We start from the raw sequence: 112,906 nt of genomic DNA, 5'->3' as shown, positions 1-112,906 counted from the left end.
TGCCAGCCTCAGCCAGCAGCTCCAGGCCCACCGCCGTCTGCCTTTTCCACTTGGTCCTGGGGGGGCAAGTCGAGAGAAGGGGTCAAGGAGGGGAGGATGCTCCCAAAGCCGCTCCCGGGCTCTTTTTACGCATTGCACAGCCCCTTTCCCCGGGCTCTGCTCTCACTGAGCATCCGCGCTCCCACCGCTGGCTCCCGGGGCCGGCCTCTCCGGTAGGGCAGGGATGGGACGGGATAGGATTTAACGGGATGGGATGGGATGGGATGGGATGGGATTTAACGGGATGGGATGCAGACCCCGTTAAGGGAGGGAAGGAGCTTCTCTCTCTGGAGGTGTGAGCTTTCCCGGAGGCACGGGAGACACAGCCCGGCTGGGACCCAATATCGGGCTGTGAATCGCGACAGAAATTCAGTCCCTTCCTGGGCGTGTAAATCCCAGATTGTCACACGGCCCGAGGATGACACCCGTGTGTCCGTGAGCTGAGCGCGGATGCTGCGATCACCGCGACGCTCCCCGCTCCGCCGCCCGGGGCTCCGGGAGCCGCTCCCCGGGCCGGGGCTGCCGGTGCCGGGTTCGGCTGCTCGGGAGTCCCGCGGGGGGACAGGAGTGGGGCAGGGTCCCGGGGAATTCGTTTGCGGCAAATATATCTATATATCTGTGTCTAAATACTCATACACATATATAGATGTGTGTGTGTGTATATATATATATATATATATATATATATATATATATATATATATATATATATATATGTATGTATGGAAGTGTATATTTTTATATGCGTATATATTTATATACGCATATAAATGCCTATATGCCTATATCGGTATAGGCATGTATATATATAAATATACATATAAATGTATGTGTATATATATGTATATATATACATATATATACATACACACACACACACATATGTGTATATATATTTTTTTAAGTTTTTTTTTTTTTTTAAATGTGTGTGTGCCGGATCTCGTGGAGGATCCCCGGCCCCACGATCTCGCCGCCGGCGGGCTGGGGAAGGGCTGGGAGCTCAGTTTTGTCTCTGCCGTGTCCTTGCAGGAGAGATTTGGGCAGAGGAGGGGCGATCCCAGCGTCCCCGCCGCCCCTAAACTTCCCCGACATGGGGGAATCTTTGCAGATGGAGAAACGGGACTGGAAACGATGGGGAGGGAGGGTAAAACCCTGGAACGGGCGAGGGGACAGGGCGGGGGCTGCGGCCGGGGATCGCTCGTTTGGTGGCCGTGGCGATGCTCGGGGCTGGCGATGTCGGGACAAACCCACCGAAGCCACCGCGCCGCCAGCCCTTCTACAGATTTGTCGCTGAAGCGCTAAAACCTATTTCCACCAGTAAATTATTCATCATAATAATAATTGTGTAATTACTGTAAAGAGTGTTAATTATTGATGCCCAAAGCAGTAATTGGTATCTATTATTAATGGGCCGATGTGTTATGCTGTTGTGTTTCGCTGCAAGCCCGGTCCTGCCTCTCCGCCTTGCCGGGGCTGGGGGCACGGATTGCCCCTCCTGCCCCACACCCAGCATTTTCTCCTTTTTTCTCCCCAAAAAAGCCCCGGGAGAGGCGGGGACGGGCCGGACCTCGCTCCTATCCCTGTGCCGGGAGGGTTTTGGGGTGCAAAATCCCTGCGTGGTTTGGGGGTGCGCGGCCGGGGAGGGGAGCTGGGCAGGAGGGAACGGTGCATTTTTTACCTTCTGTTCTGGTACCACGTTTTCACCTGCGTGTCGGTGAGGTTGAGGGAGGCGGCCAGCTCCATCCTGTCCTGCACGCTCAGGTATTTTTGCCTCTCGAAGCTGCGCTCCAGCTGGGCCAGCTGATGGTCGGTGAAGGCGGTGCGGGCTTTGCGCGGCTTTTTCAGCCGCACCGGGGGGCTGTCCCGGGAACTGGAGATCTCTCGGTCCCCTTCTTCTTTCACTGAGCGCACAGGGAGGAAAAGAGGCCAGGTCAGGGCAGGAAGGGAATTACCCTCAGCGGAGCAGGGCTCGGCTCCGAGTGGGGCTCACGGCACATTTGCTTTGCACCCCCGTAAATTTGAACCCCGGCTGCCGGGGGGAACTCAGGGGCTCCCCGAGCCGGGCCCGGCTTCTCCCCGTCCCGAGGGTCTGGGATCGGAGCAGGAACCCTGGATTGTGCCGAGAGAACCCCGGGCCCAGCCCCCCCTGATCCCCCTCATTTCTCTCGGGGCAGGACTTTCCTCGGGGCGTATTCCCCCAAACTCAAAAAGATTTCTTGGCGCTTGGATATTTTTTATTTCCTTCCTTTTCTATCTACCTTTCTCTCTCTTATTTTCTTTTCCTTTTTAAAAACCAAAACAAACCAACCAAAACCGAAAATTGCGAGCCCCACTTGTTTTTTTTTTTTTTTTTTTTGGAGGGAAATATTGCGGTGCTGCTCCTGCCTCTCCCCTCCGCGGAGAATCCTCCGTCCTCCCGGGGATGCTGCAGCAAAACCTCCCTTCTCCACGGCGCACAACGAAATACCGGGGAAAGCCCTTCGCAAACCCCTGTTTAACCCTGATTTTTATCTTTAAAAAAGGCCGAACGAGAGGGGCTGATGGTGGTTCGTTGCATACGCGCCGGCGGAGCGATGCGGGAATTTACGCCTCAAAATGTTGCAAGGCGATGGAAAAATTACGGAGCAGCAACAAAAATAAAAGGGGAAAAGTAAATTCCTGCTCGCGCTCGCCTTCTCCTATCTCCTGGAGGAGATTATGGAGCAAACAGGTTCGATTTATACAAATCGCCGGCGTTTGGGTTTGTTGTTGTGGGTTTTTTTTTACAGGGGTTTATATTAAATTTGCTGGTGGCGGGGCTGAGTAGGGACAAGGCTGGAGCCGAACGCGAGCTGATTTCTCTCTGTAGGAAGACAATAATCCGGTTAATTGAGCCACCGGGGAGCGAAACCCTTCAAGCAGAAATCCCGGCTCTGGCCGAGCAGGCGGAACGAGCCGGGGCTGATCCTGGGGCGGGGGATCCGGTCCCGGTCCCGGTTCCCGGGGACGCGGCAGCCCCGACCCGCAGGAACCGGGCAGGGGGATCGGCCCCGACCTCTCCCGGGAGCGGCCCCGAAGTTTGCGGGACTTTTTCCCGAGTAAAGCGGGTCCGGCCTCTGGCATCCCGAGGAGGAAAATCCCCCCGGCCCCTGGGCTGATCCTCGGCTCCTAAAAAGTTCCTGCTCGACAAAAAGCCGCAGGAACGGCGGCGACAGCTTCGCTGCTCGGTCCGGACCGAACCCTGGCTACTCCTAGCTTAAAAAAAAAAAAAAAAAAAAAAAAAAAAAATATATATATATATATATATATGTATATACAAGTATTTAAAAATATATTTTAGGTTTTTCCAGCACTTTGGCTGCTGGGGGCTAGGCCGAGCTTCGCAGCCCCTTTGCGGAATAAATCCGGGGCGTTTTGCCCCAGGAAAGGCAATTTCCAAAGCAGCACAAAAAGAATCGCTCTGGGAGCGGGGATCTTCGCTCCTCCATCCATGCGGGGGTTTTACCCTCATTTAAATTGTGGTTTCCTCCCTATTTAAACTGGGTTTTGGGGTTTTTTTTTTCCCTCAGCTTAGACAGTATTTTTCCCCTTTCATTGAAGCAGTGGGGTTTTTTTGCGCCCCATTTAAGCGGTGTTTCCCTCTCAATTTAAAGGATTTTTTCCCCATTTAAACGGCATTTGCAGCGTGGCCGTGGCTGTCCCGCGGCAGGGACGGCAGAGGAGCCGAGGGGCTCCGGGAAACGGCGCCCACCCAAAACTGAACCCCCGGCCCGGGCTCAGCCCGCTCAGGGGATGCAGAGAATCCCCTTTTCTCCTCTCTCCTCGTTTCTTTTCTTTCTTTGGGGCAGGGGAGAAGAGCCGCAGGAATTGGGGCCGGGTGTAGGAGGCGAGGACAAACAAACAAAGTGGGAATCGCGGCACTGCCGGCCCTGCAAAGCGGTGGGGCCGATGTTTCCTCCCGGGGCACCTCCAGCCCCGGCACCGAGCCCGAACTCCGTCCTTCGTTTGGAGCGAAAATCGCCCCGTGATGTCCAGAACCTGCCGCCACCTTTGAGGCTTACTTGGGTGAATATTTTTTCCTCCATGAACCAGATTTCAGCCCAGCGGCTCCGGGCGAGCCCAGGGTGCATTTATAGCCGGGACGGGGCTCAGTCTGTCCCCATTTTTCCAGCCAATTCCCCCCAAATTCAGCGGTCCCACAAGGTGCCGTCACCTCCCTGTTCTCCGCCCAGCTGGATGGATTCCCTCTCCCTTCCCTCGCAAACAGCCGGCGAACACTTTTCCCGGAGAAAAGTTTCTGCAGAGCTGGTGATGGTGGGATGGGAGAAAGCACCGGGGATAAATGGCTCCGAGGGGCGAGCTCTGACCCCAAACCCCCCCGAGCTGTTCCTGCGCCTCTCCCTGCCCCGACTGCCACAGGGGGAGGCCGGGCAGGGCTTGGGGGGGTCCCGGGATGCCGAAGCCCCCGGCCCGGGGCGAGCAGCGCCTGCATCCCGCCCCACGCCCCCCGGTGCTGTGGATGCGGCCCGGGCTCCCCGTCTGCACTGCTCGGGTTTGAACGATTTCCAAAATAATAACCCAAATAACAACAACCGAATCAAAGCCCGCTGAGCGGCTTGTTCGTTTCTCACCGGAGCACGGCATATCCGTCATTATTTTATTACTATTCTGTTTTGGTTTGTTTGTTTTGGTTTTTCTTTTCTTTTTTTTTTTTTTTTTTTTTAATTTTTTTTTTTTCCCCCTCAGGCAGAAATCCGTCTCCGCTGCTCCTTTCCCCGCGGGTGCAGCGGCACAGCCGGATCTCTGCGGCGGAAGGCGGCCCCGGAGCATCCCCCGCGCTCGTTCCATGAAGCGCCGATTGCCCCAGCCCCTTCCACCGGGCCGAGCCCCACCGAACCCCCAAGTTTCCCCAAGTTCCTCGGTCATTTCGGGCACCACCGACACCGTGACCTGCCCTGAGCGGGGCTGGGATCCCAGAGCCCCGCGAGGCTGCGGGTCCGCACAGCCCAGCGGGCTGAGCCGCTCTTACCTTTGTACTCCGAGTCCGAGGAGGAGCTGCTGGTGTTTTTTTCCATTTTCTCCCTAAAATCCTCGCCGGGTTTGGTGGAGATCCTGCCCGCCGGCTCCTGCCCGCCGTGAGGTCCATTGGTGCTGGAGTAAGGCGCGCAGGCTGCCAGGGGCTTGCAGTCGGCCAGGATGTCTCTGATGAGGAAGGAGGAGGTGACGGTGCGGGACTGCGAGGGAGCCGAGCCCTGCCCCGGCTGGAGATGCGCATCCAGGCCCGGCCGCGCCGCCGCCGCCGCCTCCAGGCACTCGCGGCCCGGCGAGCGGGGCGAGGGGCACCCGCTGCTGCCCTCCGAGCGGGGGCTCAGCTCCAGCGGGGACCGCCCGTCCGCCACCAGCGGGTCCCCCTTGGGCACGGCCGGGCTGCCGGCTCGGTGCGAGAGGATGGAGTCGATCCCAAAGCCGGTGGAGCCCTCCATGGCCCCCGCGAGGTGCCGGCGCTCACACGGGCATTGGCGGGGAGGGCGCGGCGGAAGCGGGTTGGTAGCGATAATTAACGATAAAAACAAAACAAAACAAAACAAAAATAAAAACAAGGTAAAAAGGAAAAATAAAAAGGAGCAAAGTTCAGTCTGGGGTCCGGACAACAATTGCTGCAAGGCTCTCCGAGGCGCCGCGCGTTAGATCCAGGGCTGCTCCGTCTTCAGCATCGCGCCCAGCTGCACTCACAGACAGACAGGAGAGGGGGGGAGAGGGAGGCAGAGTCAAACTTTGGCCGCCAAGGGGGTGGGGTGAGGGGGGACGGACCCCAAGCTCACCCGGGCTCCCGGCCACCCCACCCGTGCCCGGAGCCGCGGCGCGGGGCTGGGGGGCAGCCCGGGGGCTCCCAGCCGGAGCTGGGCAGGCAGCGATCGATAGTGAAGGCTTCGCAGCGCCTTAACCACTTAATGATCCAGAAATCAATGGGGAAGGGCGAGGGGAGGGCGGAGGGGGTGGCCAGTCGCCGGGCGGCCGCGGCGCCCCCCTTTCCCTGCCAGCACCTCGGACAGCGCCGGGGGGAAGCGGAGTCGCTCCGGAGCCCGCAGCACCTCGGACAGCGCCGGAGCCGCTCCGGTGCCTTCAGCACCTCGGACAGCGGCGGCAGCGCCGCGCCCTCCCCGGGGGGGATCGGGGAAAATGGGGAGAAAAAGCCGAATTTGGGCCGTTCCGGCTGGGGGACCCCGGCACCCCCCACCCAGCCCGTGTGAAGGCGCCCATTGGCCGCCGGGCGATTTGGGGGATGTCACTCCCCGCCAGGCGACACCTCGGAGCTTGATTAACGGGAATTAATTGTGGCCCGGATCCCCGCGCTTTCCGGGCGGTTTCCGCCCTCTTTTGCTGTCATTATCCCGCTGATGGGGCTCTTAATGGGATGATTAGCCACGGAGGGAGGGGGGTGGTGGGTTGGGTGGGTTAGAGAGGGGTTACTGCTTTCTGCGCGCTTCCCCCCGCAATTAGCTGATCTGATCGGTCCCTCCCGAGCAGGGAAAGTTTTGCTGGGCGTTAAAATTAAAACAAAAAAAAAATTAGGAAAAAAAGAATAGAAATAAAAAAATAAAAACGGGGAGAAAAAAAAGCACCGAAACCTCCCAAAACCCCCAGCACTGAGGCGGATGCTCTGAGCCCGAGATGAGCCTCGGAGCTGCGAATTTCGTTGCATGCACAACCGATTTGGTTGTGGCCGAGCAGAGAGGTCCAAGGGGCAGCCGGGCAGCCGCCACCAGAGCGAGGAGCGGGCATCGCTCTGCCCACTCTGCCCGTGCCCAGGGCGGTACCTGCTGCTGCAACCGGGCAGGGACCGCGCTCAGAACGGGTTTTTCCTGCCATCAATCGCATTTTAAATAAAACACCGATGGCCTCAGGCAGGGCTGCCCCGTCCTGCCCGGTTCTGCCGGGGACACCAACTTTCCTCCCTCCCGCCCCGTCGGGCTTTGCTGCTCTTGTTCTCCCAGGCTGGAGAGGGACAGGCTCCCGCAGGATCCCCACCTTCCTCGCGGTCAGCCTGGCTGCTGTGTTCTCCAGGGTTTATTTAGGGGTTTTTCCCGTGGACGGAGCCTTCACCGAGGAGATGGGAAAATGTCCACACCCGGGCGCGCGGAGCTGCGTCACTTCAAAGCGATGTCGCTGGTTATTTCTCAAACGCCCGATTTCTTCTGTCGCCCACCTTCCCGGCCAGTCAGCTGCATCTTGTCCCTCTTCCAAAGCCGCCCTTGGCCGGCAGCTTGGAGGCGACCAAGGATGGGGAGCCCCCTGGGGCAGCCCGGCTGCCAGCTGTCGGCAGCGGCGCTCGCAGGGCCCCCGCTCCTCCTGCCCGCAGCTCGGGGCCGCCAGATCGGGGCACAGGAACAAAAGAACTTTAGAGGAGGACAAGCCCAGGAACGAAATCGGCATCATCAGCCCCGGTCCCAGCCTGCCCCCACCTCGTGCTCAGCCTCCTTGCCCTTGTGAGGGGTTCCTGCTGCTGCTGCTGTGCCCCGTGTCCCTCCCAGCACACAGAGCCAGGAGTGGGGACAGGTCGCTTTTGCAGTGTCCCCCATCCACGAGGCTGGGCCAGGTGTCCCTTTGGACTGGAACAGAGCGATGGGTGTGCTGGAAGTGGTTCTGGTGAGACCCCGATGGGGTTTGGAGATCCTGGCAGTGTTTGTGTTGGCCCCTGTGCTCTGGCAGCCTCCATGTTCAACCAGGAGCTCACATTTGGGGTGGAAATTTGCACTGGGATGGAACCAGCGCTGAGGTTTTGTTTGGGACCAGGAATGGGACTGGGAAAGGCAGCAGGACCGGGAGTGGGATTAGGATCAGGATTTGGATCAGCCATGCAGGGACAGGTTTGGGCTGGTGAGGCTTGCCCTTGAATAAAGCACCTGCTTTCAAATAACCACAAGGACGTCCCCAGATGAGACCAAATTCCTGATGATGTGCAAGATTTTGGGGTGTATTTGATGGAACCTCCCAGAGCAGGTTCTGTATAGTGCCATGCCCAGCCCTGGGGACAGACATGTCACTCCTAGGCCACACTTGGGGCTCCCAGCATCTACAGATGCACTGCTACTCATGTCCTAATGACACCAAAATTATTATTACTATTATTACTATTCATGCTATTGTTTTATTAACTTGTTTCAGAGTTAGACTCCCCAAGGCAGAAATGTGCCCCATTCTGCCCATATGTGGTGTCCCTCCCACATCACCAGACCCTGGCCAGGTGGGGCTCCAAGGATTTTTCTGTGGCTCCCAGCACAGACGGGAAATCCTGTGCACAGACCACGGAGCAGTGCACCCTCCTTCCCTCTGTGTGCTGCCCTCAAACCCCGATTTCCCAACTGCTCCTGTTCACAAACACTCAGCCAAGAGCAGACCCCTGATGCCAGCTGCATTCACAGCCACAATCCAGGGCTGGGTTTAGGGCTGTGGCAGCTTTGGGAGCTGCTGTCAATCCCACCCTGCTGGGCTCTCCTGGTTCCTGTCAGCGGCGCAGGTTTGGCCCTGGGGCCCGGGGCAGGGCTGACCCAGGCTGGCCCAGGCGTTCCCTTCCCTGCAGAGCTCTGACGGTGACTAACAAGGGTTAATCAGAGATATCTGCCCAGCCCGGCGTGCTGGAAGGCCGTGGCAGAGGGAGGAACCCTCCTGAAGGCTGGCTGGGCGCTGGGTGAGGCCGTGCCCAGCTGGCACAGCGAGGGATGCTCCGGTGACCCAACGAGGGCAGGAGGGACAGGGGGGCTCGGTGGGGTACGGGGGGCACGGGCAGGCGGGAGCAGCCGCTGCAGCGGCGGAGGGAGCCCCGTTACCGGTGGGTGTCACTGCAGGACAAGGAGCGGGGCCGGGATCGCTGCTCGCGGCTCGGACGGGGCAGGGTTGGGACTGGGGGTGCCAGGGCAGGGGTGCCCTGTGCTGCCCATCCGAGCAGCGACACCGGGGACATTGGGGCACGACCTTGCCCAGCGTTTCATTGTCAGATCTGTCGGCTCTGAGCTGCGCTGAGAGGTGTTTTCTGAACACACTTCGTTGATTTGTCAGATGATTTTTCTGATCTCTTTGCCGATTCCTTGTCCCGACCAGCAGCTCTGCAGGGCTTTGCTTTGGTTCACACCGCTCTGTGCCAGCCCTCCCCAGCCCGGCAGGACTCTCTGGAGGTGTTCCCTTCCCTGAGCACACCCCAGGGATGCTGGGGCTGGGCTGAGAGCTGGATGTGGCTCCCAGCAGGCAGAAGGACAAACCTCGTGCCTGGGTTTCTCATAAACAGCGTCATTTTTAGCAAGACAAGTCATTTAAGGCCCAGCTCCCTCCCTCCCTGGGGAGGTGGGAAAGGCCTTTGGTTATAATCCACCTCTGCCAGCTTGGCAAGCCCTGCTGTTATCCCCCTCGTTATTTTAGATGGGTTTTATTTAGAGTCCTGCACTAAAAAGAAACAACACGTAGCAGGGTTTTCCCGGCGTGGAGCAGGTGATTTTGTTCCTCCCTCAGCTCAGGTGTGGGCAGGGTGGGGTTTGTTACAGCTCCTGCCTCATAAAAGGGCAGGTTGAGGTACAAGCTGGAAAAGCTGGAGCAGCTCCTGGAGAGCCTTCATTGTCCTGAGAGGTAAAAAAAAAGCAAACTGCCCTTGTAATTTACTTTGTTGTTTCATCTTGAGCCATGCAAGAGCTCTTCTCTCTGAGGTTTGGGGCTAAAGGTTTGGTTGGAAATCTGAGGGCCAATGAGCCCTGAGCCAACGTGGGTTTTTCCTGTCCTTTGGCTGCTGGTGGTTTTATGTGGGACTGGGATAATCCCAGTGCCAAGGTGTGGGGGGAAAAATCGTGCTGGCACATCCACCTGAGCTCAGGATGCAGTTGGGGCTGCCCAGCACAACAGATGTCACCTCCCAGAGCTCTGGGGTGAACACTCCTGAGCTCTCCAATGCCAATGGGAGAGAGAATATGAAAAGTGGGAGATAATTTGGCTTAAAAAGCCAGTAAACTCTGAGCTGTAATGGTAGACGTGAGAAGCAGACTGTGTAAGAGATATCAATTATTCCTTTAGTGATAATGGAGATCCACATTTAAATGATGGCACTTTTAACCAGAAGGATTCCAAATGTGCTGGTTCCTCTCTGAGCCTGTGGGTTTGGGTGCTGTGATGCTGAGTTGGTGCTGGTACAGTTTGGGTTTGTTCAGTGAGGGCTTGGAGAGGCTCAGCCCTGGGGGCTCCAGCAGCTGCTGGGGATGAGTGTGGAGCTGCCTGGAGCCACCTTAAAGCAGAGCTTTGCCTGGTGAGGCCCAGTTTGGCAGAGCACTCAAAGCAGGTGTTTGAATTCCTTCACACAGGCAATGGCTTTGCTGAATCAGGCACTGATGGGAAGCATTTTTGGCAAAGAAATGAGGCCTGATGAGACATTACAGATTTGGTATCAGCTAGGATATGGCTGCATCCAATCTATTTGTCCAGAGCCAGCAGGGAAGGAGCCTGTCCTGCCTCCCTGTGGGGCTGTGCTGGTGTGAGCACTGAGCACCATCAGGATTGTGCTGTGCACCTGACACAAAGCAATGAACAGGCTGAGACTGAATCATTCCTCTTATATTTATGATTTATTTGGCTATATCTGCATTAGCATAACTGTAAAACCTGAGAGAAAGTCTATTGCATGTGGAATCCTGGGGTCCAAGGGCTGTGCCCAGCACCATCCTTGTTCTGGGGGCCCTCTGGGGAAGGGGCAGCTCACAGCAACTCCTCAGTGGGAGGCACTGAGAGCCTTCTGACGGGACTGAGGGTCTGGAAAAGTCCTGAGATGAGGCTTAGCCTATGAGGGAAGGAGCAGAGAGAGGATTGGTTACAGGCAATCCACAGAAAATGGGTTGAAGCACAGACAGGGAGGAGACTGCAGATTGCACAAGGGTTCTCTCTGGCTGGGAGCTCTGTCTCCAGCTGGAGTTAAACACTTAACCTGCTTAAAATGAGGAGTAGCTTTCTGATTGACTTCAGGAGGTTCTTATCCTGCTCTAGCATCAAGCCCCTGTAGTTTTATTAAGATGTGTTTGTTGTCTGACATTTTCAAAGGCTGCTATGCCCTAAGGTGGGCCCTGAAATAAATAGGAGTGGTTTTCTACAGCACAGGATTGGGTGCCTCACTGAGGGGCCAGGATGGGCTCAGAGTTCCCAGAGAAATCCCTGGTGAGGTCAGGGAGCCTAAAACCACAGAAGCAGCAGCTGCCCAGGAATCACCTTTGAGTGAGGACAGGGTGAAAAAATACCCATGCCAACTAACAAAAGGGAATTAATCTGAGGGTAGAAAGGTGCCAGGGCCCTTTGGGGTGAGCAGTGGGGCTCACACACAGCTCTGAGCAGCAAACCAGCACGGGGGATGCAGTGACTGGAGTGTTTTCCGTGTGCTCTGCCTGCCCCAGCACAATCCCCTGTGCCACACATCTGCCTGTGTGCCTGTGCTGAGCTGCCTCCCTCTTCCCCCCTCCACCCTGCTCAGGCTGGCTGCATGTCAGGCTTTGCATATGTAAAAATACAGAGCAGTCTTTGCCCTGAAAAGCTTGCTAGTGATCTCATTAATCAAGACAAACAAAGCATATTTAGCTATTCCCCCTCTCTGGAGGAAGGCGTTCAGGTACTTAAATATGCATTTGAGTGCCTAACTTCAGACAGCTGTTTCTGGATGGTTTTGCTTCCTCACAAATAGCAGCAGTGACATAACCCCTCTCAGGGAGGGAGAGCTGGGGAAGGCAGAAGCAGGGGGTGAGTAACCCCAGGAGCTGGCAGGGACAATCCCTGCTCATTCCAACTCCAGCCTGCCATTAAAGGTGCAGCAGTTTTTCCTTTGCAGCTGGGTTTTTTTTTTAGAAAAATCCAGTGCTTGCAGGTAAGGACAGCTGAGCTGCTTCTCTTGAATGTTCCTCTGCCTTCCTGTCAGTGCTGGGAGCTGGCACAGGGACATTTCTGCCTGGGATGGGGTGATGCCATAGGAGAGGGAACAGCAGGTAATTCACTCCAATGTTGGTACAAAGCTCCTGGGTGAGAAATGTCCCACTGAGCCACAACTGGCAGTAATTAAAGTGAGCAGAGCCTCGGGAAGTTGTGGGGGATGCCAGCTCCTGCCCTCAGCATGAGTGAGTGGGGAGCACCAGGTGTAGGACAGGGCCAAGTGCTGCTTTAAAAAATGAGAAACCCTCCCAGTCATTAGAGCCCAGATAAGGGTGTGCTTGGGTCAGAGGTCTCTTTATGACAGAGACTGGTGTTGAGCAGTCAATGCCAGTGATGGATCCTCATCTCTGATTCTTCTAATTCATATTTTAAATGATGAACCCAAAGGTAGCTCCTCTAGAGACAGCTGATGATCTTTGCCATTACTCTGCTGCAGTTATGGGTTGTTAATGCCAGGGTTTTGTTTCCTGTCCTGCTGCAGCCAGTCCTCCAATATGGCTTGTAGGAAAAAGCTGAAAGGTTCTCCTTGCAGGATGATGGAGCTGCCATGGGCTCCAGCTGCTGCTCAGGAGCAATGTTTGCTGCTCTTCATTTCATTTATTATTGACAAATGAAAACCTGCAGGACCCTTGCAGCTGGGACATTGTAATGTCGGTGTTTGCCTCACAGAATTAGAGGGGCAAGAACAATAATTCCCACTCCTAAAACTTCAATATCTATTTGGGGATATTATCTTTAGAGCTTCATGGTTATAACAATGTGTTAAATTGGAGGGTACATTAAGGCAGGTGTGTTAATTGAGGGCTGATAAATTGCATGTGAGATGCAGAAAGGCCAAGGTGGTGCAGGGAAGAATGTTTTCCCTACAGAGATCCCCTGATGACTGAGCTGGGTTGGTTTTCTTGTTGTGAACACCTTTGGGTGCAAAATAAGCTCAGCTTAAGGGGGGAGTTTTATTTACTAGAGCTGTGTTTAATGGTTTGTGGTGGAAAGGCCTGAAGTAATGAACAGCACCAGGCTCTCCTCATGGCCTGGAAGGATCCATGGAGACCTGGCTGTCCCTGTTCCTCTCCCAGCACCTGCCTGGCTCTGCCCACCTGCTCCCAGCAGCTCCCAGCTCCCCTGCACCATTTTTCACTCGAACAACAAAGCTGCACCGGGGACTCAGCCTGGTTCCTCCATCATCCATTTGATCGAATCCTTTTAGCGGGTGACAAAACACTTTCCTGTGCTCACTTTACAGGAAACCAATCTCTATTATTTCCTTTTTTTTTTTCCTTTCCCAAACCCTCCTTCATTTACAGGAATCTAACAAATCTTGGGGCTTTTTTATTTTTTTTCTCTCCAAAACAACACAAAACAGTGATTTTTTTTTTTTTTTTTTTTCAGGAAAGGCAGGGAGGAGGGAGTAAAACAAACAATACAGAGAGGGGTAGGGTGCACACACTGACGCTCAGAGCGCCGAGCATCCCCGTACAGACAAAATAAAAAAAAATAAAATAAATAAAAAATAAAAAAAAAAACCCACCCCGCGCGCGCGCATCGAGATGCAAATGATTTTTCCGCCAAGCCACCGCTTGTAAAGCTTGACAGAAAATAATGAGAAACACTAAATCTTTTATAAGGTCAACACTCAAGCAGCTGTCAAACAAGAAAAGAATTTAGCGAAAGATCCGCAAAAACTTCCATCGCCTCATTAAATCCAACAGGGCCGGGGCCCGGCGTGGTGAGGAGGCACCGGGGCGCCTCCGTTTTGTGTCAGTAATTTGCGGAGGAGGAAGAGCCAAGACGAAACAGCCAACGCCGAAGGGGCCTTGGGGGAGGCTGGGGAATCGTTAGAGCGCCAGCAGCGGCCCCGGCTCCTAATTGGAAGCATTGGGCATTATCAACGGAGGATTTGCCTCGGCTCCCTGACAGCTCTCTAGGCCTGGAATGATAGCCCACTTGTCAGTGTAAAAGACCATTAAAAACAAACCATTTTGATTTAATTGGAGGCGGTGTGCTGGGGGCCCAGGTGAGGCGCTTCATCAGCCGATGTTGGCTGCTGATGCCTTTTTCCCCCTGTATTGATGGCTTTTTTCTTTTTTTTTTTTTTTTTCTCCCCTCCCTTTCAAAAACTGTCTAGGAAAGAGAAAGAGGTGCTGAAAGATCCTTCACAGCCGCATCCAGAGCGGCTTTCAATAGGGTTGTCAACAAATGCCATGACAAGTTAGAGAGAGGCAGGTACTTTTAAAACAGACGTTATTCTGTCCAAGATGAGCTGTGCTCAGAGGTGAGTGTTGGATTATTAGGGTTACAAATAATGTGGCTTTTTCCTGCCAGGAGCGTGCTTAACTGCCTTAATGAATGGGGTTGATTTTTCTCTCCCCTCCTTTCTAAGAACAGAGAGAAATGCAGGACAAGGGAGCCTGGGCTAAATGATCTTTATTTGCTTCAAGCCCACGAAGGTTTCAAACAGTGCTTGGTGATTTTGGGCTGCTGTATTTAATGTCCTATAGAGATTTGGGTGGTTTTTTTTTTTTTTTTCCTTCCTGAACATAATGGCCACAGATATTTGCTGGGGTTCACTGGTCATTTGGTTTGGACAACAGCATGAGGAAAGAATTAACACACTGGAGCTGTAACCTGGAGTGTGCCCCCCACCTCCCTGGCAGATGTTTCAGGGTCAGACCAGAGCTGGCAGCTTTCACCCTGACCTCATGTGCTTGACATCTGAATCCTGACCCTTTTCATGCCAGGCAAGAGTTTTACTTAAAGTTATCTTGATAAAGAGCATTTCTGCAGAAGTCAGAAGAGGGCCGTGAATGAAATCCCAAACCCATTTAAAAAGCATTTCCATGGAGTTGTGCACTGGCAGCAAGGGCAGGTGCTCACCCATAACCCAACAGAGCCCTGCCACAAGCTGTGAGCACCCAAAATCTCTTCCTTCCTGGGTGAGAATCTCCAGAAGAGCGATGGGAATTGGCTGCCAACTGTTCCTGGTGCTGCCTTTGCTACTGGGCTTGTCTGTAGGTGGAGCCTGCCCTGGAGATGATCTAGGCTGTACAGCTGCACAGGAGGGTGCTGTTTTTCTCTGTTAATCAGGAGATGTCCAGAGCAATGGAAATGGCACAGGAATGATGTTCACTCTGTCTCTGAGGGAAGTGCTGACCATGGCAGGTAATGGGTTTTACAAAGAGAGGGTCAATTGAGATAAGATATTAGAAGTTTTTTACAATGAGGGTGTTGAAATACTTCGACGTGTTGCCCAGAGAGGTGGTGGATGCTCCATCTGTGGAAACATTCAAGGTCAGGTTGGATGAGGCTCTGAGAAACACAATCTGGTTGAGGATGACCTTGTTCACTGCAGGGGAACTGGACTAGATGGCCCTTAAATGTTCCTTCCAAGCCAAAATATTCTCTGACAGAGGGCAGCACTGGGTGGGATGAGAGGTTAAGTGTCCAGGGCACAAGGGATAGTGGGAAAACCTGGATCATGAAAATGCTTTGCTGAGATTTGAGCAATTGTATTGCTGGAATCTTTGACTGTGGAAGCAAAACAAGAACACCTCCAGAATCTGCAAATAAATGTAGTGGTGCTGACAGGGGCCAGAGCCTGCAGTTAGCCATGGAGAGGCCGTGGGCCCAGAGATGTGCAGGGATCATGCCCAGGGCAGCTGGGTCTGTGCTGCCTGTTTGGAGCCCTGCAGGGTGGTGTTGTCTCTCTTTGCATTGTGCCTGCCACAGGCCAGTGATGTTGCTTTGGATTGTCACTGCAGGGCTGGGAGCCACCAGCTCGTGTCACTTGGACCACTGAACAACCATCAGCTGACACTGATTTTAATTCTTTTTGGTCAGCCCAAGTCCCAGCTGAAGGGAGGATTGATCTGGCAGCGTGGTGACAGGAGGCTCTTGAACTCATTGCTTTATTATTTAAGCACTATTTAGGCCCCAGGAGAGGAGTTTTATAGCACTCCATGTCCCAGAAGTTTCTCTGCCCTCAAACCCAGGAGGACCAATGCCGCACCTGAACAGCCAGCCCCGTGTGCTGTGTGTATCAAGCCCAGGTTATTTAAGCAGAATCTTTGGCTTTTCTGACAAGACAACAGCTGCAAGATTACATGAGCTGTGCTTGTCAGTTCAGCTCCATAGACAAAAATAGAGGTAAGGCATTAAAAAAAAATGCAGAACATTTTTGTGTGTACGTGTTAAACCTCAGCTGTTAATTCTGACGAAGGATCAGGCTGCGAGCAGGTATCGGATCCCTGGTGAGAATCAAATTCCGGGAGCCCAGAATTTTTTGCTGCAAACTTTATACAGTGGGGATTCCTCTAATTACTTTCAGTGGAAATTTACCTGACAGAGCTTTCCCAGGTAATGCAAGGCGTACGCAGGAGAGCCGCTCAGCCGTTGACAGAGCCTTTGATTTTGTGCCAGGTTGCAAATTAAGTCTTTTGCCAAGGTACCCGAACACTTGCTCGTCAATTGCTTATCGCTTATTCATATCGCGCACCCGCGCCGCGCGTTTCATCTGCTCGGGGAGGCAGCGAGCGGTGACAAAAGTCTTGTCCAAAGTTGCTGCATTTCCTTTCCTTCCCCTTGCTTGGTCAAGTAAACAAGCCACCTGAGTGTCTGTGTGAGCTGGGATTCTCTAATGAGCAAAGGAAGAACCCTGGTGTGTGTCAGTGACAGGAGGTGCGCGGAGCCGTTTTGACACGTTGGTGAATTCTGTCCTGTGTCGCTGCTTTGTTGCTGCCTGAATCTTTCTTGATTTGATAGAGCCCTGGAAATATATTGGGCGTGGCCAACATTGACTTAGTGGTTTGGATAGTGACCATCAAATGTTCACTATCCAATGGATGTGGCTGGAGCCTCAGCCTGGCCTGACACAGGTGGAGATGCTGCATTTGGGCAGCAATGTCCTCTCCAGAGTTTGGCTGACACAATTCTGCCTGAGCCAGCAGGTGAGGAGTGACACAGGGACAAGACACATCCAGTGAATGTGGGGGACATGAGGCTGAGAGAATTGGGATTGTTCAGTCTGGAACAGAGAAGGATTTGGGGTGACCTGAAGGGAACTTACAGGAAAGATGGGGCAAGACTATTTATAAGAACCTGGAGTGGCAGGACAAGGAAGAATGGGTTCAAATTGAAAGAGAGTAGGTTTAGATTAGATGCTAGAAAATATTTTTTCCCTGTGAGGGTGGTAAGGCATTGAAATAGGTTCCCCAGAGAAGCTGTGGCTGCCCCATCCCTGGAAGTGTTCCAGGCCAGGCTGGATTGAGCTCTGAGCATCCTGGTCCAGTGGAAGATGTCCCTGCTCATGACAAGGAGGTTGGAACAAGATGATTTTCAAGGTCCATTTCCAACCCAAACCATTCCATTATTCTATGATTTTTGTCCATGCTGGTTGCCTGAGAGTACAGTCCCCAGGGAATGTGGTTCCACATCTACAAATAAATTAAATTTTGGTGCACAGTCCCAGCCATGCTGGCAAAACTTAAGCCCTGGAATTGTGTCACTGCAGGCAAAGCAAGGCAGAGGCTGTTTGCTTTGGGGGGTGGCTGAGGAAGAGGAGGGCAGTAGAAGCATCTTGCTGAGGTGAGTAAGGAGTTAATATCTGCTTGGTTTAGTTAAAAAAATGAAAAAAAAAACATTTCAATGCAGCAACTTTCCCTAATGAACTGCCCATCAGGACAGGACTGGCTCCCTGTGACCTGCTTGCCTTGGTGAGCTGGGGGGCCCTGGAGACCACAGGACAGATCAAGCAGGAGCACCCAGTGTGGGAGAGCCTGTAAATCACCCAGTTAGCTTAACAGTGTGGGCAGTGGGGCTGAAACCTAAATCCAAATGAAAATACAGTCAATTTGTCCATATTTTACTGACTGAATGACTATGTAATGTCATGCAGCTCTGACAGTGCAGGGAGCAAGTGGATGCAATTAGTGGGGAGAGAAAAGCTCCTTTGTTTTCTTCTCTTCCACTTCTTGGCCAAGCTTTCATGGTGCCAGGGACTGAGTGAAAAGCCCAGTTTAAGAGCCAGCAGAGATATCCATGCCCAGTTTCTGCAGCTCTCTGCAAGGGGTCATAGTGGGAATAAAAAAAATCCTTCTTGATGATTTTTATTGGCCTGAAGGAACAAATTCTCACCTTTCTGTTGCCCTTGTTTTGGATTATAACTATTTCAGTGGCTGGGTGTTGCTCCCCTCAGACCCAGAGCAGACCAGAATGAAAGGTGTTACTCCAGATGATGAGGGGACTGAGTGACCAGAAGGATGAGTGGATGGAGAATATCACACTCCTGCACCCCACACCTGCCTTGGATCTCATGGATATAAAGTTTAAAGTGAGGCTGTGGTCAGGCAATGGAGTCTCTGAATATTCTTGCCCAGGGTCTGGAGTATTTTCCAAGTCATGAGCATCTTCTGTACTGGTCAGAGCAGGACAAAGCCACCAAGGGCTGGTAGAAATATGGAGTCTGCTAACAAGCTTTCTGTGAGGTGATATTTTTGTGGTTGCTTTTCACACTCTTCTTGCACAAAAGGATGAGGTTTTTACATGAATTAGAGGCAGTGTTTTGGTCATTTGTCACCTCAGTAAAGGAGGGACTGACATTGACTTCTGGAGTCCCTGGGTTAAGTCAGTTTGGTTTTCAAAACCATTCCATCATCTCTGTAGAACCCTCCTTAAGAGGAGTAGTTAAAGAACAGTTTGGAGACCACCAAATATCTTTGGGAACCCTTAACTTCCTCCAGGTTGTTGCTGCTTTTAACTGGGTAAACACTTACGGATGTTCAAGTGGAGTTATTTTCCCATGGAGGAAACCATGCACTGAAGGTCAAGTGAGCAACAAATTCCTTGATCCAAGTTCTAATGTGGGCTGTGCCTGTTAGATCTGTGACTGGGGAAAGGCAAATGAGAAAGGAGGAATATGGAAAATCTGCAGAGGCTGTGCAAAATGAGCTGGATGCTGTCTCTGAGAAGGAAGGTAAAGGGAGAAGAAGAAAAAGGAGAATGAGAAGGAAAGATGTGAAGGTTTTGAGAGCTGGGGCAGGAACCCAACCACAGCCATGGATGAAACAAAAGGGAAAGCAGAGAGCAAAACCCAGGCTGAAAAATGAGCAGTGATGGAAAGGTCTGGGGTGAGAGGAGCTCTAAAGAGGAGGCTTGCCCCAGGATCTCGTGTGACTCTCACAATCTGTTTAACAGCGATCGGTCATGTTCCCGCACAGCGGCAGCTCCGAGCTGACAGGCAGTGGGGATAAATGATTACTGACATATGCTAATGGGGCACTCTTAGACAGGACAGGAGAGGAATACATCAAGGTGGTGCAAAGCACATTTCTTGGGCAAAACTCTCCAACTTGTACAAGTAAATTACCTTCAGAAAATCACAGGGCTCCTTCGCTGTTTAAACTGTGGATAGAAATCAACAGCGTGGCAAAAAAATTAACCCCACTAGAAGAAGGGCCACGACAGAGAGCTGAGAGCTTTTTGCAGTGGTATCTATCAATGCCAAATATGATTTTGGCCATGTAAACTTCCTAAACTTTCACTTTCTAGTGTCTCCTTTCCATTTCACTGGTCCAGCTCTTTCCCCTTCTCTCCTAAAACCTCCCCTAGCTCCTCATGAGAAGTTTCCATATCATTTACACCCCAAATAAAGCTAATGGAATTCTAACAAGTACCCCAGAGCACAGCAGGTTGCACAGATGAATTCAGGGAGATGTTTAGATCCCATCACTAGAACAAGAAATCTTCACCTTGGTTCTTATTTGGATCAATTAAAGGAAGTGTCAAGGATATCTCTAACTTGGCCAGACCCTTTGCCTTGTCTCAGGGTGAATATTGTCAATGAGTTTAGAGAGGTATCAAGAGTGTAAGCTTTCTGGAAAGCTCTAATCCTGGGGTGGCAAAGCTTATTTGTAACATCTTCTGGTAAAATCATCTTGTAACATTCAAACATGTGTGGTTTGAATTAGTTATGGTGAGAGCTGATGAGATGGCAGGGCCCCAAAGTGCAGGTGTGACTGTCCTGCTTGTGTAGGGCACTTGTAGAGCAAAGGCCACCCTGTACTAACAATGAGATATCAAAAGATGCTTCTCATCTCAGGAAGCTTGTGAAAGTGCACAAAAGTTACAAAATGTGTTATTATCTGGACAACTGCTGCCTCTCTTCCAGGGCTTATAAATGGCAACAAATATCCTACCCTGATGTTCAAAACGGGCTGATGGTTGAACATATTTGGGAGCATTTTAAAGTCTGGGTCATGGGGAGTTCTGAGTTAAGAACCTCATTCATTGGGGCACATGGGCAAGGTTAAAGAGTGTCCCTGCTTTCAGTCAGGTGCTTGTAGTGGCCCAGGAAAGTTGTCTTTGGTCAGGGGAGGGGTTCTGGGGGCCCTGTACCTTCTCGAAGCGCCGGAGGTGCCAGAAGGATTCCTCCTTCACGGGCAGCGGGTGCGTGCGCAGGAACGTGGTGCGGTTCTCGCGCACCTCGCCCATCTGCAAGCAAACACAAACACGGGCTCAGACTGCTGCTCTGCACGTGTCTGCAACCAGAGAGAAACTCCAGAGCCTCAGACTGCTGCTCTGCACGTGTCTGCAACCAGAGAGAAACTCCAGAGCCTCAGACTGCTGCTCTGCACGTGTCTGCAACCAGAGAGAAACTCCAGAGCCTCGAACTGCTGCTCTGCACTTGTCTGCAACCAAAAGTGAACAAGATGGGCTCAAACTTCTCACTTCTCTTGTCTGCAACCAAAGAGAAACACCAGCACCTCAAACTGCTGCCCTTCTCTTGTCTGCAACCACAAATGAACAAGAGTGGGCTCAAACTGCTGCTCTGCACTTGTCTGCAACCAAAGAGAAACACCAGTGGTTCAAAGTTCTGCTTTTCTGTTGTCTGCAACCAAAAGTGAACAAGAGTGGGCTCAAACTGCTCACTTCCCTCATCTGCAACCAAAGAGAAACACCAGTGGGCTCAAACTGCTGCACAGCCATGCACATCAGCTCTGTCATGCAATGCAGTGACACTGGGATGGATGAGGCCAGAGGTTGCTTTGGGGTGATGATCACAATTCCATGATCTGGGGAGTTTTCCATGTCCATGCAGCCAATACGGATAGTTAAAACACATGAGCAGCTCTCAGTATCTCTTTATAGAGGGAGGTGACTGCTGCCCACTAACCCTAACCCTGTGCCCTGAGCTACAGCAATGAGCTAAAAGCTCATCCCTAACTGGGACAGTCCCCTCCAGCACCCTCACCATGGTGGGGTTTCCTGGCTCTCCTGATTCATTGCCCAATAATCCCAGCACAAACCAGTGCAGGCACCTGGATACCCTGGGACTCTGTCTGCTCTGTGGTCCAGGATACAGGTTTGTGTTACTTAACTCGGTAATTGGTGGCTGCAGGTTTTGGGAGCTTGATGGAGGCAACTTAGTGATTAAAAACATCAGTCATCAATAGATAAAGTAGGGATGCACTTTCCAACGTCCCAGGCTGGTGTATTCATAAAATAGCTGCTAATTAAGGACACTGTATTCTTGCACTTCAACTATAAAGCACAGTTTGTGATGGCAGTAAGCCCATTGAAATTGGTCATTACCATATTAGCCCGACTCTTCTTTGAGCCATTAACTAATAAAACAGTCATTGGCTGCTTTTAAATGATATTACAATGTTGGTTTGTTTAACAGCACAGCCTCACACTCCAACAGCTGCTGTGGGTGCTGCACCAGCCTGACCATGCCAGGCTCAGGGCTGGGGCTGTCCTTTCAGCATTTGCTGCTTGTTCCTTGGTTGTGACCCCTGTCCCAGGTAACCTGAGCAGAGCTGATGTCCAAAGGACAGCTCCTGGCAGAGGGATGCTCATCTTTGTTAGGCTTTGCCAGCCTTGTAGCAATCAGGGGGATGTTTTCCCAGCTGAGAGCCTTTCCCAGGGCTGGGAGCAGCCCATTTGTCCCTTGTGGGGTAGGACAGTGAGGGTTGTGCTCAGGAATACTGTGCGCATTAGGGGAAAGCATTGCTGGACTATTCCCACCTTTTTCTTCACCATGTGCTGGACTCTGGTCCGGGCTCTCTGCTCCTCCATCCACAGCTCCTTGTATCTGTGTTGCATGAGGTCAAAAAAGGGAGTGGGAGGCCTGGAAAACATTGAAAAGACACCAATTTAATGTTTGCCTCCTTGTGCTGGTTCACATTTCTGCTCCTGGAAAGTGACAGTGAGAACAGGAATAAAGCCTTGCACTGGAAAAGGATTTCTGCTCCTCAGGAAACCTCAAACCCACAATGATTTCCATGAACACACCACAGCCTGAACATAACTGTGCTAACCTGTGTCAGGGCATTCCCCAGAACTGGAACAATTGCAAACCTTTTACAGGGCAGGTTTCAGCAGCTGTCTGAGCCCTGGAAGGACCATGGGGCACCACAGGCTGCAGCTCAGCTTTGGGCCCTGCCAGAGCTTCAGGAGAGCCTCTCCCAGCAGGTACCCAATGGAGCAGCTCTGGCTGGATTCCCTCCATGGGAAGAACCCCTGAGTGCCAAGTTTTGCTAAAATAGCACCGCTTTTACCATTGAAATCTCTCTGGTGTGGTGCACCAAAGGCTGCAATGTGCAGTGATGGATGGGGTGAGAGGAGCAAGTGCTGTCCTCAGCAGTCTGAGCAGGGCTAAAAATGGATCCAGTGCAGATGGTCAGGGTCTGCAGCAGAAAGGGGAGCTGAAATGCTGAGCCCTGGTCTGGAGCCTCAGCTGCACAGAGCAGGAGTATTTGCCCCTTGAAAGAGGATTTCAGGGAGCAAGGAGGAGACAGCAGAGGGGAGGAGCTGCACATGACCCAGGTTCTAGAAAAAGTCTAAAAAGGCAGTTCCTTGTTGGCCAATGTCCCATTCAGCTGCTCTGAGCTGGCATTAACCTGACCAGCTTGTGGCAAAGCTGCAGCCTGAAATTGTTGAGCCTTGCTCCTTGCAAGTGAGGATACTTCATCAGCCACCACGGGAGGCAGAGCTGGCAGTGGCAGGGACAGCAAATCAGTAATTGCCATGGTCCTGCTGCTATTCCTTTCCCCCTAAGCAAACACTTGAAGGTGATGAAGGACCTCAAGCTCAAGTTTTATTGGTCCTTGTCCTTGCACACCTTGCTAAGGAGGGACTTTTCCCATCTTGGCAGCAGCTGATGACTGTGGGGCTCTCACCTCCAGCTCTGCTCCCACCTGTAGCCTGCAGAGCCCTGAGCTGCAGCTCCCACAGCAGGGCCAGGGCTGTTCCTGCCTGTGCAGACCAACTGCAGGACACTGGGGGCTTGGGGGAGCTGCTGGGCTGTTTCTGGGCCACCAGCTCCACCTGTTTGTGCAAAGAGCCCACATGCCACAGAGTGAGCTGGTGCCTTGTGGTTTATGGCAGGAGTGGGTCCAGAACTGACAGCTGCCAGCTTTTAGCAGCCTGGAGAATCCTTGATGATCACTGAGGGCGCCAGCAGCCTGTATGCAAATAGTAACTCTTCTGTTTCTTGTTCCTTCACCCCCGTGGTGACTTTTATTACTTAATTATTGCACACCACATGCTTCAAAACAGCCTAATCTATGGTTGTGTTTTCTAATGATACTGGATGTGCAATCCAGCAATATCCATCCCAAGGGTACATTCATATCAGAGGAGACATCCTTCTGCAGGCCTCCTGTTTCATAGATCACATGCTGCAGGGCTTTTCAAGCCTTTGCTTGCAAATCAGCTCTGCTGCTCCACACCATTATCTGGAGACACCCAGTGCCAAAGGCAACACTGACATTTACCCTTTGTCCCCTCTTCCTTCCCCTCCTTCCCTTCCAGTTGGGCATTTCATGCTGATCACAGCTGGGCAAAATATTTAAAAGGTTAAAAGGTGTGGCAAACCAGTGGTAAAGTGTGTTATTATCTGTTTGGGTCTCCAGTTTTGTAGTGTGGTGTGAATGTTGGTATTCCTGACACCAGCACATGGTGAGCATGGCTCGTTTGCTGCTGTCCCTCTGCTCTCCAAGGCAGGAGCTTTCCTGGTGTGCAGGAATAGCAGGGAGGGATCAGGAAAGCACTAAGCCTTTGTGTGCAGTCTTTGATTATTGATTTTTGGGGTTTTTTTTGCAGTTGAATGTATTTTCACATCTCCATGGAGGTGACTTTTACCATCTCCAGTGGACCAGCCAGTTGGTGACTGATAGTCCACAGCTGGCTTGTAAGTAAATGCTTGAAAGGACACATTTGGGTTGATGCTCTTCAGAGATCCTTCCCTGCCGTGTGATTAATCACATTTAAGCCCTGATCCAGCAAAGTATAGAATCATGCCTGGAACCATGCACACATGAACTGCCTCTCTGAAATCGCTGGGAATGACTCCTGTGCTGGTTGTCCACACAAACCCTGCTGGGGCTGAGGCTTCCTCTGGCTTTTCCTTCTTTGAGAGAAGCTCTGAGAGAGTGGGGAAGAGCAGGGGACATCAGGGAAAACCTCTCAAAGGTGACTGCAGAGCTCTCAGCAAGGTGGATTTTCCTTTGTAGGTCAAAGCCTGCTCTCAGCAGAGGGATGGGGAATTGGCCCCGATATCGGCGCTGCCTGGCAGTGTGACAGCTCTGCCTTGCAGCTGGCCTTTGGGAAAATGTCCTTTTGCCCTGGTGTTACTTCAGGACAGGGATCAATGGCTTGTGTGTTCCCTTTCCTTTTGTCACCCTGCCCAGATGTGGCTCCTGAACAGGGAGGGTTTTGCTGTTGCTGTCTGTGGATGCTGCGGAGAGAGCAGGGGAAGGAAGCATCCTCTGGAAATGCTTATTGCACATTAAAACCCATCTCATTCACAGCAACTCAGATCTCCTTGTTTTGGCACAAGCACCCTGCCACAGAAAGGAAAGGCAAAGAAGTTCTGATAGGATGTAACAAATTATTTATAATTGTTGGGGAAAAAAATACTCATCTGCTTCCTTTTATAGTCAAATAGTTGGAGGCACTTCTAATGCTGACATTTCCTAAATATTTTAAAATTTATCTGTGCACATTTTCAAAACTATTATCCTTGAAACAGTTCCTGTCTCTTTAATAGAATCTCTCTAATTTACTTTCAAGAGTCAGGGTAGAGACCTATTTTCAACTGAAATGACATGCACCTGCTAACTTGGTTATACAATGTGGAATTCTAGTCTGCCAGACATCCCCTGGAAAAGAAGCTGCAGCCTCCTAATAGGCTATTTTACTGTAAAAACAGTGTTAAAAAGTATAATAAAGTATTAACAATATTAAAATAAAACAGTGTAGGCCTTAAATGAGCTACAAACTAGTTAAATCTATTCCATTCAATATGAGCCTTCAGTGCTTTGCAGCTGATACCTCAGAGCTGGGATTTATCTAAAATGAAGGCACCAGGGACATGCAAGAGAAATGGTAATTATAATTTGCAAACATTAGGCTGACACTTTTTTTGTGTATGTGTGTATAAATCCTGACAGCTGTGATTTGTGCCAGTGCCAAATAGTGCTCCGGCATGCAGGCAAGGGCTCACTTTGTGGCAGGCTGTCCTCAGAGCAGCAGCTCATTAAAACTTTGGAGAAGGAGAAGTTGCCGAAAACAGGAAGGCATCAGAACCATCTGAGAGGTTTTTGGTACACGCTTGTTGAAAGGCGTTTGAGAAGAGAGCCTTGGGTCTGACAAACTGGAATTTTAGTACGCCTCCCCGTTCACAGTGGGGCAAAATAATTGGTCATCAGTGACTACTAATTTGGTTTAGTAGCCAGAGGCATTTTTTTTCTTCCCAGAAAATCAATGACAGTGCCGAGGTCTGTTCAACGCGATTCAGCTCAAGACGGGTCCTCATTTAGCTCTTGATGCTTCTTCCACTGGAGACAGCTATTTTGTTAAAATAAAATTAAAATCTATCCATAATACTGAGCTCAGGGAGCCTCGCCCGTCACTGCCATGCTGCTCTTGAGGTTTCAAGGTTGTCAGTCTCCCCTCAAACTTATTTTCAAAGGTTTATACATCAGCTGCAAAAAAAGGTGCTTGGCTAAAGTGGGTGCAAAGGACTTTGCTCAGGAAGGGGGTTTACACCAGCTTGAAAGGTGCAATCAATTTGATTGCTAAGTTCTGTTGCAAAAGGGTAAAAACTTGACTAGTGAGTGCTTTTTTTTTCCCTGTGTAATTCAAAAGCACGTAAATATTTCAGCGCAGAGCTGAGCCTGTGGGGTTTGTGTGTGGCTCTGCAGCCAGGGCAGTGCTGGAGCAGGGAGCAGAGGATGGGTGCAGGCAGTGGCTCTTGGGGCTCTGCTCCAACCCCAGCAGCAGCTTCCAAGCTGCAGAATCTGGCCCTGCACAGCTGCTCACGCAACAGATCCATCACAGAATGGGATTTGTCCACGCCTGTGACATTAAAATTGTGCTGCTGCACCACTGCCTACGCTGAAACTTTAACCCTTCCTTGAAAGGTTAATGAGGTTACAGGAGGATTTAGTTCTTGTTGCTGTCCTTCCACCTAAGATGTGCTTTTGCTGCACAGTCAGGATCTGTCTTTGGGGCCTTCAGTCCCCAGGAGAGACAGCTACAGGTGCACCACTTTTATATTCTATATGCTGGGAAGGATTTGTCCTGTGACAGAAGCGTCCATATAGAATCTCCCAGCAAAACCACTTCCCACCAGCTCAGGTTGGTTTCTTATAGAACCAGTTCCTTATAGAATGGTTCTTAAAGAACCATTCTTTTCTATAGAATTAGGGTTGGAAAAGACCTTCAAGGTTGAGTCTAACCTGTTTCTTACTGGGGAACAGTTTGGTCTCCAGCACCTCTGCACTGTGGGGCTCATTGGGGCAGCCAGAATTAACTTGCTCAGGCTGTGTCTGTGATTCTGTTTGGGGCTCAAATGTGGGCAGCAGTGAGGTATTAGTGCTCAGGCCCCTCTGCCCTAAAAGGGGGCTGAGAACAGAGGAAAATTCAGGTTATGGCTCCCTTGCAGTGCTGCATTGCCTCCTGCCTCCCTGGTTACTGATGGGCTGCAGGTAGCAATCTATCTCCCATTAATTTGTCTGTGTGTAGCCCAGCAGGAAGCTGGGGTATGATTACAGCTCTGGCTCCTGTGTGAGAGCCCCGGCATCCCCCTGCAAACCGCGGGCTCTGCCTCGCCTTAATTGTTCCCCTTTGGCCCCTGGACCTGTCTCTTCTAACAAGGGCTGCGAGGAGGGCCGAGGTAATTGAAGCACTTAACCACGCTCCCCAGCACTGCCTCCTGCAGCTAATTAGGAAACAGGGCCGCTGGGCTCTTCATTATTTCTTTTAATTGTTTGTGGGTTTTGCATAACAGTGAATGGCAGAAGAGGGATGTGCGGTTAGCTGGCGAATCCTTGACTTTGAAATTGGTATAAAAGGTCACTTACAATTTGTTAAGGCTTTCATAAGGGTGAATTCAATTAGCAGCTGGAAGTCCCTGCACACACGTGTGTGGGTGTGTTTGTGGGGAGAGGGAGATGTGGCAAAATGAGCTGGGTGTGAGTCCAAAGGCTCCCGGTTTTCCTAAACAGCTTGTGGAATATACAGTGAAGTTACAGCCCCCTTACAGCTTTATGCTTCTCTAAATAGGTCCTGGCAATAAACCCATGGAGAGGCCCAAAAGATAATTTTTAAATGATCTCCACTTGTCCTCGCTTTCCATTAACTATTGAAGAAAATAACAAGAGAAAAATTGGTAGAAAACACTCAGGGACCAATTTTTTTTGCAGTCTTTGGGCTGGCAAAACTCTCAGTGCCAATAGTGGGTCTTCCACTCGTGTGGCAGCAGCGGGATCTGAGCCTCCACAGCACTGATTACTCTGAATTTCTGAAGCTTCTTTACAATCCTTGTCATTTGGGTGAGGAAATAACAATATAAATTATTTCACTGTGGGCAGCCAATGAAGCAGTGGCTTCTTCTAAGTGTCAGAGGATCTGTTATTTTGCTCAGAGGGCTCATATGTATAGAACAGTAAAAAGAATAAAATCCATTGTAAACATGCACTTTAAAAGATTTATCAGATGCTCATAGCTGTACTTAGGAGTACACATGGTTACAAGAGCACCAATTTGCTTTACTATTCCCTCCCAGGCCCAGTGAGATGCTTGCTTGCACTGGTCCTAAAAGCACATATGGAAACCTGTGTCTGGCAGTGAAGATACCAAGCCAGCTCTTACCCATTAAATAACTGGCTTGACAAGCTGGAATTGGTGTGCTCGCATTGATTTTAGGGTTGGTGATGCCCTTTGGCTGACTTAATTGAATATTATTTAGGTTTGTCTTCAACACATTTGTCTACTGTTATCCTCTGAGAAAATCAGGTGTTCTGCCTGGAGATCCAGATCTATGGCTGAGAGTGAACAATGCTCAGTCTGCAGCCATCAACAAATGCAAAACATCCAGAGAAAAACCAAGAAAAAACCACTCCAATGCTGAGCAAAAGAAATCAAAGCACGAGATCTTCCCCTTGACCTGCATCCCATGCTCGAATCTCTCTGGCTGGGTGGGAACATGACTTTTTTTGAAAGGAAAAGATGTTGATGAGGGCTGAAAAGCTTTGTTTTCACAGAAAGGATTCTGTGATTATTCCCCCCTGACTCAGGTTTTTATTGAAAAGCAAAAGTTGGCAAAGAAAAAGGTCCACTTGGGGCCAGAAGTAGCTCTAGATGGTAAAACTTTGGAAAAAATTCTTCAGCTGGCTGTAATCAATGGAGATAAACCCACAGACAACAGCCAGTGTGTGTGAGAGTAAATTACTTTCCTATTCAGTGTAAACCAATTGGTAATAAGGGATCTTAATCTGTCCTTCAGATCTTTTCTTTTCCCATCTCTATGGCTGACGTGCAGAACAGAACCTTATCCCAAACCATGACTTGGCTGTTTATTTTCTCTTAAACCATCAGCCTGAAGGAATCAGAAACTCTTTCAGCAAGCAAACCACCACTCTGGAGAGGAATCAGTATCCTCATGGTGCACTTAGGGTTTTTTGGAGGGTGTGACAGCTCCACCTGCCCAGCAGATGCTGCAGGCACCACCAGCACCACGGAAGGGGCTGGGAGCTCACACACCCAGGAGAAGAAAACTACTCTTGAAATAGAAATTCTTATCTTAGCAGTGTGAGAATGGTGGCAGAGGCACCAAGAGCCTTTCAGTGTGGGATTGGACAGGATGTGTAATTATCTGAGCTGATGGAGTCCTGTGTTTTTATCTCAGTTGCGTTTCTCTGTCGCCATGAGCCTGACAGTGATTCCAATCACTGTGTTATATTTTTATAATCTGTTTTGTCAGTCCTCAGGGTTTTTTTTTCCCTGTAAAACTTTTTTTCCCCTAAACGTTAGGATTTTGGTGGCTTTACACTCCCTTTGGCTTCCAGTAATCATGGGTCAGATGCACATTTGATGTAATACTCAATTTTATTGCCTGTCCAGCTTTTCCTGGTGGGTTCTTCCCAGTAACACATTATTTCCTTGACATCTTTGCAGCTGGTCTACATCTAGATTAGCTTTCTTTCCACAGCCATGTATTAGCAACTTGAAATGTTCTTTAAGTATCTCAAAAATAAATCTATACCTTTCTAAACTTTGTTCTGGCTGTGTGCAAACAGCAAGGATATTTTAGGTGGAAAGGCCACTTGCTAAGCAGAGCATGAGCATAGAAATCTCTCTTCTCTGAGAAGGTGAAAGACTGGGATGGTTGCAAATGATACCAATTAAAGAGGAGGTACTGGGTAACTGATGCCCTTGGCCAAGTGTAACAATTTGAAGAAGAGAGATTGCACTGACCAAATGCTTTGGAGAGGTGAGTTTGCTGCAGGGGCATGATGAAAACAGCTGCCAAAGGACTAAGAGCAGCTTTAGAGAGTGGGAGGTGGAATGAAGGCAGGAGATGAAGACAGAAGGAAAACGGGCTGTAAAATTCAGGAAAGGGACAGTTGAAGAGAAGGCAGGCAGTGGGGAGGGCCCAGCAGGAGCCCTGGGGATGACAGAGTGCCAGGGAAATCCTGCCAGCACACCCAAGGTCAGCCCAACCTCCAGGCCAACTGCCAAGTGCATGGCAGCCCGTGGGAGGTAGGGCTGTGGCCATGCAGCTTTGGAGCAGCTACAGGATGGCAGAGCATGGCTGTGCACTCCTCCTGCCCAGGAGCACGTTCTGGGGCACAGCAGGCAGGTTTAGGATGCTCACCAAGAGGTGACTGGAAGTTTTTCTCTCCTGGCAGGGCTGGGCAGTGTGTCCATGCTGAGGGTGCACTCTGCCCTGCTCAATCCTGGGGACAGAACTGGTGCTCAGGGTGCCAGCTGTGTGCTGGCTTCAAACTCCTTGTGTGACCTTGCACACATCAATAGCATCTAAAATCCAGCTGTAGACAGCATCCATGTCTTTGTGTTTATTTCTTGTTCCAAAAATGATCATTTAATGTTGGCTGATTTCAGTGCACAGGGAAGCTCAGCCAGAAAAGGTGGTCAGGAGGATAAATGTAGGTCTGGACACCTATTGAGGTTTCCAAATGCAGCTGGAGTGTCCGCAGTGAAGATCCTGGAGGTCTTCACAGACCCTCTGTGCCTTTAGGTCCCCAGTATCATCAAACCCAGCCCACTCAGTGCCCTGCAGCCTCCTCGTTGTAAAACAAGGTCATTATTGCAGAGTATGGGGCTGGACACACCTGTGGGGTTATTTTGAATGAAAAGACCTGGGAGGACAGCAGCTCTGTGATGTGCTGTGCTCAGAGCACGTGGATGGGGTTTAGCTCCTGGAGGGGACTGTCAAAATGAGAATTCTCCTTGGAAGATGAGCCTGTGGAGCTGTGTGTGCTGGGGAGGAGGGCTGGGAGAGCTGAAGCTGAGCCTGTGAGCCCAGTGCCTGCACTCAGGGTCCTCTCTGCAAAGTGTGCTTGCACAGGGCAGCTCCTGTGGAGCTCAGAGCATGAACTGGGGGAGCCTGGCTGGAGGATGCCCCACGGGGGAGGCTGGGAGCCCACCCCATCCTCGTTACTGCTGACCTTGGCACGAGCACTGCCTGCTGATGGATCGGCTCTGGAGCTGGACAAGCCCCTGGGGAACCACTGCATTATCTGTTATGTTCCATCAGTGCCTCCCCTGACCCCTCCCAGCTCCAAATGCCACAGGCATCAGGGAAGGAATAAATCTCTGTCTGCTACTGAGAGAGAGAAGGGAGCGAGAGCAGGAAAAAGGAGAGATGAAAAATGTCCTTTTTATGACTCTCACAACAAAGCTGGCCACGTGATTGGTAGCAAACATTACTCTGGGAAAAGGGAGGGAGAGAATAGGGGGGAAAATCAGCAAAAAGCAGAGCTGCTTCTCTCCCCTCGAAGGTGCCCAGGGGGAATATAGAGGGGTATGGGTGACCTTTGAAGGTAAATATCCCAGGAAAAGAAAGGAAAGAGGCCTCAAAGCTTCAGAGAGCTTGCTGCAGTGTCTGAGGCTGCCTGCTGAAATGCTGCACACACCGTGAGCAGAAAGCAGAGGCACAAGAGATCTGAGTTAGAGCAGCTGCAGGGCCAGGCAGTGATTAACAAGGCACTAATAGCAACCACAGCTTTGGTGCTTGTTTCATTTGGGATGATCCAGGAGAGCTCCAGCCTGTGAGCCTAGGGAGAGCTCCTGACCCTGGTGTCTCCAGGGCACAGAAGCCTTTAGCAGCACAGCCCAGGGCCTGAGGAGGGGCTGGAGATGAGTGGTGAGGGCTCAAGAAGCCCCTTGCCCATTACCCAGTGACCCCAGCCACGTTCCTGTGACAGCGATTTGGGTTATTTGAGTTATTTGGGTTCTCAGGGAAGCAGCGCAGCCCTGAGGCTGTGGGATGGCACCAGCTGCAATTCCCACTGTGTAGAGAGCTGCAGACTGGGCAGGGTCTGCACTGGGTTCTGGGCTGGGTGTCCCAGCTGCTTCCAGTGCCATGGGAAAGCACCTTTGCTCCCTGGCCTCCTCAGCCCCACTGTCAGTGCTGGGAGATGACAGGCAGGTGCTCTTCTTGCTGAAAAATTCACTGTACCCAAGAAGTTAATAGACCTCTAGATCAGATCTGTTGTTTCTTAAGGACATGAAGTGCTTGGAGCTGTGCAAAAAGACTTTTTGCCAGTTTCTTCTGCCCTCAGACAAGCATGTGCCTCACTTGGGAGCACCTTCCCAGCAATGAGATCCCAGTGAAACAGGGCTTAGAGTCCAAACCCATCTAAAATCCATTGACAACCAGGTCATTTTTAGGAAGATGGGTCTGGCTGTGACCAGGGATCAGCTTGTCCTGGCAATGCTCACCAAAGCTGGTCTCTCTAACTTGCCAGTCATGGAAAAGTGTGTTAAACTCCTACTTTTAGTGAAATGTCTGTAACAACTCCTTGATAATTTGGTTTTATCTATAATGTGCTTTTAAAGTAAAGGGATAAATACAATCAGTCTGCATAAAAGGTAGCTATTAAGGAGAAGGCAAGTTGTACAATAATAACTTTCAATTAAAAGCCTTTTCTCACTACTTCTGCTGTTGTGGGGTCTGCAGATTTTCCTTAAAACTTTTGAAGGATGCCTGGGCTTCTTACAGGCAGCCATTTAACCTCCGTTTATGAAGAAATAAAGCAAAATTGATGTTGATTTTGGCCTTCATTGGGGGATACTTTTGCAACATAAAAGCCCTTTTGCCTGCAATTTGCAGAGCAGCCCTGTCACATGGATGAGGGCTGATACTGATAAAGATAAAGCTTTATAGCTGGGGCATTTGCAGCTAACAGCAAGCTAATGCTACATTTTCATTTTGATGCAATTAATGTTAATGTCTGCTACGAAAATTGTCATTAAATACCATTTTAAAATCCATTCAATTTGCATATGCAAAGCCCATTTACTATCATGTAAAATACACGGTGCCGTTCATCATGTCTTTTCTCTAGAATTTGTAGCTGTTATTTTTCTGGTAGTGATTATTATCTAGCTCTTAAAATAAAAACCTAATGTCTGGTCCAGACCTGCACAGAGCAAGAAACCCCCCTGGGCTGCAGGAATTTGAGAGGCTTTGAGCACTGGTTTGTGCTGGAGTTGCACTGGCAGGGAGAAGCTTTTCTGCCTCTGTCCTGCTCCATTCTCAATTTTTGCCCAATTCAGAGCAATGAACTAAGTGGGAGAGAGTAGGATAAAGAACTTTGAACTGATCTTTAACTCCACCAATGTATTTCTACCAGTGCAGACAGGTAGAAATGCTGTTGCTCTGATTTTCTGACCCTGGGATGCCAATTTTCTGGCTGACAGCTCTTCATGTTCCTTTAGATTAAAGGGTTGGCATTGAAGATATTTTTAAGAGGCTTCAAGCCCATAATACTACAGGTGAAATGAGGCTGTGTCGTGGCGTGTATGTTAGATTCAGGTAGTTGATTATCTGACAGGAGTGTTGTAGGAATGTGCCCCCTGTTGACGGAGTGACAAAACTATCCTTTGTTTCCTTAAAAAAGGAAATAAACCAAGAAGTTTCTCTCCTCAATTAGGTAAAAAGAAACCTCATAGGATCAGGGGGACTTCCCCTCAAACTTAAGGAGAGACAACTGGACAGGAGCCAAAAAGCCCTGCTTGCGCAAATTACTAGAAAAAAGAAGATTACAAAGGAAGGAACACCTTTTGTGAGGTGTTTTACCAGGAGCAAGAACCTCTTGCCCTGGCTTGGGTTTTCTCTGTGAAGAGTTTTGTTATTTTGCCTTTTTATTAAAACTTTTCTGTTTGCAACACTACCACAGAAGCCATCCTGCTGATTTTATGCCTTCTAAGGTAGCTGAGCTATCTTGGTGTGATATAAACCTCCAAGAGCTTATGAGACCTGGCTGGAGGAGACCATATATCAGGGTGTCATCAGACATGGATGTGATGCTGTGGCTCAGCATATCCAGCTTCAGGACACTTCTCTTTTGGGTCTGTGGTAGCTGAGACTGGGGAGGGATGTAGGTGTGGGGGTGGGTGTGGAAACCCAGGGCACCAGGAATATTTCTCTGTCTGCTCTGGGGTGCCCTGACCCCCAAAGGAGCACTAACTTTAACCCTCATTCATAGCAAAAGTTTCCTAGATGTCAATATAGACTAGAATCCACAAAAGTGTAAAATAAATTATAAAGAGTAGTGTAAGTGTATCACTTAGTGAAAAATCTAGGTTTTGAAATTTTTAGTATGTTGTAGGTAGAAGCAAAATAGAAAGCACAGTGTTGTCCTAAGTTTCTTCTTCATGCTTCTTCTTCCTACTTCTTTGTAAGTTTAAGTAGCATTTTGTAATTAAGCAAAAAAGTCCACATTGAAAACTCTTTGAAATCAGTTATGAGTTAAAAAAAATAATTTAAGTGTCAGTTCTTAATTAGACAGTTTAGTCTTAAAAACCTTGTAACAAAAAATCGTTAGCCATTTTGTCCCTTCTAATGAAAAGCTGCCAAACTCCCAATAATAAAACTATTTTAGTAATAAAAATAAGAAACAATTAAAATGAAATATTAAAAATTAAATATAAAAGATAAAATAAACAATTTAAAATAATTATAAAATATAAAATAAACAATTTATAAAGTATAAAAGAAACCATTTATAAAAATAAAATAAACATTAAATATTAAATTAAAATAAACAAAATTAAAGCCAAACACAAATTACTGTCTCAAATACCTTCAATCCAAACCCAAAAAACCCCCAATAACTAATACCCCCACGGGTAGGAAGGGATAATTTCATGCTGAGGAGGGCCCTTACCGTGGTGGCTTGCCAAAGGTCACGCCTGGGGGTACCTTGCCCCCATATCTGAGGATGCCCTTGTCCTTGCAGCGGATGTCCATGTAGCCATAGTACAGAGCAAACTCCCTGGCTTTGGTGCAGCCTTCATCCACAGCTGCACGGCCCATGGCCACGAAATCCCGCGGCATCACCCTCTTACGGGGGTGGGCCTTGGCCTTCACTGTGTCCCAGTGCCCTATGGCTGGAAGGAAATGGAGACAAAGAGGAGCAAACTTGGTTAGATCCTTGATTGATGTGTGTGCACCGTGCATAGGGGTCTTGTGGGGCTAAAGTTCATGGCCATGAAGTCCTGAGGCATGACCCTCTTGTGGGAGTGGGCCTTGGCCTTCACTGCATCCCAGTGCCCTATGGCTGGAAGGAAATGGAGACAAAGAGGAGTAAACTTGGTTAGATCCTTTTGGGAAAGCAGATTGATGTGTGTGCACTGTGCATGGCCATAAAATGCCAGGGCACGACCTTCTTATGGAGGTGGGCCTTGGCCTTCACTGCGTCCCAGTGCCCTATGGCTGAGGTAGAAGGAAATAGGAAAAAGAGGAGGCAGCTCAGTTAGCTCCTTTTGGGAAAGCTGATTGATGTGTGCACCTTCATGGGGGTCTTGTGGGGCTGAGGTTCATAGACACAAAGTCCTGTCTTGGGGCATGACCCTTTTATGGGGTGGGCCTTGGCCTTCACTGCATCCCAGTGGCCTATGGGTGGAAGGAAATCGAGACAAAGAGGAGGGATGTCAGTTTGATCCTTTTGGGAAAGTAGATGTGTGTGCACTTTCACGGGGGTCCTGTGGCACTAAGGTTCATGGCCACAAAGTCCTGGGGCATGATCCTCTTACGGAGGGGGGCCTTGGCCTTCACTGTGTCCCAGTGGCCTATGGCTGGAGGTGGAAGGAAATAGAAACAAAAAGGAGGCAACTTGGTTAGATCCTTTTGGGAAAGCTGATTGATGTGTGTGCACCGTGCATGGGGGTCTTGTGGGGCCAAGGTTCATGGCCACAACGTCCCAGGGTGTGACCCTCTTATGGGGGTGACCTTGGCATATGGCTGGAGGTGGAAGGAGGAGGCATCTCAGTTAGATCCTTTTGGGAAAGCAGATTGATGTGTGTGCACCTTCATGGGGGTCTTGTGAGACTCAGGTTCCTTTTGTGAGCTTCATACCCCATCCTACTGCATCCCATACCCCATCTGAATTGGATGTCTTCTCACCTTCCACCATGGCTTGCTCAGTGTGTCTGATTTTACAGGGAAATTGTCCCTAAGAGCACAAAGCAGGAGCCTTGACAATTTTATGACAGTGCCCAGGTGCATCCCATTTTGCAGGTGCATCACATTTTGCAGGTGCATCCTCCCTGCTTGGGTATGTGTGAGCCTCTGAAAGTTTCCAATGTGACAGAGAAACTTCACTGGTCACCAAGCAATTGGGGTGATATTAATGAAAGTGGGTAAATGTTGGAGTTCTACACCTCCAGCTTGATGAGAAGTATTGAAGAGCCATGGGAAGGAGAGGAGACTTCCTACTAGCATTAGGATTTTGTTGCAAGTCTGTGGTTTAGGGGCAGTGTCCTACCTTCAGGGACTCCTCCATCTCTCTTGTGCATGTACATCCCATAGGTAAAATCAGGGCCTGGCAGGGAGTAGCAGTTCCTCATGGGCTTTCCAAGTTCTGGCTGCAGAAAAAGGAATAGAGAAGCATATGGAACATTAATAGAGAAACATAAAGGCCTTTTCTGATAAGATAAAGCCCCTGAAAAGAGAAGTTTGTAATAGAACACAGCCACAAGTACTAGGAGTTTCCATTCGGCAAGGGCTTGAATCCCACTTGCAGAAGTGAGTGCCACAGTGCAAAAAGGAGCCTAAAGAATGCTGAATTTCACACAAGTTAGGCTTTGAGTTATAAAGAGACCTAGCCTTGCTGGAAATAGGGATCCTGACTCAATAGATATGAATTTGAAGTCTTCTTGTTTGGTTAATCTCTCCTTTGGTGGGGATGCCCAGCTGTGGTGTCTGCAGCTGGTCTTAACTTTACTTTGAGTTATTTCATTTCCAAGTTCTGCATCCTCCCAAAAAACTGACATAAACTTCCCCAGGCACAATCACATCACTGCTCCTGCCTGGGAATCATCAAGACACAAGGCATGCTAGAGGAGGAGGAGGAGGAGAAGGGGGATGAAGAAGGGAGAGCAGAGTGAGGGTTAATAACCCTTGTCCAGAACAGGCACCCTTCCAGAGGGCTCTATGGAGGTCTTTAAAATGTGCTTGTAATTCCTCCAGCTTTTACACTTCACACTCCAAAGGAAGTGTGGCATTTTCACAGCTTTCAGGAGCAAAAATTCCCCAGAAAATGAATTTCAGGGACCTGCCCTGTGTAAAACTGCAGCTCCTTTGTTGCAAACAGCCCTTTCTAAAAACCATCCACCCAGGGATGTGATGCAAGCACAGTTGCATTTCCTCACATCCCTCCTGTGAGCCACAAGCACAGGGAGGGACTGTCCCCTGTCCAGCACAAGGGGACTGAGGGGGGTTTTAGTGCCACCAGGGCTGCAGTGGCAGTGACAAACCCTGTGTGCACTCTGTGTGTGCCAGGAGCTCGTGCAAAGCGCTGCCAGCTGGGATAAAGGAGCTTTCACTGCTGATCTGCTCCCCCTGTATTTACAGCTATTTTTAGGGTGGTTGTGCAAGGGAAATGGTGGCATCTTCCTCAGAAGCAGGAGAAAAGGCATTTTCCTGGGATCACCTTCTGATAATGGATCAGGGAAGTGAGATCAGAAATCTGCTGTGGTGGCAAAGGTGTGTCAGATGGGAGAAAAATCACTGAGAAACTGCAGTGCAGGAAAAGAGGTTTGTAACCTGTGGCAAAGCTGCTTCCAGACCCTCGAGTGCAGAACTCCGAAATTACACTTAAATTTATTTATTTAAAGAGTTCCTTCTGCAGAGCACCTGAAGTTAACACAGTTGGGTGTTTACTCCATCACAAAATGAGTGCATGCTGTTTCCTTTTATGATCAGATGGCATTTTACAGTCACTTTGCACTGAATAAATAAAGCTGAAGGTGCTGGATAATTAATTAAAAAAAAAAATCTGGTCCAATATGTTGAACATGGAGAGAATCTGTGCCTGAAGAAAAATCAACGAGCTCACAAGACTCTGGTTGCCTGCCAACATTTTTTACCTACAAAAGCAAAGAGGGGAAGGATGTAGCAGGAATGAATCCTGCTCAGTGTAATCCACAATTACAGCCTTTCTCATTCATAAATTAGCAAAATGCTGTTTCCAGCTCATGGGCTGGTTTCATTTGTTTGTCCTGAGGCATTATAGGTGTGCTCTATCATAAAGCAGAGGGGAAACTGAGCCAAAGTTGATGCAGAAGGTCTTTTTTTTTTTTCCCTTTCTCCCCCAGTTCCAGCACTGTTCCCTGTGTTCAGGTTTAGCCTGTCACAAAGCTGCTTGGCTGGAATACAGATCTGTCTGACAGCTGTGCCCATCAGCAGACAACTTCATTAAACCTCATTAAGATGTCATTTCTCTGCCTTATTTCCCACCTCTTGGCTCTAATTAAAACCGTCTCTCTCTGCATCCCAGGCGGTCCTAATTTTCTCTGGGTACCTTCTGCAAGTTTTCTCCCTTTACGACCTCGGTGAGGAAAATCCAGCATCCTAAATGCTGTTTATCTAGCCAGTTTGGAAAAGACAGCTCTAGACCTTATCCTGAAGCATTCCCAGAGCACGCAGCAGAGATCAACACCTCTCAGGGCTGTTAGAAATGATCACTGAGGCTTTGTTTGCTCTTTCAAACTGTCTTAAGGGCTTGGCTGATGCATCCTTTCCCCTTGGACATGATAATTTTCCTGGTGTGTCTGGGCAGGGTTTGGAGGGTGCCATGCTCCCACTGGTCATGGTGCTGTGCTGGGGGTGTTTGATCAGTGGGGATCCCTTGGTTGGCTGAAAAATGAGTGCTGTTGGGTTTACTGAGTTATCCTGAGCCTTTGCCAGGTAGTTTCTAATGTCTGCAGCCCTGGGCTTGAGCCCTGGACTTGTATTTAAGTGTTGGAAAATGTTTGCTGTGGAGGAAGAGGAAGGCTCTGAAAAGGGTCTGTTTCTAGAGGTGGAGGCATTGCAAAGGTTTAAAGAAGTGCAAAATCTTTAAGGATTCCAGGTTTTGTTGCAAGACTTATTTGTGTTCTGTCCCCTGGCGTTCATGGCCCAGCAAAACACATTGCATCAATTTTCTGAAGATGACTGAGAGAGCTGGGAAACATGTCCACACACAGAGAGGTCCAGAAAGAGACTGAGATGTGGATTTTTAATCCCTGCCTCCACAGCCTTTCCCTGGGAGGGGCTGCTGGGCAAATCCCTGAATCCTCTGAGTGCTCTGACTCAGCCCTGTCCCCTCCTCTCTGGCTCTGCCCTGTGGACACCTGCAAACTCTGTGCTGGTGCATTTTCAGCCTGCCAGGCCCTGCCTCCTTCCCACCTTCTGTTCCCCTTTTCATTACACCCCCTTGTACAGTAAAGCCTCCCGTCACGCTGCCATTACTATTATTATTGCAGATTTACTGCACTTGCAGAGTGAAGTGATTGCAGTGACAAGGCCCAGCATTTTTCCCTCCTTCCCCCCACGACAGCTTGAAATCAAGCCCTTCATTTGCATTTACATGATCTTGCTGTGCAGCTTATGAGATCGGGAGATTTATTTGCTACTTAGCTTGATGTTTGATTACACTCTAAGAAGGCAGTGAGCTACAAAGTGCAGGGATACATCAGAACTGAGCTACTGAAAGCCTCTGGGGGACAGTAACTCAACATCAGGTTTAGGTAGATGAGAAAGGGAATGTTCAGTGTTTTGAGAAAGGCAAATTTGATGAGATTTTTTTTAAAGGTGGAAGGAAAAACTTGCCTTTTTTTTTTTTTTGTGTGTGTGTGTGAGAAAGTAAAACAAGAATGTTGTTATAAAAACACACCTGAAAAATCTGGGTTTGTTAGTGCAGAAGAAATCCTAGCAGGGGCTGGAGGCTGCTGGGTTGCCTGGTGCCAACTGCTTGTAAACTTCCACTCCCAAGAAGATTATTAATAATAAGTTGGCAGTTGTCTTCGAAGCTTTTCATAAGCATTAAAGGTCAAAGCCAAAGGAAGTTCTGCTTGATGGACTACCACAAGATCTGTCCCTGATTTATTTAGCCTCAAAGTGTGCCACTGAGCATTAATATTCTGTAATAAAGGGGAAACTGAGGCAGGGAATCAGTGTGCCCACGCAGGACAGCAAAGGGAATGGAGTTTGGGCTGGGGAGAGAAGAGAGTGAGACCAAATCATTCTGGTCTTCTATAAGAAGAATCTTTCCCTTTCCAGAGAAAAGGGTGATGCTTGGGCAAACTGCTGCCCTTGGAGTCAGAAGTGGCAAAGCTCAAGGATCTTGCTGTGAGTTTAACTCTTTTCATTACAAATACTCCAGACAGATCAGCCAGAGCACATCCACAAGTGCAATCTCCACTAACCGGTGCTCCTCACTGACCTGCCCTGGGAGCTCCAGCCTTATTAGACACCAACCTTTGAGTGTCAGGTGTGGATTTGAACCATTTTCCCCTCTAGAAGCTGTGTTTTGTGTAAGGCCAGCAGCAGAGCTGGTTAGAGAGGACAATGAGAGAAGACAGGCAGCCCTTCCAGCCCATATTCTCCTTACACAACCCCTTGCACCATTCCCTTGCCATTTTCTTTCTCCCAAAAAAGCAGGAACACCAACAAGCAAGGGCCACACACAGAGTCAGACACAGAAACCCCAGTCCAGGCAGCACCCACTGTCTGATACACTCACTGCACTTTCCAACTGTTTGCACTTAGCTTTTAGTCTTGAAAATTGCCATGAGATATGCTATAACAATTAATCATTAAAGACTTAAGAAAGAGTATACCCCGTTACATAAAAGACTCCAGTGATGATCTTTATCCAACTTGTAAAATGGGCAGACTTGATGCCACCGAATAATTTCCCTCTCATCTGCACAAAATCAAGAATGCAAGTCAGACTTTGAACCTGAAGTGAACACTGCGAGACCAGCTTATAATTACCAAAACTGAAAAAAAGAACAGCGTTTTCTAATGAATGACAAGCCACTAGGTGGAAATCTAATTTGGTCTAATTAAGCAGCCTTTGTGAGGATTTGTCTTTAGATGAAAAGAAGGAGCCAAAGAGATCTAAATGCAAATGAACTCTATCATTTTGGTTTTAAAGGGCCAGGCAGATATGAAAGTATTTGTGTACACAATCTTCATGGGTGTATTCACCTTCTAGTTTTCCACTGAAAAATTCTGTTTGCCCCAAAATTCTGAGACTCTGAATATTAGTCACTGTTTAGGGAGTTAGCAGATAATGATAATGTAATGGAGTTAGCAGTACAGCATTGCAACAGTTAAAACTGCAATTCTCTGTAACAAGAGTGCTGTTTGAAAATGGCTTCAGAAAAAAAAAATTAAAAAGAGATTTTTTTGCTAAGGAGTCAGATCCGAGCTCTGCCAAAAAAAAAAAAAAAAAAAAAAAAGGATTTTTTTTGCTAAGGAGTCATCTCCCAGCTCTGCCACTGTGGATGTGTGGCACTGTATAACTCTCAGGTCTTCGGGGGCACCTGCTGGACCCTGAGCTCCTGCTCAGCTCCTCAGTGTCAGGATGAATTACTTCAGCATTGATAAATCACCAACACCTTGCCCAGTTGTGCTATTTCTGCTGATTCTGCCGACATCTCCACGCTGGGAGCAGCCAGGCCAGGTACAGCCCCAAAGGCTGAGGCTCACCGAGGTGTTTGACTCTAATTGAGATGGAAATATTGAAAATGATCTTCTCCTGCTCTATTAAATCTGCTCCTGACTTTCAGATAAATTTGTGTCTGTGTAAGGTTTTTGTGCCAGCACTGAAGGTCAAAGCAGCACGTGTGTTTCTGTAGAGGGTGTCACAGCTTGTGAAGTTCACATCAGCCCTCGCCTGCTCTCAGTCCTGAGGAAGAAACGTGGGCTGTAGTCAGAAGACAAAGCCCTTGGCAGGAGGGATGGGTTATTCAGGCTAAATGAATGTGCAGGTTACAGCTGCTGCTGAGTGAGGTCTTACCTGTGGTGTCTGATTTTTCTGGAGTTACAACCATCATTCACCTCTAAGAGCAGAATGGGCCTGGGATAGATTTGAGGACATGTAGGGACAATGGCAGGGAGGTTTGGGACAGCATGGGGTGGTCCTGGAGCAGCTGGATGGAGAAGGACTTTGCTGAGTCCTTGTTCTCCCTACAAGAAACATCAGTGGGAAAACAGGTATGGGTGGACAGATCAGTGTGGGAAAAACAGGAAAATAATTCTGTCTTTGATGTAGCAGCAGATTTGGGAGCTCAGGGTATAATGTGGGCAGAATAACACACAGCAGCTTGGCAAAAAAAAAAAAAAAAGCAACTTTGCCATGTTTGCTGTTGACTTCCCAGAGAAGAGTGGGAAAGGGTGTAGTGGGGTTGTCATTTCCCAGAAAACCACAGCCCTAGAGACACCTGCTGTGCTGCAAACCCTGAAGTCAAATTCTGCCAGGGAATGCTCTTGCTTAATGCCTGGCTTCAATGAGGACACTGAGGTTTGGCTGAGAGAGGGATGTGGGCTGCTTGAGAATGAGAGAAAATTCTCTAATTGTTAAAGAGAATGGACAATGGCTATTTTTTGTTTGGTTTTTCTTTTTTCTTTTTTTTTATTTTAAGGTTCGGTCCCTTTTCAGCACTTATGACCTTTTCTTTGTGTTTCATCCTTAATAATATCTGTTCTTTGAACCTCCCCATCTGCTACTTCAAGAAAAATCCCTTTATGTTCTCAAGACCAGATGTTGGCCCAGATTATGTCCAGAGCAACTCAGCTCAGTGAAGCTGCTGCTTACACCATGTAACTCCCTGCTGCTGCTCCAACTCCATACAGGTAGTTTTTATTTGACTCGCCTGCTTTTATATGGGTGCAATAGAACATACTAAGCTAAGGGCTGCCAGTGTAACCTTCATATAAGTCACACTGACATTAAAGGAGTGGAATTCAAGTGAGAATTTGTCTGTGGGCCTTTCAGAGCAGACTGGATATGACATTTCCTATATAGTAAAATAGTTCCCCAGCAGCACAGACCTCTGATTCTAAGGCCAAATTAAATCCCTGGCTGCAAATGAGATACTGGCTGCCTTGAGAGCTACCTGTTATTTCACAGCAGAATTTGTCTGAAGTCAATACACTTGTGGTACCTCCTAGAAGGAAATTCAAATATTTTAGATGAGGAGGCAACTTGTTAAATTCAGGCTGAACCTCTGGTTCAGGAATCTCTCGGCTTTCACTCAAGGAGAAACTCTAATCTCTGATCAAAGATGCAGGAACTTACCAACTTCAGTCACTTCATGTACAGAATAATCTCCATTTTCATTAGAGAATAGATAAAGTTTTTGCTGTTAAAAAAGGATGCTGTTTCTTTAATGTAATAAAACCTCAGCAGGACAGAACATCTTTACTAGACTATCCCTCACTATTCCCACAAGAAATCAAATATAATCCTATTTAAGAAGCTTTAAATAATTGTGAGCTTTCATATTGACTTATTAAAATGCAGCTTAAAAAATGCCTTCCTTGCAATCCCTTTACAAGGGTCAGGGATATAAAATTTGAAGAAATATGATTAGTAGATCAGTTGGAAAGATATGCGGCAGCTTCCAATTTTATTATTTAAAACTCTCTTTAGGAAGAAAAGGTGATTCTGTAAAAAAAGTGGCACCATCTCCCTGAAGGAATCCAGTCCTGGGGCTTCCAGTCCTGTCTCCTGCATTCAGAATTCAAGACTTGTGCCAGGTTTTTCTTAGACCTGAAGAGCCCTTGCAGCTGGGATAGGAGAGCTGCATTCTGTGTGCTCCTAGCCCAGAGAAATTGAGGCTTATCAGGCTCAGGCACAGAATAATCCAGGAGCACCTGTGGCCATTCCTGCCTGCTTCAGAAGACAAAGTGATAACAGAGATGCAAATATGCCCCAGAGGACAGAGCACAGGTACAGCTTGGCCCCCAGAGCCTTTCTTTTAGCACCTGCACACTTGGAGAGATGAAGAGCTGTAAACTTTCAGATGTGGGTTGGAGTGGGATCATCCCCTTTTTCACTTTCTAAACACTACTTGTTGGAATAGAAAATTATGGGATGAAACAAGGCTCCTGCTGTGCTGACTGGAACTCTCTGCAGGGTGAGCTGTGTCTCCAAGCACCTGAATCCTGAGGGGTCCAGGCAGAAATCTTCTTCCAGCACATCTCAGTCCAGTTGCCCACATTCATCCCTGTTGAGTTCAGAGGAAGAGCAGTTCCCCTGGGATCAGCAGGGTTGTAGGGATGTAAATGATGAGACAATTTGACCCTGCTCTTGAAGAATATTAAATACAGCAGACACTCAAATCGTGCTGTCAGTTGGGCACAACTCCCATTAAGCACCGAGGGCCTTGTGCTGATGCAAGGACCTGCCCGAATCATTTGCTCTGTCCTACAGCAAAATGTATTCAAGCTGCTGAAATGTAACTGCAAAACCCAGGCAGCAAAATCACACCCTGCCCATTACACTTACAGCCAGCTGCTGTGAAATCCTAATGTGTCAGGCTTTCTCCAGGAAATAAGGGAACTAATAACTTTACTCCTGCCTAAGGCTGGACTTTGGTCAAGGCTGTCAAAGCTTCTATGATTTTCCAGTGTTTTTGAAAAAAAAAAAAAATCCATGATTTTTGACATTTTGTGTGTGTGAGCAAGCAGGGAGCTGAGAGAGCTGAACTTGCCAGGGCTGCAGTGCTCAACCTTGGGTGCTCTGCAGGACAAACACCAAAGGGTCCTGAGCCCACTGGTGCCTGATTTCAGCTCCTGAGGAGGTCAGGGGCACTCAAACAGGGCTGACTCCTGCCCAGAGTTTTCTCCTGTGGCAGAAAAAGCACCAGTGACACCAAAAGCAAGACAAGCAAGCACTGGAGAGAGCCTTAATCCTCCAAGGGGCTGTCATGAGGTTTTTTCCTGCTCCATCTTTGTAATTTTCTACATTTAGGACAATAACTGTGAAACTGGGCTGAAATAGAATGGGGAGTTGCTACCAATGCTTAAAACCACTCATTTTCTCTAGGTTGATCTTATTAATGGTGCTAAAAACATGGCAGAAGTTATGTGGCTTACAAAACAATGCTTGCTTTCTTCACTCTATCTCTCTCTATATATATTTCTAAAATTCCCCATAATTCTACATCTGACTCCCTCATTGCTTTCCCCACCAAATTTTCTCGATACAATTCCAGCTCTGCTTTGTTCTGCTGTTTTCCTCTCCAGTCCCATTTTATTTTTTTTTTTGAAAGGATAGAACAGAAGGGGTTGGGTACTGCTCAGGTATGACATACATGAGCAGCCCAATTGCTTTCAAAGGGGCAACCTTCTGAGGCAACCAAGAGTTGGCTCGAAAAAGTCACTTCCTAATTGCATCATATTTGCTAAATCAGACATTTTACATACTGAAAAATTCTCCATGTTCCCTTCGTGCTCAGCCATTACAAAAGGCTCCTGCTCTGCTGGAGTTCTGACCCATATTTTCCCTGCTGCAGCCCAAATTTGGTTGCTAAAAGGTAAAAAAAGAGGGGGGAAAAAAAATCTCTGCCTCATCACATCCCTCCCAAGCCCTGTTCAGCTGCTGTGGTATTTTCCTTCATTATGCTGCTGCCTCAGACTGTAAACCTCTCTAATTTCCTACATCGCAGCTATTTATTTAAATGCTAACTCGCATTATGAAGTGATAATCCACAAGCGCAGGAGATAATTTATGAAGCATTTAAATTAAGAGGAGCAGCTAATTGGGAGCATGTGTCTTATAAGCCTTGCTAACACCAGAAAACTACAAATTAGGGAGAAAATGGAAGATATTTTTATCTTGCTTTTTTCCTTTTGTAATGCACTGAGGAAGAATATTACCATACATCACACAAACACTGCTGCTCACAGAAGTCTTCTGTTGTTGGCTTCGTAGTTACTGGAACACACAATGCTCTCATTATTACAAATTCCTCATTATAACACACAGAATCATCTCTGCTCTCAGAGAAGGTGGAACGAGGTGGGGTTTTCTCCAAATAAAGCAGAATAAATTTTCCAGGAAAGGTCCCCTTCTCAGCTGCATGCATTAATTCAAAAGAGCTAAGACTCCCTTGTTATATAGCAATGTTAAAGTGCATTTAATTTAGGACTGCATCACGCTGTAAGAGTTTTATAGGTTTTTGTTGAAGTGGGAATGAGCATAAAATGGCTGTGAATCAGGGAAAAGCAAATGTGCTGCAGCCACAAGGCTGAGGGAAGGTGTTTTGGATGTTCTCTTCAGATTTTTGACACCAAAGTCACAAACTTTGCTTTCACTTCAGCTTTGAGGTGGTTTATTCATTAAAAAAATTAATATTGACCTGAATCTGAATAGCAATGTGCCCCATGCTGTGCAATTCCAGCTGTACAATGGAGATGGCTCCACTAAATGCTGCTGGCATGGGCTGAAGGGAAAGGAGGGCACCCAGGCCAAGACAACAGCATTGGGGAAGGTGATAATTATCCCAAGGTCACAATCCTGCACCAGAGTCCCTGGGAGGAGCAGGGAGGTGCAAGGCTGGGTGTCCTCAGGGGGCAGCTGCTTTTCTCTCTAAGTGCAGTGCCCCTTTGGTGGGGATTTTTTGGGGTATTTGTGCTTTGATCAGAGGAATTCCACATCTGGGATGTTCTCTCATAGGAGCCAGAGGGTTTCTCTGCACTCCCCAAAGAGTATCCCAGGCATCCAGAGGATTCCATGAAGACAACTTGAGGGATGCTCATGGCGTGTGGAGCCTGAGTCTGACAGTAAAAAGATGCCCAAAGAGCATCCTGGGCATCCAGAGGATTGCATGAAGACAACATGAGGGAGCTCATGGCATGTGGAGCCTGAGTCTGACAGTAAAAAGATGCCCAAAGAGCATCCTGGGCATCCAGAGGATTGCAAGAACAGCTCTGAAGGAGCTCATGGAATATGGAGCATGAGGCTGACAGCAAGGACCACCTTAACATGGACCCTCTGCCAGCCTTCAGCAACCACTTCAGTTTTTGTACAGCTGTACAGTGAGATCTTTAGTTAGGATCCTCCTTTACCCAGCAAGCAATTCTTGTGGCTCCCTTGTGTGGCTGCTGGAGACAGATTTGCTGTTAGAGTGAAATATTGTGTGCACACCCTGCCTGGCAGGGTGCTTGGGAAGCACAGTGAGATCCTTGGACAGAGGATGCTCTGGCAGAGTGTGTGTGAGTCCAACCCCTGTACATGTCTAGAAAATACCTGTCTCTAATCTCTACATTCTTATTTTTGCTCTTACAAATCTCCCTTTCTGTGCATCCAGGCAGCAAACAGGCTCTGGCATTATTGGAGCTGCTCCTCGATTCGGAGGAAACCATAAATCTGAAACTTCAATCATATCTTTATGATCATTCAGCAAACAGAGATGGAGGATTTATTCAACATGGGATAGCAAAGGGGAAACTGCAGGGGGTTATTGCAGGAGATATTGGTTTAGCTAAGGCAGAAGTGCTCCCCTGGGCCTCTCTAGGGCCGAGCCAATGAACAATGGCACCAATGACAATAACAAGGCAATTATGGGCAAGAGGGTGAGGAGGGGGTAATGCTTTGTTAAAGATAGAGCTAAGATTCCAGCATGGTGTCTCTTTTGTGTGCTTTAGGAACTAAAGGATGGTGTGTCTGCCTGGGGTGGGCTTATTAGGAGCTGGTGATCCTAAAAACACAGCCAGTGCTTCAAAGTGCCTGTAGCCTGCATGTGACTGTGCTGCTCTTAGGAATTTATGATTATTTCCTCCCTAATTAAATAGGGCTGGCAATGGGTTCCCCTAATCTATGTGCACTCCAGGGTAGGAGATAAGCATATAAACCTCTGCTGAGGAAGGTTTGTCTCTCTGGCTGTGCGATGATGTTGAGTTTTCTGCATTTAGTACTAACTCTTACTCCCAGGAGGAGACTCAGGGGATGTCTGTTGGCCACAGTGTTGTGCCACAACCACTTAAACAGCCCTTCCACCAATTTGGCTTGGAAAGGCTGTTTTGAGATGACCCTGCGACCTGTGCCCAGCCTTGCACTGCTCCCATCTTCTATCCTAGATGATATTTTTAATAACAATAGACAACTTTCAAAATCCTGACTGGGGAGAGAAGCTCAGCCCTTAGGTTTCAAATACAAAAAGACTTCTGAACAACAAAACAACATCTGCATTTGCTGTTATGGGGATCAAAGTGGGGAAGCACTGGAGGGGTGGCTCCTGTGGGCTCAGCATTGTCCTGGGAAGTTTCCCCAGTACAAAATGGGAACACAAAAGCCATGGCAAAAGGGGTGGAAATGCCCCTGGGCGAGCTGGATCCTGCCATTGCTGCCAATGGATGGGACCTGGATGAAATTAGCATCTTTTCAGGGTGCAAGGGACACAAACCTTCTTTTTATTTTTTACAAAAAAGATGCGATGGGGCAAAAGCAGGAACCCAACGATCCATCCCCACCTGTCCTGCCTCCCCTCCCCTTTCTTTTACCAATTTGTCCCTCTCTCCCTTTCCCTCCTGAGCCCCAGGGCGGTTTGTTTTTGCCTGCAGAAGGAAGGTTGAAATATAGCGGAGGGGTGCAGGCAGCTCTCCCTGTGGCCCTGCCCCTGCTGGCAGGAATGCAGACATAAAATAACCCAGAGCCATCCGTAACCTGTCGCCAAAGCCCCTCTCCGAGGTGAGAGCTTTCCTCCCTGCCGTGGCTGTTAGCTGCAATGTATTTCTCCCTGCACTAAGCACCGTCTTTCCCAGGGCTGCATTACAATGATTTATAAACCCCATTTCTGGGGAAAACTAATAGATCAAAGTGAGGAGAAGGGGAAAAAAAAAAAGGAGACATGAGCAGCTGGAAGAAGATATTGAAGCATGAAACAAAAAACAGGAATGAAAAAGTAGTTTGTGGCACTAGTGAGTTGTTCTGTGCTGCGCTTGTGTTATTGAAAAATAATAGGGGGAATCTGTATTTTAATCCAGTTTTTTAAAGACATGTTCAAGTAATCTGAAAAGGTCTACCTAAAGCCAGCTTGCTTTTGTGTGCTTGTGCATCTGTTACAGAACCAAACACTTATTTTGCTGTTGAGCCTTTCCCTGTCTAGTCTCATGTCTTATTTAGACTTTCCATGATTTTGAGCAACATCTAGATTTTGTAATGGGGTAACAGAAAGCATTGCATGAAGGATTGATGCTTCTCTGGACCTGAGCTAAGACTTGGTCAGTTTTTATAAAGGGACTTCATGAATGAGGTCAGGGTGGCCAGTGGGGTGCTCTGCCTTTGTCTCTGTTTCCTCTCCTGCAAGTGGAGGTGAATGGAGGAGATTCATCACAGAACTCTCAGCATCAGTCAAGTTAAAACCCGACTGAACTGAGGCAGGAGCACAGCCCAATGCTCATCTCTTAGTTCTACAATGATGAATGCATTAGGGTTTGTAAGAGCTTTAGTGATACAGAGCTAATTGGGCTTTTGTGTGTGTTCTGCTTGTCTGGTTCAGCTCCAGACATCCCTGACTTCAAACGTAGGCAGGGCTGGAGAATTATTATGAAAATAACCATAATCCTTGTGGAGTGCTTCATGTATTCACAGGGCTGCACAAACCTTCTGCCTCCCATCTCCCCACGTGCAGTGGATGTGAGAGCAAACCTCACACACCTCTGATGAAATGCACTGAGTAGGACAAACAGCAGATTTGACAGAAAACAGACGTGTGTGGCAAGACCACAGGGGCTTTTCTGAGAGATTGTGCAGAGCCATGAGAGGGAAGCTGAACAATTATCCCCAGGCACATCCCAAACTTCTCTGAGGTTTGTAGGTTTCCATTCAAAGCATTTCTCTGTGTTCCTGTTGTTTAAATTTTCACTCTGCCTGGCAATTTGCTGTTGCCAGTTAATGCTGCAGTGCTGTGTTCACTTTAGGCTGCCTGGTTTGCCTTGGTTCCTGATTTCTGCTCCATCCTTTGGTGTTGGTAAAAGGTTCCTGGGGGAATGCAGGTGCAGGGGATGTTCATGGATGTGCATAATTGATCCTTCCCACAGCTGACACAGGAAACAAGCACGTGGTGAGCTGCTCTGCACAAGGAAGGGCTGTGCTTGTTCTCACAGAGGAGCTGTGCGGGCAATCAGGGGCTGAATTTTCATTTTGGTGACTTTGTAAAAACATGGCCTGGAGAAGACACATCCAGGATGCCATCCATGACAAGATCTGCTTTCAGCTCCATGTCTCACTGTTGATAACAGAGCCAAACATTGCCACTGGTAGGACCAACACCTGTCCATGCAAACCATCTGCTGGGTCTCTTCCACCCTGAGATATTCTATAATTCTGTGACCCTCATGGCTGAGCCTAACTTTTGGCTCAGGGCTTTGACCAGTAAGAGCTGGGCGAGTTAAAACGAAAATACAATTAGTTTTCTAAAAATATTTTTAAAAATGCTTCAAACAAGAGAGGTCATCTTGTTAAAACATTCAACCCCTTCTTTCCTTTGGCTCCAGAGAGCCATGGTGGTCACACCAGGCAGCTGCATCCCTGTTTGGGATCCTGCATGGATCCATTGCTCTGCTGACCAGTGCTTGATGCAGCTGCCTCTCCCATGGACCTTGCTCTGGTAGCTGCATCCCCTATTACCACAAGCAGAAAAATCATCCATGCTCTAATAGCTATTGTAACCTTCCTAAAACTATGACAAAATCTCTCTTCTGACTCCCCATGGCCCAGCCAGTCTTTGCTCTTCTTTGCTGTCTGCAGAGTGAGCTGGCAGGATGAAAGACAGCTGGGAAGGTAGGGAGAGCTGAATGTGGACTAAGAGCTGCCAGAGGAATATGAGAAGAGAATTTTGCCCTATAAGCTTTAATAAGGTGGTGGGTTAAGAGAAATGCAGCTGGGGAGAAAGATGGGGAATGTTCTCTCTCCAAATGGGCACTGCTTCAGTTTGTAAAAGCACCAGGGATTCCCCATGTGGCTTAATTTATTATTTTCCCACTGGTTAAATGCCAAAACAATAAAGCAAAATCTATTGTTAGCTTTAAAATGCAGGTGATTTGCATATGGCTGTGATAGTCCTACTGCTGCCTTCATTTAAACTCAGTAAGCCAAGGTACCTTTAAAAATTATGACTTGTTTTACATTTAATATACTGAACTATGTTAACATAATATTAAGAGGCTGACTTCACAGCTTAATTGCTGCTCACGTAGAGGCAGCTTTAGCAGCAGCAGCAGCATTAGTCTGAGCTGTGCAGCCTGAGATGAGCAGCTGGAGGAGCAGCCTGCACAAAAGGGCTCAGAGCTGCTCCTTCCCTCCATGGTTCCCCCCTAAGAACACCCTGGAAACCCAAAATCATTTTTACTCCCTTGTGTTAGGGGGTATTTGGCTCCCTAATGCAGGTAAAATTGCACCTGGACAAAGCAGTGTTGGAAAATCAGGTGGGTTTTTGCCCCATCCATTGAGGTTTTGCAGAGGGGGAAGGAATTGCACCATTCCCTGCCAGAGCTGGACACTCTCTGCTCTCCCAGCCCTGGCTCTCTGAGGTTGCTGCAGACACTGTGCAATTCTGCTGTTGTATATTCTCATTTCCTTCCTTCCTTCTTTGACCCTTGCTTGTGTCAGGCTGAATGCAAAGAGGGCAGGAATGGCAATGGGAGCCAGGCCCAGCAGGCTCTTAACCTCTCCTTGGATGCAGAGACCCTCTGACCATACTTTGGTCGATGCAGTTGGCTGAGGCTGCTGGGGAAGGGTGAATTGCTGCAGTTTCCTTTAGTCCCTCTGTATTTTCAGCATCCTGAACCCTGGGCCAGCTCTCAACAGCAGGGCATTACCTTTAAGGAGGCAGCTCCTGCACGTGGCTCACTCGTCCTTGATCCCCAAACCTCCAGCAGGAAAGTGGCACAGGGTGCTGCCCTTCTTGTACATTGTCAGAAGTGTAATTAACATCCAAACATTGCCCCAGGACGTGCCCAAAACAAGAGGGATCCTAGGCTTGTCAGGAGCTGAAAAGGTATTCAAGCGTTTCCAGCTGAGCACATCCATGTGTCTCTGACTTCCACACATGGCTCACATTTTGGGGTCTGGACTCCTTAAAAAAATGTGCCTTTTTCTCCTTGAACAAAAAAAGCATCCAGATTGACAGAGATGTACACCAAGTCCTAGCCCTCTATGATTTAAAAGAGCAAAGTTATAGGCCCCGGAAAATTGAGGTTTATAATAGAAGCACTGGCAAACCCTTAACTACAGAGAAGCTACCAGGCGTTGCAACAATAATTGGGAAGGGAGGAAAAAAAAAAATCACACAGTGTTTTTCAGTGCTTAGCTAAGAAATACAACAAGAGAGTTTATTGCTTGCAAAACACAGCTGCACTGCCTCAAATTGGATGGAAAAACGAACCCTGATAATTTATTACACCCCTAAAGTCACAAGAATGTACCCATAAATTACTTTTTTGGAGGGGGAGGGAAGTGGTACCACTGTAGTCCATTCTGCACAACCTACTTATTAGTATCATAATTTATTATTATTATGCCCTGCTGCAAATAGAGAGGCAGATAAAACTCAAATCTATTAAAACAACCGCTCCACTTTCTCTGAGCCACTGAGGGACACCATTCCAAAGGAAATGAGATAAATTACTAAGACAAATGGATGGCTCTTGAATTAGAGCACGTAGCTTGTATATATGCAAGAGCAGGAGGATAATTCAAGCAAAAAAAAAAGAGTCATGTTAAGTTTTACCATTCAGGATTCAACACAGAGGGACTGGGATAACATCAAGTGGTCAATTAAATGTTTCTAATGTATAGATTTTTTTTTTCTCCCCCAAGATCCTATGTGTTCACTTGGAATGAATTTGCAAAGCTGAAATAACTGCCCTGCTTCTATTGAAAATGTACCTGGATCAGCATGTATTTAAAAATAAGCTTTATCCAGCTATTGTGAGGAAGCAGGCACTGTAGTGATAAGCCTGAAATTACATTGATAATATATATATATGTAAAAATAGATATATCCAAGTGGTGCTGATCAATTACAAAGCTGATTTGACTTCAAGGTTGGTGAAAGATTGTTTTAGATTCCCAAAAGGGGAAAATGGCAGAACCAAAGGTGCCTTTATCAAATTCGCCACGTGCCTCTGCTAATGGGTCAACAGGAATTTTTGTTCTATTCTTCTTTCTCTTTATTTCTTTCTGGAGCAGCAGTTTTTAATGCTGTCCTCCCCTTTCCTGCCACATGGATGGATTAGCAGAAATTATAATTGTTTTGGAAGGTTATTGCTCATTTTCCCTCTTCAGGACATGGTTATTGCAAAGTCAGGATGAGTTTGGTGCTCTTGGCCATAGTGGCTGGGGTATAATAGAGCCCTGGTTTTGGAAGCTGCTGCTCCAGAATGGATTTGAGTACAAAACTGCCAGGTTTGAGAAAAAACCTGGCAGCAACCACAGCCAACTTGTGGTTTTTGCTTTAATTCTTTTTAAAAACATAGCCACTATGTATGTGATACAAATTCGTCTGGACTTTCCTAAGTAGTGTTTACTCTTCATATTGATGGTGATACTTGGAGTGAAAAATGGAAGTATATAAAATTATTTCCTTTCTGAGCTAAAAGGTACATGAAATACACTCATAAAGCTACATTTGACACTGCTCTAGATTTGTGCTTGGATATTTTTGCTCCTGCAAATTGTTTATGTAGGATCATGAGGGTAGAGAATGCAGAAATTTGCTCCACCTTCATTTGAATGTCAGTTGGAAAATCCAACAATTGTAGCTTTTGCTTTTGGCCCTTTGTTCAGATCCAAGGTATCAAACTTCCCAGGGAAAGCTGAATTTCCACTCTTCAACTAGCATGCTGTTGGTATTTCATTCAGATGTGGCACCTGCCTCTAGCAAAGTGCAGGGCCACTACTTGGGCTCTTTTGTCAGTTTTTCCTCCCACTTTTGCCCCTTCCACAGGGAAATGTTCCATCTGCATGGCCTGGCAGTTTCTAATATTCAGTTTGGTAGCTGGTAACCTTCCTCCTGAGGTTCTGGCACTGCCCATTTAAAGCATATTAATGTTAAAGCCAAGTTTCCAAGCCACTATTCCCTCTCCAAAAGGGAAGAGGGTGATAGGAACCTAAGCAGAACTGGGGTAGTGAAATTTTAAAGTATTATGACACACATACATTTAATATTACATCACATGTAAGGGAACAAGCACATATGATTGCAATATTATATGACAAATACAGGTCCTACAACGTTAAATTTAGTGCCTTGTGATTGATGATCCTTTGTTTCCAGGTTTTCCTCTCTGTATATATTATTTCTGTAGGATAAGCATCTTACCAGCTGGAAGAAACATACAACTTTTTTATTTTCTAGCATGTAATTTCTGTTTGATTCACAGCTAATAAATAGGTCATCTTGTACTTTTGAAATGCCAACATGCAGTAATTCAGTGAAATAGAGACTCTACATTAAAAAGCTGTCAACCCCAGTGCAATTTTCCTGCACCCTACGCTCTGTAAAGATACCTTGTCACTCATGGTTCAGCTCTGTTTTCCTGAAATATCTCTTCTTCTGCATAAATAATGAATATAGTTGCATGAAAATATCTGGCACAATGTCTGTTCTTCCTCCCACTCTAAGGAGCTGCAGTACAGCCTCTGTATTTATTGGTTGATCTTCCCAACAAATCTTGCTGAAATCACAGGGGTGGTAATAGCGTGGCCCCTTCCCAGGTGTTCTCTGTGCAAAACCCATCCTGCCCTCCTGCCTCAAGGCAGGCAACTCCTGCCTTCAAAAAACACTTTGCTGTTTAATTCTTCTCAAAATTTAAAGGCTACAACAGCACAGAGTAATTTAAAACACTTATTTGCTTTCAAGCTCTTTCCATTTCTAATGTGTCACGCAGGTCTCGCACAGGAAAATATCAGCCTGAAGCAGATCCCAATTAGGAGTTTTTAAAATTAATTCTGTTCTTTAAAAAAGCTTGCTATAAATCCCACCAGATTACTAAGCCTGTCTTCTAATTCATCTGATCTGAAAACACACAATTTACTGGTTTTTATGGCTTTCTGCTGGTAGCTCATTAGAGGTGACACAAGGATGGCAAAAGCTGCTTCTGAGGCTCTGATTTCCACCACAAACACTGGAACTGGGCTGCCCTGTTTGCTCATTGAAGGAGCCCTCTAATTTTCCATTCTGATCTGTAAAATCACGGTGCATCCAAGGGATCTCACTTCCTGAGACAGGGAAATCTCTGCAGTGCTGATTTCCCAGTCCCAGGGTATTTACAACTCACCCCCAGAGCACACAGACAAAATCTGAAGGCAGAGATTGAATCCTGCAGGTGTTGCTCACATGAATGCTTCCCCCTGATCCCCAGCTCGATAATGTGATGTGAGGCAGGGGCAATGCTGTTTGAAACTGGATCAGCTCAAACCATGAAAAATTTGGCAGTGCCTTTTGTGGGCTTGAATCGACACAAAGTTGGAACTTGCAGAAAGTCAACCCTTGAAAATGGGGAAAGCAGGGTGTGCTAAACCCCTGGGAGCCAGGTTTTACAGAGGATAAAGCTGCTGAATCCTCACAGTGAGGTCCAAAAGTAATTTAAATCTCTTCCCCTCTCCCCCTGCTCCCAATTTCCCCATCCCAGTTGTTGTGAGATGCATCAGCTGAGAGGGAAAGTTGGAAAGTGACACTAATAAGGAGGGCTCAGACGCACTAAGAGTATTAAAAGGTTAGGTCATGGTGTGTTCTATTAAATAGAATATTAATTGAATTCTTGACATCTGAGGTGAACTGTGACATGCTCATGGGATAAATATTGCATTTAACAGAGCATCATGACCTAAAGCTGTAAATACTATTGAGCATCAGTGCCAATCCTTCACAATAGATCTTAGCCCCAGTCCTCAGGGTACGGATGCTCCCTTGGAGCTCCCTTTGGAAGCTTGAGCTTAAAACCAGCTCTCACATTTCTTCTTTCTGGTCTCAGTTAAGTCTGAAATTGCTTCTTCCTTCTCAAGGCTACACTCTGCCTCAGAGATGTGGTTACAGACTCCTGATACAAAGCTAGAACTGGATGTTTCAAATGCCACGTGCTACACGGTGCAAGAAAGGCAAAAGAAAATTTCTCCATTTCCACCCCCACGCCATAAAGAAGATTAAAACATTACAAAGACCAATTAAAAATAGGGAATCTCACGGCAACATTTTCATTAACCCTCCCTGGTTCTTCTTTCTGTCTCATTAGTCATCACAGGGAGAGGAAGGATCATTTTAATTAGCAGCATTGTAAAGCTTTATTTAAGGCAACTGCCCCTCCTGCTGCTCTCTGGATTACCCTGACGGCTTATAAATACAATACCAAATCATTACCAGCCAAAAACAACGCTGCTGAAGGGCTTGGAAGAAAGAAGATCCACTATGGTCAATGTTTAGGGCTCTTTAACAATGTCCTTTCTCCTTTTTCAGGCATAATTCAAGCGTAATATTGGGCTTTACAAAACAACTCAATATCCTCTTACAGCAAAGTCCTTTCTAGTTGAGGATACCATGTGTTCAACTCTCTTCCCTTTTGTTTTCAGGGCAGGGAAAGCACAGAACCACACCTGATAGGATAGACACGGTAGATACGATCACAGCTTTTCCAGCATCCCAATTTAGAATTACTTGTTAAATTCCAAAATTACAGGGACTGTGGGATGCTGACAGCCTTGCAGGAGGGGGTGAGCAAGAAGACCCAGCTGGAGGAGGATGGTGGAAGTGTTTTAGAAAAGAGGATTTTGAGAGTTTAGAAAGAAAACAAAGCAAAAGCCCACATTTAATGGAAAGTAAATTGCTTTTTCCAGTTATGGCTTGCTGAATTTCACATTTTTTTAGAAATTAGCCCAATGGGTCTGCTCTTTAAGAAGCCCTCAGCCAGCATTTCCAGCCAGCAGTTTCCACATCTGAGGGTGCATATCCTGAAGAGCTCATTTGCTCTCCCCTACACCAACAAAGGTGTGAGTGACCCCACTGCAGTGCTCATTTTTATTTTCAAACAAGTTGGAGTCACCACATTGCAATCAGGGATTTGATGCAGCCCAAGATGTCTCAGACAGGAAAACATCACATTTCTTAAGATGTGAGCTGCACAAAATGTCCTCCACCACGACTCTGTTAGGGTTTTTAAGATTCCATTAGGATTATTAGGATTCACCATTTAGATCTGTGGCCTACTTTCCCTGACCTGAATATTTAACTGTGGATTCTTCATTACACCTGGGTCCTGAAACCTCTAATTGTTCATCACTGTGCAGCCAAGGCAGCTCAGTCCTTCCCTTGGAACACCCCGTTAGGTACATGAGGGAGTTTCAGTGCTGAGAGTACTCTGTGGTGGAGCATTTATGGTGGGGTCACAGTCAGGATTTGATTTTTCAAAGTCAGAGCATCACACAGCTGAATTTAGTTGAAATTTGAGGTAATTTTGAGGTACCTTTGCTGTGGATACCAGCAGAATAAAGTTAATACATCTTTGCATTAAGGTGTATCAACCACCAAATTCTTCCACTTTATTGCTTGACATGACAAAAAGAAAATCAGACCAGATGATGAAAACTCTTTAACACTGAAGTGTGAAAGCACAAAGTGCAGTTCATCTGCCCTGAAAACAAACTCACCCTGACTTCAGCTGAGCACAATGTGGAGATAATACTGGCTTCTTCAAAAGCCATGTCTGTTCCTTCACAAAGGTTTTTAAAAATTATTCGGAGTGCTTGATGTTACCTATGTGAACTATTTTAAGTAATAACCAAAAGGGAGACAGTAATGATGCATCCCTGAATGATTACTGCCTTGCTGTATGGAGTTTATTTCATATTAAGGTCTGGATCTGTGGAGGGACAGGTGATATCTTTTATGGAAGTAACTGCTACATGCCAGACTGTCACAAATACACATTAAAGTATTTTAAAAGGGAAGGGAGGGAACTGAAGTTCCAGTTTGGGACTGACCAGAGCCTCAGCCAGGCTGAGCAGTCACTCCTGAGCTCCTGCCACCCAAACTCATCTCCCAAGCTGGGGGAGCCCTGCAGAGGCCACAGCACTGCCAGGAGAGCTGCAGCTCCCAGGGATCTCAGCCCCCAGAGATCACAGATGCTAAACTCACTCACAACCAGACAGTGAAAAATAGTCTGAGTAGCAGCAATTGTAAAAGTTTATATAGGAGCTGCTTTGTTTTCTATTTATAGCTGCGCTGTATTTTTCTTGTAATACATTTTTAATGACTTATAAGGCCTAGTTATTTATTCTCCTGAAGCCAAATACTTTCTCTACCCTGCTGATGCTCAGAGGAGCTCTGTGGGGATGGCCCAGGCTGGGGGGACCCTGCCTGGCCCTGGGGACCCCCAGAGCACCCAAGGCACCCCCAGCATGCAGCTCCCCACTGCCTCTCTGCACAGAGACTGCCTGGGAGAGCCCTCCCAAGGCCACAATATTTTCCAATTGCTGATTATTCTATCTGCACACAAGGGAGTCTGGTTTTAGGGTTGTTTTGCTTTACATTTCTTAATCCAAAATTAACTTTACTTAAAAAACAAAACAACCCCCAAACCTGCAGTGCCTCACAGGCAGTGGTCTCTTCCATCTGGGTGTTGAAAAGTTGAGTATGAACAACAGACCAAAAAAAATACTTTGAAATGGCAGCTTTTAGCACAAAATATAATTAATCTGCAAAACCAGCATCCATCCCTAAGCACAAATGCTGATTGCCTCATGATGAGTCTAACCAGAATGGTATTAACTCTACTGTTCTTTCTAAATTGTTATATACCCAATATTTTCTTCTGACTCTTCTTCATATTATATTAATAACTATGTAATCACTTCATTAGTTTATTTAGATTATGTTATTTTAGGAAATTATTGTTTAGATCAGCCTTGTCCTTCCCATCTCTCCGTGCCATCCCAGAATTAAGTGATATCTGAGGAAACCAATTAATTGCAGCTCAACCACTGTAATGGGGTCTGTTCTGCAGTGTGGCAATGTCTAATGGAGTTTTAATTTCCCCTTGGTGAGTCAACATTTGCTTAAAGAGAGAAAACTCTTAGGGCAAAACACTGCCTGAAACACACACAGCTCCTTCCACGTCTATGGGGCTGAACATTTTGGTTTTTTGAGGGTAAAATTCACGGAGAAAACTCTCAGAGCAAAACACTGCCTGTAACACACACAGCTCCTTCCATGTTTGTGGGGCTGAATATTTTGGGGCTGCTGCTGCTGATTTTTGGGGGGTAAAATTCACAGAGAAAAAACTCTCAGAGCAAAACACTGCCTGTAACACACACAGCTCCCTCCACATCTGTGGGGCTGAATATTTTGGGGCTGCTGCTGCTTTTATTGAGGTGAAATTCACAGAGAAAACTTTAAAGCACTGTCTGAAACACACACAGCTCCATCCATGTTTGTGGGGATGGACATTTTGGGGCTGCTGTTGCTTTTGTTGGGGTGAAATCCACAGAGAAAACTCTGCCTGTGGGGTTCAACATTTTGGGGCTGCTGCTGCTTTTTTGAGGGGTAAAATTCACAGAGAAAACTCTTAGAGCAAAACATTGCCTGAAATATGAACAGCTCTTTCCATGTTTGTGGGGCTGAACATTTTGGGGCTGCTGCTGCTGATTTTTGGGGGGTAAAATTCACAGAGAAAAAACTCTTAGAGGAAAACACTGCCTGAAACACACACAGCTCCTTCCACATCTATGGGGCTGAACATCTTGTTTTTTTTGGGGTAAAATTCACAGAGAAAAAACTCTTAGAGCAAAACACTGCCTGAAATATGAACAGCTCCTTCCATGTCTGTGGGGCTGAACATTTTGGGGCTGCTGCTGCTCTTTTGGGGGATAAAATTCGCAGAGAAAAAACTCTTAGAGCAAAACACTGCCTGAAACACAGCTTCTTCCACGTCTATGGGGCTGAACATTTTGGGGCTGCTGCTGCTTTTTGGAGGGGTAAAATTCACAGAGGGGCAAAGCTGGAGCACCAAAGAGCATCAATTCCCACCAGGGGCTGAGGACATGGAAGATATTCAGCCCAATCCCACGCAGCTCTCAGGCTGCACCTCCCAACCCTGCAGGGTCCTGGGGGCTAAAATGAATTTGTCACCCAGTGAAGCTTTGACAGCCCTTTTTAATGCATGGTGTTCCTCAGGCAATATCCATTTAAGGGTCCTGGGCCCTCACTCTGCAGTGGCACAGCCAGCCCTGGCCATAGAAGCTCTTTGTCAGACACAAACCCTCATCCCCAAGGAACCTGCTGTGGGACAACACAACTCACAATGAGATTTTTCCATTAATTGGCTCGTTCAGAGTATTAAGTACAGCCAGAAGTTGCATTTGAGATTCTGGGTGGAGGCAAAGCACCTTAAAATGCCCCTGGACCCTCCCTCTCTCAAGCCCTGAGCCCCTTCCCAAACCTCCAATGTTGTTTTGCTTGGCAAAAGCTGAAAAACTTCTAAAGTCAACCTGGTCTGCCTTCCCCAGTTATCTGAGAGCTTAAAAGGTTTGAAACAAAGCTACATTATGATGCAACCAAATTCAGCAGCATCTGATTAACAAAAAGGAGGCCACAGCTACCTGACAGCAGCTGGTGGTTATTTTTTATTTCTAAAACAAACTGATGGCCTCAAACATTCATACATGTTTGGGTTTTTTGTTTGTTTGTTTGTTTAAATGTCTCATTTCCTGGTTTGTTTTTCTCCTGCAGCGTGCAGGGAAATAAAGTTTTGCAATTCTTCTTCTCATAATAAGTCTGTCCAAAAATGATGTCGCTCATTGTGTTGAAAGATGGTTTCATTTTCTACTCAAAATTGGTATGAAAAATTTGCCTTGCCAAATGAACATTGTATACTGAACTTGTCAAATCCTCTCTCCTGACACAAATAAAAGATAACATTGGGTGGCAGCATGTAAAACAGCACTGACAAGACAGCTGGGATGGAAGCAAAGAAATGCATATTTTTCTCTTTCTCTCTTCCAGAGCAGGGAATGGGAAAGATCCAGGTGAGCGAATGCTGGCGTGTTACAACCAAAAATACATCATCTAAAGACTTAACAAGCCATTTCCAGGCAGCTTCTGAGATGAACATAAGCGATTCCATTTCTGATTAGCAAAATCATGACAAAAGCATCAACTTTTTTCCAAGCAGCCAAGGAAGCTGCTAAGTAGGAAGGGTGGCTGAGTAAAAGGAGTATTCAGTTAAAAGTTCCCAACTCTGCTGTGCAGGCAGGAAGGACTATTCCTAGCACTGCAGAAAATTATTCTAAGTGTATTTAAAAATAAATAAGGTAATGATAACACTTTCATTAGATCTGCAGTGTTTCCATGTAAGTGAATTGTTTTTTCCTATTAAAATCGTTGATTGAAGGCTGTTAGCTATTTATCAGCCCTGAAATTACATTTCTCCTCTCCTCTTAAAAATCACAACAACTGCATAGTTAGTAACAAGAAAAGACTCCTAAAACTGCAGTTTTGGGGTGGGGGGGAGCAGGAATACAAGCATGAAACACAGATTGCACCTTCAAATCCCCCATGGCATCACGCTTCTTTGTTCTGCTAAGAAAAATTAACCTCAATCTCGGCTCAAGGTCCCCCGATTGATTATCATAGTCATTTAAATACTGTAATCTCATTTTCAGCATCAGGGAAAGGGAGCGAAAAGAAGAAAAAGAGAAAGAGGTGGGGAAGCGAGGGGGAGAGAAAGAGAAAACAGAATAAATTATCTGACAAAAGGAAAAAGGCCCTTTCTGCTTACGGAGCCTATTTCAGATCCTTCCACTTGATTGGAAAAGTTGATGAAGTTTAAATGAAGCAGAATTAGAGGCTCAGGCCGCTGAGTATTGACAGGGGCCCATGGAAGAATGTGCAATTCAATAGGGCTGATTTCTGTGGAAAGCAGGGGAAAGGCCTAAATGGTATAATCTTCAATCAAATCTAACATCGACACTGACAAGGCAGGGTAATGAGATAGGCCAGATCAGGCATGTTGGTTAAAGAAATTAATCCCTCTCGCTGCACCAAGAGTTCAGCTTTGATGCCTATTGTACAGAGCCCCGTCCCAGCCTATCTAAATGCTAACTAACTGCCAGTGGGAGCTGGGACTGTGCTTTTCAGGGCTGGGGCTAAGCGGGGAACGATTTTAGCTGCCTGATTTTGGAGGCAGAGGTGGGACGGCACCGGGAGCAGAGCAGGGATGACAAATGCAGCCAGCCTCCCCTTGCAGGGAAAGTTGCATTTCTGGTTGTCTGAAGGCTTTAACACACTGTAATACGTGGTAATTAATGGAGTTACAGTCCTGATCATCCCATTGGAATCCCTTGGGAGCCACCAGGAGGGTGATGGAGACAGCAAATAAGTCAGGAAGTTGAAAAGCTGCAAACAAAGGGGCTCTTCTACCTGGGCGAGCAAGCCAAAGCTCCTGATTAAAACCAGTGTTATTTTTCAGGCTGGTTTGCTCTTTATGGAGCAATGCAAGGTTCACTGTGTTTGCTTTGAGGGTTTTTTATCCCCCCAGCCTGGGAGTTACGCTATTATTTTTAATCAGGTTTCACTTGTAAGATTTTTAGGCACAAACCTCGTGTTGGTTTGCTTAAACAAATCAAACTAGAGATATTTCCCTTGATATTGAAGTTTTCTTAAAGGCTGTTGCTGGAAATCTAGTAGTAGATCCCACTTGCATTTATCTTTGCTACTTCAAATAAATGTGAGTGGGAAAGTCAGTTTTATCAAGAACAAATGGTTAAAAAAGAAAATATTCTCAGAAATGCAGGTTCTGTCTAATCTGTACAATGCGAGCAGCCAAGCAAGAACAAAACAATCCCTGCAAGATGACAAAAGCTTCTGAAATCCAATAATTAGGCATAAGAGCATCTCTAAGAATTTGCATGGAAAGCAACCTGCCCTTGGAGAAAGTGTGGCTGAAAACTCCCAAAAATCAGGAGCTGAAAACTCCCAAAAATCAGGAGCTGAAAACGCTGCTCTCTGTGACTGCTGCCAACTGCTCTCTTTGCTCTACATTCTGCACTCAAAAAAAGAGAATTATTGTGTGAAAGGTTTAAAAATAAAGAGTTTTTCACCTTTCACCAACTGTTTGCCTGCCGAGCGCCCTCTTGTCCAGCATTGTCCTCACTGAGCCCCCTCCAGCTTTACTCAGGGGCACTTTGTGGTGCCTCTTCCAAAGAAGGAGAATTTTTGAGGGTGTTGGAATGGGAAGCTGAGGTTGGAGAGGAAAGAGGGCAGAGATATTCCTGTGCTGTTACAAATTTTAGCTGCTCTCTGGTGTTGCTGCTGGGTTTGATGTCCCTGGAGCAAGGTTGGTGGGTTAAGGACGCCTCAGTGGGATTTGGGATATCCCTGACTTTCTCTGGGGTGTCTCCAATTTGAATTAGCCTGAAAATCATCTCTTGGCTTGGTGTGGTTTGGGGGCAGCACTAAAACAGGCAGTGGCTCTCCCCCAAAGTTTCTTAAATCTTTCAGAGAATAAAGCCTGAGTTTTAGGTTCGTCATAAAAATTTATAGCCTGCAGCAGCTCTGGGTGCACTGTGAATGTATGGATCCATTTGTGACCCATTTAATTTTAGTTTTTTCCCTATCCTGCCTACATCCTCTCATCCTTTGGCTTAATTTTTGTTTTTACATCCCCACCAACTCGGGCAAGAGGCTGCACAAATGTTCTCTGCTCTGCCAGCACTCTATTAGGGTCACAATGCAACAATTTGGTCTAACCATTATTATTGTGCTGGCTGACTTCAATAATGCACTTTTAAATCAAAGAGCCTTTGAAGCTTTATTTCCATTGTATTAGACAAATAAACATAGAAGATTTTCATAAACATAAAAGGCATTCACCTTGTAATGTTTCTGGGCTTATTAGTCTCACCAATTTGCATTGTTTTGTTCACATAAAGGATCAAAATGCCCTTTTGCTTGATTTTACATCCTGCCTGTGGATGTTGGGAGTGAGCAGCTCCCCAGGCCCGTGCTGCTGGGGCTGTCCCTCTGCCTGCTGAGTCACAGCTGGCACTTTGGAGCCTCTGTTCAAACAACCAGGAGGAAAAACCCACTACTTTCATTCGTGCAGAATGTTTACTTGCCTCTTGGAAATACCTTATTTATTTCAGCAGTGCCTGTGCAAAATATGGGAGGGCACTAAAGCTCATAAGGAGTTTAATTTTTAGTGTACCAAATAATTCATTTAAAATCTTAAATGAGTTCATGCTGAGAAGAAAACCCTTAGAAGTCAGAGCATTGGAAGGAAAGCTCAGAACCAAACCTAATGATTATTTGACTAACCAGCCCTTCATTAGTTTGTTTCTCTAATGAATTATTGAGGCACAGCAAAGCCATCTCAGAATACATTTTTAAAAGCACAACACTCAACTTAGATTGCAAAAATATAATAGTACTTGTGATATAATAATATTAGCAATAAGCACACAAAATGCTGCATAAACACTAATTAAACCTCAGCGTCCCCAAGCAGCAAGCACAGAAGGCAGGACGTTCAGCACATGCAGTGATTTGAGGTAAAGAGAATAATTAACACCAAATAAAACAACATTATTCCAAACACACCTCATGGTACTTGTGGCTCCGTGAGAGACAGAAACTGAACTGTGCTTTCTGCAAATTCCCAATAAATGCATTGATCCCAATTAGCTGCGAGCAGGTTTGGGTTAGGGGAGGGAGCTGAGTTATTGAAATCATCAAAGCTAACACCTGAGGGGAGTTACCCAAACCCTGAGTTACCCCAGCACTCTGGCTGAGCTTGGTTCACATCCTGGCTGTGGCCCCAGGTCCCTTGAGGGAGCAGAGGGACATCCCTGTGCTGTGAGGGTGCTCTGTGCAAAGGAAAGGATTTTCCTCCCGTCAGTCCCGTTCCTCACCCGTGCCCAGTTCACCTTGGCTCCTCCTCAGGCTGCTGCCAGAAGAGAGAAAGGAGATGAGTGGATTTGGAGAGAATGTTAAAAAATAAAAACCCAAATTGCCCAGGAAGCTGAGGGTTAAAGGCTCAAAGATGAAGCACAGCATTCAGATGTAAAAGCCCTGTTGCAGCCACAGTCCAGGTCAATAATAAAAGTTTCAGAGTGATGGAAAACCTGCCCTGTCAGTAATTTCTATTCCAAGAGAAGTTTGTGATGATGCAGTTTACAGCTCAAAGTTGTAAATTCTTTTTCACACCATGCACTTGTCTAGCTTTGTCTCCTGCTTAATTACAGTTTTCTTTTTTTTTTTTCACTATGTGACACAATTTTAGTTTGACAAAATGGCCCCACTTCCTTTTGTAGTGTCCATCCTATGGATCTTTCCAGAAATCAAGATGATTTTGCAACAACTGCCAGCAGTGCCTTGCTCTGTGACAGTCAGACAGCTCAGAAATACTTCAGTGTGAGCTTCAATAGGCATGAAAGGAAAAAGAAAAACGTGGTGGGTGATTTCTGCCTTTACTTGGTACCCACACAGGGAGTGGAGTTCCTTGAGTAATAGGGAGCTGCTATCCCTGGGTGAGCCCAGGAAAAGCTTTTCTGTTCATCCCCTTCACTCACCAAAAAGTGCATTTCCCTCTCCTGGCCTGGCTAATTTGCTGGCAATTCCAAAGCCAAGGCCATCAGTGTGTCAGTTCCTGTGGTTTTTGGAGCTTTTTTGATCTTATATTCCTCCTCTGGAGATCGTAACTGCTGAAATTTTATTGCCTGAATCCTGTGGCTTCTGTTCAATCTCATTTGGAAAAAAAAAAAAAAAAGAAAAATTTCCAGCCCTCGGGGCTGTAGAGGAAAGCTTAGGAAAATGAACCCTAAATGCCCTGGCATTCAGACCAATAAAGACAGCCTGGCATCAGTTGTCATGTAAATAACAAGCTTGTAAAATAAACACTGCACATTCCAGCGATTGTTTGTTAAATCTGCTGCTCCTGCAGCCTGCACTGGGACCCGGTGCCAGCCTTTCCTGGCCAGCAGAGCACCAGCACCATCCTCCTCCTCCTCTTCCTCCTCAGAACTGCCACTTTGGGAACAACTTTTCCATGTTGGGAGCAGCAGCAGGGGCTCTGAAGATGAGCCAGATGTTTCTCAGGGTTTTTCCTGGAGAGCAGCTCCTGCTCTCTGCGTGGCCCCTGGCTCCACCTGGACAGGTAAGGGGATGCTTTGGGGCTGAATTTCCCATTTACCTTCACGCATTAAGGAAGGTAAATCCAACTCCTTGCTGGTGACAATGACTTTGTCAGTGATATCTTGAACTTAATTATAGAGAAGACATTAATCTAAATGTAATCAAACTGCTGTGGGTCACTATTTCTGAAGTCTGTGTTGATCTTTCCAGGGTTAAGTGTGGTAAACTCTTATTTCCTGCCCAGAGCTGGTTTATTTTTGTAACACAGGAGTTTTCAGTAAGTTTGTACTGGAAAAGTGCTTGGCTAAGGCTTTTACTGGTGAAAACAGACCAAAAATGCTTTGCTCAGATTTTTACTGGCATCAGTAGATGAAATGCTTTCCTCAGTTTTATGCTGCCAGCAAATACGTACTGATAACTAAATTAACTCCTTGATTAATTAAAACACAACGTACATTCTAGCAGAGAAACAGAGCATTCATCCCTAGAAATGTTTATGTGAGAAGATGATGATTTTATATGTCCACACATAAGATTGTGTGGACAAATCCTGTGGGGAAGCTGGGGCTGTGCAGAGTGAGGCAGGAGGCTCACCCTGGGCAGGGATCTTGCTTGGATATGTGATACAACATTCAGAACATACATAAAATAACTCAGAGAGAAAGAAGGATGTCCTTTGGCTGCTGCAGAGTAGATTTGTCACACTTGCAATGGTGTTTAGGGTCCAAGTGCTATCTGGAGGAGGATCAGGGACCAAGTGTCCCGTCCATCTCCACTGGCCTCAGGTTTTTGTGCATTTGCTGCCCAGAGACCCTCCCTGGCAGCTGCTGGAGCTGTGTGCTCCTCATGCCCTCCCTTGGCTGCCAGCAGCACTCCTGCAAGCTGCACTTGGCTCCAAACCTTCTGTCCTTTTCTCCTAAACCTTCTCTGTGTCCTTCAGGGCTGGCACCTGCTGGCCAGGGCTGTCCTGGGGAGGAGGAGATTCCAAGAGATGTTTGTGGTCGCTGGGAGTAGCAGGAGGAGGAGGAGGAGGAGGAAGGGCAGCGGGGGTGGCAGAAGCTTACTGCACAAACCTCAGCAGAACACACCCTGAAGTGCAATTTCTGCTGGTTCCAAGAGTGAAAGCGTCCCTGTTATCACCCTGCTTACTCCATGCTCAGGATTGCACCAGGTGGATGCAAATCTCCTCGCATCCCTACCAGCACAAACCCTCCTGCAAGGAAGCCTTGAGAAAACAGAAATCATCCAGAATACTGAAATTCAACACCACCTTTTCCTTCTAAAACTTGCTCCAAGATTAGTTTCACTAGATTGCAGGAATACAGATTGTCTCTTAATTTATTAAAACATTGATTTAAAATTGCTCAGAACTCCCAGTGGGAAGGGTTCTCCTTCCCATCAAACTTCGGGGATCCAGAGGAAAGGAAGAAAGCAGAAGGTGTGGATTTGAACAAGTGAGTTCTGATGCATAACCTGCTTTTTTTCCTATGCCTGACAAAATCCCCCAATAGATTTTTAGAGTTATAAAATAATTAAACACTGCAAAGCCTCACATTTCTAGTGACACTCCAAATTCTCGAATTTTACCAACTCCCAAGCCTGCCGGCGCCAGACGCGATTACGGAGGGCCGATCTCGGGCTGGAAAGGCCCGGTTTATGCGGAGAAACGAGGTTTGGGAGGCGGAATTGCGGCCGGGAAGGGCTCGGGGAGCGCTCGGAGGGCCGATCTCGGGCTGGAAGGGCCCGGTTTATGCGGAGAAACGAGGTTTGGGAGGCGGAATTGCGGCCGGGAAGGGCTCGGGGAGCGCTCGGGGCCCGTGAGGGAGCGCGGGCGGGCTCGGGCCTCGCTCGGTGCCGTTCCGCGAGCGCCACCCAGCGGCCGAGAGCGGCACTGCAGCGGCTGCCGGGACAGCCCGGCCCGGGCCGGGGGCGAAGAGCGGGAACCGAACCAAAGTGAAATGATTGATTAAAGCTTTGTGAGCCGCACGCCCAGCTCGGATGGCAGTGGGAATAACGAAATGAGCCTTATAAATATGATTGCCTGGCAAAAGATTTTGAGAATGTAAGCGAGATTGAAATGAAAGCAAGCTTTGAGATACCTCAGTTACTGAACAAATGGGAAACAATGGCGTGGCCAGCTGAAGGTGATCCCCTTTTGATGGAACAACACCCTCTGCTTGCAGACAGGCCCAAGGGTCAGAGCAGACCCTACAGCTTGGCAGAAGGGGCCCAAAGAGGATTTTTTAGGGTTTAAAATGTAACACAGTACGGTAATGTAATGATTCTTACAGGCTGTATGTAAATGTTATAGGATTTGTGCATTGTACTAGATTGGTTAGTGAGAATCAGAATGTTCAACACAGAAGAAGATTTATTGGATTGTAATGGGAACCTCGCTCTCTTACCCTTTTACGCTCTTACCTTTTTTACTCCCTTTCTCTCTCACCCTCTCATCCTCTCTCTCTCTCTTCTCTCAGTCCTGCTCTGAGCTGTGGCTGTAGCTCCCAGCAGGTCTCTGCACCCAGGCCTTTGCAATAAACCCCAATTTCCACAACCTGGCTTCAGAGATCTCTCATCTCCGTCCGTCCCTACCATCCTACCTGCTGATGCTCCTACAGAGCAGAACCTCCAGAGCAGGTCTAAAAATGCGAATTACAGAACCACGGATTCACTTAGGGTGGAAAAGACCCCCAAAATCCAGCCTGTGACCCATCAGCACCTTGTGTCCCAGAGCAGGGTGCTGAGTGCCAGGCATTCCTTGGGCTCCTCCAAACTGCCCTGGGCTCCCCTTCCAAGGGCAGTGTGATTTAGGTGGGTGCAGTTTGTGTGACACAAACCCCAGGACCCCTCTGCTGTATCTGGGGATGAAGAGCAGCCCCAGTGACATCTCAGTCCCTGTCCCCGAGTGCTTCCCAGACCTTGGGACTCGGGAAAACCCTGGCAGGGAGAGCCCATCCCGCTCTGTGCCCATCAGCGGCTGCAGAGCGCTCATTAAGGAGCAGCGGGGAAACACAATTTCCTTGTTATATAAACCAGTATGGGGTGGAAAAAACTGATTTAACGGCTTTAAGGGGGAACTTTTCTGCTGTGGAGCTGCCCGGGGTGACCGTGATCCCTCCCCGGGGGCTGTGGGATGGGAGGTGGCCATGGGGATGGGGTGGGGACAGGGATGGCGGGGGTGGCGGGGCTCACCTTGATGATGAGCGGGTTCCGCAGCATGCTGAGCCGGACCAGCCCCAGCCGCTCGTTCTCCGTGCCCGGGCCCGCCTCGGCCAAGCTCATGGGCTGCCGCCGGGGCCCCGCTCTGCCGCCCGCCATGGCGCTACCGGCCCGGGAGGCTCCGGGCGGCCCCGGTCCCGATCCGGGTGTCGAGGGGGAGTCTCGGCTGTCCCGGTGCCGGTGCTGTTTCGGCCGTGCCGGTGCCGGTGCCGATCCCGATCCCGGGGCTTTCTGCAAGGCCCTGGTCCCGGTGCCGGTCCCGATCTCGGGGGTCTCTGCACGGCCCAGTGCCGGTGCCGATCCCGATTCGGGGCTCTCTGCACGGCCGGTGCCGGTGCCGGTGTTGTCTCGGCGGTGCCGGTGCTGATCCCGAACCCGGGGTCTCTGCACGGCCCAGTGCCAGGGCTGTCTCGGCAGTCCCGCGGGTCTCTGCACGGCCCGGTGCCGGTGTCGCTGCCGATCCCGGGCTCTCTGCACGGCCCGGTGCCGGTGTCGCTGCCGGTGTCGGTGCCGATCCCGGGCTCTCTGCACGGCCCGGTGCCGGTGTCGCTGCCGGTGTCGGTGCCGATCCCGGGCTCTCTGCACGGCCCGGTGCCGGTGTCGCTGCCGGTGTCGGTGCCGATCCCGGGCTCTCTGCACGGCCCGGTGCCGGTGTCGCTGCCGGTGCCGGGGGTTCTCCCACCGGACTCGCGGCTCGCGCGGCGGCGTCCGTCTCCAGGCAACAAGCGGTGCGCCGCTCTAATGGCTCCGGCTGGGGCCGCTTCCGCCGGCGGAACGGACGTGCCGGGGACGGGGCGCGGGGTGCCGGCGGCGCGGGTGCACACCGCGTGGAGGTAACGGGAGGCCCGGCGGCACCGGGAGCGCTACAGGGGCGGCGGGGCCGGGGGGAATCGCGGGCTCCTCACAGCCCGGGGCTGCCGGGAGCGCTGGGGGAGCGCGGGGAGCCTCTCTCGGTAGCCCCGGAGCGGCGGGGTCCGGCCCGGCCGCGCTCAGCCGGGGTTTCTCGGTGTCTGGGCCTCGGGCCGAGCTGTGCTTTGAGCCCCGCGGAGCTTTCGGGGCCGCGCGTTCCCCTCGCTGGCGGGGAGGGGATGGCCGGGACCGGCCGGCGGTGCGAGCTGCCCTGGGAATGCGAAATTCAAGGGCACGTGTTTCAGACGTGCCCCGGGGTGTTGCGTGGTGAGTGTTTTGTACGTGCTGGGTGTAGAAAATGTGCTCAGAATGCTTCCTGTCCGCTCTGTGTGCCCGAATCCTCCCGGCAGGGCTGAGCTCGGCCCCTCAGACACTCCTCAGCAGAGAATTTGGGGTTTAGTGCTGATCAGTCTCGTGTTTCTTTGTTGCTTTTAGCTTGGTGCTGTTTCGGTGCTGAAAGCTGAACATACTAGTCCGAACTTGCTCAACTATTCAAAATTAAAGCTAATATTTATTGAATTTATTAAAAGTGTTTCTTGTTGTTGTAGGAAAGCACTTTGAAGGCTGGGGACAGCTGTGATGCTCATCTGTTCGGCAAAGAAGGCACCAGCTTTTCCTAGGCACTTTACAAAACTAACTGGATTGAAAAGTAAGAGTCTAAGATAAAATGGAGGTTTTAGTTGTTAAGGTTTTGGGTGGGTTTTGTGCTTTTTGTTGGGTTTTTTTAGGGGGTGTTTTGTTTTAAATAAAACCAGTGTATAAATGACAACACTCCACTAAAACTCCTCTCTTTTACTTTAGAGAAAAAAAATGAAAGACAAAGCACATGCAGGTGATTTTCAAGTCCAGGACTCTGTCAAGAAGAAGAAAAAGAAGAGGAAACCAATTGAGTCCAGCAACAACCACGAAAATGCTGAAAGTGTGGAAGATGGAGAGCCTGGCCATGCTTCCCTAGTGCTCTTCGAAGATCCAGCAGCACAGGCTGGAGAGGGCAGGGAAAAGAAGAAAAAACTGAAAAAAAGGAGTGAGAAGCAGCAGACTCTGCTGGATAAATACTTTGGGAAGGTGGAACATGAGACCAGCAATGGCACCGGAGCAGCTGCTTCCCCGAGGAAGAAGAGGAAGAGGAAGGACAGCAGCCACGAGCTCAGCGATGTCAGCTGTGTCTCTGTGAATCACGACTGCCAGCAGGGGGCTGCTGATTATGTTTATTTTAAACAGCACAAGAAGAAAAGGAAAGAGAAGCATCCTGGAGAGGATGAGCTGTGTGAGCTGCCTCCCTGTGAGGAGCACAGCAAGGGCCACAAAGAGAAACCCAAAAAGAAGAGGAAGAAGAGGAGAGAGGGCCAGGAGGACACAGAGGGAGCAGCTGAGGCGCCGCTGTCACCCCCGGGGCAGCACAGGGGGTGGCCTTGCCCTGCAGGGCAGGATGGAGGCTCTGACGCTGCCTCTGCCATCACTGAGGGCTCCATGGAGCTCCCTGCAGGCTTCTCCACCCCCAGCAAAGCAGCTGGGCCAGCTGAGAGGGCTCCAGCACCTGCTAAACAGCCCTACAAGAGCAGTGCTTATGTCATGGAGGACAGCTCCTCAGACTCTGATGTGATGTGAGTTCAGCTTTTCTTTGTGGGGTTTTTTCCTTCCTTTTGTTGTCTGCCCTCCAGGTTTTTCATCATTCTGTTTTGTGTGTGTTTTAGAGAAAAACTTTGAATTTACACAGCATTTGTGATGTCGGAGACCAACTTTAAAACGTCAGTTTGCTTGTGGAGATCCAACAACAATTTTTAAGAACACTTCATTGTAGGCTCTTTCCTCTTTTAAAACCATAGGTATAGAAATAACTTAGCTACAAACAATTCCCATTTAGTGGGGGGCAAAGAAAAGGATTTAATTTGTTAAAATTGATATTTATAGTGACCATGTGCACCAAGTGAGGTCAGCTAAACAATTGAACGTTCTCTGCAAATAAATGCTCATGTAAGTAGTTCTTGATGCCTTTGCAGTGTCTAGAAAACAAAACAGGAGCACTAGTAAGAGACAGATGGAAAAAATCTGTGGGCCAATGCTAGCAAGAGACATTATTTCTTCAGTATGCCCATGTGTGAGAGTTTTGTGGATTTTCAAAACTTCAGAAAGCTCCTTGATTATTGTAAGTACAGAAATTTGGAAATAAATTACAATTATTATGTTAAAAGGTTAGAAATGCAAGGCAGTGGATGTGTGAAGTATTTTTTGTTCTGTAATTAATGAATATGTTCATTCTTTTAATGGTAGAGATAATAACATCTCTGGCTTGGAGTTCTACTGGTGTATTTTACTTTATGCCCTTTTTTTGTCTTTTTTTTTTTAATATCAGGACACCAAAAGCCTTGGCCTCACATGAAAAGCACCAGAACAATTCCTTTGCTGAGCTGGCAGCCTATGATGAGGTCAGTGTGGATTGTGAGGAAGGCCTGGACTCTGTCACGAGTTTATTTATGGATTTGGATACTGCAAGGCAAGAACTGGAAGAGTTTATTCCTCATGTGAAGAATATATCAGACAGTTCAATCAAGAAAATGGCTGGAAGAGACCTAATGAGGTTTAAGGAGTTTAAAAGGCAGGGTGAGCTCTCTGAAATCCTCTTGCAGTGAGGAAGGACTGTGCAGCTGTGACAATGTTTGAACAGTGCCAGTCTGTTGCACCCACAGTCTGGTTCACTTCATTCCATTGACAGATTTTCTGTTTCTCTGTTTTGTAGCATCTGCTTCCACACTGGCAAATTTCAGTCCAAACTTGTGTGTTAATTGCTGATTTCCCAGCTGGTTTGGTCTCTTTCACTTTTCTTTTTTCCCCTCTGAATTTGCAGTGCTGAACACTCCCATTAAAGTGTTCAGTTTTCAGTTCACCTGAGTTAAAACCTGAAATGTGCAAGAGATGGTACTTGAGGTTTGACTTGTTTTTTTTTTACACCTTTTCTATATTTTAGGTATGGCTATCAGGTTTGGCAGATTTACCCAGAAGGAAAATAAACAAATCAGGAAAAATGTTGAAGAGTTCTTAGCACTTACTGGAATAGACAGTGCTGAAAAACTTTTGTTTACCTCGAGGTATCCAAGTGATAAAGACACCATCCATCGCCTGAAAACAGAACATCACTTTTGTGAGAAAATCTGTGAGTATTTAAGTTTTTCAGACAGCTGAATGTTGCATTCTACAAGCTGGTGATATCATGGTATGTTCTGTAAAATAATTTTTGTTAAAAGCACTGATGTTGCTAAATTTGGTGAGAAAAGAAGCTGCTGACATGGTGTAGTTGATAATCTGCACAGTCCACTGTTCTTATTATCTGGTCTCAGATAGGAAGAGTTTAGAGATAAAATGTGGTCAAGACCAGTAAAGACTTCCAGACTTGCATCTGGGCTTTATGGCTTTAAGTGCATTATTTGCTAAACTATAATTAAGGTTACTAATGGCAGCTGTGAGTGATTAAGTCCTGTCTGAAACTGTCACCAATAAATAGGGGGCAGGTGCAGGATTGAGGGGGGTGGAGAAAACTGAGCCATGCCAGTTTTCCAAGAGCTGGGGAGCTCCTCAGTGCCCTAGGAGCTTTATTCTGTGTGTTTTGGTGGCATCTCAGGCAAGGCAGAGTAAAGGGCAGCCTGTCATGGATCAGGATGCTGAGATCAAACTACAGCTTTGTTCCTCTGTGGTTATTTCAGACACACAATCCTTCCCTCTGCATTGGCACATTTCCCTGATGCTGACTTTCATTCCAGTCTGGGAGTTTGCTCCTGGGCTGGGAAGATTTGGCAGAAAGTCTCATTATTTCTGTGCCTTGCAGTCCCCTGTGCTGGGCACTGCTGCCCAAGGTGGTTGTGTGTTCCCAGGGATTAGTCTCTGGGGATCTTCATTTGGTTTTTGCTGCTGCCCCCAGTGCCTGCTTTTCCCATTTGGGACAGTCTGTGACACCCAGGGTCTGCTCAGCTCCTTCATGTCTCTCTTTAAGGCAGTGTTCAGCATGCCAGTTAAATTTAATCACACCTGGATCAAATGCACAGCCAGCCCATGCAGTTTGTAGCCTCTGAGTGGAAAGAATCTGTGGTTGGCAGCATGGCCATGAAAATGTGTGGTGTTGGGTTTTGGGGTTTGTTTCATTGTGGCCTCACCACTGTTAGAAATGTTTGTTAAAAATGATCCTTTCCCTTCCAGCTGAGGGCATTCCCCGGCCCTGGAGGCTGATTTATTATCGAGCAAGGAAGATATTTGACCCAAATAATTATAAAGGAAGGTAAGGGAATACTTAAAAAGTGTTTCTGAATGCTAATATCAGTCTGTGTTGATTATTTGTAAATTAAAAATGGATTCAAATGAAAATCCTCTCTGCCATTTGTGCCAGTTACTGTCACTTAATTGATAACTCATTTTCCCTTACTGATTCCTCTGTTCTAAAATGTGACTTGATGATTAACGCTGATCACCTGCAGGTGTTACAGCTCTTTAAGAGACTGAAATGATTTGAAATTACAGCTGAAGCTGTGCCCATTTCCTCAACCAGGTATACTAAAGAAGAAAAAGAAAAATTAAAGAAGTATCAAGCTCTGCATGGCAATGATTGGAAGAAGATTTCTGAGTTGATGTCCCGTTCCAACCTCTCAGTTGCTATGAAATTCTCTGAAATCAAGTCAGGTATGGAATTTTAAGAAAATTCATTTTGTGTAATGCTATTTGAACTGTACAATGTAGGTACTCTAAAAGTCCTTCAAGTGTGGGGTCTTTAATTAATTAATTGATTTGTAGTGATGGTCCTCTTCTTCACACCACTGATTGTATTTTCATGTAGAATGGATAAGAAAGATCTCTGAAAGAAAATGGGGAAAATGTGGAACAAATACAACTCTTCATTAACAGAACTGACATCTAAAAAAGAGGATTTTATGGGGAGGGCAGAAGGAATTTGGCAGCCAGGTTTAAAAAGAACAACTGGAGATCAAACTGTTCTTTAGTGTTTGGGCTGAACTCTCAAGCTTGGTATGCAGAAGTGTTTCTAGGACATGTGTTAAGAAGTTGGTACCATAAATAAAAGTCACGCAAAGTGAAACATTTTTTCTTTTGCCTTTTTTTCCGTAATCATTCGTGATAAATTATGCCTTAACCTGGTGGCTTTTCAATTGTAGCTATTAACTATGGTCCGTGGACAGAGGAAGAGACCCAGAAGTTAATGAGTGCAGTGAAGGATGTGCTGAGGAGAAAACTGACAGCAGAAAATGCAAGTTCTCTTTCCTCCCTGGAGCAGCCAGACTCAGACCTGTGGATTGAGCGTGAGCAGCTGTACCAGGCACTGCCATGGACTGAGATTGAAGCCAGAGTGGGAAGTCGATACTGGAGACAATGCAAACAGAAATGGTGAGGGCTTGGCTAAACTGGGATGGTAAAATCTGTACTGGGGTGTGTTTATTCTGCAAATCCTGTGTTTTGTACCATGATGATCCTTTGGTAGGACAGGTAAGAGATTTCAGAGCAGAGAAGAGGCATTGCAGATGAATCTGAGAGAAATAACTCCTTGCTAGCTGCAGCAAGTTCTGTTTGCTGTGATAGCAAAGCCTAATTTCTGCCTGGTGTGAGAGGCCTGAGCAGCAGAGCTGACTTACATGCTGAACCCTGGGCATTGTGACTAACACCAGCAGTATTATTGAGCTAAAAATAGATGATTGAGACTCTTGTGCCAGCTGTTTAACACCAAACCAGCTGCTTCAGACACTTTCACATAACCTTGTGTAGTTATCTGCAAGAAATGTATCATTTTGAGAGACTTTCCCAACTGACAGGAATAGCAGTTTCTTTGTAGGTATTTTAGGGGAAACTCCCAGCCAAGGCCTGGGCCCCTGCTGGTTGGGAAGTGTGCCATCACATCCAGGTGTTCTGTGCTAAAAATACAATCAAGTCACTTTGACTTGCTGATTTGGGGCCCATAAAAGCTGGGCCCACTTTTGGGGTGAATTTGGAGACCTCACCTAGGGCTGGACACTCTGTGGAGGATTTTCCAGTTGCTGGGAATGATTCTCCAGGCCCTGCCTGTGAAATGGGGCTGCCCAGTGACAGGATCTGGATGATGGTAAAATATTGAAGTAATTGGTGATGTATCTTTCTCAATCACTATCCTTTCTCTCATATAGTAATGATTAGTGCACTCTTATTTTTGCTTTTTGTTAAAGCTAAGTGTATAGTTTTATTGAATGTATCATTTTACTTTTTTGTTACCTTAATATTCATAGTAAAATAAGACCATTATTTCTATTGGTGACTGTGTCCCTTCAATCCCCCCTATCACTTGGCAGAACATTGCCTCTCTGTGACAGCAGCATCTTTATGCTTTCTTGAAATTTCTTGAAATGACAGAAACTTGTTTTTGTGTGTTTTCAAAGGAATTCAGTTTTAACAAGCAAATTGACCAGAGGGCAGAAGTTGTACAGAGGGACCAATGGATTAAGGACCAAGATCACCCTTATTAAAAGGTACAGTGCTGAGCACTGGAATGTTTTTTATCTCCCACTGTTTGAGCTGTGCTTTTAAAAGTTGGCAGGGTGAGAACAGCCAGCTTGCAGCTTGATGATTACATGTTTTGTAATCATTCATTCTGTGGACAAAATGTCCTGTAATTTTTGACTGGGGGAGCTGGGAGCACTGAATGATGTCTTGAGTTCTGCTTGCAAAGTGCTTCTGTCTCACATTCACAGGTTGTATCAAACAAAAGCAGAGGATGCCAGTGAAGTAAATTGGGATGAGCTCAGTAATGCTATTGGGTAAACCTCCCTTCTTTCTTTTTATGGATACAAAGGGCAGTGAAAGCAGAGGAAGCAAAGTTCTGATACCTTTACAACTGTAGGAAATGTTCAGTTTGGAAACATGAAACATTACAGTTGCATATCCTGGCATAGCATTGAGCAGGAAGCCAAGATCTGAAACCCTTAATGTTCCAAATACTGGGGTGTTGTGTATCTGTTCATCAACTAATGGGAAAAATTATGATTTGGTATTATGGGTTAATTATTATTTGAATTCCATCATTTCTACCTAAATCTAAGCTGGGGTTTGACTGGATAACTCAGTAACAATTAAGCTTTATGATAGTTCCTTGCACCACTAATTCTTTGAACTCTTCTCTTTGCAGAGATGTTCCTAGAGGCTATGTTCAATCAAAGTTTTATAGGCTAAAAGTGTCTTTTGTCCCCCTCTGGAAAAGAAGGACTTTTTCTGGTCAGTATGCCAGCAGTTTGTATGTACTCCTTAAGGCTTTGGCTTGAATCTCACAGGATACACATTCTGGTTCAATTTTTTCCTAATTGGCTAAAATCTTAGACTTTATGCTTATTTTACTAATTTTTTAATAACTTTCAGTGTTCTCTTCATGCAATTGCTTATGAAACTGTTCTCTCTACTACCTTGGCTTGAAAAGCTTTAAGACTGTATATTTTAATTTCTCTTTGCATGTTTGTGTTATGCCTGATCTCCCTGCAGCCCCTGTGATCAGAACAATACAGAGATTTTGTGCATTTAACAACAACAGAATTTCTGTCTGAGATGCTGTTCCTCTACAGATCCAATTAAAACCTCTTTTTTTTTTTCTTTTTTCTCACAGAAATTATTGATTATCTGTATGAAAAGACACTCCCAGACCTTGAAGAAAAGTTAAGGGAGGAAGAGAGGAAACACAGGAGTGTTGACAATGCAGCAGCCAGGCAGCAGCAGCAGGCTTTCAGGCTCAGTGACATTTTTGACTCCAGTGATGAGAGTGATGAATTAATTAATTAATTAATTGATAGTCCTAAAAGCAATGCCTAATTTGCAGATTTAACTGGCTGAAAGTGGGTGCAGCTCATCACCTGCAAGTACCAGGCTGTTGGCAATGGGAAGAGTCAGGATTGGCACCTCTGATTGTCCTGTTTCAGCTTGAAGATTGAGTTAAAGAGAGCTTTTGTGCCACATTTTATTTATTTTATTTTTATTATCAGCTCTGGTTTTAGAAGATTTCATGTAAGCATACAAGTTGCTTTCTAAATGTCTCAAAATACTTTTTTGGGGTTTTTTTTGGTGGAGGTGACAGCTGCTGTTTTCCCTTCATGAATGAACTTGGTTTACAGAACTTTATTTTTTTTTTAATTTATGGGACTGGAAAAAGGTTTTCAGTTTGCTTTTAAAACTATAACAATCAAGTCTTTAGACATCTGTGTTGATGAAAACAACCCAACTTTTGAGTTGTTTTTTTTTTTTAAACAGGTATCTTATTCTTAAAAGCAACTGATTTTTTATTTTTGATGCAGACTTACACTTTTCTCCATCTTTCTAGAGAAAAAAGACTTTTGTCTATTATTATTCATCATTTCATGCTAACCAAAACAGGTAATATAAAGTGTTGTATTTAATATTTGGAATACAGAGACAAACCAGTGTGTATATATATATATATATCCATACATATATATTTTTATTTTGCCATGGAGAATTTCTCCATTTTAATAAGATGGAGGTTTTACTTGTGTTTTGTATGATACTTTTAACTCTCTGCCTGAAGTGACTATTTGTAAATTGACTGAATTAATGTAAAAAGCCCCAAAATGTATGTGTAAATTCTTTGTAAGGCTTGTTTATATTTCCCATATGCTGTACTAGACAGTAAAGCAAGAAGACTCAGTCTCTGCTTTTTCAGGGTCATTTTGATAAGTGACAATTTCCCTCTTCAGTTCTAGTAATCATTATTGAAAATCCAGAACTTTCAATGGCTTGAAATAAAGGCCTTGTTGGAGGGTCTGGAAGGTGACTTTCAGCAAGGGATTTTAAAGGAAAATTTCCCATATTTAACTGTGTCTGCCTTTTGTCTCTCTGAGATATAAAGCACTGGGATTTTGTGAGACAGGCACAACCTCCCCTGCACCAGCCACTGCTTTGAGGGTAAAGTTCTCCAGTCAAGAGATGAAATGGGATGGGGGAAGGAAACCCACACCACCTCCACTTAAATCTTTGTGTTGCTTCATGGGTTTTAAAGTTAAAAGCTGAAAAACTTGAATTTCTGAATCTAAAAAGTTTGTCTTTTTCAAGGGTTTTTTTTTTTTCCCTTGAAAATTGAGATGCTCTGAATTATGTGGAAGCAAGAGCACAAACAATGCCTGGTTGTAGTTTGTAAAAACAGATCTTGCAGAAATAAACTTCTATCTCCATGCTGAGTTTTATTTTATTCTTTGCTTTAAAAGAAAACTGTTGTGGCTGAGTGGAATGCACCTCACTCCAAAGAGAGAAGCAGCAATGTTTTATTGAGTGAAAAGAATAACTTGACAAGAGTTTAATAAATTTGATGGAATTCAATAAAGTTTTAACAGTGGTTTACCAAGGTTCAAAGCTCACCTTATTAATGACTTATTCATTAGTACTAATTTAGCTGCTATCAGTCACTTACCAAGGATCTGGTGTGAGTAAGGGATCCCAAACCTTGGGAGGTTTCCCTGGCCTTCAATCCATCTGCAATTCAGAGTTATTAGGGTGAAATTGGTGCTTATTAATCAGCAGTACAAACAGCACAGATGTTTGTTTTAGCTCTGCTATCTCATTCTCCACTCCTAACACTCTTGCATGTTTGGGCTTCAAAACCACCTTTCAAAATATTTTTCTGAGGAATTTTCACTCCCTTGGCAGTGAGCCAGGAGCATTCCAGCTCAAAGAGTCACCTCAGGGTATGAGCTCCTGTTCCTCCCTCCCAGAAACCACCCAGGAAAAATCTTGCTGATGCTCCTTAAAAAAAAGCAGTTTCTCTGCTAAATAGGAGTTGTAAACGTGGAGCCATCACTGCACTGGCTGCTTTTGGGCAAACAGAGGCTTCCATCTCCCTGCAGCCCTGGGAATGGAGCAGTGAAACTCCTTCCTCTCCCTGGGTGAGGTGTGTGCAATGTTTGCACAGGGGCAGATAATTGCATGTTGATTATTTCCCAGGTGCTGAAAGGCACAAGGAAGGAGCTTTTCCCTTTACTATCCTCTTCCCTGGCCCGTGGGATTGCAGGCATGGGGAGGCAGTTCTTTCACGGGGATATTTCAGTGTTACTGCAAACAGCAAAATCTGCAGAGGTTTAAAAAAAAACCAAAGAGGCTCCACAGAATGATGAAGAAAATAACATTGACAAAGCTTTGTGTATCAGACTGCATTATAAATAAGAGCATGACAGAGCCTTCAAGCGTAAAAGCACCCTAAAAACTCAAGTGTTTCAAGCAGATATGTTGTTTCAAGTGTTTCCCTGGCATCTTTGTGACCTGAGTGGTGTTACAGCACAAAACTCTTCAGCTGTGTGGCATTATCAAAGACAGAGACAGATGAGCTCCAAGGCTGTGTCTGCAGCACTTCAAAGCTGAAGAAGCAGCTGAAGATCAAACGGATTTGCTTTTTTCACCCCTCTCTCCTGTAAGGTCTTAACCAAGGAGGTGGAGAAAGGTGATGCTGATATAACTTGGGTCAAAGTTACGAGATGCTTATGTAGCTTGAGGTAAAGGACACCAATATAACCTGAATCATAACTTTTTATATTTATACAACCTGAATCATAACTTTCTATATCTATATAACCTGAATCATAACTTTCTATACAATGCAATAGCCAGTCTATGGTTAGCTAGTTACTTAAAGCTTAAATAAACAGAAACTTGCCAGGTGAATAATCACAGAAACAGACAAGTGTAGCTATACTGGGAAGCAGGAGAACGTACAAACAAGAAATTGGCAAATGTAAAGCAAATTAGCTACAAAATAAAGAATTTTGACCAGTAAGATGCAGAAAGACAAAGAAACACCATAACTGCACATGGTCTGAGGACAAAGTTAAGAAGCTCAGATGAGAGGAAGACCTTGAGCCTTCATCAAAGAAGACCCCCAAGAACACCTAACTTGGGGAGGTGCAAGGCACTACAGAAAAACTATTTATAACCACGAGATAACATTATGTATAACATCATCACATATGTGCTGGAGCTAATTTAATGACATAGCAACATCAAGGAATACTTACTGTATAAATAAACCACAGCACTCGACAAGGGTGAGTGAGTGAGTGAGTGAGTGAGTGAGTGAGTGAGTGAGTGAGGTGGAGAAAATCCCCCTCGCCTCCAGCACTGCAATAAACAAATATCTGCTCTGTAGACACCAGTTTGTGGTGTTTTATTTCCAACCAGTCTTTTCGGCCATCACCTGAGGCGGTGCCTGGGTTGTAACGGGGCTCAGGCCCGGCACCGTCCGTCCCTGAGGCTGTAACGGGGCTCAGACCCAGCATTGTCTATTCCTGAGGCTGTAACGGGGCTCAGACCCAGCATTGTCTATTCCTGAGGCTGTAACCCCGCTCAGACCCAGCACCGTCCATTCCTGAGGCTGTAAAAGGGCTCAGACCCAGCACCGTCCATTCCTGAGGCTGTAACCCCGCTCAGGCCCAGTACCGTCCGTCCCTGAGGCTGCAGCCCCGCTCAGGCCCAGCACCGTCCGTCCCTCAGGCTGTGGCCCCGCTCAGGCCCATCCTCATCCGTCCCTGAGACGGTGCCCGGGCTATAACCCAGCCCACCCCCGTGCCTCAGTTTCCCCGCCCGCCGCCGCCGGGGCCGCGCTGTCGCTTTAAGGCTCCTCCCGCGGGAGGCAGCGAGCGCCCACATCCGGCCGCGTCCGGAAGCGCGGGCAGCGCCGCGGCCTCAGGGCGGCAGCGGCGGCTCCGGGAGGGCCGGGCCGGGCCGTGCCGGGCGGACCGAGCGGAGCGGCGTGAGGTGAGCGGAGCGAGCCACGAGCACAGCAGGGACCGTCGGCTCACCCCGCACCGCCTTGGAGCTGGTGCCGTGCCGCCGCCGCGGAGCCCGCGCTCCTGCCGGGACGCCCTTTTGTGTCGGTCCCTCACGCCGCCTCAGGGCGGGCCGGGTCCCGCTTGGCGGGAAGGGACGGAGGGCACCGGGCAGCGCGGCCGGGGCGAGGGGGGCGCTGCCGGGGTTGGGATTGGGGTTGTGATGGGGCCAGCACCGGCACCGGGGCGGCTGCGGCGGCTCCAGTGCGAAACCGAAAGAGATTTCGGTGCTCCGTGCGCGGGTACCGGGGCTCCGCAGCGGTCAGGGCACAGCGCTGCTCGCAGGTTCGTTCGTGTGCCCGCCCACGCTCCGTGCAGCGATTCCCTCCCTTAACGGGCATAGGTAAATATTGACGCTTTTTACGAGTGAAAAGCCAGGCAAACATCCGCATTTGAATGGCAGAAGGGATTCTGTTGTACTTATCGTTTCGTGAAATGCATCAATGCGAGTGTTAACCTAAATACCACAGCAGTTCTTGAGTGTGAGCTGAACTGATTTCTGCTGATCTACTGAAATAAGGGATTTAAGGGTTAATAAGGAATTTAGGAGAGTTTAGGCAATATGTGTGTGAACATATGGTATTCGTTATTCTGCTTGTACGGGACAGAGATAGGGGACCCTTCGAAGGATACCTGTTACCTATAAAATTCTGCTGAGCTTGCAAATAAGAGAAGCCCCTGATAAAAACTGCTGAGCTTGCCAGAAAATTCGATGCCAAAACACCTGAGTTCGAAAGTTTAACAACTATGAAGACTTTGAGCCTTCATCTTGTCAGGCCCCCAGACTCATTTAAAGACCACCGACTCAATAAAAAGGATAAAGGGCGCAGTCACAGCTAATTTCCAAACCATGTGGAAAATGGGCGGGGGTGAGCTACTGAATATGTATAAGCATTATAGAATATGCATGATTTTTTGTGAATAAATAGAGGATTTGTGAATGTCGGGGCACGCAGGATTTGGGAAGATGTTCTCCCCCTGTGTCTAGCGCTGAATAAAATATTTACCTTCTTTACAACCTTTGGTTGTGGAGTCATTACCAGCTGGAAAAAGGTTCTGTCAGGTGAGGATTGGCTTCTTCTCTCAGTAGTGAGTGGCAGGAGTGGACAGAGCCTCAAGCAGTGCCAGGCTGGAGCATCAGGAGGAATTCCTTCACTGAAAAGAGTTCTTAAATATTTGAGTATTGGAATGGGCTGCCCAGGGCGGTCGTGGGGTCACCATCCCTGGAGGTTCAGCTGGATGTGGCACTCAGTGCCCTGCTCTGGGTGACACAAGGTGGTGTTTGGTCACAGGTTGGATATTCGGTGATCTCAGAGGCCTTTTCCAGCCAGACTGATGCTGTGATTCAGTGGTTTGATTTCTGTTTTGCTCTAGATCTTTGAAACACCACCGGGACTTGGTCACCAGGGGGTTGATTGCTGAGGATACGGCTCTGCCCTCTGCACTCAGGACATGTATGGCTGAAGGGCTCAGCCCCTTGCCTGGCTGCAGGGCAGCGCTGTTCTCCTTCCCACCATGTGAGCTGGCACACCTGCACAGCAAATAGCTGCCTTTTTCAAAGGTAAATGCCACAATTGTTGGGTTTTTCCCACTATGTGTGTATGTATGAGGAAACTTAAGGCTTGGCTTTATCTGCTTTTTTTATGCTGAATAAAAGAAGTAGTTACCACCTTTCTTTTTGTATAGTTAGTTCAAGAGTTCATGCTTTTGCAGCCTTGCATAATCTGAAGGGGCTTAAAGGAAGCTGGAAAGGGACTCTTCATCAGGAGCTGTGTGGTAGGACAAGGGGGAGTGGATTCAAACTGACAGAGGGCAGGGTTAGATTGAGTATTAAGAGAAAGTTTTTCCCTGTGAGGGTGCTGAGACCTTGGCACAAGGTGCCCAGAGGAGCTGCGGTTGCCCCTGGATCCCTGGAAGTGTCCAAAGTTTGGATGGTGCTTGGAGCAGCCTGGGACAGTGGAAGGTGTAGAATGAAATGATCCTTAAGGTCCTTTCCATCCAAACCATTCTGTGGTTCCAGTGCTCTGTGGAATTCTTCAGGCTAGCAGGATCTGAGGTGACTCCATTGCTGCTTAGTGAAAGATTTTTGTTTTTAGAGGAAAGCAATCTGTGGTGAGAATTTTAGCACTCTGTCTATAAAAATCACAAAGACAGGAAAGTTCTGCATAAATGCCCTTTGCTTGTGACAACAGGGGTTTGTTGACCTATAAATTTTAGTAGGAGATTAGGGAAAGAAGCTAATTAAACTCTAGACCTAGATTCCAGAGACACCAGTAAAATAATATAAAGAGCTTTGCATTGTAGTTCTGGAAATCATGCAATGTGCAGGTAAGGAGATTTTTTTTTTTTAAATATAAAATGAGTTTTCACCCTTTTCTTTCCTAGTTTGCACATTTGACTACAGTGCTTTATTTTTCCCGTGTGCTGTCCCTTCCACAGGCATTTCTGGTGCGATGTCCCTTTAATTGCTCTAATGGGTTTAATTGCACGCACCTGGATGTTGTAAGAACACCTGCATGGAAACTGCTAATGAGTAACTGAAATCCTGACGCTCCTCATGCTTTAAAATTGTCGTGGCTGACAGGGAATATTTTGCCACTTGAAGGCTTTGGGCTTTAATTGCTGCTTTTTTTGCCCCCCCCAGAATGAGCACATGCCGATGGTGCACACAGAGTGGTGCTGACACCACCGAGTTCCTGAGGCACTATGCTGCTCAGAGGCTGTCCCAGGAAGATTTTGAAGGCTCCAATGATGACCTCTGTTACTGCCTGGAGTGTGTGGTTGAATACCACAAAGCAAGGGAAGAATGTCCAAGATTGCATGAGGTAATTAATTAAGAGATTAATTAAGAAGCCTCAGTGTAAGGGGAGGGGTTGTGTGTTACTGGGTTTTGGGAGTAGTTGTGTGTTACTGGGTTTTTGTGTTGCTTTTTAACTGTCTCGTTTTTTTCATATGGAGTTTTACAAACTGGTGATTGTAAAAGAGAGATCCTCTTGTTTTGCATATATTCAAATTAACAAGAACTAAACCAGTAGTTTTAAGTTGCTGACTAGACACCATAGCTTGGACTTCTTTCATGCTGTAGATGGTTTGTCATCTGAAACAAAGAACATCTGCCAGACTAACAGCTCTTTTCTTTAATGTGTTTTCTCTTTTCTGCTGGTTTCTCTTCGGTTGTTGGTTTGTTCCTGTTTTTGTTTGCTTTCACTTCTCTTTCACTTCAGTTCATTTCACTTAGTAGTTTTCTCTTATGTTTCAATTTCAGAGATCAGACCTTGCAAGACTGCAATTAATCAAAAAAATTTAGACCTCTTTTGTAGTCCTCCTGTAGGAGTATACAACTTTATATTTTAGGAAAGCATTTTATAATATTTATTATATCATTAGCTTATTTCCCTTCTGTGCATGTAAAGTTTTTAGCTAATTATCATAGTCTAAAAGGTTGCTCTTTAGATTGGTCAGCTAGATTGCTCTGGAGTGCAATTCCATGTGACTGAAGTTCCATAGACTGGGAATAAGAGAATCTGCACCTACTGCAAGTTCCTTTTTGTGTCCATTTACTGCAGTGAATGAACTTGGTGTCTAATTGAGGTTTGGAGCAGTTACTTAAGATGAGTAAGTTAAGTGGGTGAATACCTACAAATATCCAGCAAATCAGCCAGTCTTTTTGCATTATTTATATTTATATTCTTTTCCTTCCCCTGTTAGAAATCTGTTAGATTTCTAACAGGGGAAGGAAAAGAATATAAATATCCTTCCCCTGTCTAAAATCTGTTAGAAGGCAAGATTTTATTAGTGCTTTTCCTATCTTCCTAAAGATGCTCTTTTCCTGTATCGTGTCTTTCTGTGTATTGGCCAGTGGAACAAAGTTTTGTGCCTAAAATAAGTATTGAAATGAATATGAATATTTAACATTGCATCTGGTTTGAAGGTTATTTTTAAAAAAGTTTGTAGTCTCAACTTTAAAGTGAGAGATTTGTTCTTTGCCTAGTTGAATTCCATTTCAAAACTTTACTGGTTTGGACCATGCATAGAGAGAAACTTTTCAAAATGAGATTTCAATTTTTGAACATGTAATGAATTATCTGTATATGGTAATAAATGTCCTTTAATCACTTTTTTCACAAGTACACTTTGATTGTTGTTTTGCCCCACTGAACAGGACCTGTGGGACTTGGAGACCTCCCGCCTGGTTGCCCACATGGAGAAATCCATGAATGAGGAAGCAGGAGAAGATGAGCTGTTTCTGGTTGATGAGCATGGGGAGACACCTCTCTCTGTTTATGTGGGCCCAAATTTTGAGAACAACCTGCGAGTGCCCCTGCTGGAAATACTGAAATACCCCTACCTGCTGCTGCATGAGAAAGTCAGTATGTATCTGATCATATCCCTGTGGAAGGGAGTGGTGGTGTTCCACTGCAGGAGGTGAAAATGAATATTTTCACTTAAACCAGAGAAATAATGTATAATTTATTTTGATACTAAATACACTCTTTTTGTGAGCCTGTAAATTAGTGCTTACCGTAACTCTCTTACTCTTTTAGGTGAGCTATGTGTGGAAGTGCTCTGCAGAATGGAACTAAGTCAAGACTCCTTTCAGGTCTTTGAGAAATACCCAGGAATTTATCTCTTTTTGGTGCACCCAAATGAAGTGGTGAGTTCCTTTTTCTGTTCTGCTAAATCCTGGTTATGTGCACATGTTAATACTGAAGGGATGGAATACTGTCTTGCATGATTTTAGAAAATGTGTGGTGCATTTATCTGTAAATAAAACTTGACCTCTGTTACAATAAGCCGTTCTCTCAGTAGAATATCTTGGTCAGTTACATGTAAATAACATAAAATTAGTACAAACCAACTGTTGCACATAAATCCCAACGAGTTTTCTTCATAGGTGTTACCCTGAATTTTAGCTTCTTTGTCACCATCATCATCTTGTAGATATAGCAAGCCTGTTTCTAAGATTATTTTGAGTACTTATTTTTAATTATTCTATTAGCAAAAATACCCCTTTGTCCCGTTTGTAACAGCAATGCTTCCTCTTACAGAATTTGTTATTTTTATTAACATAAAACTATTTGTTTCAATCCTTAGATTCGTCGATGGGCCATCCTAACAGCAAGGAATTTAGGAAAGGTTGACAGGGATGATTACTATGACTTAGAGGAAGTGCTGACTTGTTTGTTCAGAGTTATTGAGTTGGGGCTTTTTGAGAACCCAGATATTTACAGCTCTTCAATGTTTGAAAAGGGTAAACTCATCCTTCTGCCAGCTCATTTGTATGATACAGCCAACTACAAGAATTATTGGCTGGGTGAGTATTTATGATCAGAAATTAGTTTGTGTAGTCTCCTATTTGTAAGCAGTTCTTTGAAGTCAGAGCTTGAAAATTTGTCAGTACAAATTCATATTTTTTCAAGTATATAGACAGGTTGCTTCTGTTTTTTCTTCTCTAGGAATTTGCATGTTGCTGTCAGTGCTGGAAGAACAAGCTATGGACTCTCTGTTACTGGGCCCAGACAAACAAAATGATTTCATGCAGTCTATACTTCACACTATGGAGAAAGAAGCAGCTGGTAACTCGTTTTGAGATTAAGGCAGTTCATAGCTCATTTTTCATCTTTAGCGAATTCCTTGTTAAGTTGTTAGTAGTGTAATGAGAGGTAATTTTACCTGAAGCCTATTTATCTTTTGAAAGTTGCAATATTTGGGAAATACTGACAAATACTGAAGGATGACATCCAAACTTTGGAGTGGAGAAGGGATGGTGGTGCTTTTGCTAAATCTGGCTTAGTCTGGGAATAGCCTTGTGACCTCAAGACCAGGATTGCCTCTTAAATGAGCAAATTTTTATTTAATTCGTGTTTATTGAGGATATGATATTTTCTTACATGAGGGAGAAGAAACCAATTGCTTCTATTATAACTGTGAAGTATAAATTAGCTGTGTAAGTGAAACTGTGTAAGTTGTGCCACTTCTTAGCACACTCCTGCAAAAAACCATGTGAAAGCATCAGTTTCATAGAGTGGGGGAATATCAGTATTATTTAATATTAATAATGGGCATCCAGGCTCCTGTTGATCTAAGACTGCATAAGGAGCAGTGTCTCTGTACAAATGAGGGATCTTGACTTTTTAAATTCTTTTTCCAGTAAAAAGTACAACTTCCTAGAATACTTTTCTGTTGATATTTTAGAAAAATCAATGAGAACCAGCTCTTTCAATTTCTGCTTAGCTTAAGAATGTCCAGGACTTGCTTTTCAACCCTCTCCACTGTTCCTGTTGTGTTTCAGATGATTCCACTGACCCCTTCTGGCCTGCCCTACACTGTTTCATGGTTATTTTGGATCAGCTTGGGTCTAAAGTTTGGGGTCAGCTGATTGATCCTGTCCAAGCCTTTCAAACCATAATCAACAGTGTCAGCTACAACAATGAAATCAAAAATATTCGCAGTAGTTTTATGAGGTCAGTTCTTGTCAGTGCTGCTGTAATTTGTGTTGAGGGAGGGAGATGGCAATTGAAAAAATATCATCTTTCCAATTTCAAGCAAAGCAAAGTTGAAGTAGGTCCCCTAAAATTGTGATGTTCCTTCAAAAAAATATATACTCACTTCTCTTTGGTAACCCTGGTGTGTCTGTTAAACTTGTTAGGATTTTTTTTTCCTGAATTGGGAAGACTGTTAACTGTTCTGTGCTTATTTAGTGCTACAACCAACTTGCACTGAAGGTTAATGAAAATTGCCATGTTCAAGGTTTGGTAAATTTGTGAGAATTCCTGACTTTTCGGTAGATGGCATTCTGGGCATTGTTCTACATAGGCAAATCCATGACTCAGTAGAAAGCTTTTTCCTGAGACAGTCACTTCCCCCACCTCTTACAAGCTGGATGAAACAAGCTCTACACTTGGTATCTGAAAAGCAACATCTGTCCTGAGTTTCTCAGGGTTTTAATTGTGTGAGGCTGTAGTAATCTGTGTTTCTTTTCAGGACAAAAGCTGAACCAGAATCAGACTATGGTGATGACATGATGTCCTGCAGTCAGATTGTGTATAATTATAACACAGAAAAGCCTCAAAAGGTATTAAACCAGTATTTTATATTCCTTTTCTTTGAACTGGGGTCACTTGATGATGCTGTCAAGAATAAACATTTCCAAGTGTGGTCATCTCTTGATGTCAATGTATTGCATTTATGAAGTGTCTTTTAAAGGCTTTCCATGTGTTTTTGATTATCTGAGGGTAAATTGTGTGATCATGAATGATCATGTGTCTTTGAATAGTTCACAATGATTTTTAAAGGAACTACTACTTCACACTAATTTCATAGGTAATGTTTTAGGAAATTAGATCTGTGTGATCTTTATTTTTTGCATTTTTTTAATGACTTACATTGGGATATAAGAACTGTTACTGTTTAATGAACAAATATATGAAAGGAAGTAACAAAAAAGCTTGGCTACAAGAAGGCTGCCATATCAAACTGTGCCTATCACTGAGGCTGTTGTGTGGTGGATGTATTTTTCAGGACACTGGCTGGAAGGCTGCCATTTGCCCAGAGTACTGCCCCAACATGTATGAAGATATGCACACCCTGGCTAACATGCTTCAGTCTGACATTGGCAGAGACATGCGTGTCCATCACAGCACGTTCCTCTGGTTCATCCCTTTTGTTCAGTCCCTCATGGATCTCAAGGACTTGGGTGTAGCCTATATAGTAGAGGTCATCCACTACCTCTGCTCAGAAATCAAAGACATCCTCATCGAACGATTCCAGGAGTGCGACAAAATCTCCGAGTTCTTCCTCCTCATCTTGGTGTCCATCGTTGAGCTGCACAGAAGCAAGAAGTGCCTGCACTTGCTGTGGATCAGCTCCCAGGAGTGGGTGGAGGCGGTGGTGAGGTGTGCCACGCTCCCAAGCAGAGCCTTCACTCGCTGCAGTGAGAAGGCTCCGGGGCTGTTTGCCAAGGGCTCGGCCGCGGGCTCCTTGCAGGCGCCCAGCTCGGTGCAGCACGCCTGCGTGCAGCTCATCCGCAGCCTGCTCAAGGAGGGCTACCAGCTCGGCCAGCACGCCCTCTGCAAGCAGTACCTGGACAAACTGAACCTCCTCCTGCGGGGAAATCGAGCTGTGGGCTGGCAGCTGAGCAGCCAGGAAACCCAGGAGCTGCAAATGTGCTTAAAGCAAGTTATAAGAAGTATAAAGGGTAAAGCACTGAGCAGCTCTTTGGCTGGAGGGAGCAAGTCAAGCTCAACAGCTTTGCCGAGTGTCTCTACAAAGCAGGAGAGGAATGTGTGTGATGATGGATACAAGATGAGTGGACATGAGAGGAGGGACCTTTGTTCACCATTTGTCGTGTCAAAGGAAGGCAGAGATTGTCAAGAGAACCCTTTGCATAGGAGAAAGAATGCCTGGGAAGAGGAATGTAGAGATGCATGTAGAAGCTCAACATCTTGCACATCCACAGAAGGCCTCTTGATGAATATCAAAAAAGAGCCTAATGACTTGACAGATCAGGAGTTTGTCTTCCCACAGAACTCTTTGGCAACAAAAATATGTGGGAAAGCTCAGGAAAATAGGAGCTCTGACCTTGTGGCAGGGAAGTGCAATACGGATGATCAGTGCTTCAGTTCAAATACTGAGCATTCAGATTTCAGGAGAGGCAGAGAGTTAGAAGTGAAACACAAAGCAGAATCCAAAACACCATATCTGTCTGCTCAGACTCATCTTGATTCTCCATCTTCAAGGAGTTGCAAAAGTATGCAAGAGACAAGTGCAAACAGTGTGTTCCAGTCCAGACTGGTCCCCACTAAACAGGTGTCCAAGGAAGCATCACTGGATTCCTGTAACTCCTCTAGAAATGAAGCTGGCATGCAAGGGAAGGAAGATGACAGTACTTTGCTTTTAGGACATAATGACACCTCACTGAAAAAAGTATCAACAGAAGAAAAATCAGGTCCATCGTTGTCGTCTTTCTTTAAGAGGAGCACGAACGTTCAGACTTCAAACCAGGAGCAGCCTAATTTAAATAATTTGGATAAATATGACTGCAAAAATCAATTTTCGGAGACCTCTTGTAGGGATAAAATTTCAGCATGTGGTTATTTTCCATTTAGCTCTGAAAATAAGAGGGATGTGATCAGGCCACTGTCAGTGAAGCATGAATCAAGTGACAGGTTGTTTGAGTTTTCAGAATATTTCAGGAGGGAAAACAGTTCAGTGGGGAAGAAAGAGGAGAATTTTGTGAAGACTGTTTCTGAAGATGATGATTTATCAGACTCCCAGGTTGATAGAGAACTCAGTAAATTATCTTTAGCTGCTTATGCCAAAAGTCTTAATTTTCCCATTGCAACCAACCAGGAAAGCTCAGTGTACCAAAATGTGTCTGATATTAAAAGGAAAGTGAAAGGTTCTGTAAGATCTTCCAACGAGGGCCAAAGTACCAAGTGTTCCAGTGGTGGAGATCAACTTAGCAATCAAGTCATTGTAATTTCAGACTCTTCTGATGAAGAAAAAGGTGTGGCTGAGAAAGAGGAATCAAAAACCAAGAATGAAAATGTGTGTGCAGAGCCATCTTCAACTTCCAGCAGCACTTCTGACAGTGACACTAAAAGAGAATCAAAGTCTCCAGGCTCTCCCCTCTTACTGGATGACTGTGAGTCTCAGTATTTTGAATTTGAAACAGAAGATGAGGTTTTTTCAGCTTGGCAAGACACTCAAGCGTATGCTGTGGAGACAACTCAGGAATATAAACAAGGTGGTGTTTCACCAGCACCTGAGACAGGTAATTCAGATGACTGCCAGAATGATAACTTAAATGACTGGGGCTATGATCTGCCTTACTTTAGTGATGAGGCCATGGAAGAGGCAGCAAGCTCAATAGAAAAGCAGACAGAAAATACTTCTTATCAGCAAGAAGCTGGTGATACCAAAGAAGCGACGAATTCAACCTTGGAAGAATCAGTTGGCAAGGAAGAGGCAACTAATTCAACCTTGGAAGAATCAGTTGGCAAGGAAGAGGCAAAATGTCAACTGGAGAAATGTGCAGACAAAGATACTGCTGAAGGCTTCACCCTGGACTCAAAAGTGCCTGAACCCACAACATCTACATCTCCCATCTCATTAGCTTCAAAGCTGGCCCTTAAGAAAAAGAGCACAAGCCCACAGAAGCCCACAGCAAAATGTAAATCAGCACCAGCTGTTCAGAGAAGTCCTAAAAAACCTCCTGTCGTTAAAACAGCCAAAAATAAAACACCACTGCAAAGCACAACAGAACGTTCTCAGCCTGGCAGGTCGATGCCTGCTGTGGTTCCTCCAAGGAAGGTCCGGCAGAGCCCTGCTCCAGCATCAACTGCAGAAAAGCTTGGCCTGAAGAAGGGGCCCCGCAAGGCGTTCGATTTGTCGCAGCCCTCCCTGGAGAGCCTGGCCCTGCTGCGCAGCCACGGCAAAGCTGCAGGCAGGATTGGAGTCACGCAGAAAAAGAGAACCAAACAGATCGAGGCTCAGCGTTTGTCTGTGAAAGGGAATAAAAAACTGCTGGCCTGCCAAGACCGCCAGTATCTAAAGTCCAGAAGAAGCGTGAAAAAATCTGCGGGAAGTTTGGAGAGTAGAAACAAAGTTACCAAAATGTACGCAAAACCTGTGGTACAGAAGGCTCAAAGTTTTGAACTGGGAGCTATTAAAGAATCTGTTGAAAACCAAAGGGAGAAAAAAAGAGAGGAGGCTGCTTGTTTTTCTGCCAGTGAGAGAAAATTTGAGAGCCTCTCTGTGGAGGAGGTGGCAAATTCCTCTAAAATGCCTCATTCTTCAGACTGGAACAGCAAATGGGAGGGTAGCAGTGTTGTGGTTCCTCCTGTCCCCATGGATTCAAGTCTCTCTTCCACTGCACTTGAAGGTGATAAAGATGAGTCTTCAGGAAAAGGTTGCACTGTCCTGCCTGAGTGTGAGATGAAAACTCCAAAGCAAAATGGGTGTAAATCAGATGAAAGCAGTGATGAAGGTGATGATAATCTGTTTTTAACTCAGTTAGATCCTGTGGATATGGAGTTATGTTCTCAGGAGGAAAGTGTTCAAGATGCTGCTATAGGTAGTAAGACCCCAGAGGAGATGGATGTTGATGAAAGCCTTCAGCAGAATGAAGTCTCAGCTGTTGTAAAATGTAAAGATAAAGATTGTATGGAACAGGTGGAAAAACCTGGAGAGGACTGCAGTAAACACCCAGCCACCAGTCCAGGGGCAGATCATGTGTTTGCCAAGCCTTCTCTCCCACCACCTAAAACAAAAAAACCTTCCACTGCCAAAATTTTCAGCTCAGCGAGTTCTTCACGGAACGCAGCCTTCAGCAAAGATCTGGAAGATGGCAGAAAGTTTCCCCCACCTTCAAAAAGCAAAGTGAACGCGGCCAAACTGGCGGTGGTGAGGCCACCATTGTATCCAAAACCTGCACCAGCAGGAGATCCAACCTGCAAATCTCCAAGTTTCAAACCCCTTAGCTCCAGTAATGTTCTCCAGTCACAAAATAAACACTATGACAATGCTTCAAATATTTCCAGAGGGCCTGGCCGAGAAACCTCCTCCTCTTTTCTTGGCCAGCAGCGCGATTACAGCATTTTTGTTAACCAAGTCCTAAAGTGGACTTATGAAATGTTTGAAAACTTCAGCTACTTTGGAACTCCAAATCATCTTCTGCAGACCATAGTAGCTGCTGTTCCTCCCCATTTTCAGGGCTACAATGAGTATTTTGACACATTTTTTCCCTTGATGATGCTCAATGCCTTTGAAACAGTAAGTAGCTTTCTGCTTTTTGGTTTGGTTTCATCAACACTGAGAAATTTTACCAAGATATTAAAACCTGGTTTATGTCCTCTACCTTTGAAAACATTCAGCTGGAGATCAGAATAGAGGAACAATCTGTGGTAGATAATCCAAAAAGCTATGTTTAAGATTGGGGATGACCAGAGTTACTCAAATCAGTGAAGTGTTTCTTTTTTCCTGGTGCACGTCCACAATAAGAGGAGTGGCAAAGAATGTGATTTTCCTCTCTATAGTGTATAAAGCTCAAAACAGAAGTCTTTAAGAAACTGAAGTCTTTCAATGGCAGAGGATGAAAATCTGGTTTTGGTTTCTGTTGAGAACTTACATGAGAGGGAAGGTTAATCCAGGAAGTATTTTTTATTGATTTATAGCTTAATAGTCTTTATTGGTTTATAGCTTAATAGCGACAAAACAGTGTTCCTTCAATTAATGTCTGAATGCTTTCAAGTTCAGTCATTGCATCACTTCTTCTATAGAAATAAGGTAGAAAATAAAGCCAATGCCAGGTTAATACTGATATTTTAAGGTGAAAATGCAATCAGGGAAGACTCAGAGTAGTTGTGAAGGAGTTTAAGAAAGTACATGAAATGGGTGAGTGGCAAGGAAGAACTTTTGTTTGCCCTGTGTGTTTATATGTAATGGGTATGCTTATGTGAAACAAAAGAAATGAGTAAGACTCCTGATATATTTAATTGACAGTCTTATAGTTTTATTTCATTTATTTGCCCTTTGAGTCATGGTAAGCTTTTCTTCTGATACACTAAACCCTTCAAAGTATTATTGTTTCCTTTTCAACATGTAGCTGGCACAAGAATGGGTAGAAAACCAGAAAGTAAGAGAGAAAGGTTATTACTTCTACTTAGAGAACTTTTCTGCTGACATGAATACAGCACATTTTACAGGTGAGGGTTCGTTTTTTTTAAAATCTGATTTTCAAGTAGATGATGCATTATAATGAGCTGGCAGTTTGAGGCAGAGGTTTTTTGTGTTTGCTTTAAATATAGAAAGGATTTCAACTTTGCTATTCTATAGCATGAATGTAAGAGAACCATGTATTTTACAGGGAGTTTGTGCCTTCCATCTCTCTCATCTAGGATTTTTTTTCAGCTTGTTTTGATAAAATTGTCCTTGACTTGCTCTGTTTTTATACAGTGCTGTGCTCAGGCTTAAGAGTGCAGAATGGAGTTAAAATTTCCACAATAATCTTTTGCTATAGCCTTTAACAGCTTTAAAAAGTTAACAGTACTTCTGCAGTCATGTAGAAAATGTAACCATTTTCTTTTCAACCTTGTGATTTTCATTTGTCTTTTGGACAGCTCATCTACGAGAGAGTGATTTGGCAAGGCAGCTCCATCCAAAGGAGGATGACTTAATCCTTTTGAAGGTCCACAAGCAGAAGGACACTTTTGGGGAAGAAAGTGGGATGGAGTACCACACAGTGAATCATGTTGGCCTTGTGACACGTTTTGCTCGTGCATCTGGCTGTGCAAATAGTGAGTAGCAGGGCTAGAAATAAAAATGGGGTCCTTGGTGCCATAAAATGCTTCTTCATAGCTGGCTGTTGGTAATTTTAATGTACCACTGGCCTCAGAGGAAATGGAGTTGTTTTTCCTCTGTAGCAGGTCTGTTCCATGCTAGAAGCTTTGTAAAAATCAGGAACTGAAGCTGCAGCCCTGCTGTCCATCATTTTTCTAGAACTTCATGTAGAAACAGAAACTACTGATGAGTAAATGCTCTGCACTCATCTTTAGGATGGTATTGCCAGGAGATAGGAAGTGCCATGAACTTCTGTGATCTCTCAATCTAAAATTGTCAGTGTCTTTGGGAATTGAAACTGTGAGTTACCAGGATTTCCAAGTACCCAGAACCTACCTTAGTAAAGCAGGGATCTGAGTGGTTGTACAGAGTTTTTTGTTTGGTCTTTTTTTTTTTTTTGGTGGGATGGGTAAGTGTTGGGATTTTGCAAGAATTCACTGTTGATTCCCTAGCAGAAGACAGCACCTTGTTCTGGTGAATTAATTAACTTACTGGAATATTTTTCAGTTAATGATTTGGATAGTTTTTGAATTAACAACTTGTTTTTTTTTTATTCTTTTGTAACAGGACAAAAAGAGCAGCAGACTGCCTGTCATCTTACTGTGCAAACCCAAGGCAATTTGTCATTCTTTATCCATAAGCAAGTGAAGTGTGTGGTGGTTGGCTCCCTGGTGACCACACACAGAAAATTCAAAGGTCTCCTGCTGCTGAGCAGGAGCCCCCTGGTTAGACCCATCATAAATCCAAGTTACAATGACTTCTGTCCCAGAGATCTCCCTGTTGCCTCAGGAAGTGCTGTAAGTTGTGCAGCTGGGAGTGCCACGGTTAACAGAAAAAGCTTTTGGGCCTCATGAGTTCTGTAGGTTTGGTTTTTGAGATGACTAAGAGAAAATAGCCATGTTTCAAAAGCATTGAGACACTGCTCTCCTCAGAGTTGGCTGCTGGGGTGGAGGAGATGAATCTGAACTTGCTCAGGTGTTTGTACTCTGTTGTTACAGTGAGCTTCCAACTGCTTTCAGTTTTCCTTCCCCTTACTGGGGAATTTTCCGGAAATAAAACATAGGATGGAAAAGGTATTGTGACATAAAGGTGTGGGAGTGAACAAAGCCTACTTTAAGTGAGGATTGGGTGTGTGTCTAGAGCAAACATAGAATCAAAAGCTTCCCTACCCTTCCAGCTTTTGAGCTCTAGCTAGAGAGGTGAGGACATTCTGAAAGAATAGAAAATTGATGTGGAAGGTGTGATCAACATGATGAATTCATTATTTTTTGCTCTGTTTATTCCTTCAGGTTTCATACATGAATGAATACAATGAAGATCAGAAGAGAGCCATTGAGACAGCTTATGCCATGGTAAAGCAGCACCCAGGACTTCCCAAGATCTGCCTTATCCATGGACCTCCTGGGACAGGGAAATCAAAAACTATTGTAGGACTGCTGTCCCGTGTTTTGAGAGAAGTAAGTGAGCATGGTCATGTGCTGGGGTTTGGTTCAGATGAATGTACAGTCTGGCTGCTCAGTCTCAGGTGAAAACAATCTAAGGAACTTGTTCGTTGTTAATTAATCTGCAGAACACTAGGAATGAGAAAACAGCTCGGAAAAAAAATTCCAAGATTAAGCCAAACCGTTTTCTAGTGTGTGCACCATCAAATGCTGCTGTTGATGAACTCATGAAAAAGATCATCATTGCATTTAAGGAAAAATGCCAAAACAAACAGGAGCCTTTGGGTATGGTTTGTTTTTAAATTGTTTTCATGTTAAATGGGCAAAACCTGGAGGAGGAAATGAAGCAGTTGATCATGCACTGTACTTTTATTGTTAACTTTAATGTGCTTTTCTGAAAGGTGTATTATGAGGTTTTTTAATAAGTTACACTTTGTTTTCTATAGACATGGACCCTTTCCTCCTTCTGTTAGTTTAAGTTCATCAGTTTTTAAGTACTCTTTGGGGTCCCTTGCCTTTATTTTGAATAAAATTGGACTTTTTGGGTCATGGGAAACAGACTGGTGAAAATTTTGGTATGTCTAAGCTTCTCATTTTTCCTCCTCCCAGTTTGTGACTAACACAAAGTAGATTAATTCTGTTAAAGACATCTAGTTTGTGGCAAGGGGAAAAATATCTGCATTGTAACCAAATGTTATTTTGGTATTGACTTATCAATTGCATTACTTGATGGGACTCAGCATTGTCCAAGTTAGGAATTCTGGAAGTTTTAGATAAACCTGAGAATAAGAGGAAGTTTCATTAATTCAAAATAACATTCTTAATGTTAGCCACAACTAAAATGTGAGCAACACCTTTAATAAGGTTTGGAATTACTGAATTTTTTTTGTGGCTGCATTTAAATACAAGTCAGGTGTTGAAAACTCCAGGTAATTAGAAAAGCCTTGTTTGATATCCATGATGCTTTATATTTTTTTAAATTGTCATAGCAAAGCATAGAGACAGTTGGAGTAATTTAAGAGTATTTTGACTCTGATTTGTAAACAGGAAATTGTGGTGATATCAAATTAGTGCGACTTGGTCCTGAAAAATCAATCAACAATGAAGTGAGGGGATTCAGCCTGGATAAGCAAGTTGAGCACAGAATGAGTAAGTAACATGGAAATCAGACTTTTCTTCATTCTCCTCTAAGAGCTTGGTGATGCTTTCCACATGGGATTATGTGTCTACAAAGAAGGAAGATTTTTCTAAAATAGTATTTCATAAAACACTGGGTTTTGTCAGTTCTAGTGGAAAAGTGGCAGTTTATGTATGAGCCAGGATCTAAGGAAAAGGGAAAAAATAAGCAAAGTGACCCTTTTGTTTAATAAATTACATTGCACACATGTTAAAGCCATAATTTTAGAAGCAATACAGCATTTGAGAACTAGAGTTGGAAGCAATTCTCATTGTCATCATTGTACGAGATAAAATTTGAATAGAAAATGGGAAAGTGCAGCAAAAAATGCATGTGTCCAATGTGGAGTTCCTGTAACAGCTTTTCTGTTCCTCCTTTGGTTTATTCCAGAACGAAAGCCAGGTGACTGTGACCAGGACATTCAGAAGAAGAAAGAAGCTCTGGACCAGAAGCTGGACATGCTCTCTCGAGAGCGTGCCATGCACAGATGTGAGAAGAGAGAGGTAGCAAGACAAGTTGTAGTCTTCTTTGTGGTTTTGTGTTCATAACACAAAGACAACTCTGGTTTTTGATGTCACTCTTTCTTCACCTACTTTTTCAACTAATGGAAAAGTTGGTAGCACCATGAGAGGGAATGGAGAACTTTACATCAGGAATTTTTTGTTTATTTATGCCAGTATTTCCCACTGGTTGATTGAGCCACTTGTTGCTCTATCATTCAGTAGCCTTCACTTGGTTCTGCCACTAGTTAGATTTTAATATAACCATATTTATGAATCTTAAAGGTTTAAATTGATTATATGTTCAAAGCTTTGTTTCACTGAAAATACAGGAATATACCTCATGATCTGAGGTTTTGGAGTATGTGTTGCACTTGAAGTTTTAATTTTTTTTTGTCTAAGAATTTGGCATTTATGCCAAATTAGAGATTTCTGGTGATAAACCATTTCTCAGTTGCACTGTGAAATGGTTGGTACTGTGTGTTGCAATGCCTAAATATGGGGACAGCTTTCCAAGAAATTGATTGGCTTCTTGAGACCATTTTGATACTAAAAGACTGTCTGAGCAAGTCTACATGTTTAGGAAATTAGGGTATGAAGGGGGAAAAAGGTATATGGGAAATGGGTAGTGCTAAAGGTGGTTCCTGTTTAATTTTCCCCCTATCTAGAGTCAAATGTTAAATGATGAAATTGGCAGACTTGCAAAGGAGAGACAACAACTTGCTTCTCAGCTAAAGGAGGTAGGAGAAATTATCTCTAATAAACTTCAGCTGATATATTTTTATACCTGGTGTCCTTTAATTGTGGTGGAGTTTGGTTTTGATGTAGCTGAGTGCATTTATAGAGTAGTGGGTGAATGGATCAAGGCCATGAGCTGAGTAAGCTGTGAAATCCGGGTGTGCTCTGGCTGCATATTGGGGAAAAAGCCCAAACAGGAGCATTGACTGTTGCAGTTAAGGCTGAATTTTCACCAGGGTGTCCTGTTGTGCTTGAAGGTTCGGGTGCACTCCCAGAAGGTGCAGGCAGACATCATCCTGGAGTCTGACATCATCTGCTGCACGCTGAGCACCAGCGGGGGGAGCCTGCTGGAATCGGCCTTCTCCCGCCAGGGGCTGGATCCCTTCAGCTGTGTCATCGTGGATGAGGTCAGTGCAGTGTGGGAGCTGCAGCCCCTGCCCTGGGCTCTGCTTGGCCACCTTGGGGCTCTTTGCTGCTGCTGCAGTATTTGTTTGTTGCCTGCCCTGTTGCCAGTAGGACCATGAGGAGAAAGAATAACTTTTAATTGATTTTTTTTTTCCTGACTTGTTTGGTGCTGTAATGGCAGACAGCTTTTATGTAGAGCCACACTTCAGCCATGATTTTTATGCTTTAGAGATTCCTAGATTGTTTGGTGATATTTATATCTGTTTGGAGAACTTTGCATATATAATAATAAAATAAATGTTTGTAGTTTTTTTACTTGAGAAAAATCCTTTTTCCTCTTTTTTAAATTTTTTTTTAGAAGACTTAAAGCATTTGAGTTATTCTGGCTGTGTTACAAGTAGTTTAATGTACTTCCCTTCTTTGCTTACAACTTCTACTTTTGTCCTGTTTGCATATTCCAAAGGCAGGGCAGTCCTGTGAGGTGGAAACTCTGATCCCACTGATCCATCGCTGTAATAAACTTGTCCTGGTTGGAGATCCCAAACAGCTCCCTCCTACTGTCAAATCAGTAGTAAGTGTTCAAGCTCTTTGCTTTTTTCTTGCCATAGAATGGATATGGTTAAAGAACAGTATCTATAGGAAATATTTAAAGTGGGGGGGGGGAAGATTTCAATGAGGCAATACAAACTTTAAATTGGGCACTTGGTTTGTGAGAGATGTTGTGTTGTGGCAGGATCTGTTTTGTCATTCTGGGAGCTTCAGTCACTACCCTATTCCTTGAGAAGGATGAAGACTTCTTGTTTATTTGGAGACTTCCTGACCCTAGAGGTGTTTAAGGAGAAATATATAGGAGCACATCTTGTCTCCAGCAATAAGGGCTGTGTTAAACAGCTGGTAAAGAAAGGAGGAAAACCAGGGTGGCTTCTTTAGAGGTTGTGTGTTTATTTAACAAGATCTCACCTGGAAAGTCTTTCTTTTCATTATGGCTGATGTTCTTAACTTTCTACTGTATTGTGAGTCACAAGGAGAAGTTGTTTTGTTAAAGACTAGACACAAAAATTCAGATTTGTATAGGTGAAATAAGACAACACACATGGAAAACTAAAGCACGAGCAGCTGTCATTTTGTCAGCAATTTAGAAGTTTAAAACACCAAATTGACTTGCAAATTCACCAAAACACTTGGACTGGTGGGGAATGAGATGCCAGATGAAATTTCCTGTTCTCCCTGTGGCAGAAAGCTCAGCAGTATGGCTATGACCAGTCTCTGATGGCCCGACTGCAGAAGCACCTGGAGGAGCAAGTGCAGAGGAACATGCTGCACAGCCTGCCTGTGGTGCAGCTGACAGTGCAGTACAGGATGCACCCAGACATCTGCCTCTTCCCATCCAACTATGTGTATGGCAGGACTCTAAAAACTGCCAAGTGAGTAGCTCTCTATTCTCCTTCCTGAGCTGAGGGTATTTCAAAGCAATTTTTTGATGTCAGGGTGTTCTTGTGAGTCTAAAAATGCTTGAGGTTTTGGGAGGGGGAAAGATGGTTAATGGGAGAAAGTGTGCAGTCCATCTCTGTTAGTGCTGGGTGTGGTAGGTGAGGTAAGGTCTCTTAAAATTAGTCATATAGAGTTCATTTTAGGCCTCAATCTACTTGGGTGGCAGGAAAAGTTAGGGATTCTGGGGAGGAAAAGAACTGAAAGTTACAATCATAAAATGGTTGAAGTTGGAAAAGACTTTCAGTGCCAACGGGCTCATGAGTCAACCATTTCCACCATTAAATCAAGTCCTCACTGCCAAATCCATGTGATTTTTGAACACTTCCAGGAATAGTGATTCTCCTGGACAGTCTGTTCCAATGCTTTACTGCCCTTTCTGTGAAAAAATTTCTTTATATCTAATTTAAACTTCCTTTGGGGATACTTCAGGGTCAGCTCCTCTCTTCTTGGAGAGCTGCTTGTGTTTGATAACCATGATGTAAATAAATGGAGTATAAGTTCTTAGAATTTCTTAGTTGTATGGTTGCCTTGTGATAAAAATATCATTTCCAGGGCAATAGAGGAGAACAGATGTTCTTCAGAATGGCCATTCCAGCCCTACCTGATTTTTGATGTAGCTGATGGTCGTGAGGAGCGAGACAATGAGTAAGTAAAATTCTAATTCAGCCACAGTTTAGATTTTCTGAGAATTAATTGCCTACAGAAGAGCTGTGTTCTCTCCTTTGTTGTTCCAGTATGCATCAAGTAGCTAGAACTGCATTTTCCAGCTGATAAGATTTAATTTCACAAAAAACAGAGATTTTCTTAAATCTGAAACTGGTTTTAATCCTGGTTTGACCCACTGTTAGATACCAGGAAGTGCCTGCAGTCTCTGTTAACTTCAGTAAGAGTTTGAATTCCTGATTTTATCAGTGACTTCCCTTTCCCAGGTGCATACTGAGGAGATGCCAGGAGGTGGCAGCTCAGCCCTCCCTTTGCCTGTTCTGTAAGGAGAGCACAGCTGGAGGTGCTGAGGGAATGTGGAAGTGCAACTTTTCACTGCCTGCACTTCCCAGGCTTAGTACACCCTCCTCAGGGTCTGCTTGCCAAGTTCTTTGATCCTCTGTGTGAAAAAAGCTGTAAAAGTTCAAAAACCAAAATTCCCCAAAGCATTGAATTGGAAAGATCTCTCAGAGGTGTTCCTGTAATGTTTCCTCTTTGTCCTGTGCAGCTCTTACAGCAATCCTCGGGAAGTGAAGCTGGTGATGGAGTTAATTAGAACAATTAAAGAGAAAAGGAAGGATCTGGGCCTTCGTCGCATTGGAATAATTACCCCTTACAGTGCACAGAAAAAGAAAATCCAGGAACAACTGGACAGTGTGTTTAAGAATAACAGGTAAAGAAACCACAAACTTTCAAATGGATCTTGGCTCTTGCATATTAATCCTTTGTTTATCCTCTTAATAATGGTAAAAGTCTCCAGCTTCTTTCTGTACTGCTAAAATTTGTGCTTGGTTGTGCCTTTAAAGGGGATGTGTAACCCTTTTGCCTAAAACAGGTGTGGTCTCTTTGTGCCATTCTTAGTTATTACCCACATGCTTTGATTATAGTTCTGAATAAAAGAACTTAAAATTCCATGCTGTGTGGACCCAAACAGATTTGCAGTAATGGTGCTGATCTCAGAAAAGTAAATTCAGGTTTATGCTCATGTACTAAATGAGAAACTTACCCTGGTGGTTTCACACATGAGCATTTAGTGTTTAGGCTGTTTGCATCAGTGTGTTGTTTAAAACCCCAAGTGAGGATGAGCAAGCTGCTCATTGTGTTTCTCCCCAGCCCAGGAGAGGTGGACACGGTGGATGCGTTCCAGGGCCGGGAGAAGGATTGCATCATCGTGTCCTGTGTGAGGGCAAACAGCTCCGAGGCCTCCACTCTGCCACACCTGCAGGCAAACAGCACCAAGGGATCCATTGGGTATGTGCCTGCAGGGATTGCCAGTCCCATTCCCAGGGACACTGCAGAGAAAATCATGTTTTTAATAGGACTGGTTAGGAAGTTACAGAGAACAAATCACTTCTACCAGGCAGTGAATAAAGGATGTCTCAGAGCGAGAATTAGTGGTCTGAGATGTCTGAGCAACAGGGAAATGCTGGTGGTGTGCTCTGTATTAAGTGCTGATCCCTTTGCACAGCTCCCTTATCCTGCCACTGCCTGGATTTGGCAGGGTTGGCCTTGGGATCTTGGCTCTTTGCATTATTACTGCAGCAGTTATTGTTCTTGGGGCTTTTGGTACACCTTGTAACTTCCTGCATGCTGTTCTCAAAGTGAAACCCATTCTCCTGCTAATGTCTGTAAAATTCTTGTTAATTAGTTGTGCATGTCACTTGGAATGTGGTGTACCAGACTTGGATCTGGGATTTGTAGATGAGTGTGCTTGTCTTCTAAAATGGGACAGATTAGCAGCAAGTCTTAACTCAGGATTGCAGATTTCTTAATTTTATGGGTTTTTCTGTCTGAAACAGAAGGAACTAAACTGAATGTGCTGTTTACCCCCAGAGCACTTACAGCAGTTGCTGAGTTCTGTAACTTTTGGATCCTTTTAGTTTAAAAAATGGTAGTGAAAATATGAAATATGCCTTCTTAGAGTTCACTGCCTTCTAAGTTAAACTAGCAAAAATCTGGTCACATAAACAAAAATCTTTCTTTCTACACATAAGTTTCAGTAAGCTGCTTATATTTCTCTGATGCTCATTCTCTGCAAGAAAAATGGCTTTTAATTGTGCTGATCCACTTTGGGAAGAGAAGGAATCCAAATCTCATGATAAACAACAATAATGCCTTTTGAAGACTTCTTAATCTGATTGATTGAGTTTGGGAATGGAAGGCAGCTGGAACCTGCCAGTTCTTTTTGCTGACATGAGATTTAACTTCTGTCTGCTCTTTCAGCAGGAACTTTCCAGCTTACTGTATTCATACATTAATATATAAAGGTTTATATTCAAGCTGTACCAGTGCAGTGCCTTAGCAGCTGTACCTGCTGTTGGCTTGGACATCTCTGTTTCAGGGTCAGGTGCCCTTGGCAAGGTGTGATGGGATTTTTGCCACACCCTTACCTATGATCTTGTAGCCTGAGTGAAGGATTTTGCTCTCCAGGTGTGCTAGTCCAGCATTAAATTTACTCTGAAAGTAACTGGGAGAAGAAAACTCCAAGGAATAACAATGGATTTTTTTCCCTCCCTCCTTCCTGGGAAAATAACTTTCTTGTCTTTCAGTTGTAAAAGCTGTCAGGAATATTTAGTAGATTTTCAAGGTCTCCCCTTTTTCATTTCTCAAGTCCTAGAGAACTCTATCTGTGCTGCTGGATCCACTCTGCTGCTGCTTCTCTTATTTCCTGCACTGTCCAGATTTTTTTAGGTGACTCTGTGGTTTTTGCATCTTCACTGCAGGGTTGTGAATTTGCTGCAGATGAGGTCTGAGTGACCACAGAGTCAGGCATTGACAGTGAACCTGCTCAGATTAGGTTGGGCTTTTGAATTGTGGATTTTGTTAGTAAAGACTAAGCTGTGTATTTTGGAAGCTCTTATTTATAGTTGGTATTAGTCTCACAAACCTTTTTTTGAGTCCTGGTAAATGAGTGCTAACTGAAATCAACTTTTAAGAATACACTCAGCATTTGTTTAAGTTTCAATATTGTGGATTGTAATCCCTGAAAACCAAACCAGGCAATTTTCCTAGTGCAAAACCAGATTTCTGCAAGGATAAACTCTCCCCTCTTGAAGCATGACAAAGCAAAAGTCTGCCTTGATGTGCTTCCAGTGCAGGTCACCTTTAAAATAAAATATTCATGTGCAGTGTTCAGTATTTCAGTAGGGTGTTTCCCCATTAATACTGCCAAATATTATTAATCTATTTCAGTTGGAGTCAAAAAGAAGCTTAAAGTCTTGATAGGTGAAGTGAGGTTGATATCCTCAGTACTTTAAGGAACATTTAAGGAGCAGTGGTTGGTATTAAGAGGGGATTTACTCTAAGAAAGGAAACAGCAACGACAAGAGCTGGAAAGAACTGGAATTCCCTGCAAGGAATCAGTGGTGAAAGAAAGAAAACACAATTTATGCTCAGCCTTTCACGTAAGGCAGGGCTGCTGCCGCGGGGTCTGGGCAGGAACTGCTGCTGTTAATTTCAGTGACATTTCATTTTATGTCCTTTCCTCCTAACCCTTTAAACCTTCTTGTGGAAGAAGCAGTTGAGGAGCTTAGTTTTTGTCTTGTCACTCAGGTTCCTGGCCAGCCTCCAGCGCCTGAATGTCACCATCACCCGAGCCCGGTTCAGCCTCTTCATCCTGGGCCGGCTGCAGACGCTCATGGTAGGTGCAGTGGGGATGGAGAGGGCTCTGGGAGCCCCCCGTGGGCTGGGGCACCGAGCAGCGCCCTCAGACTGTCCTCAGTCTGTGCAAGAAAGTGAATTTTGTGTCCTGCAGGGTTTTTGGGTTTTGTGCTTTCCCGAGGGCGGGAGGGGGTTTGTGTTAGTTCGCCACTGGGGGGCGCTAAAGCCCCGCGCCTCCGAGGGGAAGCCCTGGAAATTGAGAAATTGAGAAATTTTGTCATTTTTGGAAGTTCTGATGGCTCAAAGTGCCTTCCCTGTGTTACAGCAGCCAGAGTGTCTGTTGCTGTTTTGCACCTGAAACATAAGATTCTTCCATTCCAGAAGGAACATAGCATTGGTTTCCATGACAGTTGTGTCAGGTACCTTGATTAAAGAGGTTATACATCCTCTGACACCTCTGTCCATTTGTGTTGATTTCTTGCTGGTAACAGTTTTTTTCTTTTGTTTTTCTTTTTTTTTAAAGGGAGATGAAAACTGGAATCACTTGATTCAGGATGCTCAGAAGAGAGGTGCCATTATTAGGACAACAGAAAAAAATTACAAGAAAGAAGCTCTCAGGATTTTGAAGCTCAGGCCACCAGGTCAACCCCCATCCAAAGGAGGGACTATGACATCTCCTGTGGTGCAGGCTGCTTCTTCCAGTGGCAAGAGGAGTGAGCCTGGAAATTCTGGGAGCAGCCCACGGGAACTTGCTGCTGGCCCTGGCCATGCAGTGCCCCAAGGAAGCCGAGGGCCCACACAGCCTGCAGGGGCTGCAGCTGCAGATTCCAACAGGGGCAGTGCCCCTGCATCTCTTGGGGCTCCAGCTGCAGTTCCCAGGAGTGTCAGTGCCCCTGCACCTGTGGGGGCTGTAGCAACAGATTCCAGGAGGGTCAGTGCCCCTGCAGCCATGGGGGTTCCAGCAACAGATTCCAGGAGGAGCAGTACCCCTGCATCTATTGGGGCTGGAGCTGCAGATTCCAGGAGGGTCAGTGCCCCTGCACCTTTGGGGACCCCAGCTGCAGATCCCAAGAGGAGCAGCAGTGTCTCTGCACCCTCAGGGGTTCCAGCTGCTGATTCCAGGAGGAGCAGTGCCCCTGTACCTGTGGGGACCCCATCTGCAGATCCCAGGAGGGGCAGTGCCCCTGCACCCTCAGGGACCCCATCTGCAGATCCCAGGAGGGGCAGTGCCCCTGCACCCTCAGGGACCCCATCTGCAGACCCCAAGAGGAGCAGCAGTGCCTCTGCACTCTCAGGAGTTCCAGCTGCAGACCCCAAGAGGAGCAGCAGTGCCCCTGCACCCTCGGGGGCTGCAGCACTTGGTGCCATTCCAGAGAAGCCCCGGGACCCCAGGCTGGCCAGCCTGGCCACTCGAGCTGAAGGCAAAGGGAAGGAGCAGCCCTTGAGGTCAGCCCAGAGCACGCCAGGATCAGCAGCACAGCAAGGCCTGCACGTGTCCCCAGCTGCCAGGGATCAGGTGTGCAGAGCAGAAAGTGCCAGGAAGGCCCAGCAGGCAGCAGGACAGGGCAGTGTGCTGCCCCCAGCCCCTCCCTCAGCCCAGCGCGAGGGTGACCGGAGAGCAGCCGTGTCCAAAAGCGGTTCCAGAGCCCCCAGGGAAGGAGCTCAGAGCAGTGGCAGTGAGTGGAACAAAGACTCTCGTGGTGTGTCAAGGAGACCATCCCAGGAATCACCAGAGAACTCAGAATCAAGCTCTGCCAAGAGAAGAAAGTTCTTTCACTGACTTCACTATGGGCTCATTACTGAAAATCTCTTCCCTGATTTCTGTCGAGCAAGGACTGTGTTTTAAATTATTTAGCACAGCTGGAACTCCCATCTATTGATACCACTACTATCAGAGGATCTCTTTCCCATCCTGTCCCTAATTGTGAAGGGATTTAATACCTGACAGATGGTACCTTTGAGGTTTTGAAAAGAGAAGTTGGGTAGCTGCATTGCTTGGAAGAGCAGTGGGTTGAGTCATCTAGCAAGCTGAGGTTGTAAATGTTTAACAGTGTATATTTGTACAGTATACAGAATTATTTTAAGATATTTGGCAAATACATAGCTTCTTGGTTTTTTTGTGTAAATGCTAATTTCTTAGAGATGTAATTTTTTTATGAAGAACCAGAGTAAAGCAAAAACAAAACCCAACAACCCAACCCCAAAATCCAAAGGACAGACTTCTTTTCCCTTTGCACTAATATGTCTAATTTATTTCATAGCAAAACTGAGTGTTGAAAATGTGATACCAATGGTTCTTGCTAGTGCTCCACTACTGCCTCAGGGAAGAGTGAGGCAGATGTACATTGGTTGAACAGAGAGAATTCTACTTATTTTGTATATATTTTATTGCCTGTTTTTATAGGAAGAAAAGAGTTTTTGTTTATATAAATGTGCCTTGAGTTTTGCTCTTGCTGCTGCTCCATCAGTTGGAATCCCTCTCTTGTTGCAGGGGCAACACAATCTGCAGATTAAAACCTGTGAGGTCTCTTTGGTCCCACTGTGTTCCTGTGAGCAGGGATCAACAGCACTGTGGAATCTTGGTCCAACATCTATTAACAGTTATTGGAAATATCATTTGAGTTTCTGTGTATTGAGAATTTGGAGATGACTGGGATGAAAAGGGCAGGTAGATCTTTCTAGGTGTTACTGCTGGATTCTTTCCACTGTGCTCCTGAAGAACATGCAGCCACTAAAAGAGGATGGCGAAAAAACCAAATTATTTTTAAGAAAACCTTCCTCACATCATAACATTTCGCAATAAAACTGGAATTATTTCTACTAAGAATTCCTTTGGGTCGCTGTGAAGTATGAGTGTCTGTTTTGTGGAGCTCGTGTGTGTCTCAGGAGGTGAAGAGCAGCATTTCACATGCACTGAGCTTTGTGTGGAGATAACCTGAGGGTGCAGGGAGTGGGCCAGGTTATCTGGGCCACTGAGCAGGGAGTGTCCTGCTGTCCCTTGTCACAGCAGTGTGGCAGTGGCTTTGCTGCAGCAAGTGAGCCACAGTTTTTAGGCATCATCTTCAGCTCCATTTCTGTTACTGCAGGGATAATTCCAGCTTTGTGCTTTGACCCTCTGCCAGGCAGGGCCCAGCTCAGGGAGACACCAGTGCCTTGCTCTGCCCAGCACCAGGTGCTGGTTCAGGCTGTGATTGCCAGGAAAACTCATCCCTAATGCATCCACACCCAGAAAAACATCCTTTACTGGTAGGAGCTGCCTTGGAGGTGTGTGGGGAAGCTTTTATTGCTGCCTGGGCCTGTCCAGCTCCTTGTGCTGTGCAGGACTGAGTGTTTCAGTGTAATGGGGAGAATCAGCATCTGTGCATTGTTCAGCTTTAGTTATTTGTTGTGTTGCATTCTGAATCCTTCAGTGACCCCAACTCCTGGCAGCCCTGTGTGCTGACTGACCTTAACAAACTGGGCATTCCAGTCACTCCCCATCACAGACTCCATACCTGTGTGTTATTCCCCTTTATGTTAATAGGAACATTTAAAAACTGTCATCTTCCAAGCCCCTTGGCTCTTGTTGGCAGGGCTGTGCTGCCCTGCCTGCTGTTTGTACTTAGCACATTAAGAGGCTGCTGCTCTGCAAAACCCCATGGCTGTGGAAGCCATTTGGACTGTCTTGATGTAAATAAAGTGAAGCTGGCAACAAAATGAACAAGGAAATGCTTTTCTGGTTATTAAAAGCAATTTGGTCACTAGAATGTTGCTGTGAAACTTTTCTTCTAGTTTTCTTCCTTCCTTACCTTGCATTTCAGAACGTGTTCTGAGAGCAGTGCTTGCCACGTGCTGGAAGGAATTTTGTTTTAACATTTCATTTTTGTTGTACTCTATAATGCCTGTGTTTTTCCATAAATCATCTCTGAGGTGTATTCAGTGGCCCAGACCTTTTTGCTGGTTTAATACTAGATTTATCTAACTTAAATTGTCAGTCTTCAGCAGTAGATTATTGCTGCCATGTCAGTCTGTGTCATTAGTCCTTTATTTGTCAATAAAAACATGCTTGGGTTATTGCACTGAAACACTTTTCCCTCTTCACAAACCACTCAGAGTAGGTTTGTAGCTTTAGCTTCTCCTCTTCTTTATACCTGGAAAACTGAGCAAAATCCAATCCAAAGCACACTTCTCACTGACTCAAATCTGCAGTGAGGAACAAACAGATCAGGCACAATTTTCATAAATTCTCTGTGTGGTACAAAGCACTGAGTAGTGAGGAGCACTCTGTGTGTAAGCTGTGAGTAGAGACTTGCTGTGGTAATTTATAATTCCTCAGAGCTGCTGGCCCTTGGAGGAGGCTTTTCAGTGGTTACTGAGTGTTAAAGTTGGAAAAGTCAGTAAAGAAATGTACTCAACACAGCTTTATGTAAAACACTTTATTGGAGGCTGTGCTTGGAAGAGGCAGTATCCAGGTTTTTGTAGAGGCTTCCATGCTGCTTCCAAGCCTGGAGCTGAATTCTCAGTGCAAATTCTCCCTCTGTTCTTGGGAAGGAGGGAAAGTCTCTTGCAAGAGCTGGACCGTGTTTTGTTCAGGGTTTTCAGAGTGTGGAGGTTTTTTTTAATTTATTCTTTGTAAACAAAACAGGCTTTGCAGTAAAGGTGGGGTATAACTGGTTATTCCTTTTTCCTTTAAGGTTTGCTGTAGTTATTTTCCGTGTTGTTCCTAATCATGGTGATGTGAGAGCGTGGCAGGTGCCTGTCTAGTCTGTGTTCCTTAGCTGGGGGTCACTGTGCCCTGTGCTGCTCTGGGCTCTCTGTGGGGCAGTTCTGTTTGTTCATCGGTTCATTCTCTGCTCTGGGGAGTGCAGGAGGGAGGTGTTGGCTCCGTGCTGGGTGTGACAAGGGGTGCTGAGAGCTGGAGGTGCCACTGGACTGTGCCAGGCTCTGTGGGGACATGAGGGACAGCAGCCTCTCCCTCCTGCCAGTCTCCACTCACATTCCCAGTGCTGGTGGGACCCTGAGTCCTTACAGTGCTGTCTCCTAATTAGCAGAGGGGTCTAATGAGGGGTGCCACAGGAGCTGGGAGCCAGGGGTGCAGCCTAGCAAGGCATTTCTCCTCCTGCTAATCCATGGAATGGGAATAGCCCTCACCCTGCTGCACTCATGGGGACAAGCACAGAGCAGCCTGGGCTCCCAGAGCAACACAGGACTTGTGATTGCATCAGCTGGGGCTGAACAGCATTCCCAGACAACACCTGAAAAGTAACATGGAACTCCAGTAATTCCAGACTGGCTTTTGCATTTTGGCAGTCCCTGAAGTGTGGTGAGAAGGCAGAGAGCAGAGCACCCAAAGCTGGAGCTGGGCTGTTCATTCACAGCAGCCCCATGGAGGAGCAGAGCCATGGTCCTAAAAGTGCAAGATGCTCTCTCCATTGTGCATGAATAAATGATGGATGAAATGACTGCTGGATTGTAAATGGAATTTATAATGGTAATGATATAATACAGTCTCTTGCCACAACGGGTCTCCTTTCTTGTCTTTTTAAGCTGCTTGGAAAGGAGCCCAGTGCCTTATTCTTTAGTGCAAATAAATGTAAGCTAAGCAGCCTTGTACATTGAATATCACTGCCATGAGACCTCCTGGCCATATGTACCTGTCTGCTGCTCAGCCCTTGGCTAATTTGCCACCAACTCCCAGGAAAAGCATGATAGAAACGAAAGTGGTCTGAGAGCACATTACATCTGGTATTGGGAAAACACAGAAACCCTGATTTTATAGCCTGGTGCAGCTGTGCAACATTGCCACTGATTTCACTGTGCCATGAAGCAAGAACTCCCTTTGCTACAGAGAAATCCCATCAGTTTCCCCTCTATTTTAACCCCTGCAGTGTTAAACCACAGAGTGGGGTCAGGATGAGGAATCCCATCATTTTCCCCTCTATTTTAACCCCTGCAGTGACACAGAGTGGGGTCAGGATGGAGCTTTTGGAGCCTGCTATTGGTGCTGGCAGTTACATGGTGAAAATGGGTGGGTTTAGACTTTCCTCACACGTTTCACCCTGCAGTGAAAGTTGTTAGAACACCTTGGGAATCAAAAAGCCAAAGGAGCCTTCAGGAGGGTCTGAAGCTTTTCTGTGCATCTCAAATCAGGATGTGATTTTTTAGCCATTTTCTGTGTGATCGTGGCCAAACTCTCCAGCTCCCAGCGAGAAGGGCTGAGAAGATGTGGATATAAAGCTCTCCAAAACCCATCTCTGCTCTCATTTCTGAGCAAGAACATTCAGCTCTTCCTTTATACTTTGTTTTATTTGCATTTGAGGCTTCTCATGAAAGCAAATTACAGAGCAGAACAGGGCAGTGAGACCATTTTATTCCCATTAAAAAGTGTTGGTTCTCTCACTCTCCAGCCTCTGCAGGGCTCCTCACGAATCACTTGCAGATGAGATGTCTGCTGCCTCATCTTCAAAAAAAACAAATAACATACCTGGGAACTGGCAATGGAATTCTTTTCCCCCCTCCTGTCTCCAGCTCCCAGGATCTGTAGCTTTAACATTTTACCTGGCAAGTGAGCAAATGTGCATCAGGAAGGTTTTTGTTGCCTTGGGGCTTTTGGTTGTTTAGATTTTTCAGAACTCTGAATAGTTAAAATCAGAGTAGAATTTGAAGTAAACAAGAAAAATCAAACATTCTACTTATGCTGTTTGGAGAGGTCACTCTTTGCAGACAGAAGTGTAATTTAAAAACTTTTCCAAACCAATCAAATGCTGGTGACAGGATGCACATGGAACCTCTTGAAAGAGCGTTAAGTGGCTTTTCTCAGAAGGAGAAGTACCTTTTGGGTAACCTTTCCACAAGTACCAAGCTCATTGGACAACTTCTCCCATCTGGAAGCAATAACTGATGTACAAAACTTCTGCCTTGGAGATGAACTTTGGGATCTGTGGGTACTTGCAGTGATGGTTTCTCTGTGTTGTTTCAATGATGCTCTGTTCTCTTTGTGCAGACACCCTGCTAACAGATGTCTGCAGTTAATGGGTCTTCAGTGCTGAAGATCTCAGAAGTTTTAAATTGTTTTCTTGAACACTAAAGTGTGAGTTTTGTGGGAGAGATTTTCTCTTCTGCCTTGCATTGTGTGATTCCAAGTTCCACAGCACGTGTGACTCTAAAACGCCAAAGCCAAACAGCCAATACCCAACCCACCAAGAAAAAAGCCCCAAACCCAGAAAGGTCAAGTGTAGTTTTCAGCAGCCTTCATTCCTGGGCTGGTCTGAGCTTTGCTGTGCCCTTCTGAGGTTATTTTCTACAGGAGTTTGGTGCTGCTGCTTGGCATGTTCCTGCAATAAAAGTGTATGTTTGCAGGGAACCTGCTGGGTGCAGAGTTTGCTTGGCTTTATGAAGTAGTAAATTTTCTGTTGCTTAATCTAATATTCTAGAGAAAAACAGTTGTGCAGGCAAAGGAGAATGTTGCTTCACTCTCCAGAAGTGCCATTAGAGATCTTGATCTTGTTACAGCCTTTGCTATTACTTGTGAGAGCTGTAAAAATTTCAGGTCTGCTGCAGTCAGAAAGCACAAAGCAAAGAGTGAGTGTCCAACAGAGAGCAACCAACTGTGCTGAAGCCAGGGAGGCAATGCTGGGGCCAGCCCTCTGCCCCAAGGAGCAAATCAGGGTGAGTTGAACC

At 46.0% G+C, this 112,906-nt stretch overlaps 4 protein-coding genes across 6 annotated transcripts in view; 2 read left to right on the top strand and 2 right to left on the bottom strand.

Annotated features, from left to right (window-relative positions):
- The window catches only part of BARHL1 (BarH like homeobox 1), a 5,740-nt gene extending 239 nt beyond the window's left edge, over positions 1 to 5,501 (bottom strand). Inside the window, exons 1-3 of the mRNA XM_059486602.1 lie at positions 5,048 to 5,501; positions 1,718 to 1,940; positions 1 to 56 (exon numbers count right to left, since the gene is read on the bottom strand). The exon at positions 1 to 56 is cut by the window's left edge and continues 239 nt beyond it. Of these exons, the coding sequence (XP_059342585.1) occupies positions 1 to 56; positions 1,718 to 1,940; positions 5,048 to 5,501 (733 nt within the window). The remainder of the gene's footprint in view (positions 57 to 1,717; positions 1,941 to 5,047) is intronic.
- A 5,261-nt stretch (positions 5,502 to 10,762) lies between these two features.
- On the bottom strand, positions 10,763 to 69,263 carry CFAP77 (cilia and flagella associated protein 77). Its single transcript, XM_059486510.1, has 6 exons — positions 69,085 to 69,263; positions 36,258 to 36,357; positions 34,659 to 34,881; positions 21,982 to 22,084; positions 20,350 to 20,445; positions 10,763 to 10,831 (listed from the first exon to the last, which is right to left on the bottom strand). The coding sequence occupies exons 1-6, from the start codon at positions 69,208 to 69,210 to the stop codon at positions 10,763 to 10,765; spliced, it is 717 nt and encodes a 238-aa protein (XP_059342493.1). The 5' UTR covers positions 69,211 to 69,263.
- A 654-nt stretch (positions 69,264 to 69,917) lies between these two features.
- On the top strand, positions 69,918 to 79,217 carry TTF1 (transcription termination factor 1). Of its 3 annotated transcripts, none has more exons than XM_059486508.1 (12): positions 69,918 to 69,944; positions 70,569 to 70,669; positions 70,822 to 71,624; positions 72,374 to 72,621; positions 72,986 to 73,171; positions 74,209 to 74,287; positions 74,555 to 74,685; positions 75,174 to 75,402; positions 76,422 to 76,511; positions 76,734 to 76,799; positions 77,168 to 77,253; positions 77,636 to 79,217. In XM_059486508.1, the coding sequence occupies exons 3-12, from the start codon at positions 70,831 to 70,833 to the stop codon at positions 77,806 to 77,808; spliced, it is 2,082 nt and encodes a 693-aa protein (XP_059342491.1). In that variant the 5' UTR covers positions 69,918 to 69,944; positions 70,569 to 70,669; positions 70,822 to 70,830; the 3' UTR covers positions 77,809 to 79,217. The 3 variants fall into 3 exon arrangements, with proteins under 3 accessions (XP_059342491.1, XP_059342490.1, XP_059342492.1); XM_059486507.1 differs by lacking the exon at positions 69,918 to 69,944 and adding an exon at positions 70,078 to 70,287; XM_059486509.1 differs by lacking the exons at positions 69,918 to 69,944; positions 76,734 to 76,799 and adding an exon at positions 70,078 to 70,287.
- Positions 79,218 to 83,243: 4,026 nt separating this feature from the next.
- SETX (senataxin) lies at positions 83,244 to 109,161 on the top strand. Its single transcript, XM_059486467.1, has 25 exons — positions 83,244 to 83,412; positions 84,496 to 84,676; positions 86,014 to 86,221; positions 86,396 to 86,505; positions 86,946 to 87,165; positions 87,308 to 87,427; positions 88,144 to 88,315; positions 88,836 to 88,926; positions 89,373 to 93,626; positions 94,459 to 94,558; positions 94,973 to 95,149; positions 95,760 to 95,989; positions 96,482 to 96,649; positions 96,763 to 96,919; positions 97,682 to 97,783; positions 98,202 to 98,314; positions 98,980 to 99,051; positions 99,307 to 99,456; positions 99,918 to 100,025; positions 100,691 to 100,878; positions 101,498 to 101,590; positions 102,156 to 102,320; positions 102,761 to 102,898; positions 105,200 to 105,287; positions 105,771 to 109,161. The coding sequence occupies exons 2-25, from the start codon at positions 84,497 to 84,499 to the stop codon at positions 107,025 to 107,027; spliced, it is 8,661 nt and encodes a 2,886-aa protein (XP_059342450.1). The 5' UTR covers positions 83,244 to 83,412; position 84,496; the 3' UTR covers positions 107,028 to 109,161.
- Positions 109,162 to 112,906: the final 3,745 nt, after the last annotated feature.

The sequence above is a fragment of the Ammospiza nelsoni genome, chromosome 20 (assembly GCF_027579445.1).
Source record: "Ammospiza nelsoni isolate bAmmNel1 chromosome 20, bAmmNel1.pri, whole genome shotgun sequence".
NCBI classification, from domain to species: Eukaryota; Metazoa; Chordata; class Aves; order Passeriformes; family Passerellidae; genus Ammospiza; species Ammospiza nelsoni.
Note: the sequence above shows the minus strand (reverse complement) of the source record. Positions and strands in the feature narration are given on the sequence as shown.

What these genes read in the sequence shown, in the direction of transcription:
- CFAP77 (XM_059486510.1), bottom strand. Translation starts at nt 69,210, where the DNA reads ATGGCGGGCGGCAGAGCGGGGCCCCGGCGGCAGCCCATGAGCTTGGCC. An exon ending in ACCTTTGGCAAGCCACCACG is followed by an intron (nt 22,085 to 34,658) that starts GTAAGGGCCCTC and finishes AATGTTTTCCAG; the next exon opens with GCCTCCCACTCCCTTTTTTG. An exon ending in AGCACATGGTGAAGAAAAAG is followed by an intron (nt 20,446 to 21,981) that starts GTGGGAATAGTC and finishes GTTTGCTTGCAG; the next exon opens with ATGGGCGAGGTGCGCGAGAA.
- TTF1 (XM_059486508.1), top strand. Translation starts at nt 70,831, where the DNA reads ATGAAAGACAAAGCACATGCAGGTGATTTTCAAGTCCAGGACTCTGTC. An exon ending in ATTCTCTGAAATCAAGTCAG is followed by an intron (nt 74,686 to 75,173) that starts GTATGGAATTTT and finishes TTTCAATTGTAG; the next exon opens with CTATTAACTATGGTCCGTGG. An exon ending in GAAAAGAAGGACTTTTTCTG is followed by an intron (nt 77,254 to 77,635) that starts GTCAGTATGCCA and finishes TTTTTCTCACAG; the next exon opens with AAATTATTGATTATCTGTAT.
- SETX (XM_059486467.1), top strand. Translation starts at nt 84,497, where the DNA reads ATGAGCACATGCCGATGGTGCACACAGAGTGGTGCTGACACCACCGAG. An exon ending in AATGTCCAAGATTGCATGAG is followed by an intron (nt 84,677 to 86,013) that starts GTAATTAATTAA and finishes CCCACTGAACAG; the next exon opens with GACCTGTGGGACTTGGAGAC. An exon ending in TGTCCCGTGTTTTGAGAGAA is followed by an intron (nt 96,650 to 96,762) that starts GTAAGTGAGCAT and finishes ATTAATCTGCAG; the next exon opens with AACACTAGGAATGAGAAAAC.